A 144179-nucleotide genomic window follows, 5' to 3' on the forward strand; every position below is an offset into this window, starting at 1 on the left:
ATCAGAAGCAATCAAACTGCTTCTGAAGTTTTATCAGAAGAAGTATTTTTTAAGAGAAAAAGAAAACACAATTCAACCCCCCCCCCTTCTTGTGTTTTTCACCTTCAATTGGTATCAGAGCTTGCTCTGTTATCACAGCACTTAACCGTGTTACAGTTCAAGATCTTTTAGAAAAACATGTCTGGAGATGAGGAATCAGGTACTACAAAATACACAAGTGTCAAGCATGACTATGATACTGCTGACAAGAAAACAGACTCTGGAAAAGCTCCAAAGTTTAATGGAGATCCAGAAGAGTTTTCATGGTGGAAAACTAATATGTACAGCTTTATCATGGGATTGGATGAAGAGCTATGGGATATACTGGAAGATGGAGTTGATGATCTGGATTTGGATGAAGAAGGAGCTGCTATAGACAGAAGAATACATACTCCTGCTCAGAAGAAGCTTTATAAGAAACACCACAAGATAAGAGGAATCATTGTGGCTTCTATACCTCGCACCGAATACATGAAAATGAGTGACAAATCTACTGCGAAGGCTATGTTTGCTTCTCTATGTGCAAACTTTGAAGGCAGCAAGAAAGTAAAAGAGGCTAAAGCTTTGATGCTAGTTCATCAGTATGAACTTTTCAGAATGAAAGATGATGAGAGTATAGAAGAAATGTACTCAAGATTTCAAACTTTAGTTTCTGGATTGCAAATACTGAAGAAAAGCTATGTTGCTTCTGATCATGTTAGTAAGATTTTGAGAAGCTTACCTTCAAGATGGAGACCCAAAGTAACTGCTATTGAGGAAGCTAAGGATCTAAATACTTTAAGTGTTGAAGATCTTGTTAGCTCACTCAAAGTGCATGAAATGAGTTTAAATGAGCATGAAACCTCTAAGAAGAGTAAATCCATTGCTTTACCATCTAAAGGAAAGATCTCAAAATCTTCCAAAGCCTACAAAGCCAGTGAATCTGAAGAAGAATCACCTGATGGAGATTCTGATGAAGATCAATCTGTAAAAATGGCTATGCTGTCCAACAAGCTTGAGTATCTGGCAAGGAAGCAGAAGAAATTTTTGAGCAAGAGAGGTAGCTACAAGAACTCCAAGAAAGAAGATCAGAAGGGATGCTTCAATTGTAAGAAGCCTGGTCATTTCATTGCTGATTGCCCTGATCTTCAGAAGGAGAAGTTTAAAGGCAAATCCAAGAAATCAAGCTTCAATTCCAGTAAATTCAGAAAGCAAATCAAAAAGAGCTTGATGGCGACCTGGGAAGATTTGGATAGTGAATCTGGTTCTGATAAAGAAGAAGCTGATGATGATGCTAAGGCAGCCGTTGGGTTAGTGGCAACAGTATCATCAGAAGCAGTATCAGAAGCTGAATCAGATTCAGAAGATGAAAATGAGGTATATTCCAAAATCCCTAGACAAGAACTTGTTGATTCTCTAAAAGAACTTTTATCACTGTTTGAACACAGAACCAATGAGTTGACAGATTTAAAAGAAAAATATGTTGATTTGATGAAACAACAAAAGTCAACTCTATTGGAACTGAAAGCTTCTGAAGAAGAACTCAAAGGGTTTAACCTCATATCAACAACATATGAAGATAGACTCAAGAGTCTTTGTCAGAAGCTACAAGAAAAATGTGATAAAGGTTCAGGCAATAAACATGAGATTGCCTTGGATGATTTTATTATGGCTGGAATAGACAGAAGCAAAGTTGCTTCTATGATCTACAGCACATACAAGAACAAAGGCAAAGGGATTGGATATTCTGAGGAGAAATCCAAAGAATACAGTCTCAAGAGCTACTGTGATTGTATCAAGGATGGATTGAAATCCACCTTTGTGCCTGAAGGTACAAATGCTATAACTGCTGTTCAGTCAAAACCTGAAGCTTCAGGTTCACAGGCTAAGATCACATCAAAGCCAGAGAATCTTAAGATCAAGGTAATGACAAAATCTGATCCTAAGAGTCAAAAGATTAAAATTCTGAAAAGATCAGAACCTGTTCATCAGAATCTGATTAAACCAGAATCTAAAATTCCAAAACAAAAGGATCAGAAGAACAAAGCAGCTACTGCTTCTGAGAAAACAATACCAAAAGGTGTCAAACCTAAAGTATTGAATGATCAGAAGCCACTCAGCATTCACCCTAAGGTACAAGGGAGGAAAAGTAAAACCTCCAAAACTAACCCAAAAGGACCCATGAAGATATGGGTACCTAAATCTGAATTGGCCAAAAATGCAGGTGTGCTTAAGGGCAAGAGAGAAACAAAGGTCATGGTACCTAGACAGCGGATGTTCAAGGCACATGACTGGAGAGAAAGCTTTGTTCCTTACCCTTACAATGAAAGATGGAGGAGAAGTGAAGTTTGGTGGCAACCAAACTGGAAAGATCATTGGTACAGGTACTATTGGTAATTCCTCCATCTCAATTAATAATGTTTGGCTAGTAGATGGTCTGAAGCATAACCTATTGAGCATAAGTCAATTTTGTGACAATGGGTATGATGTAACGTTCAGTAAGACCAACTGCACACTAGTCAACAAGGATGACAAATCCATTACATTCAAGGGAAAGAGAGTTGAGAATGTCTATAAAATAAATTTCTCTGATCTGGCTGATCAGAAGGTAGTTTGCCTTCTGTCAATGAATGATAAAAAATGGGTGTGGCATAAAAGGTTGGGACATGCTAATTGGAGATTAATTTCTAAAATTAGCAAGTTACAACTGGTCAAAGGATTGCCTAACATTGATTATCATTCAGATGCACTTTGTGGTGCATGTCAGAAAGGGAAAATTGTGAAAAGTTCTTTCAAATCTAAAGACATTGTATCAACCTCCAGACCCTTAGAATTACTCCATATTGATCTTTTTGGTCCAGTTAACACTGCATCTTTATATGGAAGTAAATATGGATTAGTCATTGTTGATGATTACAGCAGATGGACTTGGGTAAAATTCATTAAAAGTAAAGACTATGCATGTGAAGTGTTTAGCAGCTTCTGCACTCAAATACAATCTGAAAAAGAATTGAAAATTTTGAAAGTCAGAAGTGATCATGGTGGAGAATTTGAAAATGAGCCATTTGAACTTTTTTGTGAAAAACATGGGATTCTCCATGAGTTTTCTTCTCCTAGAACTCCACAACAAAATGGGGTTGTAGAAAGAAAGAACAGAACCTTACAAGAAATGGCCAGAACCATGATCCATGAAAACAACTTAGCTAAACATTTTTGGGCAGAAGCAGTCAATACTTCATGTTATATTCAAAATAGGATCTATATCAGACCTATGTTGGAGAAAACAGCATATGAACTCTTTAAAGGAAGAAGACCCAATATCTCTTACTTTCATCAGTTTGGATGTACTTGTTACATCTTAAACACTAAAGACTATCTGAAGAAATTTGATGCCAAGGCTCAAAGAGGAATCTTTTTAGGTTACTCTGAAAGGTCAAAGGCATACAGAGTGTATAATTCAGAAACACAATGTGTTGAAGAATCTATGCATGTAAAATTTGATGATAGAGAGCCTGGAAGTAAAACTTCAGAGCAAAGTGAAAGTAATGCAGGTACAACTGATTCTGAAGATGCATCAGAATCTGATCAACCTTCTGATTCTGAAAAGTATACAGAAGTTGAATCTTGTCCAGAAGCTGAAATCACTCCAGAAGCTGAGTCTAATTCAGAAGCAGAACCTAGCCCAAAAGTACAGAATGAAAGTGCTTCTGAGGACTTTCAAGATAACACTCAGCAGGTTATTCAACCTAAATTCAAGCACAAATCTTCACATCCTGAGGAGTTAATCATTGGAAGCAAAGATAGTCCTAGAAGAACAAGATCACATTTTAGACAAGAAGAGTCTTTAATAGGACTGCTTTCAATAATTGAGCCTAAAACTGTTGAAGAAGCTCTCTCAGATGATGGATGGATATTAGCTATGCAAGAAGAGCTAAATCAATTCCAAAGGAATGATGTGTGGGATCTGGTACCCAAACCTTCTCAGAAGAACATTATTGGAACAAAATGGGTATTCAGAAACAAGCTGAATGAACAAGGAGAAGTAACCAGAAACAAAGCCAGACTTGTTGCTCAAGGCTACAGTCAACAAGAAGGCATTGATTACACTGAAACATTTGCTCCAGTTGCAAGATTGGAAGCAATCAGGTTACTTCTATCCTACGCAATTAATCATGGCATAATATTATATCAAATGGATGTCAAAAGTGCTTTTCTTAATGGTGTCATTGAAGAAGAAGTGTATGTTAAACAACCTCCTGGGTTTGAGGATCTTAAGCATCCTGACCATGTTTATAAACTTAAGAAATCACTATATGGCTTGAAACAAGCTCCCAGAGCTTGGTATGATAGACTAAGTAATTTCTTAATTAAAAATGATTTTGAAAGAGGACAAGTTGACACAACACTCTTCAGAAGGACTCTTAAGAAAGATATTTTGATTGTGCAAATATATGTTGATGATATAATATTTGGTTCTACTAATGCATCTCTTTGCAAAGAATTTTCTAAGTTAATGCAGGATGAATTTGAAATGAGTATGATGGGAGAATTGAAATTCTTTCTGGGAATTCAAATCAACCAAAGTAAAGAAGGAGTATATGTTCATCAAACAAAATATACAAAGGAGCTTCTGAAGAAGTTCAAGCTAGAAGATTGTAAAGTGATGAACACTCCAATGCATCCAACCTGCACCTTAAGCAAAGAAGATACTGGAACAGTAGTAGACCAGAAGCTATACAGAGGTATGATTGGTTCTCTGTTATACCTCACTGCATCTAGACCTGATATTTTATTCAGTGTATGCTTGTGTGCAAGATTTCAATCAGATCCTAGAGAATCTCATTTAACTGCAGTTAAGAGAATCTTCAGGTATCTGAAAGGAACAACTAATCTTGGACTCCTGTATAGGAAATCCCTAGATTATAAGTTGATTGGATTCTGTGATGCTGATTATGCTGGTGATAGGATTGAAAGAAAATCAACCAGTGGAAATTGTCAATTCCTGGGAGAGAATCTGATATCCTGGGCAAGCAAAAGACAAGCAACTATTGCTATGTCTACAGCAGAAGCAGAGTACATTTCAGCTGCAAGTTGTTGCACACAACTACTTTGGATGAAACATCAGTTGGAAGACTATCAGATCAATGCTAACAGTATTCCCATTTATTGTGATAATACTGCTGCTATTTGTTTGTCAAAGAATCCAATTCTACATTCAAGAGCCAAGCATATTGAAATCAAACACCATTTTATCAGAGACTATGTTCAAAAAGGAATTTTAGATATACAATTCATTGATACTGAACATCAATGGGCTGATATATTTACAAAACCTTTGTCTGTTGAAAGATTTGATTTTATTAAGAAAAATTTGAACATGCATTTTGTGTCTGATTGAAAAATTGCTTGCCTCTGAATAAGAAGTTTGGTTCTGAAGTTTATTCAGGAGCATTTTGGTTCATCAGAAGCTCTTAACTGAGGTTCTGAGGAAAATGTGCTTCTGAAGATGACGTCAACACTAAAACTTCAGAAGTGTTATTCTTTGCTTCTGAATAGCTTGGTTAGTGGGAACGTTGGTAGTTACTTTATGTAAACAGCTGTCCCATTACCCAAAAAGTAGTTTTCTGAAGAGTCTCTGACGTGGTCTATTTGTATTGGAGTATAACAAAAAGGGCAATGATGTTTTATTCGCTTTTTAACATACTTACACGCGCCCCCAATTTGTCATTAATGCTATGTTTGTTTGTCTCTATTGAATTGCAAACGGTTTAATAAAAACACTAAGTCAATTCACACACTACTCACTTCACAACAAACACTTTCTATTTTTCGTCTTAACCCTCTGCGAAAGTAAACGCATTCTCTCATCCTCTCAAAAACTCTTTAGAACCCTAAAACCACTTCATATCAATGGCATCTTCAAGTTCTGCCGGTGGTTCTTCATCGAATATGGATATAGATACTCCTGCTTATGAAATCAAAGGAAGAACTATGTCGATTGAGGAATGGGATCTAATCATTCAAGCGGAAAATCCAGTGGATTTCACTTCTCTAACTCATCATGGATGCGACTTGGTAAGATTCTACAAAAAGCAGAAGCTGATGAGTTACTTCAGTCTTCTCAACGGTCCTACTTATGAAGTGCTTGTCAGACAATTCTGGGTAAGAGCTTCAGTGTTTGACAAAGTTGCTGCTAAACAAGAAGAAGCTCAGATGATTCTGGTTGATCCTACTTTGGAGGGAAAAACCAGAGAAGAAATGGGTCTACTCGCCTTCACTGGGACTGAGATTAGATCAAACGTCATGGGGATTCCTGTAACAATCAATGAGCATGTGATTGCTCAAGCCATGAGAAGGGATGCTTCTGGGACATACGATGGAGAAGAGATTCCTAACCCCAGAACAAGCCCATGGAAGGAGATAGTAAACAACACTATCTACGGATCAAAGGATGCTAAGCCTTACAGCACCTTAAGCATGGAAAAGAAAATGCTGCTGAAGATCCAAAATGAAAACATTTTTCCCAAAGGTGGAGGAAATGATCAACCTTCACTTGGTCACAAAGTCTTTCTGCATCACACCATCTCTCAGGAAACAACAATGAACGTTCCCAAGTATATGTTTAAATACATGATCAAGGAACTCAAGAAGAGCCAGATGGAGAACAGGAAGTTTGTTCCCTATGGAAGGCTGCTCTCCATAATCTTTCAAGAAGGAGGACTCCTAAGTGCCCTGAAAGACGTGGGTATTTATGATAATCAGAAGCTGGGAGCAGTCACAGGAAAAATAATCAATGGGGCAACTCTAGTCAAGATGAGGCTGATTTCAACTTGCAAGAAACTAGATACAGATATGCATGAATCTGATGTCATATCTGATCTAGTCACTCATCACATCCCTATCTGCAAGAAAGATCCCCTGGATGTGCAGAGGGCCTACATCTTGGACTACTACAAGAGCTACAACAAGAAAATCAGCCTGAAAGATATCCCAGAAGAAATGTATGGTGGTGATCTGCCTGTGGCCAAAGGCAGAAAATCTAAAAAGAAGCAGATCACCAAGGAAGAATACCTTGCTGAAGATGCTACTGAGGTGGGTGCTCAGAAGCATAAGAAAGCTAAGAAGGAAAAATCTGCTATGTCCACCATTCTTGAGGAAGTGGAGGATTTGGATGATGTCCCTCTTATCAGAAAAAGGACAAGGAGTACTCAAGAAACAGCAGAACAGCCTGCTTCTGAACAAGCTGGTTCTGAACAAGCTGCTTCTGATCAAGCTGCTTCTGAAAAGCCTTCAAGTCCCAAAAATAAAAGAGAAGCTGCTCTTCAGACCATCAAAAGGAAGAGGTCTAATTCAACAAGAAATCTGAAGACAGCTGAAGGAAGAAGGGAAGAAATGTTGAAAGAACTGGAAGAGAACTGGGATGAAGACTCTAGCCCCAAGAAGGCAAAAAGGACTGCAACTTCTGAGCCCATAGTCATGCCCAGTTTTGAAATGACTGAAGAAATGAGGCAGTACGCTAGAGAGGTTTCTGCATCCAAGATAGCAGAAAAGAAAAGGTTGAAGGAAGTGTTTGAGAAAGAAAGGGATGAGCGTCTCAAGGCTGCAGGGTATGTGCCTACTCCTGACATTGCTGCTTTAGCGTCTGAGTTAGAAACAGTTCAGTATGGAGCAACTCTGCTTTCTCAAGCCTTGAAGAATAAGCAAGCTTCAGGAGCAACTTCATCAGATCCAGTTTCAACAGCTCCAGAAGCAATTCATCCAGAAGCTCAGTCCTCAGGTAATCCATCTAAAGCTCCAACTAATACTCAGTCTCTATCTCTACCCTCTTCACCCTCTTCATCATCCACAGAATCAGAGGACCAACCCCTTAGCCAACATATAAACAAGCTTCTAAAAACCAAACCTACCAAACTAACAGAGTATGGAACACTTGACTATGAGAGTACTCAAATAGAATTTTCAAAAAATAGGATAAAACTTTGTGAGAAATTCAATTTGCCTACTACTCATCCACTATATCCAGATACTCCAGAACCTGTTAGTATACAACAACCTGAACCTACCCAAACAAACTCACCAAATAACCAATCTCCACAAAAAGCCTCTGAAGTAGCTTCAGATGCAACTACTTCAGAAACCCCCCAACACCAAGAATCCTCAACCCTTCACAACTTAGAAAAACATCTAGGTGGTGAAATGCAACCAACACCCACTAAGGCCTCTAAGACAGTTTCTGAGAAGACTGTCTTGGAAACCCAAACAGAAACCCAAACAGAAACCCAAACCATCCCTGAGCAAACTGTTCAGGAGCAAACTGCTTCTGAACAAGTTGCTCCTGACCAAACAACTTCTGACCAAACAACAGAACAACAACAACAACCAGACTCACCCACTATAATAGACTTAACCTCTGACCAACCTTCCACATCACATACAACTCAAACTGAACCTTCACCCATCCCTGACCATATCCTGGAGTCTGAGTATATAGAGGAACAACTGATCAGACTTAGTGATGAGATTCAGGCACTGATTCTTCGCAGAACAGTTCCTGCACCTCCTATTCACTATTATGATCAGTGGATGGATCTACAGAAGAGCTTTGATGAGCTGCTGGATCAGCTTAGAACTAAATGTGTGTCATCTCACTCTGCTATGCTGAAGAAGCTTTTGGATGATATGCATGAAGCAGCTAAGGAGAAAGAGCTGAATTTTGTGCCTCTGCTGGACATCACTCCTTTCTATCCAGAAGAAGAGTACATCACTAGGGCTGCTAGAATTCAGGCTGGATTTAAACGAAGAATGAGGGAAAAGGATGAGCTACTTCAGAAGAAGGATGATCAGATCAAGTATCTCTTAGAACAGTTGTATAAGCAAGCCCAACCTTAGTTGCACACCCAACTCTAGCTTGTTTTTTACTTTTGTTCTTCGTAGCTGTGTCCTTGTATCTTAATCTTCTTTATATATATTATCATTGTTTCTGGATCTTGTGCTTTTTCACCTTCAATATGTTTTACAAGCTTTAACTCTGATGATATTTACTGTTTAATGCTGCTTGCTCTGATACTCTTTCTTTTGTTTCTATTCTTTTTGTTGATGACAAAAGGGGGAGTAAATGTATAGTATTTGTTAAGGCACTGAGTCCTACTATAACCTCTTCTAAATTTCTTTTAAATACTTCTGATTTGATTTTATAAGTATTTTATTGAAATTTAATTAATAAGAATAGAACTTAGGGGGAGCTTACAAACCTCACCTTAAAGATCTATTAGACTCAGGGGGAGCTTACAAACCTCTGTCCCAGTAGTCAACTTATTAATTAGATCAACAACAATTGAACATTTTAAATACTATTGTTTGTCATCATCAAAAAGGGGGAGATTGTTGGAACAAAATGTGTTTCAAAATGAACCTTATTGAGTTTTGATGATAACAAAGTATTAAAAATTGTCAATTGGTTATTACTAATAATTGTTCAAGTGTACAGGACCAAAGGCTACTCAAGTTATTTCAATAGGTCTTGGAAGAACAATGGAAAGAAAAAGAAATTCTGAGCATCTGAAGAAAACTGCTCCTGAAGCTAAACTGCTCCTGAAGAGATGACGTCATCAGAAGCAGAAAGTCATCAGAAGCAAAAGTTTTCATCAGAAGCAATATCTTCACCAGAAGCTACATTTGATCCTTTAATCAAACTGAAGATTCAAAGTAGCTGATTCTCAATTCAGTCTTATCAAAGAAGAACGAAGAATTGAAAGGGAGGTATCAACGGATATATGGATAGCACTGAGCTCTTGTCTCTCGTTAATAGAGTTGACAAAGTACAAGTGTACAACCACTACCTCCACTACTCTGTTTTCTGTCTACGCTACAAGACAAAACAACAGCCATGCCTGCAGAATTTGTACACTCAAGATGGGAATGAATTTGAAGTTTATTCTTCAAAGGACTACACCCAAATCAGGCAAAGGATCACTGGTGGATAATCAAAGGATTTCAAACGACTCTTTAGACGTGCTGATTATCTCAACGTCTCTTTCACACCTCTATATAAAGGAGTGAAGACTTGAAGATTGTAGATAGAGATACATAAGTTCAAAAGCGCCAAAACTCTGTCAATTTGATTCTACAAAGCACACTGAATTTCTGCACTGATTTGATACATCTTAGAAATTCAAAGTCTAGAGTCTTTTCTGTATTGTATTGTGAACACCACTGATTGTATATCAAGTGTTCAATTCAAACTCAATTCTCTGTATTTTTGTTTGATTAGAAGTCTCTCGCCTGCGTGCTTGAGCATTAGAAGTCTCTTGCTTAGTGCTTGAGCATTGGAAGACTCTTGCGTGTGTGCTTGAGCATAGTTTTGTGAAGTCTCATACTTAGAAAGTATTGAGCAGTTGTAATCTTTGTGATTATAGTGAAATCTCCTTGGAAGTGCAAGGGGGACTGGACTACTTCCGTGTTGTGGAAGGAACCAGGATAACTGCTTGTGTCTTTGTCTTTCTTTTCTCTGCTCTGTTCTTTTCCGCTGCAATCTGACTCTGATCATTTCATCAGAAGCAATCAAACTGCTTCTGAAGTTTTATCAGAAGAAGTATTTTTTAAGAGAAAAAGAAAACACAATTCAACCCCCCCCCTTCTTGTGTTTTTCACCTTCACGTCATACTTCCTCCGAAAGATTTGTTGAACCATTGTGTGTTATTTCAGCTGATTCGTGTCTCTTCCCCAAGTTTCCCCTGGATCAGCTGTGAAATCCCTATATAAATAGAGGTCTAGCACAATTCATTGCGTACACAAAAAAAAGGCTTATTAGTTGTCGATTCTTTTTCATCTCTTCTCCCCTCAACTTGGGTTATCGAGTTATTCTTCTCTTCCTCTTTATTCTGTCATGTTTCGAGTGCTATCAATTACCATATTAAAGCGACCTTAATAGCCATATTTGATGATGTAATTTTAGGAAGTTTTTCTATTGTGCAATAGCAAATTGAAACAATGATCTATGAGCTGTTTTATCTTAGGATATCGTGGTTGATTACTTGATTATTTTCCTTACACAATTTTGAATAATGATACGAGATGATTTTAAAAAAAATGACCTAGTCTGCAACTCAACTTGATCATATTAAATACATATTTTATTGCATGAATCAACAACGCAACTAGAGAAAAATCTTTGTAAAAGAAAGGAATAAAACTTATTTCCTTCACACATCAAAGACTATTTTTAACTATTCTTCAAATTTTGGTTTATGGGCTCCTTATTTTGAATGAGATATATGATACAAACAAGTTAGAACCTAAAGAGGTACTCAAGATCATCTCATGGATCTCATAGGAAGCCTTTGTCTTGAAAGCTTTTGATGCAGTCATCAAACATTTGTTCAAGAGATTTGAACTGAGAAAATCCCAATTGAGTGATTTTGGTGGTGTCCATGCTATGCGTATTATTATCTCCTTCCTGGCTGCTACACCTATAGTAGAAAATAAACTATAAACATATTCTTTTACTAGAAAGAATTTTTTTGAATGATACCAAAATTAAGATTGATATAGTAGATGATACACTACAGCAAGTCTTAAACTTACTTGGTTTCGTACGGATAAGAAGGATATTTGGCCTGAAGCATCTGGATGATTTGAGACCAGTGGGCTACTGTGCTTGAACATACAAGCCTTCCAGATGCTTTTGGCTCCTCCATAGCCAATATGTGGGCAGCAATCACGTCATCTATATGAACAAATCCGACTGTTGTGTTTGGGTACTCTCCTCTGGAACCTGTTAAATTAGGGAACAATCTCATTGTTAGCATATGGAGGAACCAAACCTCAGATCTTGAGAGGAACAGACTTCAAGGTCTCAAATCTACGCTATCAAACCAAGCTTTGCGGTTATATGTTTAATTACTTGAAAATGAATTTAATTTTGAATGAGCTTTACTATTACCAAACAAAACTCTAGAATACAAAGAATTCTTAAGAATTATATAACCTTTGACGATGCTTAGTATCATGAGCAATGTGCTGGCTGGCTGTGGTGCAAGAAGTGGACCAACGACGAAAGAGGGGTTAACAACCACTAGATCAAGCCCACTTTCCTCTGCAATCCTCCAAGCCTCTCTTTCTCCCAATGTCTTTGCATATGCATACCACAGCTGCATAACTCACAAGTTTCATTGAATTTAAATAACACTAATTTATGAGGTGACATTTCATGATTAAATTACTAGCAAATCACATTCAAGCCACCAAAATGATTCTAAAATATTGAAAAAGAAAACATAAAATTCAAAGTGATGATCCAAACAAGAATGTGACATTACTTAAAGTGATGATATATGTTAGATATTGAATGTACAGGTAACATTTCGTAATCCAAAATTAGCGGTTACTAGTTCTTGTAAACTATATTACTCAAAGTGATGATCCAAACAAGAATTTGATATGACTTAATGCTTTGTAATTGAGAAGGAAGTGTTGTTACATTATAGCGTTTGCAGTATTCTGGATCACTCCAATGAGATTCATTGAGAGGAGAAACTTGTTGCACATCATCGCGGTATCTTATGGAAGAGCAAGAAGATGTTAGCACCACGCGTTTCACATTTGCTTTGATGCAGGAGTTCAGCACATTCTGGGTTCCTTTTATACATGGATCAATCAAAGTAGCCTACAACATATTTCAAATAGCAACAAATTACCATATGTATATTGATGATGTTATGTTATTGAAAAGATGAAAATATATACCATCTCTACAAACTGCCATTTTAAACTTTGCGGCAGGCAAAATTACGACAGTTTTGAAAACGCCTGAATGGTTTATAGTGGCGGCTAAAACCGCTTTAACATGCAAAATTTAGCCGCCGTAATATTCACGTTTTTTTGCAGTGTGTCTATTAACAAAGACTGAATTTTTTATTGAATTACATTCTAAAATTACAAAGTAGTCTCACATCAATTTCTCTCTGTAACTAAATATTCCGGACACATTTCATCCTATCGTTACTTGATGCAAAAAATAATTAACGAAAAGTTCAAGATACGCATATGGTTATTGTAACAGTAGCAGCTCATCATTTTTATTTGCAACCATCGTTGTATGTAAAGTGATTTATGTTTCGCTGTATTTATGAAAAGTAAACCGAACAACAAATACAAGGTTAAAATCAACTCTAGACATCAAATACAACAATTTTGAAAGCAAAATTAAAACTACAATTCAGAATTAATTTTAGACTTTTATAAGAAATAGAAAAGTATCCAGAAGTCCTAGCTCAACTGGCAAAATACCAAAATTGTTAGGCCGGATGCCATGACCAGAGTTCAAACCCCGGTACCTCCACTTGTGTGTGAATTTATAATGGCTTTGCCATTTCGTCTATCTACCAAAAAAAAAAATAGAAAAGTGTACCTGAATATTGTTATCATATGGAACAATCACAGGAGATGCTGTATGAAACACACCATCAACCCCAGTCACTGCCTCATCAAAACTCCCTTCCACCATCAGATCTGCTTTTAATATCTTTAATCTTTCTTTGTCTCCACTTAGTTGAGTTAGATAACCAACCTTCTCCAAATCATCTGCAAAATAAAATGAAAAATTAATGCACCAATCAAATTAAATAGGAATTAAAAAGATTCATATATCACTAATATTAATACCTGGGTTTCTTACTGTAGTCCTTACTATGTGACCTTTTTCTAATAAGGCTTTAACTAGGTAAGCTGCTATGAACCCAGTGCCTCCTGTGACGCAAAACTCAGGCATCTCTTTCTGTTTTTATGTTTGGCTGATTAATTCTGTGTCATCGTGTAACTTGGTCTTATGTATGTAAGAGTTGTAAGAAATCCAACCAAAATTTGTTAAGTAGGAGAGTCATGTGAGATGTGTGTCCAAATAAAATTATTTTGTTGACTGAAAAAAAAAACAAAACTATTTTGTTGGGTGGGAAACCGATGGTTCACTCGAGTCATATGAATATTGTCTTATAGACTTTATTTTTTTGTTTTTTTTGTTTTTTTTTTTTTGGTAGATAGACGAAATGGCAAAGCCATTATAAACTCACACACATAAGTGGAGGTACCGGGGTTCGAACCCCGGTCATGGCATCCGGCCTAACAATTTCGGCATTTTGCCAGTTGAGCTAGGACTTCTGGATTAATTATTTTTTTGTTTTAATCTCTTAAAAAAAATTATTAACACTTTTAATTTATACTTTTAAGTGAACTCATGTGTAGTGTTCATATTTTCGACTGAAATTGTATAGACATATGAAGAATATTATAACAATCTCTCCAAACAAATTATATATTTTTTTTTGAAACAAAACAAATTATAATTTTTAAGTGTCAAAAACAAAAAATTGATATATTATAGAGATCTAAAACATATTTAACCTTTTATACAATTACTAGCTCCATCCCCTCAAATAAAATACTACCTCTATCTTTATATACAAAATCCTTTTGCAAAATTTTATCGTTGATTTTTAAAGGATCCTTTTTAAATATACATTATTTCCTGTAAAAAAATATGGAAATTGTTCTTCTCTCTTTCGTTTTTGCTCATTCCCTTAATTCAACATGAGTTACTTCATGTTCGGTATTTTTTTAGCGTGAGTTAACTCACGTTGGTATTTTTAAGATCGGTTAAATTATTTTTTAAGTCAGTTCAACCAATCTTAAAAGTGTCAACGTGAGTTAACTTACGTTAAAAAATATCGAGCTTGAGTTAATTTACGCTGAATTAAGAGAATGAGAAATTTGGGAGAGAACAATTTTTGAAAAAATATTTGCATATGTTTTTTTTTTTAATAAACAAAATTTATTAATAATAAGAAAACTAACACAAGATAAGATGTGCAAAGCTGCTCCAAAATTGCAAACTAAGTTACAAAGAAAATTGTGTCAACCATACAAAGTGAAACAAACACTTGAGAGACCCACCAAATAACACTTATTTAATATGTTTCAATGCAAACTAGCACCTGCTGCACCAATGGACATAAACTCTTCCATTAATCACCAAAGTATCATTTTGAGATTTCAATTTTATCAGATACAAGTCATGCCACACCTTCATATGATTACTTGAAAAAAAATAGCCACATGATGCAACTCCAACTCAAACTACTCCTTTTTAACTCACCACCATTTGAGTCAAGAAATAATCACCATCCATACTAGAATTAGAACAACAGAGACTCCTAACTTCTTCGTCTCATCCTCAAATGACAGTGACAAGTTGAAAACCATCAAACTTAAATGCATTGAAGACAAGCGGGTGGGTTACTCCACAAATTTGAAAAATAAAGATTCTTATTTCTTCTTTTCCCAAAAATAAACCATGACCATGACAATCGTTTTATCCGATCTACAACTTTTGAAATGTTGACAATTTTTCGGTTGAATAGAATGTCATTACGCTTCAACCAAATGCACCATGTAGATGTTAGCCAAATTATATGTGAAACTTTCTTTCCATTCTTCCCTTTGCAAAGAGAATTAAATAAAGAGTTAATTATGTTTTAGGTCCCTATAAATAGGCGTGTTTCCAACATTAATTCCTACTTAAATTTTATTAAATTTTTGGTCCCCAATATTTTTTGCCGTTTGCAAAATTGATCCTCACCGTGAAATGCTGCTTATTCAGCTAACGGGAAATCACATGTGGCTTCAATTATAATACACGTGAGACAATATTTCTTTATTCAATAAATAATAAAATGGTTAATAATATTTTTTAATTAAAAGAACCCTTAAAAATTCCAATATAAAAACCCCTTAATCCTAATCTTATCTTATCAGTTTATTACACTTTTCTCTACCCACACAAACCCTAGCCGCTCGATACCCTTCTCCGTTTTCGAAAAACTTCAGATCGTTGTCTTTTACTGTTTGGGAATCTTAGTTTGTGGTCCAATGGTTCGTTTTTGTGGTGACACTTTGCTTGGTGGTCCCGAGGTTGAAGAAAAAGATTCTCATGGTACGAATCTTTTCTGTTTTTTGATTTCAGTTCGGTTGTCTTTTTGTTAGTGAAAACATGTAAAGTAATACATTATTGGGATATAAGCATGTGGGTATTGTTTATTACTAGGGTTTTGCAACAGTTTCGATTTAAGCATGTGGGGTATAGGAATTTGTATGACTTTTATGGAATAAGTTGAATGCAAGTGGGTTGGTGTGTCTTTAATCATGAATTTATTGACATTTTATAATTTGTTGTTTGTTTGCATGTGCATTATTGTTTTCCTTTTTCCCCATTACTAATTGTACTCATATGAGATATGTTAGGTGGAGGATTTACTGCTGTCATTTTTACCAAGGGTTTTTTTGTAAGAAACCCTCAGCTACATTATTTTGGTGTTGAGGTTGGAGTATTTAAGGGATTGGATCCAGAAAAGTGGTCTTATTTTGAGGCACTTGGTTATGCAAAAGACTTGGACAAAGAGTTGGAAAGTAAAATTGAGAGTGTCAAACTATAGTGGAAACCAAGCAACATGGCATTGGATAAGTGTCTGAAGAAACTAACACTTGATGTTCATGCATCGGAGCTGGCTAACTTTGCTGTTGAAAACCAAGAAAATGTTGACATATATGTGGACTACAATAGCTCATCTGATTCAGGTAATGAGGAGTCTTCAAGGTGTGTGGAGGGTGTTGAACTCTATGGTGTTGGTGCAAGCAAATCTGACTACAAAGGGAAAGGGATTGCTGCTGAGGGTGAAGATGTTTCAGAAAATGAGAGTTCAGATAGTGACCATATTGCTGATGAGGTACACTTTGATGATAGTGAAGAGGAAAGGATGTTTCTTGAAGATGATGGATTTGTAGAGGAAGGGTTAGTAGCTTGTGCTGGTGTGGTGGAGAATGATGTACATCAGAGACAAAGACTTAATGTCGACCAACATGATGACAATGGTGGACTTGAAGATGGTTATGTAACTGATGACTTAGATAGTGCTTCTGATGTAGACAATGTTGAAGGTGTAAAGCCTATATATCCAAGGTTTAAGGAAGAAGACTTGAACAAGGATTTTAAGTTCACTATTGGTATGGAGTTCTGTTCTCTCAAGCAATTTAAAGAAGCTTTTCTTGAGCTTAATGTTCTGAATGGGAGAGATATTAAGCTCAAGACAAATGACAAAAACAGATGTAGGGTTATATGCAAGAGCTTTGATACATGCAACTACTTGGTGTTTGTGAGTAGGGTTGTGAGGACACATACCTTCAGGGTGAAGACTCTAATGCAGAAGCATACATGTGGGAGGGTGTTTGAGAACAAAAGTGCAACTTCTGGATGGGTTACTAAGGTCTTGGTGGAAAAGATTGAAAACTCAGAGACTTTCAACATAAATCAAGTTGTAGGTGAGATTAGGACAAGGTTTTCTACTGGCATAACTCCTTCAAGGGCATTCAAGGCTAGGAAGATGGCAAGAAAAATAGTGGATGGTGATATTGAGAAACAATATTCAATGATCTGGTCTTATAGTGGTGAGTTACAAAGAGCGTGCAACGGGAATACTTGTAAGTTGCATTTCGAAAGACCAGTACCAACTTTGTTACCAAGATTTGGTAGGTTTTATGTATGCTTTGATGGTTGCAAGAGAGCTTTAAAGACCAGTTGCAGGCCTTTCATAGGGGTTGATGGTTGTCACTTAAAAAAAAAGTATGGTGGCCAGTTTTTGATTGCAGTAGGGAGAGATCCCAATGACCAGTATCTACCAGTGGCTTTTGCAGTTGTAGAAAGTGAAACAAAGGAGACATGGAACTGGTTTTTGACCTTGCTTTTAGAAGACATTGGTGATTCTAGGTGGGCCTTCATTTCTGACCAATAGAAGGTATTTTTAATTTTTAATGTACACAATTGTGATGCACATTTTCAATTAAAATATGAGTTGTTATGTATTAGTAATTGGGAACATTTTTTTTTACTGTTATGTTATCTGGATATGACAGGGATTACTGCAAACATTTGATGAGTTGTGAGGTGGGCTGGAGCACAGATTTTGCCTAAGGCATCTGTATGCAAACTTCAAGAAGAAGTTTGGTGGAGGTACACTAATTAGGGACTTAATGATGGGTGCTGCCAAGGCTACTTATGTTGAAGCTTGGGAAGAAAAGATGCAGTTGCTGAAGGAAGCTAATCCCAAGGCACATGAATGGTTAGCTGCTGTTGACAAAAGGGGATGGTGTAAGCATGCCTTTTCTTTTCATACTAAATGTGATGTCTTGATGAACAATCTCAGTGAGTCATTTAATGCAACCATTTTATTACCAAGGGATAAGCCTGTAATCACCATGTTTGAGTGGATTAGAACTTACTTAATAGGGAGGTTTGCTATGTTGAAAGAAAATGTAGGGAATTATAGAGGTGATATCATGCCTAAACCTATGAGAATACTTGATAGGGAAATAGAGATGAGTGGTAATTGGTTTGCTACTTAGGCTGGTGGGTTGAAGTTTGAGGTTACACATAGCCTAATGTATGATAAGTTTGTAGTTGATATTGATAAAAAAACATGCTCTTACAATTTCTGGGAATTGGTTGGGATCCCTTGTAGGCATGCTGTTGCAGCTATTGTGATGAAGGGTGATGATCCTGCACAATATGTGCATAGGTACTATAGCAAGGTGTATTATGAGGATTGCTATGCTCAGGTTATATCCCCTATTAATGGCCAGAATAAATGACCTAAAACCGATTTTGTTGAGGTCTTGCCCCCTATCTACAAGCGTGGGCCTGGCAGGCCCAAAAAGCTAAGAAGAAGAGAGTCTGATGAGGATAGGATGGAGAATGGGAAGTGGCAAAGGGGTTACACTACTAACAGATGCAAGAAATGCTTGCAATATGGACACAATCAAAGAACTTGCATAAATCTGGCTGTTGTTATTCCAACTCAAACATCTCAGACTAGTGCAACATCTGCTGTTGTTGTCCATGAACAAGCACTAACTACTCAGGCAAGTATGAGAAGCAATCCTGCAGTTGTACTCCAACAACCAACAACTCAGGCAAGTTAAAGTAGCCAATCTGCAGTAGCACCTAAGAAAAGGGTATACATTATGATTCCTTTTAGTAAACTTATTGATATTGATTATGTTTTTTTTTTTCATTTTAATTGATTTAAAATATTTATCATTGTTTCTTACTTAGGGGAGACCTGTTGGATATGGTAAGAAGCAGTCTAAGGGAGTTCCAATGCAAAAAAAAACAAAGAAGATTGTTGAACTGGGTAGTAGCTCTATGACTGTCAACACATCTCAACCATCTTCTGCTCAAGCAAAAACTACTGCCAATGATGTTGGTATGATGCTAAATGGCTTGAAGGCACTTCCACCAAACCAGCTAGATGAAATTATTAGGCAGTTGAACAAAGGAAAAGGAGATGATGTTGAAGACACTATAGCAAAGGAGTAGTTTTTTATGATATCATGTTTTTTTTGCTAGCACCTTTTGGTGTGCACCTTTTGAACTGTTTTGGTGCTATATACTGTTTGTTATATGTATTAAGTTGACTAAGACTTGTCTTTTTGCTAGCATCTTTTGGTGTGCACCTTTTGAACTGAATTGGTGCAATATGCTATTTTCTATATGTACTAGTGTGCACTTCTGAGATACTTAAATGCACATTTTAATGCACAAACTGTTTTGGTGCTCTATGATCTACTCTTATTCTATTATAGCATATTTTGTGATCAATTCTTGTGCTCTTCCGTGTGTGTATTAATTTGTTTCAAAGGTAAAATCTACTTAGATTATTTTCTCTACAGCCATTATAACAAAAAGTAGTGATACCATAACATGCCATTACAAAGAGCACTACTTTTGTGATGTTTTAATGCACCTTATTACAAGATAAATTTGCAAAATAAATTGATACCATAACATGTCACTTTTGATACCAAGTTTTGACAAGATAAATTGATACCATAACATTACTGTTCTCACCAATATTACAAGATTTTCATACCATAACATTACTTCTTACTAATAAACCACTGATACATCATTTTATACATCATCAATGCCTAAAATTCTAGAACCTTATCTTCATTACAAACACCTAAAATCTTAGAACATTAACTTCATAACAAGGACAAGATTGATAATCAATGACACAATTAGAAGTGTCAAGCTAACTTTTCCTTTCATCCTTTCTTGGTTAAACCTCTTGTAAAGCTTTACATTCTTCTTCCTAGATTCCTCAGCAATTCCTAAAGCAATGACACTTACATCTTTACATCCAACATCATCAACATCCTCAATCTCATCAGTGTCATCAATCTCTTCTACTTCATCAGCCCAGATAAACATGTTGCAAGTATCCTTCATCTTCATACAATTACCAGATATCAGAATTAAACACAAAAACATATGAAAAGAAGAGAGAACTGGTAAATGAGAAGAAAAATGAAAACGTTTTCATAAGTACCATCCAATATGGACATCTCCAGAACTGTCTCCCTATATGTTTCCCTCTTGTAGCTGTCATCAAAATGGTTCGAATACCACATCCACATTTTTTGTCCCCTAGGTCGAGTTGAATAAGATGTAACACTGTTTGAGTATGAACGGTTGTTTCGGCGATTTATGCTTCCTTGTCATTCCATGGTTCTCCAATTTTGAACTCAGATCTGAAGTGTTTGAAAAAAAAATCAGTTTGGGAATTTAGGGTTATTTATTTCAGCAGAGAGGAAGAAGAAGATGGTAACTGGTTTTTTTATGGGTCAGACCGGATCATAATCATACTCGTGTCGGGTCGAGGCCCAATACAATGGCCCAGTATTACATTAATTGTACTTCAAACAAAAAAAATCCGAACTGGCAGCCACGTCTACTTTCCCGTTAGCTGAATCATTAACATTTCACGGTGAGGACCAAGTTTGCAAACGGCAAAAAACGTTGGGGACCAAAAATTTAATAAAATTTAAGTAGGGACTAATGTTGGAAACACGCCTATTTATAGGGACCTAAAACATAATTAACCCTTAAATAAAAGACTTTATCAGTCAATTTTGTCCCCCAAGAACTCCTTGTATGTTAGAAGTACATCATTCCTCTTTTTATATACTATAAGTATCTTTAACAAGTTCATTATGATTATACAAAATCAATGTTATGTTGTTGTTAAAAGTGTACATTCAATGGTGAAATTTATCACACTTAATAACTTATATCAATAATTGTATCATACTTATGAGAAGAAATTACCTCTTTGAAATGGAGAGACACATATTAATTATGACAGTTGATATCTCACCTATACTGACATCCCAAAACATCGTATGTCAAATGCAACTATTGATAAAAAAAAAAACAACAAAAAAAAAAAAAGAGTAGCCACATGATCCTAAATGCGTCTCACATTAGTTTCATGATAATGAATGCATCTCGCATGATTTTGCATTATCAAATTCAATCATGCAATCCTTTCGATTATTGTAATCGGAGCTTTTGGTTCATTATCACTAATCCATTGTGATTATTGTTCAGGGTTACTATTCTCACGTGTGGTTTTATACTTTTGTAATGATTGTTAATGTGTACTAGATTTGTTCAAGTATACGATAGAACATACAATATTGCTTACGTATATTGTACTGTTCACGGTGAAATAGTATAATCCGGTTCAAAACCATGATAACAAAATTTAAGATTAAGAAGTTTAATGGGAGTAATTTCTCACTGTGGAAATTAAAGATAAGGGTGGTTCTAAAAAAGAAAATTGCGTAGACGCAATTGATGGTGAACCTGCAGATATCACCGATCAAAAGTGGAAAGAGATGGATGACAACGATGTTGCCAATTTTCACTTAGCAATGACAAACTCGGTATTGTCAAGTATTGCAGAGAAAAAGTCTGCAAAGGAGATCTAAGATGCTCTTATTAAATTGTACGAGGTCAAATCACTTCACGCAAGAATTTTCTTAAAAAGGAGGTTCTACACTCTCTGAATGTATGAGTCCATATCAATAACAAATCACATAAATACCATAAATACACTATTTGCTCAGCTCACAGCCTCAGATGTCATGATAGCTGAAAATGAACGTGCAAAACTTCTACTTCAGAGTTTACCTCATTCATATGAACAACTCATCATCAACATTACAAACAACAATATTGCTGACTCTCTTCATTTTGATGATGTTGCTGATGCAATCTGCATAGAGAGAAATATACGGCAAGAATACATTAAACAGATTTATCTTTATTTTAGTTGCGTAATAATATTGTTATTCTGATAACGAACCAAAAGCTCTGATACCACTGTTAGGTATCATAATAACAATATTATTACACAACTAAAATAAAGATGAAACTGATTCATGTATTCTTGTTGTATATTTCTCTCTATGCAGATTGCATTATGAATACATAGTAGACTCTATTTATATAACAATGGTTTCTATTCTATTTATAGGTTCAAGAGAAACTTATTCTCTTCCATAGAATTCCTACAGTAAAAAAAACTCTACCACCTTTTATTTAGTAACTTTTATGGCGTTGACCATTTCCATAACTTAAATGTAACTTTAAATCTTCACAATTTTAAGAAAGTTGACATTACTATATTGATATAATTTAATTTTTTTGAAACCCTTGAAAGACAAAATTAAGATTAATTTCTTTAGTATGCCAATTTTCAACTATCCCAAATAAGTTAGTATCTCTATCATGCCAAAATTATATATTTAAATTAAAAATTTATTGTTTGGGATGTCATAAACACTACAACTCTTAAATAAGAAAAAAAATGGATAGTTATATTGCCTGTCATTATAAAAATAGAGTTGACGGATTGGAACTGTGAAGAAAGAAAAAAAAAGTTGTAACGAGTTTTAAGAGTCCTCTAAAAAAATAAAGAAGTTTTGAATGTCAAACTCAAAGAAATAACAAAAGAAAGAAGGAAATATGTTCCTGGTGGGATTCGAGACAGGAGTTGGAAAATGGCAAGGCACTTAAGTTTGCCTAAAGTTCAATTTACTGAATTCTCCTTTTTATGTTTTTCTTCTTTAATATTAAATCACTTCTTTTTATTAAGAGTTTAAAATGAAATGTGTTTGGCCCAACTTCTTCTTTAAAGAAGAGAAGTTAAAATTAAGTCTGGCCAAATACTACCTAAGAACATAATAAATAAGTTAGTACTCCATCCGTCCCAAATTGTATGACGTTTTGGGCATTTCACACATATTAAGAAATGCAATTAATATTGTGTGGAAAAGAGATATTATGAGTTGTTTTACAAAATTGTCCTTAATAAATAATATGGGAAAGATAAATGAAAGAATTGAAAGAAGAGAGAGTAATAAATAATTAAGGTTATAATAGGAAAAATAACATTAATGTTGCATTGGTATTTTAAAGTGACATATAAGGGACGGAGGGAGTATCTATCCCAAATTTAGTAATTATTGTTTCAATCGGGCCAAACAAGTATATTTCCATTAATTTATTTCAATTTTTTTTTTTCTTCATAAAATTCACATAAATCGTGGGCATCATTACGGTGGACGGTGATGTGTCGTGGGTCAGCACACTGGCACGCACTTATACAGTTAGTTATCGTAAATTGCAACCAATTTCAAACCAAACCATACAAACAAAAACAGCGTCATAAACCTTCTTACACAATTTTCTATATTTGTTACGACAAAGAACCTGAATGCTATTTCGTCCATATTCACACCCACCCACCCAACTAACCAACCCTCATTCAACGTTACATTTACATTATAACAACAACGTGCTCTGTTCCCTTCATAATAATCAGAGAAACGACGTCGTTGAAGAGAAATGAAGGGCGAGAAAAAGTCATTGTTACAAGATCTAATTGAGAATTCAGGTGGTTGTGTTGTTACTGATGGTGGATTTGCTACACAGCTTGAAAAACATGGTGCTTTTATCAATGATCCTCTTTGGAGTGCTATTTGTTTGATCAAACAGCCACATCTTATTAAGAAGGTTTTTTTTTTTCCTCTTTTATATTTCTGTTTTTCTTCATTTTCGTAAGCCTTATTAAATGAAGCACGGACACTCTGGATTAGGCGTGTCCCGGTATCAGACATGCCTTCGACTCAACAGACACATGTGATTGCATTGAATTATGTGATTTTCTAAGATTATTAATGGTGTCGGCTTGTCATATGTCTGTGTTGTGTCCGGTGTCCGGTGTCCATAGCTTGGTTTAATGTCTGTGTTTTTTACCGGGACCTTGGTGCCATCTGAGGAATCCATGGAGAATAATTCTTGAGTCTTATGGACACAAATGAGCGGCAAACTTTCACTTTAAGAGTTTTAATGTTATTGCATGGCTAAGCTGGGTTCGAACCTGAGAGCTTTTTTAAGCTAGAATGATAAATATTCACTGTTTCTTTATTAGTTAATTAAATTGTTTATAGGTTCACATGGAATATTTGGAGGCTGGGGCAGATATATTGGTTACTTCATCTTACCAGGTAAGTTTGTGACTTTGTACAGAGCCATGAGAATTTAGGTTCGAGTTTCCCTATTCACTTTGGATTATATCCAAAAGCTTAGTCATTCTTTCGTGTAATGTGATGAGTTAATTTTATTAGAATTTGCATGAACTTGATCTTATGCATGGCAAAGTTAGTCCCTGCATCTCAATTGTTTTATTATGAGATACCACTTTTAACATCTGCATGTACATCTATAGGCTTATAAGAAGATTTTTATTATAATTTGATGAAAAGGCTTCAAATTGCCGGCTGCACCGCATGATGTGGCGCAGTGTCTCCAACTGCATCAGGCTGCAACTGAGTATGTAGTGATCATACATGTTATTATTGACAATCAGATAAATAAGAGAGTATTTTAAAGGTTTAGAGATGTTTTAAAGTGATGGAGAATTGATAATGAGACAGATAGATATGAGATTTTAGAGAGAAAATAAGAGAAATGTGAGTTATTACTTAAGTAATAAATTTTAGGCTTAATTAATGATGTAGTCTATTAAGTTATTTGTTGGTTACATTTTAGTCCCATAAGTTATTAATGTTACAATTTGGTCCCTTTAAGTCATCTTCCGTCAAGCAAATAAATCTCCACCGTCAAAACCGTTAAGCCAATGTCTAAGGTGGATACATGTTGCAAGTTGTCACGTCACCGTTCACATGTGCCTATTTAACGTTTTGACAAAAGATTGACGGTGAGGATTTATTTGGCTAACATATACTAACTTAAGGGACCAAATTGTAACGTTAATAACTTATGGAACCAAAATGTAACCAACAAATAACTTAAGGGACCAAATCATTAATTAAGCCTAAATTTTAATATTCTATTCTGATAAAAAAAAATTCACATAGCAATTCCGATATCCTCAATCGCAGTGGCCGCTACCGCGATCACAACATGGAAAACATTCATGGATCAGCACGACTTCATCTGCATAGACACTAATTCAATCTGTTTTTAAGTTCATATTTTATTTACTTATTCGTATCGTACTTATAATGCTATGGAGTGTATTTTGCTTTATTTTGTTACACACAACATGGATGTCATTGATGAATCTTATAATTCTATAATTTATATTTATGTTGGTGTCTGAAATGGTAGAACAGAACATTCTGTTCTGCTCAAGTTAATATGAAATTCCTGGCTATGGAAATTTCTGGTACAATCGCCCACTAAATGTATGAATGTAAATCTTTGACTAGTTAGGATAAACAAATGTGCCTTCCAGTAGTCAATTCACATAAAATTTGAAGAATTTTCAATTTCTTGTGAATTTTTTTAATTCATTACTTGCAATTACTGAAACTGAGATTTTCAACATTTTCCAAGTTAAAATCCTAATGTTGTAGTCTTGTAGACCAAATTTTATAGTGCTCTTACAATTTTTTTTATAATTATAGGCTACAATTCCTGGATTTTTGTCCAAGGGGCTGTCAATTGAAGAAGGGGAATCACTATTGCAAAGGAGTGTCAAATTGGCAGTTGAAGCTCGTGACAGTTTCTGGTCTTCGGCTAAACGAAATCCTGGAAATAAATATAGAAGAGCTTTGGTTGCAGCCTCTATTGGAAGCTATGGTGCTTATCTTGCTGATGGCTCAGAGTACAGGTGCTTCTGCACTCCTTAAATGGCTGTGAGGAATTGCTTTTGTGTGTATTTTGTATGTTATCTGTATTTATTCGTGCTGATATCTTATTCTTTTAGGGGACTGTATGGACCAGATGTGAGTTTGGTGAAATTGAAGGATTTTCATCGCCGGAGATTGCAAGTTCTTGTTGAAGCTGGTCCAGATTTGCTTGCTTTTGAGACCATTCCAAACAAACTTGAAGCTCAGGTCTTTTCTTTTATGCAAAGTAAACTTGTTTTATAGATAGATAAGATTATCTTGCTGTAAGCTCGTAAACTAGAATAACTGAAAACTAATAATGTATATCATTGCCTGGCATTGATTAAAATCTTATCTTGAAACATGGCAGTTCTCCTTGCTGCAACATAACCAGTTAAGGGAGAAACATACACGCTAAGCATTAGAAGCTTCAGTTTATAAATTCCTCTATACTAGAGAAAGTGTTGAAACAAATTGAAAAATACTGGTCCCAAATCAAACAAGTTCTTAGCCTCTCATTATATGTGATAACGTTGAGATGAAAGAATGATGTCTGCGTATAGCCTCTCAATTATTGAACATTGGTATCATGATATTGCTGAGACGAAACAGTGATATTTATGTACTACAAGGAAAGTTTTCTCTTCAAGTTCTTAAATGATTTCATGATGTAGCTATATGTATAAGCTATTTCCATAATTTTTTGTTATATTTTGAGTTGTTAAATAAGATTTTTATATCGATCAAGGCCAAATGTTTAAAGTTGTAAATTAATTTCTAAGATTGCTAATACTCTGTTTAAAACTCATTCACCATGAATCTCGACTTTCTTCCTATCTCAAACAGTTAAAACTTTATGAAACATATTTTTGGTATTCATATGCAATCTTTTTCATTGCAGGCTTGTGTCGAACTGCTTGAAGAAATAAATGTCCAAATCCCATCTTGGATCTGTTTTACATCTGTAGATGGTGAAAATGCTCCCTCAGGAGAGAGTTTCCAATACTGTCTTGAAGTAATAAATAAGAGTAACAAAGTAGAGGCAGTCGGTATAAACTGTGCACCTCCCCATTTTATGGAAAGTCTCATTCCCAAATTTAAGCAGGTACCTCTTACACCTCATGTCATTAGTTTTAATACTTGAAAAATAATTGTAGTCCTCATTATAGTAGAGTGGAATGTTAATAGTCTTATTCTTGCAGTTGACAAACAAGGCAATCGTTGTCTATCCCAACAGTGGCGAGGTGTGGGATGGTATCGCGAAAAAATGGCTAGTAAGTTGGAATTTCTCCCTCCTCAGTCATTCCTTTAATTTCTCGCACTCATTGATAACCCGGATTCTCTACAGCTGGATCTGTGGTGCAACCGACTGTAGAGCAGCCAATCCAATTTGAAACAGATTAACTTTCCTATTTTACATGTCTGTCTAATTGTGTTTTAAAATTTCTTTTCATTGACAGCCATCCAAGTGTTTTCATGATGATGATTTTGGATTTTATGCAACTAGATGGCGTGAGTTAGGTGCTAAAATTATAGGAGGTTGTTGCCGGACTACACCATCCACCATTCAGATTATTTCAAATGCTTTAAGAGAAAATATTTAGTTGCACTCATTCCTGTAACTTATGTTTTCAATTTGCGAGATTTTGTCTAGGATTTTTCCATAATTTCAACTTTTAAATTTTAGTTGCTTTAACTTTAAGTTTATTCATTCAAGTTGAAAGGAAGTCGAGTCTTCATCCATGAGAGTTACCTGTGGTAAAATTTGGCGTAAATCTTATACTGAGTTAGTTGGTGTAGTGTAGGGATCAGAGAGTGTAGTTGCTGCTATGCAAAGTAAAGAATAGCAGTAAGGGTGGAAACCTGCTGCAAGACACTTTAAGTAAAATTTATATGAATTTTACTTACTTAGTAATCTATATCTTCAAGTAAAATGATTTGTATATCGAATACTCTTCAATATATTTTTTTTACTAAATAACCCTTCACACACAAAAACATATGGTAGCTAACCAAGTTTAAGGTTTTAAATAACGGTTGCGATCCAAGCTGCGTTAAGGATTTCACGATTTTGACGGATGTTGTGTTGCCCAATGAGGTTTTGCGCTGTGAATCAATCACAAAATTGCACATATCTTATTAAAATTATTTACACTATCATATAGTTAATAACTTAATTTTTATTGTTTCTTCATAATTTCATGTTTAATTCTTATCAAAATTTGTAATGAATTTGTTATTCTAAAAATCAAATGAACCATAATAAATTTAGGTTTTAATGTTTTAAAAAGAGACAAGAGTATAAAAAAAAATGAGACAAAAATTTGTTCCCCACCAGTTGTCGCGACGTGTTTTGTGTCAGCGTAACTTTTTGTCACGTTTACTTCCATGATTTTTGTTCACTATGCTACAATGGAGAAAAACGGTAACACCACCATATATACATGTATGTCGCAGTTTCGTGGTAAGTGGTAACAACCCTTTTTAAAACCTTTGGAACAAAAGCATCTATAGAGCCTATGTGGATATAATTAATATCCATTACAGAAGAAACTTGCTTATCAATATTACCACCCCAATGTTTGGACAAATATTGAATGAGCAATGATAGCTTGACATCAAAATACAAAAGCATCCATGGTATCTTTATAAGGCGTTTATACATTAGTTATTTTTTTGGCTTAATTGGACATTTGGTCCTCTAAATAATTATGAGTTTACATTTTGGTCCCATAAGTTGTAAAACTCACAGTTGAGTCCTCTTGGTTTTGGTCCGTCAGTCAAAAGTACCCTTTCTATCAAATAAGTGAGTTTGCCGTTAGTGAGTGCACACGTGGAGGATCCGACGTGGCACGTATATAAAGGTTGGCTTGGATTTAGAGAGAGAATCGCAAGCTGTTTTAGAAACTGAAAGGGTTTTAGAGAGAGAGAGCACTTGAACGATCCATTGAAGCACTTGAAGGATTGAAGGGTTTTTGCGAAAGTTGAAGACGAAAATGGCTGCAGAGGACGACGATTTTGATGGTCCGATCGACGAGGTAAGTTTTCGCCGTCGTTTATAATGCATAGTTAGGGTTTTTCATATTTCCGGTTTAGGGTTTCGATTTCTGGGATTTGATGGTGGTTTCTAGGTTTGTTTTCTGGTTTAGGGTTTGGTTTTGAATAAAAATCATTTATTTAATCAAATATTTATATGGTTTTAGGGTTTTTGTTAAACATGTTTGAATGTCGTTTTAATGTTTAGCTGGGATTTTGTTATTTCTAACAGATGGAAGGTAGATTTGCGCTGGTTATACACCATGGGGGGGGGGGGGGGGGGGGGGGGGTTAATGAATTTCACCATGCTGGCTATGAAGGCACCCATACTGTGTTAGAATGTGAACCAGACTATTGGAGCTACTTTTCTTTGATAGCAACAATTAAGAGACTAGGTTACCCCATGATTAGTCAACTTTGGTACTATGACCCATATATGTTGTATGACTTGATTAGGCTGAAGAGTGACAAGGGTTGTAGAAGGATGCAAGCTATAGCAGAAATGAATGGTAGGGTTCACCTTTATGTAATATACAGTGTAGGTTGTAACGCTCCTATTTCTATTAAAGCAATTAGACATGCGAATAATACATTTATTCAAGAAATAGAGATTACGTCTTATTCAAAATTCAAAAAACAATAGACATGTATGTAAACCTCAACAATTACAGCGGAATACAAATCAGAGTGATCAAATATATACATGCCATGAGCAAATAAATCATATCCCAAAGATAAATCTCAAAACCCAAACATACGGGCAGTCATCAACAAAATAATAATTCAAAAGAAAATATAACAACCTAATCTAGACCGACACGGCAAGCCTAGATCAGAGCCGACTCAACACCGATATCGGAGGAAGCTCCCGATATCCCACGCAAAGACTCACCGAGACTACTCCTGCACAACGTCTACTCACCCATACAGGCAAGTAGGCGGTTAAAACCACTAGGGGTAAGCATTACATTATCATAATCCAGATAATAATCAAATCAAATAATATCATGTACTTGAATAATATTAGTCATGCATAAATACTTATACCACAACTTGATAGTTCGTATCCACATATATCAATCACATGAATAATTATCCGATCATAATTATTCATTCAAAACATCAATCATAGACAATCATTATCAACATTCATTCACCTCAATTCATCACGAATCACATAATTCACATAGGACTCATGCTATGATATGCACTTATGGACCCATAAATGCATGCGGTACCAAATCTCAACAAGGTCGTCACCTTTCGATGCCACTTGCACATCGAATGTAAGGGCTCACACCTGCCTTACAATAATCTCGAAGTAAAAGAGTCATCTCTTTTACAGCAACAACGACTATGATGCATGGACATGTATAAGGACTCGATAATGCGACAACAATTCACAATCTCAACTCAATATATAGGACAACACCCAATTATATTGATTATCTCCACAACATTGCATTATCAAGAAAACATGTCCACACAAATAAATCATAGTATTCATCATCACACATCAACATATTTATCAATAATCAACAATGTCATTCAACATCAATTACATGATTTTCATTAATCAACAAACATCACTTATCACGTATGAGATTTACCAATTCAAGAATTCTCACATTTCGAGCAATTAGCATACGGTTCTCACGATAGTCATCATACTTCAAACATATACATGCATATTCAATTATTCACTCTAAGTACCTCATTAACCCATTACTAAGTTTGGAAAAGTCTCACGGTTTATAAAGAAAATATTTATGATAAGTTTTCACAAAAATCCACATAACTCATGTGTATTAATTTGATCATAACCCAAGTTCTAAAAATCCTTTGAATATCAAACCAAAGCCATTAGAACAATAACATATTTATCTAAAACTTTCATGTTTACACTAGAGTTCAATTCAAAACAGAAATATGCAAGAAGGGAGCAAGAGTGCAAAACAGGGGAAGCTGACACTGGGCTACTCGCCTCGCGAGTAAGGGTTACTCGCCGTGGCGAGCAATTCCAATAACTACTCGCCACCGGCTCGCCTCCCAGTCGCCTCGCGAGTCATGACAGGTTTCAGAAAATTATGTTTTCATGAAAAATCCATTTTCACCCCAAAATCCCAATTTTTGACTCCCCAATACCCAAATTGATCCCAAAGGTTTACCCAAATGTTTTTAGACATGAAAAGATACTCAAATCCATATACAAACTTGAATCAAACATTATTTTAAACAAAATCATCATTTGACCCATTTTCTCAAAACAACAACAACATTTCGTTTTTTTCATCATCAATCCACAATTAAGTATACCCAAGTTATAATTCACTCACAACAACATGTTTTGTCAACAACAACATCCATTGAAACTTGTTTCTCACCTCAATCCAACACAACTTATCACAAATCATTAATTAGGCAAAATTTCACAACTTGACATTTATACATACATTGAACCATGTAATTTCATCCACAAACATACCATAATCATCAATTCAAGTATAAGAAACAGCAACATAACAAGAGCACGAATTTGACATGAATTGTTCATCAACCCATTTTCATACAACATGAAAAGATGTAAAATTTGAAATTGATTATGATAATAACTAACCCCCTTACCTTAGAAGAAGATTAACCCAAACTCTTGCTTCAATTTAGCTCCTAAGCTTACCCAATTGGATTCTTCAAGTTCTTCTCTCCAAAACCCTTTTGCTCTTCTCTTCACCTCTTTCTCTCTCTACCTCTCTCTAGAAATGTTTGTGAAATGAATGAATTGGTTCTTCTAACACAACCCTAGTGTTATCTCCACTAATGGGCTTAACTTAGTTTCTAGTGGGCTTAACCCATTTCTATTCAAACCAAAAATATTACTACACTCCAAACGATATTTTAATTAATAACGGTAAAATGTCACTAACGGTAAAATCTAATCACTACCCTAGTAACTTAGTAAAATAAGGGTTCTCACTAATTATTAAATTAATTCTCACCAAAATTACCATTTTACCCTTACCCGTCAAATGACTAAAATACCCTTCTAATACGGTAATCCACGTAAATGCACCCGACGACAATTAAATACACACAAGCACAATTAATCACACACAAACACAATTTAAAGTAATTAAAATAAATCTAGCTAAAAATCGGGCTGTTACATAGGTGCCCCAAAAATTCATAATCTGAATCCTTTAGATGAAGCAAATGACTTCCCTGTACCAAATGTTGGTGTTGTGTTGGAGGAAATAGTGGAGGAAGGGCAAAATGTGGGAGGTGCAGGGCTGAATTTACCTATGATTGAATACCCAGTAGGTATTAATTGTGAGATGGCAATGGGAGAGACTATGGTGGAAGATCAGGGAAGTGTTGAGGATATGGTGGAGAAAGTGGGAAGTGCTGAGATTATGGTTGATAGAGAGGGAAGTTCTGAGGTTTTTTGTGATAAAGAGAGATGTGATGATGTTATGGTGGAAAATGAAGAAAATAAGGGAGATGAGGGTAATGTGGTAACTATGGAGAGTGAAGTAGGAGGTGACATGGATGGTGGGGCTGCTGGTGGGACCAATGGTGTGGTAAATGAGGAGAATAATATAATTCATAAGGGTACTTCAAAAGTGAATGAAACAAATGAGGTGGGCCCCACTGAGGTTGGTGGGGGAATAAATAATGCCATAAATTGTGAAGGGCCATCTGCTGTTGAGAGTATTGGTGAGGAGGGAGTCAACACAGGTATAGAGGAAGATTTGTGGGATGGTCTCGAGCAAATTAACTTAGGGGATGAAGTTGGGGAGATCTGGGAAGGAGAGGAAAGGGAGGACAGTGCTCTAGACATTTCTTTTGATGACCCAGATGAAGAGATTGGGGATGCAGACAACTTTGGGGATGCAGAAAACTTAGGTGAAGTAGAAGAACTTGTTCATGATGAAGTTGAAGATGAATTGACTCAGGCCACAAAAACTGAAGGTGAAGTGACTCAAGGAGCAGCAAGTGGTAGTCAGGCAAAGATTAAAAGGGGAAGACCAAAGAAACAGAGAAAAAGGGCAACTGAACCTGTGTTTGAGGATGAGACCTTGGCTGGGGATGTTAACAGAAATGAAATTGGTGGGGAAGAAATTGGTCAGTCTAGCATTGTGAGGGATAGGGGATTGAGTGATGAGGAGGAGTATAATAGTGATGTGTTAGATAGTCAGTTTGAAGATGAAGATGAAAATGGAGGTAATAGAGTTAAGTTTCCCACTTTCAAGCTTCCTGAGAACATGAGAGACTATGAGTGGGAGGTAGGTACATACTTTGTTTCTAAGAAGGATTTTCAGGAAGGTGTTAGAACTTATTCAGTACATGATGGTAGGCCTATAAAGTTTAGGAAGAGTGATAAGACAAGGGTGAGGGTTATATGTAAATTGCCTTGTAATTGGGAGCTATATTGTGTAAAGATACCAAATGAAGAAACATGGCAATTGAGGAGGATAAAGGGAAAACATAGCTGCACTAGAGCATTTAAGGTCAGGATGATGAATTCAGAATGGTTGGGTGGTAAGCTACATTCAAGGGTGAAGGACAATCCTGCTTTGAAGTTGAAGACTATTGTGGAAAGAGCACATGAAAAGTGGAATCTTGGGGTGAGCTTCACAAAGGCATATAGTGCTAGATGTAAAACACTTGACATGGTTAATGGATCATTTAGGGAGCAATACACTAGGCTCTATGACTATGCACATGAGCTTTTGAGGTCTAATAGAGGATCTAATGTCTTTATCAACACTATGCCATTCCAAGGGTCAGAAGAAGACCTTGAGGCACCTGGTGCTGTCTTGTGTCCCCATTTTCAGAGAATGTATGTTTGTTTCAAAGGATGCAAGGAGAGCTTTTTCAAGTGTAGGAGTATAATTGGACTTGATGGTTGTTTTTTAAAGGGTTATTATGGTGGACAGCTCTTGGCTGCAATTGGAAGGGACCCCAATGATCAAATGCTTCCAATAGCATTTGCTGTGGTTGAAGGGGAAACAAAAGAATCATGGAAATGGTTTTTGGAGCTACTTATTGCTGATTTAGGTGGTCATAGATTGTGCTTGACTTACACTTTTATAAGTGATCAACAAAAGGTAAATTCAAGTTATAATTTATGTTGAATCAAATTTCTTTTATTTATTTTACATTGTATTTAACTTGAGGATATATACATTGTAGGGACTTTTACCAGCTATGGATGAACTACTTCCTGGAGTTGACCAAAGATTCTGTGTGAGGCATCTTTACAACAACTTTAGGAAGAAATATCCTGGAAAGAAGTTGAAGGAATTGATGTGGAAGGCAGCAAAGGCCAGTTATGATAATGCATTCAATGATGCAATGGCAGAGATAAAACAGATAAGTGAAGGAGCTTATGAATATCTTATGAAAATCCCTGCAAGACATTGGAGCAAGTCTAAGTTCACTAGTGGACCACTATGTGACACTCTGGTGAATAACATGTTAGAAGCCTTCAATTCTACCATTGTTATAGCTAGGGGAAAACCAGTGGTGACAATGTTTGAGGAAATTAGAGTATACTTGATGGAGAGGTGGGAAACAAATAGACAAAAGATTGCTAGGTATGAGGGTGTGGTGCTTCCCAACATTAAGAAAAGAATTGAAAGAGAATCTGCATACACCAATAACTGGCTCGTTAGGTATGTCATCATTTTACAAATTTGTATATTATTTTCACATTATGCTAAAATTATGGAATATGATATGATATTTTTTGTTGCATTATCTAGGAGATCAACTGAGCATGATTATGAAGTTAGACACATAGCTTGTCAATCAAAAGAGACGTATCATGTCAATCTGCTTAGGAGGGAATGTGTCTGTAGGAGATGGCTATTGACAGGATTGCCATGTTGTCATGCCATCTCCTGCATGAAGTCCCAAGACATGAATATAGATGACTATGTTCCTGATTGTTACAAGAAGGAAAGGTATGCAGCTTGCTACAGCAGTGTGATCTACCCAGCAAATGGACAATGTTTATGGGAAAGAACTGAATATGCAGATCTTCAGCCACCACCAATTAAAAGACAACCTGGCAGGCCAAAGAAGAAAAGGACCAGGGATCCAAATGAATTACTTGATCATAATCAAATGAAGAGAGCTAGATGGGGTATGAAATGCAGCAGATGCAAACAAAGTGGACATAACAAGTCCACTTGCAAGCTTCCACCACTACCAGCATCATCTGCTCCTGCAACATCAACTGTGCAGCCTCCTCCAACAGCATCTGAAGGCTCATAAAACCCAGTTGCTCATGCAACATCATCTGTGCAACCTCCTCCATCACCAGCAGCATCTGTGCAGCCTCCTCCACCACCACCAACATCTGTTCCATCATCAACTGTACCTGCAAGAACTTCAAGAGGCTCAGGAACAACAAACAAGACAAAGGCCAGGAGAAGGAAGGGTAAGGAACCTGTTTCATCAACACAACCAGATGCAAGTATCAAAAAGAAGAAAGTCTCAGCTAGAGCAAAGGGTTCTACTTCAAGCCAGAAATAGTCTGTTTTATTGTTGTTATGCAATTAAGTGACTGTTATGATGTTATGTTGTTAACCTATTATGCCTAAGTGCATATTTTGTGTTGTATTGCCTAAGTGCAAGAAACAATATTGCCTAAGTGCAAGAAACAATTTAGGTTTTATTTTGGTGTTATGTTGTGTTGCCTATTAACCTTATTTTGATGTAATGACAAACACAAGTGTGTGATATGGTATTATGGAATGAAACCTTGGTTTGTGATATATTACAAGTCCTTCATTCTCAATTGTTTAATTTCAAGTTTCTTTACTTTATATCAATCGGACAGCAACATTTCAACACAAAGCATACATTTCAACATATGAAAATACACAACAACCATGTAAAGGCAAATCAACTTCTTTCATTCATTTCATGTAGTTCATATTGCAACATCAAAATACATAAGTGATCATAACTTTCAATCTCAAACTACATGCCTAACAATCTTCCTATTTCAAATAAACATGACTCCAATTGCCACTATTTCTGCATAACAATATTGTTCCTAACACTAAGCAAACACCAAACCAAAATAATCCAACAATCAGAGACATCTTCAACCAAAATCTTGTCTTCCCCAATTCATTCTTCAACTTTGTATTCTTTTTCTCCAACTTTGCAATTTTCAAATCCCTATCATCAGTGAACTCTTCATCAACTAACTTGAAGAAACTACAACCCTTGTCAAATTGATTTTTGTAGTTTCTGCAACCCCAGAACTTTTTCCCACAGTTTGGGTTGTAGCTATCTGTGACAGTTCGAACAACTGATTCTTCTCCACACCTGCATTCCGTGATTGCTCTCTTTCTGAGACTAGAACCAACAGATCCAGCTGATTGACCCATTTCTTTGGACATTTTTTCAGATTCGAAATTGACTGGATGTCAAAGAATGATGGACAAAACTGGCGATTTCGAAGTAATATAAGGATGATTTTGAATGGCGAGAGAAGAAGATTGAAGGAGGATGTCGAAGGATGATGATGATTTCAAAGAGAGAGAGGAGAGGAAGAACAAAGAGTGGATGAACCCTAATTTTGGGATCTCTGAATAATTTCGAGCCATATATACTTGCCACGATGGAGCCACGTCGGATCCTCCACGTGTGCACTCACTAACGGCAAACTCACTTATTTGACAGAAAGGGTACTTTTGACTGACGGACCAAAACCAAGAGGACTCAACTGTTAGTTTTACAACTTATGGGACCAAAATGTAAACTCATAATTATTTAGAGGACCAAATGTCCAATTAAGCCTATTTTTTTTTTGTTTTTTCCCCTCTTATGTCAAACTCTCACCACCATCTCTCCGACTAACGCCTCTCTCACCACCGTCTAGCCATCGTCCCCTGCAACTTATTGTCTCTCTATCACCGACGTGCAGCAACTGTCCGTTCAGCAATCGTCCATCCGCAACTCACAGTCTCTCTCACCATTTTTTTCTCTCTTTATCATCCCCGTATTTCCTTAGATCAGACTATCACCAGCGAGCTCCTTTCCACCTTTTGTAGCCGTCAAACTCGGATCTGTAAATGCCTCCTCCCTTCTTGTCAGTTCCTTCAACTCCATCGCGCCCTCCCTCCTCCTTCATTGAAGGCCCTTCACCACCAAAGTACGGGGGGGGGGGGGGGGGGGGGGGCGAGAATAGAGAAGATAAAAGGTGGACGACGTACAAAGAAGAGTGAAGGGTGAGTGAAAATTTGTTTTTGCCCTTGCACTTTAATCATAATTACAAAACTTCCATTGATGTTGTAATTGTGTCAAATGTTTTGTGTTCAGTTATCATTATCTATGGTAGGTGTTGATGTTTGATAGATTTTGAGGAATTGTGTTTAACTTATGCAGACTTTTTAAAATATAGTTCCAGTCACCAACGGGAATGGTTATGGTGCATAAGGAAATCTTATGCACCGTGCATAAATCCCAGCCCATTAACCGGTAGTCCAACATAATTTCTTCCTACACCCCCAAGCGAAACCAAACGAAACAACACCACAACCGCGGATATCATCATTTTAGTTCAATGATGATTTCAGAGTGTTGATTTGGTTCAATGACAGTCACAAATGTCCTTATTATAGTATGTTTTGTACAAAATTATGCCAAAACCATTTTGCTGTGGAAATGGTTTCTGTGAGTTGTACTCCAAAACCATTAGATGTACTTAATGGTTTCCAGCAGGTGAAAAAACTAAGGACTTATAGCCATTGCATCATTCAGTTTTGGACTGACACAATTGGAGGAGGAGAAAAGAAATGGTTTATGTGAGTTGTACTCTAAAACCATTAGATGTACTTAATGGTTTCCAGCGTTTCCCAGCCATAAATCCCTCTAACATCACAAAGATTTTGAATCCAGTTTCAACTTCAGATCTGAAACCGTGAACACAAACAGTGATGAAACAGTAACATATAGCAATCAACACAGTGCCACTAGATCGAAGAAGAAGAAAAAAATGCAAGGGAAGAAGAGGAGCGAACCGGCTCAACAGCAAGTTAAGCAAAGAAAATTTTGTTTGTGTTTTAATCTTTAAATCTACTCATTCTAGTTGTGTTTTTGCGCGATCCGAGTTCGGATTAGGCTTTAAAACGAAAATGAATGTTGAAAAATGGCTTTAGTTTTTTAAAAGGGTGAGTTTGATTCTCCGGCACGGCGCCGCCGCCGCCTCTGGCCGGCGACCACCGCGCCGGAATCATCATGTGTGGCTGGAAGAGATGAAGACTCATCTGAGTTCTTTGTTTTCTTTTCCATAATGTTGAAAATTGTAGAGAGAGAGAGGGAGAGCTTTATGTTTTTAGTGAGAGAAATGTTTGATGCAAATGAACTTTGATTTGGTGTAGTTTGAGAAGCCTATGATTATTACACGTGTACACTAGATCTGATGGTTGTGAAATGTTTATGCACGGTGCATACGGATTTCCTTATGCACCATAACTTTTGCCATCACCAACATGATAACATCATTTATGCGTCTATTTATGGGCTTTGAAAATAAATATAGGCTATTACTTTTCCCATCCAATGTGTTACTCGCGCATCCTATATTTTTCCCAAAATACCCTTCATATTTTATAATCCTTACGTGTGGGGTCTATAAATCTCGATTAACTAGGTATATCCCTCTTAAGTCTGGTTGCACCTGTTGATCACACGATGATCCTTACGTGTGGCGTCTTGTTGTTTCTAAGGTAATTGAAAGCATAAACTTAAATTGGCGTTCCAGGTTTTCCCAAGGAATGAAGGCCAATGTTCCAGTAGGTCTGGCCATCTATGAATCTTAGGACACTAATATCACACACTCTAACGCCCACTTTCGTTAATTATTTAATTAATTAAGTTTAGGCGATTATATTATATTTATATAATATATGCATGATTTTGGTATGTTTTGATGATTTAGATGATTTGATTGATAATGTGATAAGTTATGAGTTTTGAAGATTTTGATAAAGATATGAGACTTATTTTATTGTTAAATAAAATAAAGATTTGAAAATAATATAAAATATTTAGTTAAGGGTTGTTTTGAGATTTTAGAGAGTTTTGGGGTAGAAAGTAAATAAGATAAGTTATTAGGAAGAGATATAAATAGGGGAAGACCTAATTGTTAGAAAAACTATTGTACGTGTAAACTTTTGGAAAAGGGAGAAAAAGCTTAGAAGGGAGAAGATCAAAGAGAGAGCTGCGATTTCTTCATAACCAGGTAAGGGTGAGACTAATAACTCAGTAATGGTAATCGATTGTAATTCTGATGATTAGTTAGCAAGAATTATGATTGAATTGGAAAAAAACGAAAACCAGGTCAAATCCCTAGAATTGATGATCAAACGGTATGAATTGATTAAATTGGTGTAGAAAGTGTTCCTAGACCTTAGATAATGTTTAGGACGAACTTTGGAATCAATATTAGGCTTAGAACCTTGAGAATCGTTGGATTTTTGTAAATATAGTAAGTCTGGCCGTAGCGAAATTCATCGCTCGCCACGGCGAGCTATGAGGTTTCGCCTCGCGAGTGATGAACATTCATCGCTCGCCTCGGGAGTTGCACAATGCAGCTCGCCACAGCGAGCAACCTTACTCGCCATAGCGAGCTAGGGCAGAGAGCATGTAAGATTTTGCAATTTCGACTTTTTAGTTGGACCTTGAGTGCCTGAACATACCTAGTAATGATTAGGAATGAATGTAGGACAAGATTGAACCCATAACAACTTTAGTTTGGAAATTGAATGGTACTCGCCATGGCGAGTAGATACTCTCGCCTCGCGAGCACTTCCAGATTGGATTGCCTGGAGTGTTTGTGCGATCTGTGTCGCACGTTTTGATCAAGAGTGAACCCCTAGTTGGTAATGAGACCTAATGATGATGTTTAATGCAATCTGTAAAGCCGTTTAAGACATGTTGATATTAATTGAGCATGAATTAACGTATTACGCATTATGTAAGATATGAATTAAATATTATGATGCCATAGAATTGCAATTGATATAATGATATCATCCTATTGTTGTGTTACTTGACTATGTTGCTGCTGTTATTTAACTAAGTGCATAATGTCTATATATGATGAATAAGATGACGTTTGGCTCCAAATTATTGGATGCATATTGATATGATGATTACAGTGATTTGTTGATAAGAGTCCATGCATTAGCATTCATTGAGCTCAGTCCTCACCGCGATTATTAGGAGCTTTGTACTCCGCACGATTTATTAGGAGCTTTGTCCTCCGCACGTTTAAAGTATATTAATACTTATGATGACGTTTGGTACCACATGCATATAAGGAGTCTAAGAGCATTGTCGCATTGTCATGTCTAATATGCTATGTTGTTGATGATGATTGAATACGTGAATACGTGGTAATTGTTTATCAAATATGCAAAGTTGTTAATATTGATTATGATGTTAATGTTAATTTATGATTCGAATTACATTGATTAATATTATTTTGTTATGAAATCTCACCCCTTCTGCTTGAAAATGTTGCCCTTCGTATGAGTAACTTGCAGGTGACCGTGCTTAGTGTGCAGTTGCCGTCGTGAGTGGCATTGCCTTCACTGTGTCGTCTAGGTCGCTCTGATACGTAACGGGATGGGGCTATATGTTATGCATGCTTCGTTCTATTACGTGAACAATATGCTATTTGTGATATTTAACTAACTCTTTTGAGATTATATTAATGTGGCCTGCGTGCCAAAACGTTTTATGGATTATGATATAAATTCCGCTTCAATGTTTAAGTTATTTGGTTAAATTGTTATTTAACTGTTTTGGATTATGTTAAATGTGATATCCCGTTGTTTACGATGTTTACTCTGATAAATGTTTAGAAATTTTTATGTTGGGGAAAACGGGGTGTTACACACACTCTCTCAGTTACGTAGTAGTTCTACAAACGGGTAGCCCTAATCTTCGTCTACCTTACCAAGGGTTTAAGAGAACAGTTCTATTTGGGTTTATTCCCTAGAGTTGCTTGTTTCCTTAGAAAATCAAGGAGAAGTAGAAAATCTCCTGAAGCTCCAAAGTTGCCTTCCTCTTGAACTGCCAAAGTTCTGAACGAGAAATTCTGAATGAGTAAGGCTGGTATTTATAGTGGAGATTTCTAACTGGGTTTGGGCTAAAAATGCGGGCTAAACCCATAAAAACAAATAAAATTATGTATGCGCCCCTTGCTTTTCAAATGCTCGGGGCGCATGGGGCATGTCCTAGGCGCACCAAGTGTAAACTTGGATGTGCTCTAGGTGCATGCAAGATGCGGTAGGTGCATGGCTTGTTTTTTCCATGCCCTAGGTGCATCTCATGTGCTCTAGGCGCATGGTTGCCCCTTTTGGGTCCATTTTCTTCGATTTTCGTTGTTTTTAGGTTTTCGTATTCAAATAACTTGCCTCGAAATTTGAGAACAAAATTCCTCCCATTGTAAAGTCTCCTGAGGACTCTTGAATCTTCATTCTTGGTCTTCCCAAAGCCTTCACAATTCTTCAGATGTTCTTGATTTGCCGATTTGCATGATTTCTTCGTGAATTACTTTAAAACCCTATAAAATTGCTATGTTTTCGGAAATCATAGGCAATCGTTCTAATATCTTGCTTTTTTCTGCTAAAACCTAATGAAAATGATTGAAAAACATGCTAAGAATAACCTAAGATGACCTGTCATCATGCTTATTGGGGACGCTTTATGTAATTTAGGGTCCAACATCATCCTGATGTCAATAGAAACGTTAAAAAAGATCGAAGGATTAAGGACGACTCCAGCTAAAAAGCTTGTGGGGGTGGCTGATGGAACACTACACGAACCGGAAGGAGTGTTATTCAATGTGCAAGTCGAGGTGGAAAATTTCAAACTCTTGACGGACATAGTATTGATGGACACGGATGAATATCCAGTGACCTTAGGCAGACCTTTTCTAGCTACTTCAAAAGCTCAGATCAACTTGGAGCATAAATAAATTATGCTGAGGTCAAAAGGTAAATACTTGATACATCACCTCTCACAGAAAAACATGAGTAGTAGGATCGTCTAATCTACTGTAAGAGTATGTTTTGAGTTATGATTAGTAATATCCTAATATGAGTTAATGTGTTTAATAAAATTAAGATAGAAAAAGATATTCTAAATATTAATATTTTATGATTTATTTCATTTCATTATCATTGTCTTATATAGTAACAAGCCACAACTGCATGGTCTTTGAAATTAGAGAAGAAAAAAAATAATTCAAGTATTGGGTGCCAACACAAAAATTAAATTACATATCGTAGAATATTTTATCATATATGATATTTTTATATATTTTCCTAGTACAAGAAGCCCTTCCTCTCTGTAGAGCCTTTTTGTATTCTCTTTGGTCTTGTACTCCAACGATTTCCAGGATCATCTGAATAACCACATAGACATTGGTATTTAATACACCGAGGAATCCTAGGAAGCATACACTTAACTGTTTTTTCACAAGCAGAATCATTATGACATTCAACGTGTGCTGTAATGAGAAAAAAGGAAAAAGAATGTTACAAATTAAAGGGGATAGAAGATTACATAAGAAGTAAAGAATACAATTTCACGTAATGAAAAATTTCTTACCCCCCTTTGTAACAAGAAATAGGGACAAAAAGTATATCATAACATAAACAAACGTCAGAAGTTTAGCCATATATTTCCCTTTCTTTTGCATGTATCAAATAGAAAAAGATATGACCACTTTAAAATGTTTAAAGCTCAAACTTACTTTGCATAGATTTAATAGATTTCAGAACACTTAGTAAAATGTCCCTTAACTATATTGAATTATCTTGTTTGTCCCTTTAATATACTTAATAAGGAAGCTGTATCAAAAAAATCCAATTATAAAAAATAATTTTAATTTTTTAAACTTTTGTGATGGAATAAAAATGTTTTTACCTTGAGGAAAAAGGTAGGATAATTTTTTAACCTTAGTGGGAGGTTAAATTATAATGTTGTTCGAACATATGACCCCTCTTCTATCAATAAGTAATTTAAAAAAATAATATAAAAAACATTTTGTTTTTCTCTTGCACACATAAGGAGAAACAATGTTACATGATGACAAATTTAGTAAGTACACTAAGCTGCTTCAACTAGTAAATTAGTATGTGTATCGTCTCCACAGAGATTATTGTTTTCTACTAGAAAATTTATAAAACTTATTATTATTAAATCTATAAATTAAAGGATGTTTGCATGTTTTGATTGATTAGACAAATATATTTAGTTTTTTTAATTAGATGTTTAACGGTGATTATGATTCTTCAAAACTCCTCTATGTTTTTTGTTGGATTAACACAAATTTCCGATTAATTATGACTTATGAATACTTTGACTAAGAACATGTATCATCTCTTCTCTCTCTATACTCAGCCGATCCACCAAAGCTCATCCCTTCATCATTTCCTCATTCCAAATAGGACATATGTAGTTGATAGAAATGGTGGTGCGCAGGCCTATCAACGCATCACTGTAGTTGATAGAAATGTTTGTGTGTTTGATTTGGGATTAGTAGATTTTTGGACGAGAATGGTATTTTGGTCATTTTTAGGATTGAGGGTATTTTGATAATTTGTGGAGTGACGGTAATTTAGTAATTTTAGAATGTAGAATATTTTTTGTGTTTTAATGTGTTTGGTTATTTTTACCAAGTTAGTAGTAACTAGCGGTAATTATTTTGAAGTGGTAATTAATTGATGTTTTAGTGAGTTAAGTGTGTAATAACTTTTTAGAATTAAATGGAAAGAGTTTTGAGGCCCATTAAAAATTGTAGTGACCTAACCCATTATTGAGGTATATATAGATAACTCATGATAGGAAACTAGGGTTAGAAACATTTCACACTTCATACAATAGAGAGGTTAGAGAGGATTGAGAGAGAAGAGGAGAATAGAAGAGAAAGAGGAAGACCTATTTGGAGAGAAGTGAAGAGGAAGCTAGGAAATCATCAAGGGAGTGAAGATTCTTGGAGATTGGCTTAGTTTTTCAAGAAACAAGGTAAGGGGGATACATTCTTTCACTTAATAAGCTATAATCTAGTTTTTCACTTATGGGTCATCATTGTTTTGAATGTATTATGATTTTGGGTGTTGATTTTCAATCTCATAATTATGTGGTAAATTTATGTGGTAAATTTGGTGGTGAATTTATGTGGTAAATTATGTGATAAATTTATGTGGTAAATTTGGTGTTGATTTTGGGTGTTGGTGCTTAATTTTCATTGATTATTTGTGTTTAAGTGATTATTTTGAGAATCTAGCTTAAATTGGTGAGAATCTTGTTGTGGTTGATGATTATTATTCAAACATGTTTAAAATCCTTTATTGAATAATTGGTTATGTTTGAAGTTTGAGGTTTATGTGATAAATGGGTTTGAGGTTTATGTGATAAATGAGTTTGATCCTGATTTTGGATGTGTACTTGATGATTTGAAGTGGTGAAAGTGTTTATTACAAATGTTATGAGCATGAACAATGTTTTGGGTGTGTTGCAATTGACTTAAGTGATTATATGGTGAAAAACACAATTTTGAAACTGATTTTGAAGCTATATGTTAGCCCAAAATTGGCCCCCTATTTTGAGCAGTTTTTCCAGCTTTTGGTTCGGAATAAATCGTCCCCCGACTTTGAAATATCGCAGCGCAAGGTGATGGGGAGGAAAGGGGGAGGGAGGGGGAAGGAGAAATAGATGGTGATGGAGAAGGGGACTGTGGTAAAGGTTTGTTTCCTCTTTTGAGTGAAAGAGACATGATTGGTCAACTTTGCACCCAGACATATCAACCTGACACCTAGATAAACCACACTTCTTTGCAGCGCGTTGCCATCCCCATTGACCGTTCATACGATCCCTGAGTTTCCAAAGCAGCCTCTTTTTATGAAAGGTCAATGATGGAAACACATTTTTACAGAAGGAAGAGGAGGAGGGGGTGTGAGAAATGGTGAAGGTTTGAAGCCTATTTATAGGGGAAACGGTTACATAGGTTATAACTACACTAAATGCAGTAAAAACGTGTAAAATCAAGTTTGAACAATTGACCACCGTCCAAAAAACATTTGAAAACGTGTTTTATGTGGTGCTTACCATCGACCAAAAAACACTGACGTGCTTCAGATTATATAATCCAAATCCCTACCCATGGTTTCCAGATTATATAATCCGAATTTATTCAATACTGGTGAAAAATGAGAGAAACTACGTACCTTATGTAGGATGAGGGACATTTCAGATTATATAATCCAAAGTACGATTTATTTTTTGTGGTCTACATTGTACCGACAATTTCTGTTGTCCAGGACGTACATAAACTTCTATAAATAGGTGTCCCTGTTTTCATAACAAGCAAACCACACCAAGAAAAAAAAAACCATGGAAAACTCTGTCTTTAATTCGACCACCAAGCTAGGGTGTAAGTGAAATTCAGATTATATAATCCGAATTCATTATTCATAGGATTCTTTTGTATGGTCCACATTGTTGATGGGATAAAATCGCAAGTGCACGGTCTTACCGAAGTAGTAATAAAAGTATCGTTCCGACATGGAGTTGTGAATTCAATTATCTTTTAACAATGATTAGAATTAAAATTTAAAAGATTGAAAGTTGTATTTTTGTATAATTAAAAGAAAATAACAATTATAAAATAAAAGAGGTGTCTTGGGATTATTGGTTCATCTAATTGACAAGTCCTTCACAAACCAAACTATTAAACTTGTAACCTTATGTTAGACCTAACTTCTAAAGACAATTTCTCTTTTTTTCCTCTAGCAACCAAGCCTATTTCGCTGACTTGATCACTATTAGATTTTGGTCCTAAGTTGTAACCAAGCCTATTTCGCTGACTTGATCACAATTTAGAATCCTTGAAGTTCGAAACTATATGTCTCAAAGATTGTAAAGACTATTTCGCTGCCTTTACAATCTTTGTCTAAATTCACTTGTTCGAATATCAAAGCTCCACTTTCGTTTTATGAATTGATATTTGAGATGATGGATTAATAATTATCAAACCCTCCACTTTCGTTTCCGCAGTTTGATAATGGTTAATTCATGTTAAAGCGATGAATTTAGATTAGAGATTAGGGTTACATAAGATTAAGGTTTAAAGGTTGGTTTGATTAGGATTATGTCATTTAGACTTATCCAACAATCCCAAGACAAGAAGAATTCTACTCACTAACGTTCATTGTAGACATAGAAGAGAAGAAGAAGAAGAAGAACATAAAATAAAAGTGAACTTTTATTCAAAGAAACAATTGTCACTTATTATTTCAGAGAACAAAAGATGAATATTTGTGATGGCTAGCTACTCTATTTATAGTTTACATTCGACTTAGAATCTAAACAATTACATCACTAGAATGTTCCACAAGAAAACTAAAATAGAGTAGCTACAAATCTAAGCAAAAACAGCAAAAGGGTATAATGGGCGTGCCACTTTTATATTATTGTACAAGATCTTCAAATTCTTTGCACATGATATTTTTGTATGAGATATTCATATTTTTGTCCTCAATCCTTGCACAAGATATTTTTGTGTAAAATCTTTTATATTTTTGGCACGCATCAGCTCCAATTCTCCTTTCTTTTGCTCCAAGACTCAATCTTTAGAATATTTGTTCCTGAAATATAATAACTTGCAATTGTAGTATAAGAGTTCTAAAAAGGAAATAAACTTTAATAAAATAAACTTAAATCTAATTAAAACGAAACTAAATATTAAGCTAAAACATATAATTATTGACTCATCAATTGCACCGCCCATTTATGTAGTTCACAACGTCCAAATATATAAATAAGTGTTTTCGGTTTTCATTATCATTTTCAGCAAAACACACCAAAGAAATTAAACTATGAACTTTTTTGTCATTGTGCTGAGGATCTTTCTCATGTTGTTGCAAATAGATAACACTTTATTTGACGGCATGATGAAGATCTTCAACATGCTGTAAAAAATATATAGATAGATTTTGCTGCAAAACACAAAAAAAAATAACTTTGAATACCAAGAGGTTGCTATGAGCTAGATCTTGCTGCCTTGGCGATATAAATATCTCAGTTGGCAAGGCAACATGATCTAACTCAACAATCCTCTTGAAACACCTTTTCTTCCATCGTTATGCTGGAGATCTGATTACGAAGAGGTTGTTATGAACTCGATTTAATTGTCCTGCCGATCTAAATATGTCAGTTGGCAAGCCTGCATGATCGAGTTCAAAATCCTTTTCGATCAACATCCAAGAATATTATGTTGTTTATGTTGTTTTAAGTTTTTTACTTGATTTTTTAATTTTTTTTCTAAGTTATCTTCCATAAAACCCTGTAAAAACACAGTTTGGTACACTTTGATTTATATAATCTCATTTTTTTTTGTCAAATTCGGATTATATAATTCAAATACACTTAGTTTTTTTCGGACGCTGGCGTCTTATCAAAGGTTTGGACGGTTAGTGGAGTGTTTAATGCATTTTTTAACAGTTGGACGGTGGAACACGTTTTATTCTACTGTAGTTATGATCTAGGACTTGTTTTAAGTTATAAAAAGGTTTGTATCTTCAACAAATTCCTTCATTCTTCAACAAAAATTAATGTATTTAGTTCAAAATTTATACTAAGTATATCAACTTTTGCTGACTCATTTTTTTTATATATATTTTAGGACGGATGGAGTATGTTTATAAGGTTAATAGGATCGACCTACTCATGAAGGAAAGAAATTGAAGCCAATAATGGACTATACAAAATTCATGGTCCTCATATCCATCCTGTGAACCAAAACCTCTAAATCATCTTCCAAGCTTCCACCAGGTCCTCCCCCTTATCCTATTTAGATACTTTCACTCACCTTTCTAAAATTTATGGACCTATAATTACTCTCAAGTTAGGAATTTCAACCACCATAGTGATTTCTTCTCCAAAAATAGCCAAAGAAGCACTTCACACATATGACATAGTTTTTTCTAGCAGGACAGTCCCAGATGCTGCAAAGACACTTGGTCATGACAAAGTTTCAATGGTATGGATACCACCATCAGCTAAATGGAGGACTCTTAGAAAAGCTTGTGCTACAAAAATATTCTCATCTCAACAACTTGACTCAACAAAATTCCATCGCAAGAGAAAAGTGCAAGACTTGATAAACTATGTGCACAAGTGTTGCGAGAAAGGTGAAGCCTTTGATTTTGGAGAAGTTTCTTTTGCAACAGTTATGAATTCGATATCAGAAACTTTCATCTCTATGGATTTCATTACTTCGGTTCGAACGATGATGACAAGAAATCAAGGGAGTTTAAGGAAATTGTGATTGGTATTATGGAAGAAGTTGGAAGACCTAATGTTGTTGATTTCTTCACTTTTTTCAAATATTTTGATCCACAAGGTGTAAGAAAAAGGATGAGAAGTTACTTTGGGAAGTTGCTTGATTTTTTTGATGAAGTGATGGAAGAAAGAATACATTCAAGAGCTTCTAATCAATCTAAGAAATACAACGATGTGTTAGATTCTTTTCTGGATCTTGTCAATCAAGAGAGTTCCGAATTGTGTCGCCAGCCATGACGTCTTACACTTATTTACAGTAAGTATTTCACTTAGCATTCCAAATTAGACTTGTTTCAATTTTCTATCTAATTCTTGCTATCGAATTCTGGTCTTAGATTCTGTTAGCCGTATTAGCGTTTGATTATTAATTCTATTCTCGTACTGGTAAACTTTTACCTACTGATCTACGACCACGATGATCGATGATTCAAGTCAAGAGACTCAAAATCCATTTTTGCGAGTAAACTAATATAAAAGGTGAGAATGTTCCATTAAAGAATGGATAATTCATATAATGCGAGTAGGACTAGACGAAAATAATAATGTTCAACAATTGTGATAAAATATGTTTGAAGACTAATTTAAGATTTTTATTCTGTAGTCAAAAGTGACTGCTGGACAATTTTTAATTTCAATATAATCAAATGGATTTAGATTAATTTATTGTGACTTATCTGATCAGATATCAATTTTTCTTCTTTGAAAAAACATCATTTTCACCTAGAAAACAATCTCATAGACTTCACTTTTACTTGATGTCAGGATTTATTTGTAGCCGGAATAGACACAACATCGACAACAGCCGAATGGGCAATGGCAGAGTTACTACATAGCCCAAGTAAATTGGGAAGACTAAGAGAGGAAATTCAACAAATAGATGAGAAATTTGGAGAAATTGAAGAGTCTGATTCGTCAAAGTTTCCGTACCTAAGGGCAGTGGTAAAAGAAACACTAAGGCTTCACCCACCAGTTCCATTTCTAGTACCTCATAAATCAAAAGATGATGGTGAATTAGATGGATTCATGGTACCAAAAGATGCGCAAATTCTAGTAAATGTGTGGTCGATTGGAAGGGATTCGAGGATTTGGACTAATCCAAATTTATTTGAACCTGAAAGATTTTTGCAGAGTGAAACAAATTTCAAAGGTAGAGATTTTGAACTTATTCCATTTGGTGCTGGTAGAAGAATTTGTCCTGGATTAGCTTCAAGGTCCATTCACTACATATTGGCTTCTCTTTTGTATCACTTTGACTTCAAGCTTGCTCATGAGCTAAAACCTGATGATATGGATATGAGTCATATGTTTGGAGTTACATTACATAAAGCTCAACCACTTCGAGTTGTACCTATCAAAGCTTAGAGTAAATTTAGCACAATCATGATGAGTCACCGCAATTTTGTAGTAATTATACTTCTTAATTTCTATTAAATTCGATGACTCATTGTGATTTGGACAATTTCAATATGATACCAAACATGCACTTAAATTTATTTTCTTTGGTTTATGTACACTTATTTGAATTAGTTTACTAGTATTTCAATAAACCTTATGACATTTATATATGTTGTTTTCAACTATTTCAATAAACCTTATGACATTTATATATGTTGTTTTCAACTATTTCAATAAACCTTTTAGAATTATAAGTAAATAGTTTATATAAAAATAGTTAGACAAAAATTGTATTGCAAATTTTTATCTCATTATATTTTTTTTTTTCCTTGTAACAAATCAACCCTTTAAGTCATAAACTTGTATATCGTTACTCTTTTTCCTCCATTCCATTAATAGACACCTGGGTTGTATATATTAAAGATTTTTTTTATTACAGTTATATTATAAACTTTTTTTTTTTTGAGAGAAGTTATATTATAAACATTGATCACATAAAGAGTTGAGTCTATGCCTCAAGCTCCCCTGAAATGTTGCACTTTGGTTGGTTTGAAGGGCACTTTGCTTATTTAGTGTTATGTTTACTCTTATGCTATCCCATATTTGATTCTAGACCTTAACCTTCTATGAACTCGTTACGTTTTGGTTTGTTTGAAGGTATGACACCTCTAAGCTAAGGCTTCTGCTGCTGTAAAGCTGACCCAGTATCGTTACAGTTTGGTTCAAAGTTGAGATTGTTGGAGCATGTGTGGAAATAGAGTGGAAGTTGACTTAAAAGACTAAACACAAATTTATATATTGGATAAAGCTTGTGTAGTGTGAATTGAAAAAAGTAGAAGTCCCACACTAAATGGATCACACACATTGATAGTATTTATATGGCGTGGTATGTAAACAAAGCAAGTAGAGGAGTCAAACGGGATGGTCTATGTGGAACATGGTCCAACCTCGCTTGACCCTTTTTAATTTTCTTTTTAAAACTTATTCACTCTTTTTTATTTATTTTTGGTATTTTAGTTACATACAACTATTTTTTTTACTAAAATATGTCTGGATGAAAAGAAATATTAATTGAACTTTAGATTTATTCCTTCAATTGAATCAAATTAATAGTATTTAAACTTTAAAATTATAAAACTTTGAGCTAAGTTCATCCATTTTTACTAATTTTTCTTATTTAAGTATTTTTCAAAAAATAGTGATTTTTTTTTTTAACAAAAATCAAATGGAAATATTGATAATGGGCTGACCTGAAGCCCAATGGGCTAACCCGACCTAACCCCATTATTATTAGACTATTACTTTTCCCACCCTATGCCTTTCCTAGCGCGCCCTATTTTTTTTTCCAAAATTACCCTCGGAGCATTCCGGATTATGTAATCCGAACGTGTCCGGATTGTATATTCCGGAATCAACCAGTACACAAAACTGAAACAAATTTGCATGTCATCGTGGGTTTTATCATTGTTTTTCAATAAATCATTATATATGTATGTGTGCTCGTGAATTTCGGATATCAAACCATTAATTGATTTGAATCGTTAATCTTTGAACTATCGATTTTTATTCGTGGGAAGGGAAAAAATGAGTAAAAACCCTTATCGAGACTTTGGATTCGAGGGTTGGTTACGCGAAGGGAAGGTGCTAGCACCCTAAGCGTCTACGGTATTCCGTAGGAACCTCTTACCTAAATTATCTTGTGCTAAATTGATTTGCTTATTTGAAAATTACTACCTAAAAATCTAAGTGAAAGAATGGGGGGAGAAGAAGTATGTTTTTGGTTATTTTTATTTGATTTGGAAGGACATGGTCCTCTGCCTACGTACCCATGAGGGATCAAAACCTCGTAGTTCGGGGTAGAAAATGACGTTTGATGGGTTTGGTGTTTTTTATTTGTTTTGAAAAAAGGTTTTAAATTAAAAAGCCAAGTGGCAAATGAGAATTTGTTTGTGTTTTTTAATATTGAAAAAAGAGACTTGAAGTAAAGTTAAATTGATTGAAGTTTGATTAAGAAAAGAAAATAAAAATGCGGTCACTTGGTTTGGATCAATGTTTATTATAAAAACTATTTTTGTGATTTTTGTTATTTGCATGTTTTTGTTGTTTTTGAATAATAAATGAAAATTAAACTAACGAAGCAATAAAAATAAAAGCGCGTGGATTTTTGTAGTGACGTTGGATCACCACAAAATCCCTAATCTAATTTTTTTTTGCATTTTTGGATATATCTAAGGCGGTAAGGAAATAAAAGGACACACACACCCACACACTTTTCTCATTTATATTTACATTGGACCTAAATACATTCTAATTGCTGGAAAATAAATAACAATAATTAAAATGCTAAATAGAAATAAAATAAAATGTAAAAATACTAAAAAGAAATAAAAATGCAAGAAAATAAAAGAAATGGACTACCGAAGGGACAAAAATTACCGAAGGGACAAAATTTCGAAGGGACTTATTCCGAAGGGACAGAAAAAAGAGGGAGAGGAAAAGAATAGCTCGTTAACACAAGCTAAAATAGGGAGAAGAGAGAAAAATTCTTTGACAACTCAAGAGAACTTTTTGGTGTGTGAAATTGTGTGGAATGATGGCTCTATTTATAGGTGAGGAGGTTGATGAAAAAAGGAAAAGTGGTTTAATGGAAATGATGGACAATTATGGTGAATTTTGAAAAAGGAATGTTAAAGTTGACACTTGACTTGAAATTTTTTTAGACCTTGGACATTTTATTTTTGGACCTATTGACACTTTTTTTTTTTTGGACACTAATTAATTAAAAAGAAATAAAATAAAAATAAAATTAAACTAAATTATGTAAAGAAAAATAAAATTAAAAGATGGAAAAAAAATTATTAAATATAAAAATAGTAACTAATCTTAAAATTAAAATTAATAAAAGATGGAAATTAAACAATGAAATAAAGAGAAAATAAAGAGAGAAGAGGGCCCGACTCGGAATAAAAAATGAGGTACTTCAAAGTAACCTCTTTGCCGAAATTTCGTCTGAAATGACGAGAATTCCCGACTTTAAAAATACGAATAAAATGGGTAAAAATAGAGAAAAATGGTCAAAATTTGGGGTATGACAGTATGTATAAAAGGCAATTAACTTAAATATTATATCAAACAATGATTATATATATCATTATACCAAAAAAGAGTTGAATTTATATCATTACACATTTCACCTAATGATATACATTTCAACTAAACCAATGATATATATCTAATCTATGGCGCCGAAAGATCAATGGAGCTATCATCATTTTCAGCCTTCACACCAGGACTAGGACCAACCCTCTCATCGGGATCAAGATTTTCAATAATGTACAATTCTTCATCATCTTCTATCACCGCTTGACCCGCCGCCCGACTTAGCTCATTATAATCTACCATCCGGCTGGCATATCTATCAGGCCAGTTGTCTTCATCCTCTCGATGGTGTCGTCTCCATAGATTGCAAGTGGGAGGAATTGGACAACCATCCTTCAAATCCAATGCCATAAAATGGTTGTCATTCACATATGCAGACACATCAACGGAGAGATACTTGGCGGCGGCGGTGGACCACATAGAGGGAAATAGGTTGCCAATGGCCCTAACCCAGTGGACAACACAACAATCGGTTGGTTTTTTTTGTGCGATGAGGAAACCCATATTCGGCATTGTCATCCATTTATCCCGTGGTGCATTGCTAATACTGGCGTAGGATAGAGCGTCTAAGACCTCTTTATACCGCCTATCATCATTAATCATCGTGCGATAGCGGGCATTTTCTACACTGATAAGCTCTTTGTAAAGGTTGTATCGGACTAATGTGAGATCATCAACAATCAAGTTACGTAGGACCGCAACTGCTCGGAACCCACAATGGCCATCACCAGGTACATCTGTAACCTTTTCAATAAATTTATGCATCCAAATTGAGATTTGGTCTTTATGTGATATGTTGACTTTAACCGATGTTGGCTTGTTCGGGTTTTTTGGAGTTGGCTTAGGAGGAGTAGGTGACATGTTGCTTTTCCGTGCACTCTTCCTACTGGTCCCTGTTGATCTTGTCTGTGAACCCTGTGTCTCTTGCTCTTGGGAGTCAACAATCTCCCATAGTGAAGGGGACCGCCTTGTCGATCGAATGCTTTGCTTATCTTTCTTGGGAGCTCCTTTGGTGGTGACCTTATTTGGCGGTGGACGCATAGAGGTGATCTCTGGTAAAACAAATTGTTGGAATTGTTCCTTCAAATGCAACTTCATGTTGTAATCGGCGTCCTTGAACCGAGCCTGCAATATTGTAAGAAAACTGTCATTCTGGTATGTGCACTGATACATTTCGGATTTTAAAATCTGGAACTCACTTATCTAATTCGGAATATTAAATCCGGAACTTCCTGATACACCATTTGCATGAGCCTTAAATGCGCTTGCATGGGGTGTAAATGCTACATTTCGGATTTTATAATCTGGAACACATTAACATTGTCCGGATTATAAAATCTGGATTGCACCAGAACAGGAAATTAAAACATAAATCTTGGGTAGAACCTAAAGCAACACAATTTTTTTAAAAAAATCATCTGCATATCCGTTCACCAAAAAACATCACTAACAACCTCAGAATCAGGATACTTCCTACAATTGATAAACGTAACCATTATCAACCAAAGACTTCAAGAGATGTTGCATGTCATTCCTCGTACCCCTAATGGACCACCTATACCTAGAAGAAGCATTATAAACGTGTTTGATAGTAGTTGAAGTGGTACGGTTCCTCTTCTTTAAGTTGGTAAGCATTTGCCTCGGAGAAATGTTTGAATCCACCATCTCTTCAAGGTGAACACGTTCATTTGGGTTTAGAAGACCGACGCTTTTATGACCTTTTCAACACATCTGTCATGTCATGGTTGTGTTTACCATCACCAACTTTGAGGCTCCAATCACCACCAGTCAACAAGTAACCTCTCAGCCGAAATGGACACTCGCATTTAACCGAACCAGCTATCTCGCGCCGACTCTTTCTCTTGTACTCGGTGTATGAACCTGCCCAAGTAACAAATGCGCTTCTTCCATTGCCACCGTTATCGGATTTACCAATAACAATGGAAAAACCAAGCTTCCTAGCTTTCTCTCTAACGGAAAGGTATAGTACATATCATATGACGTGATCAAAAGGAAATTGCCTAAAAAACGAATGGGGAAAGGTTTATATACACATTACCTTTGCATTCAGTCGAAAATGATGATGTTAACCGCCCTTGATGGCCAGATTGCTGCTCCAACCCATGTTTTCGCCCTAATTGGTGTGTTTTTGGAGGTGTAGGGAGTGTTTGTGATAAAGGTGGTCTGCTTCAGCTAGGTTCTGGAGAACTATATATAACCTAGCTGTCCGGAAAAAAAAAAAACTATTTTTTCCGCTCAGTTTAAATACAGGGTGTGCGGAATTTCTATTCCGGAATGTGTACATTGTGTCCGGATTATGTTTTTCGGATAACCTTTCAGCCTAACCAGGTCCAAGTATCACAGGCCAGATGAATCAGGGTGATTTGATGATCATTTCGGATGATAGGATCTAAATTCTGTCCGGATTGTATTATCCGAACAAAGGGTATTTTAGTCAAAATCACAGGGCGTGCGAGAAGGCTGTAGGGTGGGAAAAGTAACAGTCTTATTATTATTATTATTATTATTATTATTATTATTATTATTATTTTGAAGGGATAATAATTCTACGTAATTGAACCACAAGACACCAAAAACCCTAAATACCGCAAACTGTCTAACATTTGCAAAAAAATAAACAATTGCAAGAAAATACAAAGGCTTGCTTGAAAGCTTAACCATATGCAATATAAATATTTTTTGAGAGCACATTTCTATTTCAATATCTCCTTTTATTTTCTCAATTGAACCAACCAACTGCACAAGGTTTTAACAAAGTTGAAATCCGCTACTGCAATATTTTTTGAGAGCACATTGGCTTTCATTTGGAGCATTATCATTTATTGAATTCCCCATTAATTGATTTTGTTGCTTCTCCATTTCGAACAAGTATGTGCCAATTTTATCAAACAAATAAAATATCGTATCTTCAGAGACTGCACTTAATTAATTCAAGTTTGTATGACATATTTTCTAAACAAGGTTTTTATAAAAGTATTTTGGTTAGGAATTGGACTTTGCAATTTATATGATAAAACAAGAGTAGAAAAATTATATTGTCGAGATTAAGCTTTATGAACTATTCGTTTAATATCCTTTCTTAATTGATTGTATACTTTTATGTTTTAGATATAAATCCACCCTTTCACTAGCGTACGTCTTCAGCTAAGGTTAACGACACGAGATAACTTAGAAACAACTGACTTCCGATGCATAGTGGCAAAATAGCCGATTTTAGAAATTGTGAGGCAGATGCAATATAGGTATCTAAGTGGGACGACTTATACAACAATTTCCATACTTAACTGGAAAAGAAAGTATCCTTGAGTACACTCATGCTCATTCAAGTATATGATATAATGATAAAAATAGGCAGAAGATTCATATCTTTTTTCTCCCTTAATATCTCTATTTCCCCCCTTTGGTCATCAGATAGACATGTTTGAAAATAAAGAACATCTTTGACAAAAATCATTTGCACTAAAAATATTTTTAAAACAAAAGACATAACAGATGAAGGGTCAAGTGACTAGTTGCTTTAACTAAAGGACAAAAGTGACCCATTGATATACATAAGAGACATTCAATAAATATTTATAATTTAAAAAACAGTTACTTGTAACTCTACAAGTTCTAAAATTTATTTACTTGATTTGAACAGAACATGACATTTTTTTTTCATTATAAAGTGATCATACAATTTCCTATTAGTTACATGCAATTAAGGAGAATAAAAATATGACTAATTATATCGTCATCTTCTTTCTTGCACTATTTCTTATTGTAATCGACGTGAGTGGTAAGAACTTTTTAAAACCCTTTGTAAATTTTCTTCTTTATCTTATACACAATCTTTCATCCACATCTTTTAACATTCACCAAATTTTTTTTACATCACAGCAATACTTGAATGTATTTTTGACATTGATTGTCCAACAAAAAAGTGTGCCCCTCCTCTTGTTGCAAAGTGTGATATGTATGAATGTTATTGTCGATGTCCTCCTAACAATTAAGTCAATCAATACAAAGATTCTCTTGGCAATTCCTTCTTGATCGCCTTTCAACAAGGAAAAATCTTTCGAAAAGGTGTAAGGGGGTGTTGGGATCGAGCGATCACTTGTTCACTAAATGTGGCTTTGCTAGTGCTCTATATGTCGAAGTGTTCAAATGGCTTGGATTGGTGATAGAGATTATGGAGAAAATCACCAATTTGCTTGAGATATTTTTATACTTTGGCTCAGAAAGGAAATTGGGAGAAGGGGGTGTTATTGGGTTGGCATACAATTTTTTGGTTAATTTGGACGGCGAAGAAGAATGATAGAGTTGTTTATGCTAAGTTAACAAAGCCTACAAACATAGTTCAAGAAATAAAGCGTGTGTTTGTTTCAGCTTTAAAAAAAAAAAAAAAGATTTTGAATTAAAAGAATTTAGAGATTTTGTTAAAAATAAAGTCAACCAGGAATTGTATGATGAATTTAGAGATTTTGTTAAAAATAAAGTCAACCAGGAATTGTATGATGTTTTTTTCATTAGACTAAAATATATTCAAAGTCTATAACTATTGGATTTCCATAACATTGTTAATATTATGATTTCTCCGCAGTTCTGTTTATATTTATGTGACCTTCAAATTTCATTGAGAGGCTCAAAAGGTTGGATTAGTTTTATATGTTATGGAGAACCACATCACATGACTTATAATATGCTAGTTCAGTAAATCAAGGCAATTTGGGTTGGGTAGTGTTGGTAAACAAGCGTTAGTTTTAAATTACTTGCTTGCAAGATCAAATTAGCTAGAAATCCTAAGATAAATTATGCAAATGTTTTTCAGAAAAAGGTTTGAATGTTCACGGTGTTCATGAGTTTGAATGTGAAAAATGAAGATAATTGTCTCATTTGACAGATTGAAAAAGGTTTTAAGGCTATAAAAGAAATAAAACATCAAAGCTAAATGTAAACAATTTGAAATAATAAGATTTGCATTGTATGAATAAAAGTCGGTACATCAAATCACACATACATTTTTTGTTACTCGTTTTTCGCTATGGTTTGGGTACTTTATAAAGTGTAAAGATTTTGTATTCTTGATTTGTGACCCTTATTTCCTATGTAAAACTCCTATATATACACCATAAGAAGTAATTAAAAATAACAGTATAAAGTTACAAGTCTTCAAGATATCTACTATGATTCCACGTGTCTTTGACCTTTGTTCATGCCTCTGTTTACCACTGTTTTTGGTAAACAATGACGGATGGTTTTGGTTATTACAAGAATGATCAAACTAGAAATCCTAGGACATGTTGTGTATTGTTTTCATGAAAAAGAGTTCGCGTTCATCAAGTTCATAGGTTGCTTTACGAACAAGACGAAACCGTATGGCGTCATTCGATGGGAAAAACGTTTTAAATGCAAAGTAAAGGAATAAAGTTAAAATTGCAGAAACATAAAGAAAAGATAAATTGCATTGCATTAAAAGTAAAGGTGGTCTGAAAAATCATTTACATATATTTTGTATGACTATTTTCCCTAACGCCGGTACTTCAAGTGTTCTAGAATTCTGTATAGGTAATTTGTGACTAGGGAAAACTACTATTTATAAATAATAAAATTACTGGAAAAAACCTAACTCCACGATCATCACTTCTTCCATGTAGACAACCGTTTGTCTCCCACGTTTGCATTGAGGAAACCGCTTATAAAATTCGAAATCTTCCCACCTCGACGGAAGTTGTTTGACTTCGACGGTCTTGCATTCATGACTCACGTCTCGTCGAACTCTAAGGCTTTTAGATCCTTTCACGCTAAGTCCAAATCTCATCGAACTCCTTAGGTAGAAGGAACAAACTTCGATTTCTGCAAAGTTAAAAAGTCAATTAATGTTGACTGCATTAAATGAGTCTTTTGAAATTACAGGCTTAACAACCTCTTCAAAGACAATTTAAATTTCTTTTGTCAAAACTGAATAGTTTTGAAATTTCCGTTTTGCCAAGACTATCGAATTCTGTCGAAATGAACTTCTGGATTGACACCAAGAAGAAAAATTAGCTTCCACATGAAATTTTTTCTATTGAAAACAAACAATTAAAATACAGGCGAACAAATTGCCCCAGAAAAATGTCATTTTCGACTGAATTTTAAATGACAGAAAAAAGTGACATTTTTGAAAACTTTTCCATATTCCAAGATATTATCCTGATGTCATCATCATAATGGCTATTTTTAAACTTGTCTTTTCAACTCACATTTTGCAAAAGAGACTCCTTATCATGCCACTTTCTCATAAGGTTTGTGGGCCACGACTCCTTATTGTACTTCCCAACTGTCAATTACACTCTATTTGGTAGAGTAGAAATAGAGAATCTTATGTTTTAGGCAGGGGGTATGGTACTATTCTCTCCTTGATGGTCCAAGATAGCAGTCGTGTTTAACGCAGATGGTGGGAGTCATCCAACCAAACAAAACGTCGACCATGGAACCAGCGGGGCATAATGAAAAAACCCCAGATCTTGAATCTAGAAACAACCAAATCCAATATTTTTAAACCAAAAACTGCGAAGAGCCAATGGCGGTGCCAAATAATTGAGGAAAACAAGCTCAAGTGAACGAGGACCGCGAAGGCTCTAAATCACAAATAAAGTTTACTAGAGGACCACAACAAGGACAAAAACACTCCGATCAGTACCCCTTGGATGAAATAGTAGTGAGAAGTCTATTGGAACTCCTTGGTGAATGACCTCGAGAGGTGTTTAAGGGTAATGTTGCGCTGATAAGCCTGCACACCACCATTTCTATCAACTACAGCAGTGTTTGGCATCGCATTTTTTTCACGGTGCACGCTACCCAATATCACTTTTACTATGATTTTATGAAGCTGAAAATTCCAGCTTTTGCCTAAAAGTGCTTTTTTGAGCTTTCCACCGGTATTCCAAACACATACTACATCTATCTTATTTGGACTGAGGAAGTAATTAACGGTTGAGCTTTGGTGATGTAGATGAGTATGAAGAGAGAGAAGAGAGGATACATGTTCTTAATAAAAGTATTTATAGGTCACAATTAATAGGAAACTTGTGTTAATACAACAAAAAATATAGAGGAGATTCGAAGAATTCTAATCACTGTTAAACATCTAAATCAAACAAATCAGACATATTTGTCTGATCAATAAAAACTTGTAAACACCCTTAAATTTAAAGTCTTTAATAATAAGATTTGTAAATTTATTAATAGAAAACAACAGTCTATATGGTGACGATACACTTACTAAATTATTACATAAAATGGTTTGGTGCACTTACCAAATTTCTCATCAGGTACCATTGTTTCTCGGTTTAAATGTGTGTTTAGTCCCTGCACTTTCGCTCAGTTTTGGCATTGGTCCCTACGCTTTTTTTTATTTGGCATTAGTCCCTGCACTTTCTAAAACTTTTGGCTTTAGTCCTTCCGTTAAAAAAAAAAAACCAAAACTAACGGTGTGCCACGTGGCCCAATCATGACACGCCACGTGGCACACTAAAAAACAAAAAAAAAATCAATTTTTAATTATTATTTAATTCATTATTTTTTTACTTAAAAATATCATTAGTCCCTGCACTTTTAGCATTTTTTGATATTAGTCCCTGCACTTTGGTATTAATCCTTGAACTTTTTTAAAAAAAATAAAAAAATACTTTCAATCAAATTATTATGTTTTAATTATTGTTTTGTTCATTATTTTTATTGAGAATAATCATAAAAAAATAAAATCAAAAAATCTTTGTTAAAAAAAATTAAGTAATAATTGTATTATATTGCAAATGGAAATTGTATCGTATTAACACCGTAACAATAGATAAAAATCAACAAAGAAGATGGAAATTAAATTGCACTTTGGATTTTTTGTTACGGTGTTAATACGATACAATTTCCATTTGCAATGTTATACAATTATTACTTAATTTTTTTTAACAAAGATTTTTTGATTTTATTTTTTTATGATTATTCTCAATAAAAATAATGAACAAAACAATAATTAAAACATAATAATTTCATTGAAAGTATTTAAAAAAAAAAAAAGAAGTTCAAGGACTAATACCAAAGTGCAGGGATCAATATCAAAAAATGCTGAAAGTGCAGGGACTAATGATATTTTTAAGTAAAAAAATAATGAATAAAATAATAATTAATTTTTTTTTTTTTTGTTTTTTAGTGTGCCACGTGGCGTGTCATGATTGGGCCACGTGGCACACCGTTAGTTTTGGTTTTTTTTTTTAACGGAAGGACTAAAGCCAAAAGTTTTAGAAAGTGCAGGGACCAATGCCAAACAAAAAACAGCGTAGGGATCAATACCAAAACTAGGCGAAAGTGCAGGGACTAAACACACATTTAAGCCTTGTTTCTCCTCTGTATGCAAAAGAAAACAATGTTTTTTTATATTATTTTTTTTAAAACTACTTCTTGATAGAAGGGGGGGTCACATGTTCGAACAACATTATAATTTAACCTTCTTACTAAGGTTAAAAAATTATCCGACCTTTTTAATATCTGACATTTTTCCTAAAGTAAAAACATTTTTATTCTATCACAAAAGTTAAAAAATTAAAATTATTTCTTATAGTTAAATTATTTTTTTTATACAACCTCCTTACTAAGTATATTAAAGAGACAAACAAGATAATTCAATATAGTTAAGGGGCATTTTACCAAGTGTTCTAAAATCTATGCAAAGTAAGTTTGAGCTTTAAACATTATAAAATGGTCATATCTTTTTCTATTTGATACATGCAAAAGAAAGGGAAATATATGGCTAAACTTGTGACGTTTGTTTATGTTATGATATACTTTTTGTCCCTATTTCTTGTTACAAAGGGGGGTAAGAAATTTTTCATTACGTGAAATTGTATTCTTTACTTCTTATGTAATCTTCTATCCCCTTTAATTTGTAACATTCTTTTTCCCTTTTTCCTCATTACAGCGTACTATGAATGTTCTAATGATTCTGCATGTCAAGCAACAACTAAGTGTGTGCTTCCTAGGGTTCCTCGGTGTATTAAATACAAATGTCTATGTGGTAATTCCAATGGTTCTGGTAATCGTTGGAGTACAAGACCAAATAGAATACAAAAAGGCTCTACAGAGAGCAATTACTTCTAGAACTAGAAAAAAAAAATACTAATAAATATCATTTATGATACTACCTCTGGTCCTATTTATAAGAGAAATTTAGGTCAACAAAAGTGAATGTATTTGGACTGAATTTTTAACTAGATACATCAACTTTTGTTGACCCAAAATTCTCTTATAAATAGGACCGGAGGTAGTAAAATATTCTATGATATGTAATTTAATTATTGTGTTGGCACCCAATACTTGAATTGTTTTTTTCTCTTCTTCTCTAATTTCAAAGACCATGCAGTTATGGCTTGGTACTATAAGACGATGATAATGAAATGAAATAAATCATAAAATATTATTATTTAGAATATCATTTTCTATCTTAATTTTATTGAACACGCTAACTCATATTAGGATATTTCTAATCATAACTCAAAACATACTTACAGTTACATTAGATGATTGTAGGATACAGTGCAATATTAAAGAAAATTAAACGAAATAATAAATTCAATAAATTTGATTAGAATATAATATTATCGAAGTATATTTAATACAATTAATAATCCAAATTCCATACATAAACTACTACATATACACACATACTCCTTGACCCACAAATATGATCAAACTATCATAAGCAACTTATTCTTGTCCTCGAAGTATTGAAAGCGTGAGAAAACACAAGAAATGATGATTCTCGATTATATTTTGTAAACTTGACTTTTAAAATATTGTTTAATCCTTTATGTCTTTTGACAGGATTACCATTTTAAAAAGAGAGTATTTTGATAGTAACAAATTCAAAGAGCGGGAACCCACATATACACATACACATACAGGGTTAAATAAAAACCTATTTTTTCATCATTGACCTCAAAAAATTAAATTTGTTCGAAAAATGTTTATAATTATACCGAGGCAAAACACTATCGAAATATTTGTTATAAAAATGTTTCCCTCCATCACTGATAAATATACTAGGGATGTTGAACCTAATAATAATTGGAAAATAGTTGGTTATCACATTGTATTTATCATTCATAATGAACGAGAAATTGAGTGAATGCACGACCTAAAATATCTAATTAGTGCATGTTTTGGATTTATAGTTTTGATTGGTTTTTAGTGTGTTATTTAATTTTTTTGAAATATTAATGCTTGTTGTGGATGTTTGATGAAATAAGATGAGAATTAGCAGTATACATCTAGGAAGCTACCGCGTGGATTATGTTGCTTCGATGATGATACGGAAAGATGCAGCGCTTTGGGTCGCTAGGCGGGTCGTACAATAGTAGGAACCCATGTGACCCCTTCTTGCCATTGCTTAATGGTTAAGAATTGTGAGCAGGCGCCAATGATTGGAGTTTGAGGAAGAAAATGAATATGTCTGGAGTAGAAAGGTTAACATAAGGACAACTCATAGGGGAAATAACCAAATGGTAAAATTTGTAGTGGTTGGCCTTGTACTGTGAAAAGACAACATGTTAGTGTGAAATGTCCGCAAATATCCATAACGAATTGAGAGGCCAAGTTCCAGCTATCATTATTAGTACTAGAGTTCTCACTCCATCTCATTTTCTCCATAGATGAGCATGAGGGCTATTTTTTTAGTGAATTAGAGTTTGGATTACGTGGTGATGTTTTCAGCTCACCACTCTCCTTCAAGGATTGTAATCTTGTACTAGCTATATTTCATCTATCAATTTAGTTTTCATGTTTTCATTTATGTTTCATTTCATATTTATCTCTAAGGTTCAGATCACCATGAGCTAAACCCATTCTTGTGGTTTAGACATGGTGCGGTTATGATATCTGTTGCTCAAGAGTTATAAAGCTCTAACTTTATGCTTCTTTTAAACAAACAGTTTTAACTCAAAATCTTTAAAACTAAAATTATTTTCGTTTACTTTTGATGTTATAGTTGTTGGAACAAAATGTGTTTCACAATGAACCTTATTAAGTTTTGATGATAACAAGGTATTAAAAATTGTCAATTGGTTATTACTAATAATTGTTCAAGTGTACAGGACCAAAGGCTACTCAAGTTATTTCAATAGGTCTTGGAAGAACAATGGAAAGAAAAAGAAATTCTGAGCATCTGAAGAAAACTGCTCCTGAAGCTAAACTGCTCCTGAAGAGATGACGTCATCAGAAGCAGAAAGTCATCAGAAGCAAAAGTTTTCATCAGAAGCAATATCTTCACCAGAAGCTACATTTGATCCTTTAATCAAACTGAAGATTCAAAGTAGCTGATTCTCAATTCAGTCTTATCAACGAAGAACGAAGAATTGAAAGGGAGGTATCAACGAATAAATGGATAGCACTGAGCACTTGTCTCTCATTAATAGAGTTGACAAAGTACAAGTGTACAACCACTACCTCCACTACTCTGTTTTCTGTCTACGCTACAAGACAAAACAACAGCCATGCCTGCAGAATTTGTTCACTCAAGATGGGAATGAATTTGAAGCTTATTCTTCAAAGGACTACACCCAAATCAGGCAAAGGATCACTGGTGGATAATCAAAGGATTTCAAACGACTCTTTAGACGTGCTGATTATCTCAACGTCTCTTTCACGCCTCTATATAAAGGAGTGAAGACTTGAAGATAAAAGATAGAGATACATAAGTTCAAAAGCGCCAAAACTCTGTCAATTTGATTCTACAAAGCACACTGAATTTCTGCACTGATTTGATACATCTTAGAAATTCAAAGTCTAGAGTCTTTTCTGTATTGTATTGTGAACACCACTGATTGTATATCAAGTGTTCAATTCAAACTCAATTCTCTGTATTTTTGTTTGATTAGAAGTCTCTTGCCTGCGTGCTTGAGCATTAGAAGTCTCTTGCTTAGTGCTTGAGCATTGGAAGACTCTTGCGTGTGTGCTTGAGCATTTTTGTGAAGTCTCATACTTAGAAAGTATTGAGCAGTTGTAATCTTTGTGATTATAGTGAAATCTCCTTGGAAGTGCAAGGGGGACTGGACTACTTCCGTGTTGTGGAAGGAACCAGGATAACTGCTTGTGTCTTTGTCTTTCTTTTCTCTGCTCTGTTCTTTTCCGCTGCAATCTGACTCTGATCATTTCATCAGAAGCAATCAAACTGCTTCTGAAGTTTTATCAGAAGAAGTATTTTTTAAGAGAAAAAGAAAACACAATTCAACCCCCCCCCCCTTCTTGTGTTTTTCACCTTCAATTGGTATCAGAGCTTGCTCTGTTATCACAGCACTTAACCGTGTTACAGTTCAAGATCTATTAGAAAAACATGTCTGGAGATGAGGAATCAGTTACTACAAAATACACAAGTGTCAAGCATGACTATGATACTGCTGACAAGAAAACAGACTCTGGAAAAGCTCCAAAGTTTAATGGAGATCCAGAAGAGTTTTCATGGTGGAAAACTAATATGTACAGCTTTATCATGGGATTGGATGAAGAGCTATGGGATATACTGGAAGATGGAGTTGATGATCTGGATTTGGATGAAGAAGGAGCTGCTATAGACAGAAGAATACATACTCCTGCTCAGAAGAAGCTTTATAAGAAACACCACAAGATAAGAGGAATCATTGTGGCTTCTATACCTCGCACCGAATACATGAAAATGAGTGACAAATCTACTGCGAAGGCTATGTTTGCTTCTCTATGTGCAAACTTTGAAGGCAGCAAGAAAGTAAAAGAGGCTAAAGCTTTGATGCTAGTTCATCAGTATGAAGGATGATGAGAGTATAGAAGAAATGTACTCAAGATTTCAAACTTTAGTTTCTGGATTGCAAATACTGAAGAAAAGCTATGTTGCTTCTGATCATGTTAGTAAGATTTTGAGAAGCTTACCTTCAAGATGGAGACCCAAAGTAACTGCTATTGAGGAAGCTAAGGATCTAAATACTTTAAGTGTTGAAGATCTTGTTAGCTCACTCAAAGTGCATGAAATGAGTTTAAATGAGCATGAAACCTCTAAGAAGAGTAAATCCATTGCTTTACCATCTAAAGGAAAGATCTCAAAATCTTCCAAAGCCTACAAAGCCAGTGAATCTGAAGAAGAATCACCTGATGGAGATTCTGATGAAGATCAATCTGTAAAAATGGCTATGCTGTCCAACAAGCTTGAGTATCTGGCAAGGAAGCAGAAGAAATTTTTGAGCAAGAGAGGTAGCTACAAGAACTCCAAGAAAGAAGATCAGAAGGGATGCTTCAATTGTAAGAAGCCTGGCCATTTCATTGCTGATTGCCCTGATCTTCAGAAGGAGAAGTTTAAAGGCAAATCTAAGAAATCAAGCTTCAATTCCAGTAAATTCAGAAAGCAAATCAAAAAGAGCTTGATGGCGACCTGGGAAGATTTGGATAGTGAATCTGGTTCTGATAAAGAAGAAGCTGATGATGATGCTAAGGCAGCCGTGGGGTTAGTAGCAACAGTATCATCAGAAGCAGTATCAGAAGCTGAATCAGATTCAGAAGATGAAAATGAGGTATATTCCAAAATCCCTAGACAAGAACTTGTTGATTCTCTAAAAGAACTTTTATCACTGTTTGAACACAGAACCAATGAGTTGACAGATTTAAAAGAAAAATATGTTGATTTGATGAAACAACAAAAGTCAACTCTATTGGAACTGAAAGCTTCTGAAGAAGAACTCAAAGGGTTTAACCTCATATCAACAACATATGAAGATAGACTCAAGAGTCTTTGTCAGAAGCTACAAGAAAAATGTGATAAAGGTTCAGGCAATAAACATGAGATTGCCTTGGATGATTTTATTATGGCTGGAATAGACAGAAGCAAAGTTGCTTCTATGATCTACAGCACATACAAGAACAAAGGCAAAGGGATTGGATATTCTGAGGAGAAATCCAAAGAATACAGTCTCAAGAGCTACTGTGATTGTATCAAGGATGGATTGAAATCCACCTTTGTGCCTGAAGGTACAAATGCTATAACTGCTGTTCAGTCAAAACCTGAAGCTTCAGGTTCACAGGCTAAGACCACATCAAAGCCAGAGAATCTTAAGATCAAGGTAATGACAAAATCTGATCCTAAGAGTCAAAAGATTAAAATTCTGAAAAGATCAGAACCTGTTCATCAGAATCTGATTAAACCAGAATCTAAAATTCCAAAACAAAAGGATGAGAAGAACAAAGCAGCTACTGCTTCTGAGAAAACAATACCAAAAGGTGTCAAACCTAAAGTATTGAATGATCAGAAGCCACTCAGCATTCACCCTAAGGTACAAGGGAGGAAAAGTAAAACCTCCAAAACTAACCCAAAAGGACCCATGAAGATATGGGTACCTAAATCTGAATTGGCCAAAAATGCAGGTGTGCTTAAGGGCAAGAGAGAAACAAAGGTCATGGTACCTAGACAGCGGATGTTCAAGGCACATGACTGGAGAGAAAGCTTTGTTCCTTACCCTTACAATGAAAGATGGAGGAGAAGTGAAGTTTGGTGGCAACCAAACTGGAAAGATCATTGGTACAGGTACTATTGGTAATTCCTCCATCTCAATTAATAATGTGTGGCTAGTAGATGGTCTGAAGCATAACCTATTGAGCATTAGTCAATTTTGTGACAATGGGTATGATGTAACGTTCAGTAAGACCAACTGCACACTAGTCAACAAGGATGACAAATCCATTACATTCAATGGAAAGAGAGTTGAGAATGTCTATAAAATAAATTTCTCTGATCTGGCTGATCAGAAGGTAGTTTGCCTTCTGTCAATGAATGATAAAAAGTGGGTATGACATAGAAGGTTGGGACATGCTAATTGGAGATTAATGAATTTCTTGGTCCAGTTAACACTGCATCCTTATATGGAAGTAAATATGGATTAGTCATTGTTGATGATTACAGCAGATGGACTTGGGTAAAATTCATTAAAAGTAAAGACTATGCATGTGAAGTGTTTAGCAGCTTCTGCACTCAAATACAATCTGAAAAAGAATTGAAAATTTTGAAAGTCAGAAGTGATCATGGTGGAGAATTTGAAAATGAGCCATTTGAACTTTTTTGTGAAAAACATGGGATTCTCCATGAGTTTTCTTCTCCTAGAACTCCACAACAAAATGGGGTTGTAGAAAGAAAGAACAGAACCTTACAAGAAATGGCCAGAACCATGATCCATGAAAACAACTTAGCTAAACATTTTTGGGCAGAAGCAGTCAATACTTCATGTTATATTCAAAATAGGATCTATATCAGACCTATGTTGGAGAAAACAGCATATGAACTCTTTAAAGGAAGAAGACCCAATATCTCTTACTTTCATCAGTTTGGATGTACTTGTTACATCTTAAACACTAAAGACTATCTGAAGAAATTTGATGCCAAGGCTCAAAGAGGAATCTTTTTAGGTTACTCTGAAAGGTCAAAGGCATACAGAGTGTATAATTCAGAAACACAATGTGTTGAAGAATCTATGCATGTAAAATTTGATGATAGAGAGCCTGGAAGTAAAACTTCAGAGCAAAGTGAAAGTAATGCAGGTACAACTGATTCTGAAGATGCATCAGAATCTGATCAACCTTCTGATTCTGAAAAGTATACAGAAGTTGAATCTAGTCCAGAAACTGAAATCACTCCAGAAGCTGAGTCTAATTCAGAAGCAGAACCTAGCTCAAAAGTACAGAATGAAATTGCTTCTGAGGACTTTCAAGATAACACTCAGCAGGTTATTCAACCTAAATTCAAGCACAAATCTTCACATCCTGAGGAGCTAATCATTGGAAGCAAAGATAGTCCTAGAAGAACAAGATCACATTTTAGACAAGAAGAGTCATTAATAGGACTGCTTTCAGTAATTGAGCCTAAAACTGTTGAAGAAGCTCTCACAGATGATGGATGGATATTAGCTATGCAAGAAGAACTAAATCAATTCCAAAGGAATGATGTGTGGGATCTGGTACCCAAACCTTTTCAGAAGAACATTATTGGAACAAAATGGGTATTCAGAAACAAGCTGAATGAACAAGGAGAAGTAACCAGAAACAAAGCCAGACTTGTTGCTCAAGGCTACAGTCAACAAGAAGGCATTGATTACACTGAAACATTTGCTCCAGTTGCAAGATTGGAAGCAATCAGGTTACTTCTATCCTACGCAATTAATCATGGCATAATATTATATCAAATGGATGTCAAAAGTGCCTTTCTTAATGGTGTCATTGAAGAAGAAGTGTATGTTAAACAACCTCCTAGGTTTGAGGATCTTAAGCATCCTGACCATGTTTATAAACTTAAGAAATCACTATATGGCTTGAAACAAGCTCCCAGAGCTTGGTATGATAGACTAAGTAATTTCTTAATTAAAAATGATTTTGAAAGAGGACAAGTTGACACAACACTCTTCAGAAGGACTCTTAAGAAAGATTTTTTGATTGTGCAAATATATGTTGATGATATAATATTTGGTTCTACTAATGCATCTCTTTGCAAAGAATTTTCTAAGTTAATGCAGGATGAATTTGAAATGAGTATGATGGGAGAACTGAAATTCTTTCTTGGAATTCAAATCAACCAAAGTAAAGAAGGAGTATATGTTCATCAAACAAAATATACAAAGGAGCTTCTGAAGAAGTTCAAGCTAGAAGATTGTAAAGTGATGAACACTCCAATGCATCCAACCTGCACCTTAAGCAAAGAAGATACTGGAACAGTAGTAGACCAGAAGCTATACAGAGGTATGATTGGTTCTCTGTTATACCTCACTGCATCTAGACCTGATATTTTATTCAGTGTATGCTTGTGTGCAAGATTTCAATCAGATCCTAGAGAATCTCATTTAACTGCAGTTAAGAGAATCTTCAGGTATCTGAAAGGAACAACTAATCTTGGACTCCTGTATAGGAAATCCCTAGATTATAAGTTGATTGGATTCTGTGATGCTGATTATGCTGGTGATAGGATTGAAAGAAAATCAACCAGTGGAAATTGTCAATTCCTGGGAGAGAATCTGATATCCTGGGCAAGCAAAAGACAAGCAACTATTGCTATGTCTACAGCAGAAGCAGAGTACATTTCAGCTGCAAGTTGTTGCACACAACTACTTTGGATGAAACATCAGTTGGAAGACTATCAGATCAATGCTAACAGTATTCCCATTTATTGTGATAATACTGCTGCTATTTGTTTGTCAAAGAATCCAATTCTACATTCAAGAGCCAAGCATATTGAAATCAAACACCATTTTATCAGAGACTATGTTCAAAAAGGAATTTTAGATATACAATTCATTGATACTGAACATCAATGGGCTGATATATTTACAAAACCTTTGTCTGTTGAAAGATTTGATTTTATTAAGAAAAATTTGAACATGCATTTTGTGTCTGATTGAAAAATTGCTTGCCTCTGAATAAGAAGTTTGGTTCTGAAGTTTATTCAGGAGCATTTTGGTTCATCAGAAGCTCTTAACTGAGGTTCTGAGGAAAATGTGCTTCTGAAGATGACGTCAGCACTAAAACTTCAGAAGAGTTATTCTTTGCTTCTGAAAAGCTTGGTTAGTGGGAACGTTGGTAGTTACTTTATGTAACAGCTGTCCCATTACCCAAAAAGTAGTTTTCTGAAGAGTCTCTGACGTGGTCTATTTGTATTGGAGTATAACAAAAAGGGCAATGATGTTTTTATTCGCTTTTTAACATACTTTCACGCGCCCCCAATTTGTCATTAATGCTGTGTTTGTTTGTCCCTTCTGAATTACAAACGTTTTAATAAAAACACTAAGTCATTTCACACACTTCTCACTTCACAACAAACACTTTCTAATTTCTTCTCAACCCTCTGTGTAAGTAAGCACATTCTCTCAACCTCTCAAAACACCTTAGAGCCCTAATTCTACTTCAAATCAATGGCATCTTCAAGTTCTGCTGGTGGTTCTTCATCAAATATGGATATAGATACTCCAGCATATGAAATCAAAGGAAGAACTATGTCTATTGAGGAATGGGAGTTAATCATTCAAGCGGAAAATCCTGTGGATTTCACTTCTCTAACTCACCATGGGTGCGACTTGGTAAGATTCTACAAGAAGCAGAAGCTAATGAGTTACTTCAGTCTTCTCAACGGTCCTACTTATGAAGTGCTTGTCAGACAATTCTGGGTAAGAGCTTCAGTGTTTGACAAAGTTGCTGCTAAACAGGAAGAAGCTCAGATGATTCTGGTTGATCCTACTTTGGAGGGAAAAACCAGAGAAGAAATGGGTCTACTCGCCTTCACTGGGACTGAGATTAGATCAAACGTCATGGGGATTCCTGTAACAATCAATGAGCAAGTGATTGCTCAAGCTATGAGGAGAGATGCTTCTGGGACATACGATGGAGAAGAGATTCCTAACCCCAGAACAAGCCCTTGGAAGGAAATAGTAAACAACACTATCTACGGATCAAAGGATGCTAAGCCTTACAGCACCTTAAGCATGGAAAAGAAAATGCTGCTGAAGATCCAGAATGAAAACATTTTTCCCAAAGGTGGAGGAAGTGATCAACCTTCACTTGGTCACAAAGTCTTTCTGCATCACACCATCTCTCAGGAAACAACAATGAACGTTCCTAAGTATATGTTTAAATACATGATCAAGGAACTCAAGAAGAGTCAGATGGAGAACAGGAAGTACGTTCCTTATGGTAGGCTGCTCTCCATAATCTTTCAAGAAGGAGGACTCCTAAGTGCCCTGAAAGACGTGGGTATTTATGATAATCAGAAGCTGGGAGCAGTCACAGGAAAAATAATCAATGGGGCAACTCTAGTCAAGATGAGGCTGATTTCAACATGCAGGAAACTAGATACAGATATGCATGAATCTGATGTCATATCTGATCTAGTCACTCATCACATCCCCATCTGCAAGAAAGATCCCCTGGATGTGCAGAGGGCCTACATCTTGGACTACTACAAGAGCTACAACAAGAAAATCAGCCTGAAAGATATCCCAGAAGAAATGTATGGTGGTGATCTGCCTGTGGCCAAAGGCAGAAAATCTAAAAAGAAGCAGATCACCAAGGAAGAATACCTTGCTGAAGATGCTACTGAGGTGGGTGCTCAGAAGCATAAGAAAGCCAAGAAGGAAAAATCTGCTATGTCCACCATTCTTGAGGAAGTGGAGGATTTGGATGATGTCCCTCTTATCAGTAAAAGGACAAGGAGTACTCAAGAAACAGCAGAACAGCCTGCTTCTGAACAAACTGGTTTTGAACAAGCTGCTTCTGATCAAGCTGCTTCTGAAAAGCCTTCAAGTCCCAAAAATAAAAGAGAAGCTGCTCTTCAGACCATCAAAAGGAAGAGGTCTAATTTAACAAGAAATCTGAAGACAGCTGAAGGAAGAAGGGAAGAAATGTTGAAAGAACTGGAAGAGAACTGGGATGAAGACTCAAGCCCCAAGAAGGCAAAAAGGACTGCAACTTCTGAGCCCATAGTCATGCCCAGTTTCGAAATGACTGAAGAAATGAGGCAGTATGCTAGGGAGGTTTCTGCATCCAAGATAGCAGAGAAGAAAAGGTTGAAGGAACTGTTTGAGAAAGATAGGGATGAGCGTCTCAAGGCTGCAGGGTATGTGCCTACTCCTGACATTGCTGCTTTAGCGTCTGAGTTAGAAACTGTTCAGTATGGAGCAACTCTGCTTTCTCAAGCCTTGAAGAATAAGCAAGCTTCAGGAACAACTTCATCAGAACCAGTTTCAAAAGCTCCAGAAGCAATTCATCCAGAAGCTCAGTCCTCAGGTAATCCATCTAAAGCTCCAACTAATACTCAGTCTCTATCTCTACCCTCTTCACCCTCTTCATCATCCACAGAATCAGATGACCAACCCCTTAGCCAACATATAGACAAGCTTCTAAAAACCAAACCTACCAAACTAACAGAATTTGGAACACTTGACTATGAGAGTACTCAAATAGAATTTTCAAAAAATAGGATAAAACTTTGTGAGAAATTCAATTTGCCTACTACTCATCCACTATATCCAGATACTCCAGAACCTGTTAGTATACAACAACCTGAACCTACCCAAACAAACTCACCAAATAACCAATCTCCACAAAAAGCCTCTGAAGTAGCTTCAGATGCAACTACTTCAGAAACCCCCCAACACCAAGAATCCTCAACCCTTCACAACTTAGAAAAACATCTAGGTGGTGAAATGCAACCAACACCCACTAAGGCCTCTAAGACAGTTTCTGAAAAGACTGTCTTGGAAACCCAAACAGAAACCCAAACCATCCCTGAGCAAACTGTTCAGGAGCAAACTGCTTCTGAACAAGTTGCTCCTGACCAAACAACTTCTGACCAACATATACCTTCTGACCAAACAATAGAACAACAACAACAACCAGATTCACCCACTATAATAGACTTAACCTCTGACCAACCTTCCACATCAAATACAACTCAAACTGAACCTTCACCCATCCCTGACCATATCCTGGAGTCTGAGTATATAGAGGAACAACTGATCAGACTTAGTGATGAGATTCAGGCACTGATTCTTCGCAGAACAGTTCCTGTACCTCCTATTCACTATTATGATCAGTGGATGGATCTACAGAAGAGCTTTGATGAGCTGCTGGATCAGCTTAGAACTAAATGTGTGTCATCTCACTCTGCTATGCTGAAGAAGCTTTTGGATGATATGCATGAAGCAGCTAAGGAGAAAGAGCTGAATTTTGTGCCTCTGCTGGACATCACTCCTTTCTATCCAGAAGAAGAGTACATCACTAGGGCTGCTAGAATTCAGGCTGGATATAAAAGAAGAATGAGGGAAAAGGATGAGCTACTTCAGAAGAAGGATGATCAGATCAAGTATCTCTTAGAACAGTTGTATAAGCAAGCCCAACCTTAGTTGCACACCCAACTCTAGCTTGTTTTTTACTTTTGTTCTTAGTAGCTGTGTCTTTGTATCTTAATCTTTCTTTATATATATTATCATTGTTTCTGGATCTTGTGCTTTTTCACCTTCAATATGTTTTACAAGCTTTAACTCTGATGATATTTACTGTTTTTAATGTTGCTTGCTCTGATACTCTTTCTTTTGTTTCTATTCTTTTTGTTGATGACAAAAGGGGGAGTAAATGTATAGTATTTTTTAAGGCACTGAGCCCTACTATAACCACTTCTAAATTTCTTTTAAATACTTCTGATTTGATTTTATAAGTATTTTATTGAAATTTAATTAATAAGAATAGAACTTAGGGGGAGCTTACAAACCTCACCTTAAAGATCTATTAGACTCAGGGGGAGCTTACAAACCTCTGTCCCAGTAGTCAACTTATTAATTAGATCAACAACAATTGAACATTTTAAATACTATTGTTTGTCATCATCAAAAAGGGGGAGATTGTTGGAACAAAATGTGTTTCACAATGAACCTTATTAAGTTTTGATGATAACAAGGTATTAAAAATTGTCAATTGGTTATTACTAATAATTGTTCAAGTGTACAGGACCAAAGGCTACTCAAGTTATTTCAATAGGTCTTGGAAGAACAATGGAAAGAAAAAGAAATTCTGAGCATCTGAAGAAAACTGCTCCTGAAGCTAAACTGCTCCTGAAGAGATGACGTCATCAGAAGCAGAAAGTCATCAGAAGCAAAAGTTTTCATCAGAAGCAATATCTTCACCAGAAGCTACATTTGATCCTTTAATCAAACTGAAGATTCAAAGTAGCTGATTCTCAATTCAGTCTTATCAACGAAGAACGAAGAATTGAAAGGGAGGTATCAACGAATAAATGGATAGCACTGAGCACTTGTCTCTCATTAATAGAGTTGACAAAGTACAAGTGTACAACCACTACCTCCACTACTCTGTTTTCTGTCTACGCTACAAGACAAAACAACAGCCATGCCTGCAGAATTTGTTCACTCAAGATGGGAATGAATTTGAAGCTTATTCTTCAAAAGGACTACACCCAAATCAGGCAAAGGATCACTGGTGGATAATCAAAGGATTTCAAACGACTCTTTAGACGTGCTGATTATCTCAACGTCTCTTTCACGCCTCTATATAAAGGAGTGAAGACTTGAAGATAAAAGATAGAGATACATAAGTTCAAAAGCGCCAAAACTCTGTCAATTTGATTCTACAAAGCACACTGAATTTCTGCACTGATTTGATACATCTTAGAAATTCAAAGTCTAGAGTCTTTTCTGTATTGTATTGTGAACACCACTGATTGTATATCAAGTGTTCAATTCAAACTCAATTCTCTGTATTTTTGTTTGATTAGAAGTCTCTTGCCTGCGTGCTTGAGCATTAGAAGTCTCTTGCTTAGTGCTTGAGCATTGGAAGACTCTTGCGTGTGTGCTTGAGCATTTTTGTGAAGTCTCATACTTAGAAAGTATTGAGCAGTTGTAATCTTTGTGATTATAGTGAAATCTCCTTGGAAGTGCAAGGGGGACTGGACTACTTCCGTGTTGTGGAAGGAACCAGGATAACTGCTTGTGTCTTTGTCTTTCTTTTCTCTGCTCTGTTCTTTTCCGCTGCAATCTGACTCTGATCATTTCATCAGAAGCAATCAAACTGCTTCTGAAGTTTTATCAGAAGAAGTATTTTTTAAGAGAAAAAGAAAACACAATTCAACCCCCCCCCCCCCCCCCCCCCGCCCCCCCTTATTGTGTTTTTCACCTTCAATAGTTCCTTGATACCGAATGGGTAAAGTGAATGGAATATGTTTGTTTGATATGAGTTAAGTTCCTATCCAATGAGAGGTGAAGGGAACAAGAGAGACTAATTTGCACTAGTACTAGATCTTGGATGAGCCTCTTAAGCGCTTGGATCTAACTAGGAACTACTCATAGGCCAAAGGCTCACAAGAATAACACTTCGATCAGTGGGAAATATTGATGAATTAACCTAGCAACGTTGCATGTTAATATTATGTGATTGAACTCCGAACATACAACTCTAGGTGCTTAACATGAAGGATGAGTGTAAAACACTCCCAGTGGGGTGATTTTGAAGGTAATTTGAGGCCGAAACACCCCTTTAAGAAGTTTTTGCTGCGCTGGCGCTGCAACTGGGGCGTTAGGCGCCCAGTTACACAGAGCTAGCGCTGGGACTGGCACATTCATGGCGCCTAGCGCCCACTAATGGGTGTTTTTCACCAATTTCTGTTTCGAAATGGGTCTTGGTGTGAACATAAACGTTGTAGCTATGAATGTTAGCTTTCTTTGAGTGTTGGTTTGACTCCATGCATTTTCATTTCTAGAACTTGAGGTAATGTAAAATTACTACACATAGGTCATTTGGCATTTTTAATGAAACTTTATCATAACTTTCAATGAATCATGAAACATCCTCAAAATTAATATTAAGTTTAAGGAAGACCTTAGAGTGAATAGATGAATATGTGATATTTATGATGTGTATATAATGATGTGAACAAAATGTATAAATTAAGGATGTGAGTACTTGATTAAACATGATGTTGAACTCTTGATATTGATTAAATGATGTTGCTATGCTTGCACTACTATGATGTTAGACATAGTTATAAAATTTAGGATTGATAAGAAATATGTATGAGCATGAAACTTAGTTTTGGCGAAATATGTGAGAATAGACGAACTTTAGAAAATAGATGGACTTTGGAAATATACAGACTTTGATAAATGATGAATCATGCTATGATAACTTTTGAATGCCTATGAGATAATGATAAGTTGATGAATAATAGTTGAATTGGTGGTTGATATATGCATTCTACATTGATTAACTAGGTGTAAATGATTAATCGTCTAAAATGCTATTTTTGCTAAATGAACATATGTTGATTCTTTGATGTGGTAAATGTTTGATGATGATCATGATTTTTGATGATTATTATGTTGGTCTATATGGCCAAGAAGATTTAAGCTAGAGGTGGGGTGAATAGCTTTATGAAAAAGTTTTTCGAAGTTTTGATAAAAAGTGATTTCAATTAAATTGACTATTGAAATCGCGCGTGAACTATCACAACAATATAAAAAAGATAAAACTATGTGCAAATAAGATTCAATGTAGAATTGAGTGATTCACAATACAAATCTTATTACAATCAAAATTTATTGTAACTTGAACAACTTGCAAAACCTAGACAATTTCAAACCAAACCTATATGAAAGTATAGTAGTTAGTTCTTTCTCGTCCTCTCTAGAGCTATGTCTACTCTTCTTGATGAAGTATGCCTTCACCAATTTATGAACAATTGAGTTTTTGAGACCTAGAGAGAATATATGCAAATGTTCCAATCAATTGGGTGTTATGAGGAAGTGTGTATATATAGAAAAGAGTGGCAAGTGCAAAGTTTTGTCCAAAAACAACAGAGTGAATAATCACAGTGAATCGATTCACAATTTTCCTAAATAGTATCACATGAATCGATTCAAATTATGTTGAATTGTATCATGAAACTTTCTGACTTTGGTTGAATTGATTCATATGATTTTGAATAGTATCAATCTTCATTTGGGAACATTTGAATCAATTCATAAAATGTCTAAATCGATTAACTAAATCTTCAGGTTCTGATGAAGTTTGTTGAGATGCTTTCAAGGAAAGTGATTTTACCTTTTTCACTGGTTTGTCTTTTTGAAGTACAACTTCATGAGCTCTCAGTGAACCAATGAGATCTTCAAGGTTCATAGATTTTAAATCTTTGGCCTGAGTAATTGCATCCATAGGTCTCCACATACTTGCATCTCAATATTTTTCTGATTCTTTCATGAGTGGAATATACTTTTCGAAGAGACCTCATCTCATTTACTATTGTAGTAAATCTAAAATACATTTCATCAATAGTTTCATTCTCACTCATTTCAAAGACTTCACACTTTCTGACTCCTATGTTAATTCTGGTTTCCTTGACATGAGAGGTACCTTCATGGCGTACTCTTAAAATTTCCCATACCTCTTTAGCATTCTTGCATTTATCAACTCTTTCATTTTCTTCCATGGTTAGTGCACATGATAAAAAGAGTCTAGGTTTAGAGTTTAACAATACATGAGCTTTGTCATCTATTGACCATGCACTCTTTTGTTTGATGGTTCCTTCTTTAGTCTTTGGAACAAAGTCTCCATTTGTGATTACACATCACATATTTGTGTCTTGAGATTTGAGAAAGAGTTCCATCTTACCTGTAAAATTAATTCTCAGGTTGTTGACTTGGAATAGTTAAGTTAGTAAAATGACTTCAAAACATTCTGAAGTGTTTATGCAATAACTGCTTAAATAAATAAATGTGTTTGTGTGTGTAGTGTATACTAAAATTAAAGAGTATAGGGAAGAGAAGAAGAACACACAAAGATTTATAGTGGTTAACCCAATATGGGCTAGTCCACTCCTCACAATCTTGTGAGAGTTTCCCCTATGATGCTTGAGATAACCTCTCAATTCCTGCACCTTACAATCTTGTTCAGCTGAACAAGTACAACAACTGTATTCTCTAAGCGTCAACAGGCTTGCTCCTTCTTGCTAAGTTACGTACCCACTTAGACTTTTACAACCTTTACTCAAACTAACACTTTGGTACTCCTAAATCTAGATGAGACTTTACAATTTGTTTGGAGTTTGAATGATTAAAATCAGACAAGAGAAAAAGAATGGAGGGGGAAGTTTATCTTTAGCAAGATAAGAGAGAATTGATTTACACTTTAAGAGACAATTTGAAATCTCAATGATGATCAATTTTAATGCTTAAGATTCACAACAATGTTCTTGTTGCTTTGCAATGGTGCGAGTAATGCTGAGTCTTTCACTTCTATTTATAGAGTTCTTCGGCTCTTGTAACCGTTAGAGGGTGAACAATGGTCTTGTGCCATGTTTCCTGGGTCCCACTAGCTTTGACTTGAAAATCTGGGTGAACATTCTGATCACCAGAATGTTGTTGTGTTATTGAGAATACTTGAGAATGTTGTTGTGTTCTTGATGATATTTGTCGCGTCATTTTTTGGAGATCAAGGCTATTTGATTAGCTTTTGACTCACTAATTATTTCACGACTGAACATTTAATTTTTTAAGAAAAAGGGGAAAAAAGTTCAAACTACCCCATTTTGAAAAGATTTAGGGTTCGGGGGTTAGTTACATAAAGGGAAGGTGTTAGCACCCTTTATGTCCGTAGTACTATACGGGAACCTCTTGATTTTATTTAATTAATGTGCCATAACTTGCTTTTTATTTTTGAAAATAGGGAATTAAAGTGGAAAAATAAAGACCTAATTATCTACATTTTTTATTGATTTGGAAGGACATGGTCCTCTGCCTACGTACCCGTGAGGGATCAAAACCTCGTAGTTCGGGGTAGAAATTGACGTTTGATTTGTTGAGTGTTTTTTAGTTGTTTTGAAAAAAGGTTTTAAAAGGAAAAGCCAAATGGCAAAGGAGTATTTGTTTGTGTTTTTAATATTGAAAAAGAGACTTAAAGTAAAGTTAAATTGATTGAAGTTTGATTAAGAAAAGAAAAATAAAAAAATGCGGTCACTTGATTTGGATCAAGGTTTATTATGAAAATATTTTTGTGATTTTGATTATTTGCATGTTTTTTGTTGTTTTTTTGGAATATTAAATAGAAATTAAACTAACGGAGCAATAAAAATAAAAGCGCGTGAATTTTTGTAGTGACGTTGGATCACCACAAAATCCCTAATCTAATTTTTTTTGCATTTTTGGATATATATAAGGCGGTAAAGAAATAAAAGGACACACACCCACACACTTTTCTCATTTATATTTACATTGGACCTAAATACATTCTAATTGCTGGAAAATAAATAACAATAATTAAAATGCTAAAAAGAAATAAAATGCAAGAAAATAAAAGAAATGGACCACCGAAGGGACAAAAATTACCGAAGGGACAAAATTCCGAAGGGACTTTTCCGAAGGGACTTATTCCGAAGGGACAGAAAAAAGAGGGAGAAGAAAAGAATAGCTCGTCAACACAAACTAAGAGGGAGAAGAGAGAAAAGTTCTTTGACAACTCAATAGAACTTTTGGTGTCTGAAATTGTGTGGAATGAGGGCTCTATTTATAGGTGAGGAGGTTGATGAAAAATGGAAAATTGGTTTAATGAAAATGATGGACAATTATGGTGAATTTTGAAAAAGGAATGTTAAAGTTGACACTTGACTTGAAATTTTTTTAGACCTTGTACATTTTTTTTTGGATCTATTGACACTTTATTTTTTTTTTTTGGACACTAATTAATTAAAAAGAAATAAAATAAAATAAAATAAATCTAATACGAAATAAAATAAAAACAAATTGAACTAAATTATTTAAAGAAAAATAAAATTAAAGATGGAAAATAAAAATTATTAAATATATAAAAAAAGTAACTAATCTTAAAATTAAAATTAATAAAAGATGGAAAGAAAATAAAAAGAGAAAAGAGGGTCCGACTCGGAATCAAAAAATGAGGTATTTTAAAATACCTCCCTGCCGAATTTTTACTGGAAAATCAGAGATCGATCAGAGTCAAGTGACATGTGTCAGTGGGGCCTTAGGTCAAAAATTGAGGTATGACAATATTCATCTAGGTTCATCAAGATCTTCATATGGGTTCATCATATATGAATGTCAGATGAATTACTAGGTTTATCATATGCGTTTCATATGAATTTATGAGCATTATCCATAAGTAGTGGCTTTTCCACTAACATCACAATGTTGATGGATAATACCTTCTCATATTTGCCTTGGAAACTGTGTAGGAGAGAGGAAAGTGGATTCTGCTTTCTTCACGCCCATGCTTTGAGAGATTGTGCGGTCCATGTATAGTATCAACTCTCATACGTGTCTAACTCTTATTGTGTGAGACAAGATTTTCTTTATGCTTTTGCTTTTTGCTTTTCACCTACTGTATTGTTCATAAAGCATGTTCTGAGTTGAACATTATGATCATCAGAATGGTCCTTTTGTTTCTCTTAGGATGATTTGTAAGACTTCCATTTGATGTAATCAAATCGTAATAGTGAAACAACAATGAAGAGCAGTGAATGTAACATCTAGGATGATATTCCCTTTTTGAATATTCCTAGTACTTTAATGTTCATAGTCTTAAATGAACATCGAATATCCTTTTTGACATTAACCTTGTAATTGTCTTTATTGCTTGATTGATCGATGCAAATGTACTTTACCTGAAATTTATTCAAGTCATGTGTGTCTTGCATGTTCTTGATAATGTTCTTGAGTTTCTAGGCTTGTATAAGGACAACCTTCTGAGCTCTACTTGAACATTTTGATCAACTCCCTTAGCAACATTCTAAACTAACTTTCTGAACTCAGAGTTAGTTCATGAATTCAAATGTCCTTTGATTTCTTGTATCTTGGAATGATTTAAACATTTTTCATGTCTTAGTAAAACATTCAAGAGCACAAGTTAAATACCAAGAAATTAATCAAAGTCCATTGATTCCTTAATCATCAAGTTTTATTATCTTTAAAATTAATTAAGGATTTTGCCTCAAAAGGAAGGAGTGTTGATCGTGGGATTAGTTTCTTTACTCTTATTTTCTATGTATAAATAGTAGTTTTCCATAGGGAAAACGGGTCGCAAATCACCTATGCAGAATTCTAAAACACTCGAAGTACTAGCGCGAGAGAAAAGAGTCATAAAGAATGTATGTAAAGTGCACAATATGTCCTAGAATCTTTGGTTTGATCCTGCTCGTAATAATCAAAACTAGCCCGTAATGTTTACCAAAAACATCAGTAAACACCTACTCAAATTAAAAAGTAACTAATATAACTTACCACAGTAATTAGGGAAACAGTAGTAACTTTAGAAAATTATATCAGCATAGTAACTTTATACTTCTTATATCCTTTGTAAGGTAGACGAGATAGGGTTTCATGATTGTATAACTACTGAGAGGGTGAGTATGTAACATTAACTTCAAAGATTCAATAGACAAGGGAACCTTTAGGAACATTGAGAATTTAGGTAACCGAAATTTAATTCATTGTTTCAATTACCTATGAGAGAGTAAGAACCCCACGTACCTCTACGCGCAAAGGTGCATCTCCCTACATGATTGAAGACCCTATGCATGAAACTGTGGAGAAACTCTGTTGTAATGTTGCAACTCGACACCTGGAGGGGAATTAACTATGACCACTAAGAAAGTAAGACCCCACATGTACAAACTCGTATGATAAGTAGGTGCACCTTGATAGTCGATAGCAAATAAAACCCGAGGAACACATTACTTAAATGGAAAACGTCAATTTAATATTTGAATAATGGTTGCCCATCAGTTAATTCCAAATATATATAGGCGATTCAAAGAATCTTATCCGTCGCAACATTCTGCAATCAAAACAGGTTACTTTTAAACTCATACTTTTCTGCAAACAAACTAGACTAGAAAAACCCCCTTTATCTTTTATTTTATTTTATTGTTTATTGTTCCCAAATAAGTAGCGCAAGTTGTCTTGTTGAAATGACAATCCATATGAATACGATAGTTTACTTATCAGTTTATTACTTGGTAAACAATTTGGTACACTTGCCTAAATCCGACAATCAATAACCAAAACTTTGAAGAAGAGCAGCTTGAAGACTTGGATTAAATCGAAAGAAGAACCTGCTGATGAACTTGAATTAGAGTCTCCATCTGCTAGGGTCTCTGATAGAATGTATGAATCACTTTGGCTGACAAGTGAACATTTGAAAACACATCTTCCATTAATTGAATAACCACCAACTATAGAGCTTAAGACGCTCATTCCTTATTTGAAATATGTGTATTTGGGGGAGAATGATACTTTGCCTATAATAATCTCCTCACTTCTTGGTTCCACTCAGCAGAAGTTGTTGTTGCATGTGTTGTGGAAACATGGTAGAGAATGATAGAGATGAAAAGGTTCCAACCAAAACTATTACTGGTTGGAGGATATGGATAGACTATAGAAAGCTCAACAAAGCTACTACAAATGATCATTTTCCTTTTCTTTTCATAAACTAGATGCTTGATAGGTTCACTGGGCAGGAATTCTATTGCTTCTCGGATGGCTACTATGGATACAACTAGAAAGCTATAGCTCTAAATGACCACCAGAACACCGCATTTACATGTCCTTATGGTACCTTTGCTTTCAGAAGAATACCATTTGGATTATGTAATGCTCCAACAACTTTTTAAAGGTGCATGATGTCATTACTCTATGATTTTATTGAAAAGTCTATTGAAGTTTTTATGGATGATTTCTTTGTCTTTGGGGAAACATTCCATAAATATCTTCATAATCTTGAGCAATTTCATGAAATGTGTGAGGAGACTAATCTTGTATTGAATTAGGAAAAGTGCTATCTTGTGGTACAAGAAGGAATAGTATTGGGACACCGAGTTTCCAATAAAGGTTTAGAGGTAGACAAAGCCAAGATTGATGTTCTTGAGAAGCTACCTCCTTCTACAAATGTGAAGGTTGTTCGAAGTTTTCTGGGGCATGCTGGTTTTTATAGAAGATTTATTGAAGATTTCTCTCATATTCCTAAGACCTTGTATAAATTGCTGCAGCACGATATATATAACTTTTTATCAACTGGTGCAAGCTACAACTCTGGCCGTTAAAGATGTAGCTTCAGATGTTGAAGCAATTTCAAAGATCCAGATAGCTTCAGCGTCGTGGTATGCTGACATTATGAATTACTTGGTGTGTGGAATGGTTCATCCAAACTTAGAGTATTAACAAAAGAGGCCGCATTCAGACACAGCGCAACGGGGCATTAATGGGATTAACCTTTTCTCTATAAGAAGTGCAAGGATCAAATTCTAAGATGTTCCTCTGAAGAAGAAATTTCACAAATTCTTCAACATTGTCATTCTTGAGCATATGGAAGACATTTTAGAGTAGACGGAAAAACATTCAAAGTGCTTAATGATGATTTTATATGTTACAATCTATATTTTGATGTTGTGAATTATGATGAAGCTTGATGTTGATGATTTCTGCTAAAAGTAATTTGATATGATACAATGTTTACCTGATAATTTACTTGTTTTTCTTAATTATTTAATATTTATCTTCTTAAAAGTAATTTGATTATGATACACTATAAGAGACTATGGACCACAAGCCAAAGTGGTTAAAGTTGATTTTATAGGCTAAAATATGGTTTTAGTCCCTGCAAATATGTCTGGTTTTGGTTTTAGTTCCTGTAAAAAAAAATGTTTTTGGTCCTTGCAAAATTTTTAGTTTTTTGAAAATAGTCCCCGGAGGGACTATTTTCAAAAACAAAAAATTTTACAGGGACCTTTTTTAAAACAAAATATTTTGCATGGACCAAAAACTACAAAATTGGTTCAATTATAATGTGTCACGTATGCAAATCATCACAAAAGTGGGGTCAGGGACTATTTTCAAAAACAAAAAATTTTGCAGGGACCAAAAACTTACAGGACTAAAACCAAAACAAGGCATATTTGCAGGGACTAAAACCATATTTTAGCCGATTTTATATGATACAATCTATAAAGTTATTGAATATATTGCACTAGATATCAACTCTTGACATTTTGTACCATATATAAACACTTTTTTGTGTTTTCTAATACCTTCCCTTACGCTTTTGTTTTATTTTTGTTATTGAATTTTATTTTTGGTTGCTACAGATGATTGTTGGAACGGCAACATAATTATGATATCCCTTTGGTTAATTCAATTTTTGTTGGATACAAAATATTTTGCCCCTATCTATCGTGAAGGGCTGATTAAAATTTTAAGGACTATTGATGAACAAAAGAAGTACCTTTGATATCATTAGAAAGGTCAGGTATTTGAGTTAACCAAAGGGACAAACATGACACATTCACATGCATAAGAGACATTTAATAAAGATTCTAAGTCAAGAAAGAGTTGCATAGCTCCGTAACTGGTAAAAAAATATTTACTTAATGTGAACAGAAAATGAGATATTTTTCAGTATAAAATGATCATACAATTCTTTATGCGATATATGCAGAGAAGAAAAGAGATATGGATAAAATTCACAAATTTATTTATGCTTTGATATTTTTTCTTGCACTATTTCTTGTCGTCAATGGTAAGAACTTATAATCCTCTTAAAATTTTCTTATTTACTTACAATACACAATCTTCAATTCACTTTTAGTATCATATTAACCATTTTCGTTTTACATTACAGCAAGAAATGGATGCATTGTTGACCCCAGATGTCCATACCAACAGTGTCGCCGACCACTTTATTGTCGACGTCGTTAGGTTGACAAATATTTCCTTACAACTTTTTCACCAGAAATAACACTGTCAATCTTTTGATTTCTCCCGCAGTTGAAAATTTTTATTAACAGGTTTAGAAGGTTTGATTAGTTTTAGATGTTATGAGAAACTACAATGATATGGGTGGAACTTGGAAAGTGAAGAAGCCTTTTTGGCTGAAGGAGTTTATTACTAAGTAGTCTTTTATTTTTGGCTTGGTTATTTGAATTCCATAAAGACAGAAATGTAATTTCAGAATAGTGTCTCTGCACTATAAATGTAGGCTTTAAGCCAAAACCCTAATCTACGAAGAATCTGAAATTGTTATTTACTTGTTCTTATTAGTTTAGTGAAAACCTAGCAGAATTTTACGGTATTTTTTTAATTTATCAATCTTTAGAATAGAAAACTCTATCGGTTATGGGATCGCATACAACAAAGAAAACCAAAACTGGAATTACTTGCTTTTGATGGATCAGAACCCTTAGATTGGTTATTTCAAGCTGAACAAATATTTCCTTATAACAACCAAGTTGTTTGGGCTCCAGTGGCAAGGAGCTCCTTCCAAGGACGTATCAGACGTATCAGAGGAATACCGGGTTCGATTCCCAGGGGGAACAACGCTTGGCCAGTGCGCTTGCCTCTACGCATGAGCTGGATTAGTCGTCCACCTTTGGTGGGTCGGAAACTGGTGCGAAAGCTAAAAAAAAAAAAAAATTCCTTATAACTTTTTCACCATAAATTATAATTCTATTTAAATTCTCTAACTAATTTTTCCAGCCATAACATTGTCAATCTTTTGATTTCTCCCGCAGTTAAAAAATTGATTAACAGGTTTAGAAGGTTTGATCAGTTTTAGATGTTACGAGGAACTACAGCGTACCACTTAATTATCCTTTGCTAGTTTATCAATTCAAATTTGAGACAAATTGATGAAAATTCTTGAAAAATTAAAGATGAAGATAGGAAATTCTTGTTTTTATGTGTACTTTATGATAAGAGTTTGGTAATTTAATCAGCTTCTGAACTGCAAGATAAAAGTTAAGAGATAAAATACAAGAAAACACAGATATGGTTAATTTTAAGAAACAGAGATAAGTAGCACTGTATGCATTCGATTAACACTGGTTGAGTTTTAACATTGAGATGCTGTTAAACACCGCCGCCAGCCATTTTTTGAACCCTTACACGTCGTTCTGTCGCTGATATCATTGTCGTCAAATGGGATTTCTGTGATCATCGTCGTTGTTGTCGACAATGGGTTAGGATTAGACTGAAGCGGCGGAGAAGTGGTTGTGATTGTGTACTGGGAACTTTTGGTGAAGACGGTGCAAGCAGTTTTTTTATTTTTACCTTTTTCACGTAGATTAATCTAATGGCTAGAATTAGCGCAAGAAAGAAACGAGAGAGAACCTCAGAGGAGAGGAGAGGATCTGGATCTCTTAAAAAGCTATCTTACAATATCTTATCTAATCAAACGATCCATCGGGTTCATAAACCACTCGTAAAAGAGACACTAATTGCCATAATGTTTTCCCCAGAAACAATTGTCAAGAGATCGATTTGATTGTTTCAACAACCTAATTGTCATTCCAGGAAATATCTGAGAAAATGTAATCGTTGTCCCGCCCCACAAAAAATTCATTTGGATTTGCACAATTTTTTCCACAAAGCCATCAACATTTTGAAGAGAGACATATCTAATATTGGAATTGAAGCAAGAACTGAATTTAACAACACAACCCTTCCTCCAAAACTAACAAGGTAGTTTCATCAAGATCGAAGCCTCGTTTGTAATGCATCCACGACCAGTCTCTAAATTGACGTCTTCCGTGAGTTTTCACCCACCGGTAAGCCAAAGTAGATAAACTTGATGTTTCCCCTTTTACACTTGAATAATTATGTGTCATTCCTCGAAAAGTCTTCATTTACAGAAACCTCAATAAACATTCTATCTGAAAAATTCAATATCAACCCGGAAATCAACTCAAACATCCTAAGGATCTCTTTCATACACCACAAATTTTCTAGACACACCTCGTTTGTGAGGAGAGTATTGTTCGCATATTGAAGATAAAATGTCAATTCTTCCAAATTTGGAATGTGAAACCCCTAATAGAGAAGTTTGAGTTAACCGACTAATGCCTCAACGCACCCATTTATCAAAGCCTTTTAGCTTTCATCCAACCTCTCCATTTTTCACAAAAGCCAAATCTTCATAACATATAATAAAAAAAATCCAACTAACCGAATCATTAGCTTTCTCAAAATGAACTTTAATGATTGAACACTCCTTATTTCTTTTAGAGAAATCAACAACTTCATCCACCATCAACACCCCATCTATTATAAGTTTTTCTATTAAGAATTAAGATTGATTCTTGGATATAATTGAATCAATTACCACTTTCATCCTTTTAGTAAGCACCTTTGCCAAAACATCATAGACTTCCCAACAAAACAATTGGGCGAAAATCGTGTAATGAGTGTGGCATATTTACCACGGGATTAGGGTAATAATCCCTAATCTATTATAGCAATTGAACATAGACTTTTGTTGTCATACGCCTAGAGCACCACTTCTTTGATCTCCTCTTCCATAGTCTTGATATGATGACATTCTTTTCTTCCGATAAAGAAGGGAAAGCAGCTCCATCTAGCTCGAGTCGTCTCCACTTCTTCAAAATGACCACTAAAAACCCTACTTACACTTAACTAATCTATTATAGCAATTTGATCCACAAGAACTTTTACTCTATCCTCCATATTCCCGTGTTCATCCCACACCCAAGAATTGTTCTCCTTTTTCAACTTCCTTAATTTCATACCCATGTTATACCCAATTCATTGATACGAGCAAGGATATAGGCTGCAATTAAGAGGTTCTCATTCTTAGGAGGTTCTCATTCTCTGTCCTATAACAGAGAATAATCAATCTTTTACTTATCATTTGGTGCTCTCGTCCTTGAACACCTCCGAAGACAAATCCATTCCATTCATCCTACATTGTTCCATGTTATCCGACTATCTCTTCTGCCTTCCCTTCACCGCCATCTCCCAACCCATATCCATCTAGCTATGATAATCCAACTTTATGCATGGCTTGCAACAACCGCAATTCTGCTGCAGATCCGATTGAAAAGCTTGATGCATTTGTGCAACATATGGCTCAGTTCTAAGCCATGTGCGCCACCTCCATGGCTGCTCAGTTCACTCGCTTGGAAAGTTTGGAACATCGCTATGGGATCGTGTCAGAACCTCTCGTTTCACAGCCATTGTGTGTTTCCGATGCCAATAATCCATTCCACCCGCAACCAAAACCCAATGTGCAGTTAACACCACCACCATCAGAATCAGAATTGAAACTCGAACAAAATCCAAAAGAGTTTATCACTTCTCCTAAAAAATTGATGAACATCAACAACTCGGTGGGAGAAGGAAATCACGCAGCTGCACTTCTCACTCTGTCAGCCCCACCACCACATTATCCACATCCACTGGTTTAAGACGCGGTTCCACCTCTGGCTCCTTACCTACCGCCAGAACCTCCACCGTCTTCACCGAATAAGTGCATTATTCAGCTCTCACATTCATTTCTGTTGTCGACACTCTTGCCGAAACCACTAGATGTCGATTCATATATTCCCCTTCAACCGTCGCCGCCACCAAAACATCTAAATTCACGTTTCTCAACGTCGAAAATGAAATCCTGTATTGCGAGAGATATCACCAAGCCTCCATATCCTTATAGCTCCATTCATTTGCAATGTTGCATTCCTCAAAATTTGTGGTTGTTCGTCGAAGATCCGTCCAGAAAGAAAGGAACGGTTCTCCGTTTGTTAGCTTATGCGCTCTCTTTTGCATGAAGTTTGTTGTTCCTCATGCATTCAGAATGGTTCTTTCCCAGGCTTTAATTTCACGCTCAAATGTTATGCTCTGTTTCATCATTGAAGTGATCCTTATTGCAGATCTCAGGTCAATTTCAGAAGAATAGAGTGGGTTCACAAGGTAGATCAAATTCTACAGTGGAAAGTAAACAGGTTAGATTCAATTCCCAGATTCAACCATTCCCAGTTATCCAATGAGAGAGAGTTCAGTTTATCCAAATACAAACACTTCCAGAATATTTCTTCATGGAATTTCCCAAGGTATTGGTTCAAGTAAGCCAAGTGAGCTATTCTAAGATAGGCTAGTAGTGGTGTATATTGTGTCCAAATTTGGTTGCCATGCTATACTATACTGCCTTGCACCTAAATCTATGGAAAATGAGATTATTGTGTTTCTAAGCAAGGCTTCAACAAGCAATCATGTGAAGATGAAATTTTATGCACATCTGACTTTCTCAATTCTGCCCAACAAGTGGTTGCCGAAAAGTTTGAGGCACGTCGAACTCCAGCAAAATCACCATATCACAGCGATTGTGTTGAACACGATAAATTGTTTTTAGAATGGATTAAATTCCGGTTTGCCGTACACTTGATGATAGGTCGTCTTATGTTATTCGTAGCATGTTTTTCAGTCATTTTCAGTAGGTTTTAGCAGCAAAAAGGAGGAGTATTAGAACGATTGCCTATGATTTCAGCACTTTTGTAATGTTTTCTATATTTGAGTCTGTAAATCTAGTTTTCTTAAAACATAGCAATTTTATGGGGCTTTTGAAATAATTCACGAAGAAATCATGCAAATCGGCAAATCAAGAACAACTAAAGATTGTCAAGACTTTGGGAAGACAAAGAGTGAAGATTCAAGAGGCCTCAATAGACTTAACAAAGGAATGAATTTTGTTTCCATGTTCAGGGGCAAGTTATTTGAAGACGAAAACCTAAACACGACGAATATCTAAGAATTTGGGCACGAAACCACAATAGCATGCACATAGGGCATGTAATATGCGCCTAGGGCCTATGAAAGAGGCATATGCGCCTCAAGCATATTCCATGCTCCCCAAGCTTATGAAAATGCGGGGGCGCAATCGTTATTTTATTCATTTTTCTAGGTAAAGCCTGTGTTTTTAATCCAAACCCAATTAGAAAATCTCCACTATAAATACTAGCCTTCCTCATTCACAATTTCTTGTTCAGGACTGAAGCAGTTCAAGAGGTAGGCTACTTTGGAGCATCGGGCGAGAATCTATTTTCTCCTTGATTTTCTAGGGTATGTTTTTATCTTTAGTAGTTTGTTTTTAGTTACCATGTGTAACTGAATCTTTTTAGGTTAGAGTTCTAAGATGAATCTCGGTATATTTTTGTTGGATATTTATTTAATTTAATATGTCGTTTATTTATTTATTTATTTATTCTTTTGTTCGCTATTAAGTTTTGTTAGAGTATAGTTTTATTACTGTGAGAGGTGCAACCCTAGATTAGGTACTTAGGTTGTGACAAGGCCTAATATTGCTATCACTAACTAGAATCTTATATCTCGATATTGATATCCCTTTACTGATAACTATATGTCTAGGAATTAAGTGATTAATAATTAGTGAAAGAAACCACGGGAATTGTTGACCCTAGACGTAGGTACCTAGTGGATGATGCCCATTGGGTCAGGTGGTGCCCTACCTATTTAGCAGACTCCCAACGGCCTCATCACTTGTATAGTCTACCTAAGATAAATAAACGCGACATTTATATTATTTATTATCCAACAACCTAGGGGATTCGAAGAATCCTAACTGCTGCTTTACTTTCTCCAATCAAAGCAGGTAAATTCGCTCTGTTGCAAACAGATGAAAATTGCAACCTAACTTTTACACCGTCAAACTTACAAAAATAAGTAACAAGAATTGTTCGGACGAAAGGACAATCCATGTGGATACGATACTCTACTTATCACTTTATTACTTGGTTAACAATTGGTACACTTGTCACCATCAATCCGCAACACATCAACACTTTATGGTCATGGTTATCATTTTCTTCCACAATAACACTACATTTGTTATTGTGTGCAATCCCTTCATAACAATGCTATGATGAGTCTTATTTTTAAATTCATGTTCTTAAAATTAGAAAATGCATGAAGTATTGGGTTACATGTATGTGGAAATGTTGGAACAAAATATGTTTAGTTTGATGATAACAAAGTATTAAAAATTGTCAATTGGATACGCTAATATTTCTTCAAGTGTACAGGATTATAGACAATATTTGACATCTTAAATTGGTCCTGAAAGAACAAGTAAGGAGCAAGTGTATCAACAAAAAGGGAAGCTTAATGCGTCTGAAGAAAACTACGTCTGATGTAACACCCGTTTCGAATTATTTAATTATTTAATTGAGTCTAGAAGTTATTTAGATGAGTTTATATTATATTTATATAATATATGTGTGATTTAAGAGGATTATATGATTGGGGTGGTTTTATATGATTTTATGAGGAGTTGTGACTTATTTTATTGTTTAAAAAATAAGATTTGAAAATAAAATAAATATTGAGTTTAGGGGTTGTTTTGAGATTTTAGAGAGTTTTGGGGAAGTAAGAGAAATAAGATAAGATAATTGGAGGAGATATAAATAGGGAAAACCTAGTTTAGAAAAACGAAACGTACGTACGATCAGTTTTGGAGAAAAGGGAGAAAAAGCCAAGAGAAGAGGGAGAAGACCTAGAGGCTGCGATTTTCATCTATAAGGTAAGGGTGAGACTAACTTTGCCATTCTATTAAGTCTGTGAATCAACGGTTACATTTAACATGAATTAGGATGAGTTTAAGAGGAATCGGAAATTTGGTCAAATTGGTAGAATTGATGATTAAACGGTGAAGAATTGTTAGATTGATGTAGAAATTGTCCCTAGACCTTAGATAATGATTATGATGAATTCTAGAATCGAGATTAGGCTTAAAACCATGAGAGTTGATGATTTTTCATAAAAACTTCACTTCTGCCCGTAGAGACATTCATCGCTCGCCTCCCGAGCTATGATCCTCGCCACGGCGAGTGATGAACTTCATCGCTCGCCTCGCGAGCAACCTTTCCCCGCCTCGCGAGTTGCACGTCGCAGCTCGCCATAGCGAGCAGATGAACTCGCCTAGCGAGCTTGACTAGAGAGCATCCAAGATTTCGTGATTTTGACTTTTGAGTTGATCCTTAGATGCTTTTGAGTGCCTGAACATGTCTAATAATGATTAGGAAAGAATGTAGGATGAGATTGAACCTGGAAAGATTGTAGAATGAAACTTGTGGGATTCTGACCTGAACTCGCCATGGCGAGTAGAGGCTATCGCCTCACGAGTGACCCTAAAACAGAGTGCCTTGTTAGATTTTGTGACCTTTGTTGCACGAGTTGTCGAGAGTTGAACCTTGGGATAGTATTAAGACTTAATGAGGATGTTAATTATAATCTGTGAAGCTATTTAAGATGTGTTGATGTTGATTATGATGTGATATAATGTTATGTGCATTACTTGAAGAATATTTGAATATTTAAGATGTTGATGAATTGCAATTGATATTATTATGTCATGTTGTTTTTGTATACTGTCTATGTTGCTGTTGTTATTTAACTAAGCTGCATGAGTCGGTCTAAGTTGATGAAGATGATGATGTTCCAAATTATTGGATTATATAAGAGGTTGTCGAATTAAGATGTTTAAGAGGTCGAGTCCATGCATTAACATTTCATTGTTGGGGGCTTGATGCCCTGGAGCTTTGTACTCAACACGTTGGAGCTTTAGCTCATTCAGTGATGGGGGCTTGATACCCTGGAAGTATATTAATACTCAAATAGTGATGGGGGCTTGATGCCCTGTAATGGTACCACATGCATATAAGAGGTCTAAGTTGCATAGTTACATTGTTGAGTCGAAAATGATAAGTTGTGAAGTTGTGATTATTATGAATGAAGTGATGAATGATATATTATTATCAATGATGAATAATAAAATGTTTTTACGTTGTTAAATATAATTGTTGAATTATATGCTTAATATTATTGTTTTGTGAAATCTCACCCCTTCTGCTTGGAAATGTTGCTCTTCGTTTGAGTAACTTGTAGGTGATCCAGAGTAGGTTGCTGTGTTTGCTGTCGTGAGTGGCTTTTGCTCACTGAGTCTTAGGTTGCTCTGATATGTAACGGGAGGGGATCTTTAGTGGCTATTTCTCTTTCCTTTACGTATATGCTATTTTTTCATGTTGTTTAACTGAATTTATGAGATGACTTTTATAAGGCCTGCGTGCCAAGACTTTTATGATGTTGAATTAATTCCGCTGCTATTATGTTGATGTTTTATGTTGAAATTTTATGATGTTGGGAAAAACTTTTATGATGTTGAATTTTATGATGTTTTATGTTGAAATTTTATGAGGCATGCGTGCCAAGACTTTTATGATGTTGCTCTGATAAATGTTTATGAAATTTTTAAGTTGGGAAAACGGGGTGTTACATCTGAATTTTGAAGTGCTCCTGAAGACAAAGTGCTTCTGAAGTGATGACGTCATCAGAAGCAAGTTCATCATAAGCAAGTTCACCAGAAGCTGCAGATCATCAAAAGATCAACCTAAAGCTTCAAAAGCTGTTTCAAGGATTCAAGCTCGCCAGAAAAATTGCAGAAGACTTTGAAAGTTAACAACGGCTATTTTGAAAAAGCATTGGATGCTTATTCCTCAAGGAGCGTTGACATAGTTCGTTTGTACGAAGTGTACAATCACTATCTGCACTACTCTGTTTTTTGTCTCTGCTACAAGACAAGAATAACAGCTCTGCCTGCAAACAATGTTTATACACATTGGGAACGCATTTGAAATTGATGCTTCATAGGACAATAACCATATCAGGCAAAGGATCATTGGTGAATTATCAAAGCTTCAAACGACTCTATTTTGGATGTGCTGGAAATTCAATGTCTCTCTCAGACCTCTATATAAGGGACTGAAGACACAGAGTTTCATAAGAACAATATACGCATCAGCTAAACAAAAACTCTGTTGAATTTATTCTCCACTCCAAAGTTCACTTAGAATTTCTTAACAAAGCTTACATCTTAGGAATTCTAGAGTCTTTAAGAGTCTGTATCTGATTTGTACTGTGAACACCACTGATTGTATATCAAGTGTTCAACCTCAAACATTTTTCATTGTAATTTTGTTTGAATTTAGAAGTCTCTTGCAGTTGTGCTTGAGCAATAGAAGTCTCTTGATCTTGTTCAGGAGCATAGGAAGTCTCTTGCAGTTGTGCTTGAGGAAGTTGAAGTCTCCTGCTAGTTTTAGCCGTGAGCAATTGTAATCAGATATTACATAGTGAACTCCCTTTGGAAGTGCAGGGGGGACAGGACTGACTTCCGGTTTGTGGAAGGTGTTGGAACAAAATGTGTTTCACAATGAACCTTAATGATTTTTGATGATAACAAGGTATTAAAAATTGTCAATTGGTTATTGCTAATAATTGTTCAAGTGTACAGGACCAAAGGCAAATCAAGTAATTTCAATAGGTCTTGGAAGAACAATGGAAAGCAAAGGAATTCGAAGCATCTGAAGAAAACTGCGTCTGAAGCTAAAAGTGCTTCTGAAGCTGGAGTGCCTCTGAAGTGATGACGTCATCAGAAGCAGAAGCTCATCAAAAGCAGAAGGTCATCAGAAGCAAGGTTTTCATCAGAAGCGTAATCATCACCAGAAGTTTCAATTGATTCGTAAATTCAAACTGAAGATCCAAAGTAGCTGTTTCTCATTTCAACCTCGTCTAAGAAGAACGAAGAATTAAAAGGGAGGTATCAAAGGTCATTTGGATAGCACTGAGTATTTGTCCTTCGTTAACAGAGTTGACAAAGTACAAGTGTACAACCACTACCTCCACTACTCTGTTTTGTCCACGCTACAAGACAAGACAACAGCTATGAGAACACCACTGATTGTATATCAAGCGTTCAAGTCAAACTTATTTCATTGTATTTTTGTTTGATCAGAAGACTCTTGCCTGCGTGCTTGAGCATTAGAAGACTCTTGCTTAGTGCTTGAGCATTGGAAGACTTTTGCGTGTGTGCTTGAGCATTTTTGAGAAGTCTCAAACTTAGAGAGTATTGAGCATTTGTAATCTTTGTGATTATAGTGAAATCTCCTTGGAAGTGCAAGGGGGACTGGACTACTTCCGATTTGTGGAAGGAACCAAGATAACTGCTTGTGTCTTGCTTTTCTTTTCTCTGCTTTGATCTTTTCTGCTGCATATCTGATTCTGATCATTTCATCAGAAGCATTCACAAACTGCTTCTGAAGTTTTATCAGAAGAAGAATTTTTAGAGAGAAAAGGAAAACACAATTCAACCCCCCCCCCCCCTCTTGTGTTTTTCTCACCTTCAATTGGTATCAGAGCTTGCTCTGTTATCATAAGCACTTAACCGTGTGACAGTTCAAGATTCAAAAGAAAAACATGTCTGGAGGAGAGGAATCAACTACATCCTTAAAATACACAAGTGTCAAACATGACTATGATACAACTGAAAGGAAATCAGACTCTGGAAAAGCTCTGAAATTCAATGGAGATCCAGAAGAGTTTTCATGGTGGAAAACCAATATGTACAGCTATATCATGGGATTGGATGAAGAACTATGGGATATTCTTGAAGATGGAGTTGATGATCTGGATTTGGATGAAGAAGGAGCTGCTATAGACAGAAAAATACACACTCCTGCTCAGAAGAAGACTTACAAAAAGCATCACAAGATCAGAGGGATCATTGTTGCTTCTATTCCTCGTACTGAATACATGAAGATGAGTGATAAGTCCACTACTAAGACAATGTTTGCATCACTCTGTGCAAATTACGAAGGAAGCAAGATGGTCAGAGAAGCAAAGGCCCTAATGCTAGTTCATCAGTATGAGCTGTTCAAAATGAAGGATGATGAGAGTATAGAGGAGATGTACTCAAGATTTCAAACTTTAGTATCTGGACTGCAAATACTGAAGAAGAGCTATGTTACTTCTGATCATGTTAGTAAGATTCTGAGAAGCTTGCCTTCTAGATGGAGACCCAAAGTAACTGCTATTGAGGAAGCTAAGGATTTAAACACTTTAAGTGTTGAAGATCTTGTCAGTTCCCTCAAAGTGCATGAAATGAGTTTAAATGAGCATGAGTCCTCTAAGAAGAGTAAATCCATTGCTCTACCATCTAAAGGAAAGTCTTCAAAATCTTCTAAAGCTTACAAGGCCAGTGAATCTGAAGAAGAATCACCTGATGGAGATTCTGATGAAGATCATTCTGTGAAGATGGCTATGCTGTCCAACAAGCTTGAATATCTGGCAAGGAGGCAGAAGAAATTCTTGAGCAAGAGGGGTGGCTACAAGAACTCCAAGAAAGAAGATCAGAAGGGGTGCTTCAACTGTAAGAAGCCTGGTCATTTCATTGCTGATTGCCCTGATCTTCAGAAGGAGAAGTCTAAAAGCAGACCCAAGAAATCAAGCTTCAGCTCCAGCAAATTCAGAAAGCAAATCAAAAAGAGCTTGATGGCGACCTGGGAAGATTTGGACAATGAATCTGGTTCTGATAAAGAAGAAACAGATGATGATGCAAAAGCAGTCATGGGGTTAGTGGCAACAGTATCATCAGAAGCAGTATCAGAAGCTGAATCAGATTCAGAAGATGAAAATGAGGTATATTCCAAAATTCCTAGACAAGAACTTGTTGATTCTCTAAAAGAACTCTTATCACTATTTGAACACAGAACCAATGTGTTATACCCTGTTTTTGGACCTAAAAATATTGGGCCCAATTTCATTTCAAACTTTGTCAATTATCAAATTTCAACTGCACAGTTCAAATTGTCTCTGCCTCGCAGTATTTTCAATCACAATTTTACCTATGTTTTTCTTGCATAAAACCTTTCGAAATGTCTTTACTTGTCTTGTAAGTCATTCAAAAGTGTCTCTGAATCATTACATTGCTTTTTCTACAGTTTATTTTGGTTATTTCCTGCAGTGGGACCCATTTTCATCCTTGTGACTGTCTCCGAGTCTTTTCAGATTGTTTTTTAAACATTTTATCAGTAAACCTTATTAAACTCATTTCAAACTTGCATCTGAGTCAGTGTCAAGTCAATTTGAATCTGTTTAGGTCATTTTTAGCCTAGGGGCATTTTGGTCATTTCACACAAAATTTTGGCATAGAGAGGTTACTTTGAAGTACCTCATTTAGGCCATTGGTTCGTTTTAGTCCGTTTTGTCAATTTTACTTTTGTTTCGCTTTACGTTTGGTCAAATTGCGTTTTTTATTCAATTTTATTTCAATTACATTTTGGTCCCTCAATTGAGGTTCCAAAATTGCATTTTTGTCCAAAAAGTTTTTTAATTTCATTTCAGTCCTTGCTTTTATTTTTTCAGTCCAGTCCCTTTTTTTTATTGCAAACAGGTCCTTCAAGTCAGAATTATAGGGCAGCGCCCCCTTTCTCAGTCCAATGCCACATGTCAGTTCCCTATTGGTTCCAATGCACACATGTCAGCTATAAAAGGTGTACAGTGCCACACAGACCCATAGATCGCACGCCACATCACAAACACCTTCCAACTTTTTTTTCCGTTCTCAAAGATCAAAAACTTAATAATTTTCCAGAATCATCAAGAACATTCAAACCCTAACCGTTTCTGAACCAATCCCAAATCAACTCAAATCAACTCAAATCAACACAAATCAACATAGAACATTACAAATCAGTACAGAATCAACAAGATCTTTTGGCAATTCTCAGAGATTCTGCATCGAATCTTCATCATCGAATTGAGTTCCTTCGCAATCCAAGGTGAGAATCCGCCATTGAGGAACTCCAGCACCGATCACGAAGGATTCGAGAGCGTGAAAAGAAGAAGGAAAGAAGCAGAATCTGGACCGGTGAAGAAGGAGAAGAATCACCGATTTATTTTCGGTTTCAAAGCCAGAAATCAACAAGCAAAAGCCAAATCCAAGTGTTTCCGAAGAAACTCAACAGAATCTCCATAAAAACTCAGGTAAAACTCAGAATCTCTCTTCAAAAAAATGATATCATAGTTTAAACCTGCAAAATCTCGTGAATAAACAAATCTAAATTTTCTAGAATCACAAAGAAAATCATAACCGTAAACACGTAATTTTCACTTTTCTCTTCTCAAAAAGCATCAACGCAAGCGAATCGTTACAGATCAAGAAGGATAAAAAAGGATTTGATCCAAGAAAGTTTCAAAAAAAAAGAGAGTTTCAAAACCGTAACATAAAACCTCAGATCTACAACGATTCAGACCTTGCATGCGAAATCTAATGCCATATTCTTGTTTAGGATGAAAAAGGATGTCTTAATCTGCAAAAGTTTTTGAAAACGGAGGAGTTTCTCGTCTCCGGTGCGGCGGCGCCGCCCTGTTGGGCCGGCAAGCCACCACACCGGAGCGGTGAAGCTCACCGGAGAAGACAACCGGAAGAGAGGAGAGAGGTGAGAGTTTCTCTCACTAGGTTTAGGGTAGAGAGAGAGAGGAGAAGGAAGAATGGACTGGACCGGTCCTGTAATCGTTTTATAACCAGCTGAACCGGACCGGTCCAGCTCTGGTTCATCTCCCTCAATCTAGACCGTTGGATCTAGGGTTCCATCTCCTGGATCAATCCAACGGTCCCTGCGCTTTCCTGTGTTTTGAATATGGGCTTTGGGTTTGGGCTTAGGTTTCTTTTACGTTTTTGTGTTTTTTCTTGCTGTTTGCACTGCCTCTCTTGCTACCTGAACCTGTTGCTTGCTTACATTTTTTACAAAAAAATTCCTAAAAAATCCTAGTTGTTTCTTGATGTATTTGTGGTATTTCTATGGTGTTTTTGCATAAAAAAAATGGTAAAATGGCATGAATTAATTTCCATGTGTGTTTACATTTTTTGGGTATTATTTTGGTTATGTTTTTGTTCTTGACACTTTGATGTGTGACATGAATAAATGATACCCAATCTTGTGATGAATATGCCTCTGGTCATGTGCTTTCTTGCTGGTTTTTGGATATGATTTTGTAAATTTCTTGTTTTGCAAGCAACAAGTGTGTGTCTTAAGGAATAAAGTGTCGAATTCCTCTATGAATTTGGTGTGATACTTTGCTTGCATGTGTCTCTATTAATTTCACATCATGGCTTGAAACTAAATCTCTTTCAAAATTGCCATGATGTGATGATTATGGGTCACAAGCACATTTATGTATCATATCAAATTTTTTATAGGTTTTTACCACTTTATTACTTCCTTTTTGCTATTCTTATACAATCTCTTTTTATTTATTTTCTACTATTTCATGCTTTATGATTACTAACCATTTCATCTCGTGTGACATACATTTCATAGCATCCCACTATCTCCTCCACTTTCTTTAGCTTAGCATTTATTCTCTTTGCAAGTTTTAACTCATTTGGTGATGTAATTTGTTATCATTGGTTTGTAGCTTGGCAAAGGGGCCATAGAATGTATTTAGGCAATTTTTGTAATATGGACTATGGACACTATGACACACCGGCACGCACACACTCACCCTAGATGTATGCCTAGGATTGTATGTGTAGATGTATGGCTAGGATCGCATGTTTAGATGAATGCTTAGGTTTGAACACTTAGAGAAAAATCCAACTTTTTCCAAAACATGCAAATAACCTCACTTGAAAACCTTTTTGAAAATAAAATAGGAGTCAAAACTCCTTATTTCCCTTTTATTTTCTTAAGTAAAATTTCTAATAAATTTTAACTATACTTGGACTTCATTTTGAAAAAGCTAACTCCACCTCACTTTTTTTCAAATCTCATGCCCTTGAGGCCTCTCATCTCTATTCTTCAAAATCTCTTTTCAAACTTAAAATCAACCAACAAAAACAAAAACTATTTTTTGAGCAAGAACTACGCCGGTTTTGATCCCGTAAAACGGTACGTAGGCAAGGGACTTTAACCCCTCCAAGCCGAAATAAAATCAAATTCTACTTCTTCTCACCCCCATTCTTAACTAATCACACCTTCATTTTTTACAAATAGTCTCTAAAAATAAAGCGTAGAAATAAACTTAGGAGAACGGTTCTTATGGAATACCATAATCGCTCCGGGTGCCTAACACCTTCCCGTAGTGAAAACGACCCCCGAATCTAGAACTCAAGGGTTTTTCTCCTTTTACCCTTCCCAAGAAAAAAGAGAGATATCAACGGTCAAAAGGTTCAAGTCCAATTAATGGCTTGGCACCCAAAAACCATGATAACACAATGAGTTGTCAGATTTAAAAGAAAAATATGTTGATTTAATGAAACAACAAAAAAAAACTCTATTGGAACTGAAAGCTTCTGAAGAAGAACTCAAAGGGTTTAACTTCATATCAACAACATATGAAGATAGACTCAAGATTCTTTGTCAGAAGCTACAAGAAAGATGTGATAAAGGTTCAGGCAATAAACATGAGATTGCCTTGGATGATTTTATTATGGCTGACATAGACAGAAACAAAGTTGCTTCTATGATCTACAGCACATACAAAAACAATGGCAAAGGGATTGGATATTCTGAGGAGAAATCCAAAGAATACAGTCTCAAGAGCTACTGTGATTGTATCAAGGATGGATTGAAATCCACCTTTGTGCCTGAAGGTACTGATGCTGTAACTGCTGTTCAGTCAGAACTTGAAGCTTCTGGTTCTAAGGCTAAGATCACATCAAAGCCAGAAAACCTCAAGTCTAAGGTTATGACAAAATCTGATCCTAAGACTCAAAAGATTAAAATTCTGAAAAGATCAGAACCTGTTCCTCAGAGTCTGATTAAACCAGAATCTAAAATCCCAAAGCCAAAGGATCAGAAGAACAAAGTAGTTACTGCTTCTGAGAAAACAATACCCAAAGTTGTTAAACCTAAAGTATTGAGTGATCAGAAGCTACTCAGCACTCACCCCAAGGTACAAGGGAGGAAAAGTGAAACCTCCAGAACTAACCCAAAAGGACCCATGAAGATATGGGTACCTAAATCTGAATTGGTTAAAACTGCAGGTGTGCCTAAGGGCAAGAGAGAAACAAAGGTCATGGTACCTAGACAGCGGGTGTTAAAGGCACATGACTGGAGAGAAAGCTTTGTTCCTTACCCTTACCATGAAAGATGGAGGAGAAGTGAAGTTTGGTGGCAACCAAACTGGAAAAATCATTGGTACAGGTACTATTGGTAATTCCTCCATTTCAATTAATAATGTGTGGCTTGTAGATGGTCTGAAGCATAACCTATTGAGCATTAGTCAATTTTGTGACAATGGGTATGATGTAATGTTCAGTAAGACCAACTGCACACTAGTCAACAAGGATGACAAATCCATTACATTCAAGGGAAAGAGAGTTGAGAATGTCTATAAAATTAATTTCTCTGATCTGGCTTATCAGAAGGTAGTTTGCCTTCTGTCAATGAATGATAAAAAGTGGGTATGACATAGAAGGTTGGGACATGCTAATTGGAGATTAATTTCTAAAATTAGCAAGTTACAACTTGTCAAAGGATTGCCTAACATTGATTATCATTCAGATGCACTTTGTGGTGCATGTCAGAAAGAGAAAATTGTGAAAAGTTCTTTCAAATCCAAAGACATTGCATCAACCTCCAACCCTTAGAATTACTCCATATTGATCTTTTTGGACCAGTTAACACTGCATCTTTATATGGAAGTAAATATGGATTAGTCATTGTTGAAGATTACAGCAGATGGACTTGGGTAAAATTCATTAAAAGTAAAGATTATGCTTGTGAAGTGTTTAGCAGCTTCTGCACTCAAATACAATCTGAAAAAGAATTGAAAATTTTGAAAGTCAGAAGTGATCATGGTGGAGAATTTGAAAATGAGCCATTTGAATCTTTTTGCGAAAAACATGGGATTCTCCATGAATTTTCTTCTCCTAGAACTCCACAACAAAATGGGGTTGTAGAGAGGAAGAACAGAACTTTACAAGAAATGGCCAGAACCATGATCCATGAAAACAATTTTGCTAAACATTTCTAGGCAGAAGCAGTTAATACTTCATGTTATATTCAAAATAGGATCTATATCAGACCTATGTTGGAGAAAACTGCATATGAACTCTTTAAAGGAAGAAGACCCAATATCTCTTACTTTCATCAGTTTGGATGTACTTGTTACATTCTAAACACTAAAGACTATCTGAAGAAATTTGATGTCAAGGCTCAAAGAGGAATCTTTTTAGGTTACTCTGAAAGGTCAAAGGCGTACAGAGTGTATAATTCAGAAACACATTGTGTTGAAGAATCTATGCACGTTAAATTTGATGATAGAGAGCCTGGAAGTAAAACTCCAGAGCAAAGTGAAAGTAATGCAGGTATAACTGATTCTGAGGATGCATCAGAATCTGATCAACCTTCTGATACTGAAAAGAATTCAGAAGTTGAATCAAATCCAGAATCTGAACATACTCCAGAAGCTGAGTCTATTTCAGAAGCAGAACCTAGTCCAGTAGTACAGAATGAAAATGCTTCTGAAGACATTCAAGATAACACTCAGCAGGTTAATCAACCTAAATTCAAGCACAAATCTTCACATCCTGAGGAGCTAATCATTGGAAGCAAAGATAGTCCTAGAAGAACAAGATCACACTTCAGACAAGAAGAATCTTTGATAGGTTTGCTTTCAATAATTGAGCCTAAAACTGTTGAAGAAGCTCTCTTAGATGATGGTTGGATATTAGCTATGAAAGAAGAGCTAAAACAGTTTCAAAGGAATGATGTGTGGGATCTGGTACCCAAACCTTTTCAGAAGAACATTATTGGAACAAAATGGATATTCAGAAACAAGCTAAATGAACAAGGAGAAATAACCATAAACAAAGCTAGACTTGTTGCACAAGGTTACAGTCAACAAGAAGACATTGATTACACTGAAACATTTGCTCCAGTTGCAAGATTGGAAGCAAAAAGGTTACTTTTATCCTACGCAATTAATCATGGCATAATATTATATCAAATGGATGTCAAAAGTGCTTTTCTTAATGGTGTCATTGAAGAAGAAGTGTATGTTAAACAACCTCCTAGGTTTGAGGATCTTAAGCATCCTGACCATGTTTATAAACTTAAGAAATCACTATATGGCTTGAAACAAGCTCCCAGAGCTTGGTATGATAGACTAAGTAATTTCTTAATTAAAAATGATTTTGAAAGAGGACAAGTTGACACAACACTCTTCAGAAGGACTCTTAAGAAAGACATTTTGATTGTGCAAATATATGTTGATGATATAATATTTGGTTCTACTAATGCATCTTTTTGCAAAGAATTTTCTAAGTTAATGCATGATGAATTTGAAATGAGCATGATGGGAGAATTGAAATTCTTTCTTGGAATTCAAATCAACCAAAGTAAAGAAGGAGTATATGTTCATCAAACAAAATATACAAAGGAGCTTCTGAAGAAGTTCAAGCTAGAAGATTGTAAAGTGATGAACACTCCAATGCATCCAACCTGCACCTTAAGCAAAGAAGATACTGGAACTGTAGTAGACCAGAAGCTATACAGAGGTATGATTGGTTCTCTGTTATACCTCACTGCATCTAGACCTGATATTTTATTCAGTGTATGCTTGTGTGCAAGATTTCAATTAGATCCTAGAGAATCTCATTTAACTGCAGTTAAGAGAATCTTCAAGTATCTGAAAGGAACAACTAATCTTGGACTCCTGTATAGGAAATCCCTAGATTATAAGTTGATTGAATTCTGTGATGCTGATTATGCTGGTGACAGGATTGAAAGAAAATCAATCAGTGGAAATTATCAATTCCTGGGAGAGAATCTGATATCCTGGCCAAGCAAAAGACAAGCAACTATTGCTATGTCTACAGCAGAAGCAGAATACATTTCAGCTGCAAGTTGTTGCACACAACTACTTTGGATGAAACATCACTTGGAAGATTATCAGATTAATGCTAACAGTATTCCCATCTTTTGTGATAATACTGCTGCTATTTGTTTGTCAAAGAATCCAATTCTACATTCTAGAGCCAAGCATATTGAGATCAAACACCACTTTATCAGAGACTATGTTCAAAAAGGAATTTTAGATATACAATTCATTGATACTGAACATCAATGGGCTGATATATTTACAAAACCTTTATCTGTTGAAAGATTTGATTTTATAAAGAAAAATTTGAACATGCACTTTGTGTCTGATTGAAAATTTGCTTGCCTCTGAATAAGAAGTTTGGTTCTGGAGTCCATTCAGAAGCATCTGGTCCATCAGAAGCTCTTAACTGAGGTTCTGAGGAAAATGTGCTTCTGAAGATGACGTCAGCACTAAAACTTCAAAAGCGGTATTCTTTGCTTCTGAATAGCAAGGCTAGTGAGATCGTTTGCAGTTACTTTTAGTAACAGCTGTCCCATTACCCAAAGGTTAGTTTTCTGAAAAGTTTCTGACGTGGTCTATTTGTATTGGAGTATAACAAAAAGGGCAATGATGTTTTATTTGCTTTTAAACGTACTAACACGCGCCCCCAATTTGTCATTAATGCTATGTTTGTTTGTCTCTTTTGAATTGCAAACGTTTTGATAAATACACTTAAACAAACACACACTACTCACTTCACAACTCACACTTTCATTTCATCTCAAACCTTCTCTGCTAAGAAACTCTAAAAACCCTAGAAACCCTTTTTCGTCTTCATTCATCAAATGGCTTCTTCTAGTTCTGCACCTGGTTCATCATCAAACATGCAACAACAAGAGGCTCCTGCCTATGAAATCAAAGGTAGAACCATGTCCTTGGAGGAATGGGAATTAAAAATTCAATCAGAGAGTCCAGTGGATTTTAATTCTTTGGCCGCTCACAACTGTGATATTGGAAGTTTCTACGAAGCACAAGGCTTGGGGAGCTATTTCAACTTTTTAAACGGTCCAACCTATCAAACGTTGGTACGACATTTCTTTCATGGGGATTCCTGTATGGATCAATGAGGATGTGATTGTTTTCGTCCTCAGAAGACCAGCAGAAGGAGATTATAAGGCTGGAATCACAAAGCCCAAGGATAGCCCCTGGAATGATGTTGTGAATAAAACTCTCTACAACAAGGTCAAGGACTTCGCCTATGCAGATATGAATGCCAAGACCAAAGTGATGCTGAAGATTCAGAATGACAACCTACTACTAAAAGGTGGTGGTAGTGATCAACCGTCTCTGAAACACAAAATCCTCTTACACTTTTTCATAACTGGTGTAAAGGTAAATGTGCCCAGATACATTTTTAGACACATGGTACATCAGCTCAGAGAGAGCCAGCTGAGGAAGAGGTGCTGGGTGCCCTATGGGAGGCTACTCTCTGAGATTTTTCATCAGGGAGGCATTATCAAAATGCTGAATGAAGCAGAAATCTTCTCAGATGAACAGTTGGGAACTGTTAAAGAGAAGATCATTAATGGAGAAACTTTGAGGTCCATGCAGCTGATTGGAGTAAAAGATCTTAAGAAGCTACCCACAGATTTGAAAGCATCTGATGCCAAATCAGCACTGATTCCCAATTTTCCCCCCATCTGTAAGCAAGATCCCTTGGATGTTCAGATGAACTACATCAGGGAACACTTTGAAAGGACACAGGAGAAGATCAGCCTGAAAGATGTGCAAGATCAGATGTTCGGAGGAGCTCTTCCTGTTGCCAAGAGCAGGAAATCAAAAAGCAAGCCCCTTTCAAAGGAAGAGTACTTGGAAGAAGAAGAGGCTCAAAGGAAACCTTCCAAGAGGACAAGAAAAGAGACTAAGGTTGAGGTTGCAGCACCAAAGCCCAAGAAATCCAAAGCTAATGTTTCTACTTCTGAAGAAGCTGCTGCTTCTGAAGAGGTTCCTGCTTCTGAAGAAGATGTTCAGAAGCAAAGAAACAAAAAGTCTGATGCTAGGGAAGCTGCTCTTCAAACCATCAGAAACAAGAAAACAAGGGATTTGAAGACTTCTCAAGGACGCACGAAGGAATATGCTGAACAGCTAGGAGCTTGGGAAGAAGAGCCAAGTCCTCAGAAAGCTAAGAAGGCTAAGAATGATAAGCCCAGTGTAATGCCAATGTTTGTACCTACAGAAGAACAATGGCAATATGCTAGAGAGTATACTACTTCTGAGATGGCAAAGATGAAGCAGATGAGAAAGCAGAATCAAAGGGAGGAACAACTCAAGGCTGCAGGGTATGAGCTTGCTCCTGAAAAGGCTGTTGAGATGGCTACTTTAGCTGCTGAGTTAGAACAAGAGACTGTCAAGGAAGGAGTAGCATTGTTATCACAAGCTTTGAAAGGAAAGCATGCTTCAGGAGCTACTTCATCAGAACCAGCATCTAAAGCTCCAGAAGCAGCTCATCCAGAAGCTCATTCATCAGGTACTTCCTCAAAAGCTAAGATCAATATTCAGATTCCTGACCTTCCATTTCCACCCTCTTCACCCTCATCATCCTCAACTGAATCAGATAATATACCTATAAATCAGCACCTTAAAAAATTCATTAATGAATTCAGACCAACCAAACTAACAGCTGATGGGAGAATTGATTATGAGCAGACCCAAATTGAATTCTCTAAACAGAGGATAGAATCTGTGAAAGACTCAATTTGCCTGTTGATCACTTCTTTCAACCAGCTATCTCAGAAGCTGTTAGTATCCAACATCCTGAACCCAACCACAAAACTAACCAAACCAACCCACAAAATGACCTAACTCCACAAAAAGCCTCTGAAGTAGTTTCAGAAGCAACTATTTCAGAAAACCCCCCACAACAAGAATCCTCAACCCTTCACAACCTAGAAAGACATTTAGATGGTGAAATGCAACCAACACCCACAAAGGCCTCTAAGACAGTCCCTGAAAAGACTGTTTTGGAAAATCAACAAACAGAAACCCAAACAGAAACTCAAACCATCCCAAAGCAAACTGTTCCTGAACAAGTTGCTTCTGACCAAGAACAATGTGTTTCTGAACAATCTGTTCATGAACACAATGTTTCTAACCAACAACAAACTACCACAGAACAATCCCAGCCTAACACAGAACAACAACAACAACCAGAATCACCAACAATCGACTTAACCACTCCTGAGCATCAAACAGCTTCTGACCGACCTTCCACATCTCAAACAACCATTCCTGAACCTTCACCCATCCCAGACACCATCCTGGAATCTGATTATATTGATGAATAACTTATCAGGTTAAGTGATGAGATTCAGACACTGATTCTTCTCAGAACAATTCATGTACCTCCCATTCACTACCTTGATCAATGGATGGATCTGAAGAAGAACTTCAATGAGCTGCTGGATCAACTGAGCACAAAATGTGTCTCAACTCACTCAGCTATGCTGAAGAAAATGTTGGATGAAATCATGAAGCAGCTAGAGTGAAAGAGCTTGATTTTGTGCCTTTGTTAGCCAACATTCCTTTCTATCCAGAAGCTGATTACATCTCAAGGGCTGATAGAATTCAAGAAGGGCTGAGAAGAAGACTGAGAGCCAAGGATGAAGAACTTCAGAAGCAGTCTGAGCAGATTAAATACTTATTGGAACAAGTGTCTAAGCTATCCAAACCTTAGTTGCACACCAATTTTGATTGTTTAGATTTTGTTTTAAGTATTGAATTGCTTTGACTATGTATTTTAACTGGTTTATCATTGCTTCTGAATCAATTCAAAATTTCTCATGCTATTTACAAGTTGTTGCTCTGAAAATAATAGCTGTATTTTTGTGTTGTTGGCTCTGATACACTGTATTTTTAAAGTTTTTCCTTATGTTGCTCTAATACTCTTTCTTTTGTTTTTACTTACTTTTTGTTGATGACAAAAGGGGGAGTAGATGTATAGTATTTTTAAGGCTCTGAGCCCCATTAAATTAACTTGATTAAGTTAACTTTTTGATGAGCTTTGCTCTGAACCATTTTTTTAATACTTCTTATATTCTATGAGTATTTTATTAAAATTTAATTAATAAGTATAGAACTCAGGGGGAGCTTACAAACCTCACCTTAAAGATCTATTAGACTCAGGGGGAGCTTACAAACCTCTATCCCAGTAGTCAACTTATTAATTAGATCAACAACAATTGAACATTTTATATACTATTGTTTGTCATCATCAAAAAGGGGGAGATTGTTGGAACAAAATGTGCTTCACAATGAACCTTAATGAGTTTTGATGATAACAAGGTATTAAAAATTGTCAATTGGTTATTGCTAATAATTTTTCAAGTGTACAGGACCAAAGGCAAATCAAGTAATTTCAATAGGTCTTGGAAGAACAATGGAAAGCAAAGGAATTCGAAGCATCTGAAGAAAACTGCGTCTGAAGCTAAAAGTGCTTCTGAAGCTGGAGTGCCTCTGAAGTGATGATGTCATCAGAAGCAGAAGGTCATCAGAAGCAAGGTTTTCATCAGAAGCGTAATCATCACCAGAAGCTTCAATTGATTCGTAAATTCAAACTGAAGATCCAAAGTAGCTATTTCTCATTTCAACCTCGTCTAAGAAGAACGAAGAATTAAAAGGGAGGTATCAACGGTCATTTGGATAGCACTGAGTATTTGTCCTTCGTTAACAGAGTTGACAAAGTACAAGTGTACAACCACTACCTCCACTACTCTGTTTTGTCCACGCTACAAGACAATACAACAGCTATGCCTGCAGAATTTGTGCCTTCAAGATGGGAATGAATTTGAAGCTAATTCTTCAAAGGACTACACCCAAATCAGGCAAAGGATTACTGGTGAATGATCAAAGGATTTCAAACGACTCTTTAGACGTGCTAATCATCTCAACGTCTCTTTCACACCTCTATATAAAGGAGTGAAGACTTGAAGATTGTAGATAGAGATACACAAGTTAAAAAGCGTCAAAACTCTGTCAATTTGATTCTACAAAGCACACTGAATTTCTGAACTGATTTGATACATCTTAGAAATTCAAAAGTCTAGAGTCTTTATCGTATTGTATTGAGAACACCACTGATTGTATATCAAGTGTTCAAGTCAAACTTATTTCATTGTATTTTTGTTTGATCAAAAGACTCTTGCCTGCGTGCTTGAGCATTAGAAGACTCTTGCTTAGTGCTTGAGCATTGGAAGACTCTTGCGTGTGTGCTTGAGCATTTTTGAGAAGTCTCATACTTAGAGAGTATTGAGCATTTGTAATCTTTGTGATTATAGTGAAATCTCCTTGGAAGTGCAAGGGGGACTGGACTACTTCCGATTTGTGGAAGGAACCAGGATAACTGCTTGTGTCTTGCTTTTCTTTTCTCTGCTTTGATCTTTTCCGCTGCATATCTGATTCTGATCATTTCATCAGAAGCATTCACAAACTGCTTTTGAAGTTTTATCAGAAGAAGAATTTTTAGAGAGAAAAAGAAAACACAATTCAACCCCCCCTTCTTGTGTTTTTCTCACCTTCAGAAGGAACCTGTATAAATTACCTGTGTCTTTCTTCTCTCCTTCTCTCTGTTTTATCCACTGCATCTAGTTCTGAACATCTATTCAGAAGTGGAATTCTATCTGCTTATGAACTGCTTGTTTCAGTTAAGAGAAAAAGATAAGACAAAGAAAATACAATTCAACCCCTCTTCTTGTGTTTTCCTGACCTTCAGGAAATTGTTTGAAAAAGTGATATATTATTCTATTTGTTGGAAGATTTACAAAGGTTTAGAGACACAATCAGTCATTTGGTGTGACAATTATCATGAGGTTTTTCCAACCTATAAATGCAAGCTTGAGTTCGAGTGTGCTAGAGTGAAGATTGTGACCATTATTAATGAGGATTATGAGTACTTCACCTATCTACTTATTGAGCTATTTCCCTATGCAATGTTTCACAATGTGTTTTACCACTTCTAAGAATCAGAGTCAGTTTGGGATTCCCAAGAGAACTTATTTTGCTTTGATTACTTATGGGACAATCTCTAAAAAATTTAATGAGTTTTCCAATAAAATTTACTCACTTGCTCCTTTTCAATCTTTGATGTTTAGAAATAATAGCATTTGTAGAACCTTGAGGATAAGGTTGGTCTTGATGGGGTCGATATTGATACAAGCAAGGATATAGGTTGCAATGAAGTGGGATTGGAGATTTAGACCAATGAATTACGGAAGCCCAAAATGATCATACTATACACCTAAGAAGTGGAATGACTATGTTGTCATTTAGTAGTGACTCATTGGTTCTAGAATTGGTGACTCACTAATTTATTAGGAAAGATCTAGACTAACTTTGCCTATATAATATCTTGTATAATTATCCCTATTACAATTGAAAAATTATATGGTACACCCAACAATTTGAGTGTACCGGTACACCAAATTATTAAATTAATAAGTAAACGAGTTGTTTTTTTGAAGAAAAAAATCTGTTTTCTATTATTGACAATTACAATAATTAAATCGTATTTACCAAAAGCGTCGACGAAATAAAATTTACTTTTTTTGAAATTTTGTTACATATAACAAAGAATATTGATTATTTTTTATGAGAAAATGTTAAAAATTTAATATAATTCTTATAAACGATTAAATGATGTTTTTTCTTATAAAAATGATGTTTTCTAAAATATAAATATTGATAAATAACTCTTTATTTCATAAAATGATCGTTAAATTATAAATTTTTGAAGTAGAAGCACTGGTACACCTCAATTTATGAAGTGTACCGTAGAAGTCCCCATTACTATCATCAATAAAATTAAATCTAATTCCCTACTTCTCATTCTGTCCTATAATAGAGAATAATAATCTTTTACGTATCATTCATCCTCGCGGATGACATGCCTCCCATGTCCTCGCCACACTATCCTATGCCTCTTGTTGTGTAATAAATAGTTGGTTAAAGGGTATTGGTTTGGGATCTACAAGTATGCTTCTCCTCTAGGTTTTAGGTTCAATTCTCTCTGGTATAAATTTAGCTGGTCTAATTTAGCTTCTTCAAAATAAAATAGTTGGTTAAAGAAAATGGTTTTGGACCCACACTACTAAAACAACTAAATTTAGTGAGGGAAATTTAGTGAGGGAAAACGTAAAATCCCTCTCTAATTCCGTCACTAAATTTTGCGATCAAGAAATTTGTGAGGAATTTCATTTTTTTCCGTCACTAATTTTTCTCGCTAATTTTGCTTTTTCTAGTAGTGCCACTCAACCGATCCATACTCAAGTATTGCAAGCATCTTGTTAATCATGGAGTTAACTGTCTGCACTCTTCCCATTAATTATAGATAACATAAGACCTTTCCATTGAGCCAACTTGACCTTGATTCTAGCCTTAGTATTTCCTTGAAACAAAGTTACCGCCATATAGGTGAAAGGCAAAGCCCCAAGGGAAAATCCTATTGCAACTGCTATCGCATTCCTTTATAAAGTATAACGTTTACCTTAACTTTCAACTATTTTTTGGAATTGATTGCCATCTAAGTCAAATTTATTTCGTAGAGGAATTATTCCTTATGAGGCTCAGTTGTGTGTTAGTGGTTGTGGTTAACAGGAATCGGAGAATCATTTATTTGTGTCATGTAATATTTTTGGTCAAATTTGGCAGCCGGTTTGGAATTGGCTTTGCGTTCATTTAGTGGATCCATTTAGCATTGTGGATCATTTTCATCAGTTTGGTACCTCTTCAGGTTACGCAGAATCAATGTGTTCTTTCATGCATTTGATCTGATTTGCTAGTTCTTGAATGATTTGGAAGGAAATAAATGATAGGCTATTCCATGGTTAAGAAAATTCTCTTGTTCAGCTTTTGGAGAATGTTAAGCTTCTTTCCTTTTGGTGGTTTAAAATTAAATTTGTTGTTTTTCATTGTAGCTTTCATAATTGGTGGCAAAATCTTTTTTTACCAGAGTATTGCCTAATTTGTGCTTCATTCTATTAAAGGTTTGGTGTATATTTTAGCTTTCTTCTCTGGTACATCTTGTGCTGGGAAGATAATCTGTTAATAGTTATATATCTCATTTTGATCACTTTAAAGAAAGAAAGAAAAGAACATTATTGAAGTTTTTCAACTATTTTATAAATTTTTCTTCAATATATTCTAAAAAGTTTCATACTACTTCAAGGTCGAGTTTTCCGTAGTGTAAGTTATTCTACATTTTTCCTAATTTAAATGCTGAGTTTTCCATTGTGTAAGTTATTCCGTTGTGTAATTTAAATGTCATTTTTCTAGATATTTTTAAGTTAGGTCTTTGAACCTTCAATTATTTATAAATAAAAAAATATTTTAAAATACATGGTTCCATAATATTTTTGAATTATAAAATTGATGTGAATGATAATGTTGAATAAATAATGCAATTATTTAAATACACGTTCTTATTAAACAAGAACTTTTTAACAAAAAAATTGTTCCTGCAATATGTTACTCCAATGATGCATTTTATAACAAAAAAAAATTCCATGGTTCAAAAAAGAAAAATTTCCCAATACTATCATGAAAGGTTAACAAAGTATTTAAAAGTTAGTTAAAAATTAATTAATACTAATGATTAACAAGTTTTTTATGTCAACTCTTTCCTAGGTGTGCTAAAAAGACAAACAAAACACAATTATACACTTGAAAGATATAATAATGATTATAATTTATGAAGGGGTTTTACAACTTCAAAAGTTTTAAAAACTATTTAATTAATTTAACAAGAGCATTAATTTTGTACATTATAAAAAGATCAAATCATATCGTATTTTTTACATGTAAAAAGGAAGAAAGTATGTCTCAAATTCTTACGTTTGTTTATGCTATGATTCTATTTATTTCCATATTTCTTGTTGCAGCGGAAGTTGATTGGAGTAAGTATTTTTTCCATTCTTTTTATGTGTTCTTTCTTTTATTCATCTTTCATACACAATAACATTATCATTTTTCATTACAGTATATCATTTATGTGATACTGACACGGATTGTCCTGAACATTGGTCCAAGTTTTTTATTTACAAGTGTGTTAATCACGTATGTGATAGTATTTCAAAGGTGACAACAGACTCAAAAGAGTACAAAAACTTCCCGTAGAGGAGAATTATTTATTGTGCGAGCAAATAAATGTGTTGTATACCTTATGATAAAATAGTCAATGAAATTTGATTTAGGTTTTGTGTTGGTACCCAATAAATATACATTGATAACGATGTCAATTAATCGTATATTTTGTTGTGTCATTACAATTAATCACATTGGTGTAAGACTATACTCCCTCCGGTCATATTTATAAGATACAAATTACTTTTTAGATACATTAAATAATTTATGTATTTGGTTTAGGTTCTTGACTAGATACATATATTATTCAATGTATCTAAAAAATCAATTTTCTCTTGTAAATAAGACCGGAGGGAGTATTACTAAGCTTAGTATTACTAGTCCTATATTCTATTGTGTGTTTAATATATCTATACATAATAAAGACATGTGATTTAAACGAAACATATATTTGTATGTGGTGAATAATCATTTATAAAGTCTCAAAAAAAAAATCTAAATTACAGATCCCAAATTTATGTTATGTTGTAAAAAAACTAATAACTACTACAATCCAAACTACAATATATGTCCTCTGTTCCTTTTTAAATGTTTTTATTTAGTTTCTATTTAATAGGCCACTTTTAAATATCAACGTAATATTAAATGTTGTTTTAGCTAGGATGTTCGTATCACGGTGCAGTTTGATTTGATTTTGAGACTAGATATCATCTAAATCCCAAGATAAAAAAAACACGTGGTTTGGTTTTGTTTGGTTCGGTTGATTTTTAAAATAAATTTCGAATCAAACCAAACTAAACCGTTGACGTTTGGGTTGGATCAGCTTGTGCAGTTTTTATCGAGACAATTCAATTTTTTGTTTTCAACATTAAAATCAAATCATAAGGCTAAAACGCAACATATTTCAAGCAATATTGTTTCTATAACGCCTTATTTCTATTAAAGCGATAAAACATGCGAATAAATCATTTATTCAAGAAATAGACGTTACGTCTACAATAAAAACCAAATCAACATGCATGTATAAAAATTCTCAATAGTCGCACCGAATATAAATCATACATCTCCAAAGTATACATGCCATGAGATCAAATACATCATCATATAAATTCTCCAAATCCTGACATATTGGTAAAATCTCAATAATAAATAAATCCAACAAAGACATAAAGATGAACGTCCTAATCATAGCCTAATCGAAGACTCCAAGAAACAATAATGGAGATTAGCTCCCGCTATCCAAGCACTCACCAAAAGCAAACTACTTCTGCACTCCGTCTACCCATTCATACAAACAGACTGGGGTTAAGCTTCACATCAATCATAATCAACATAAACAGTTTGACATAAATGAATCAAATCAAGTATCAAATAATTAACATGAGCAATTAACTTCCATATACACATTCACACAACGGTTTCAAATATCACATGTATGTATTCATCAAACTCACTTATCATCAACAATCATCATTCAAATGCATCAATTGAGATTCATGCCAATATGATATTCGCCTATACTCGAAACCTATATGCATGTGGTACCAAATCTCCAACAACAAGATGCCAACATAATATCTTATGTAAGAGTACATCTCCTCTTACAATATCGCCGAACTAAATGAGTAACCCTCCTTTACAACATCAAGACTCAACATGACTATGATGCATGGACATACAAGCAAAGATTGTTGGAACAAAATGTGTTTAACATTACCCTTTGAGAGTTTTGATGATAACAAGGTATTAAAAATTGTCAATTGGATTTGCTAATATTTGTTCAAGTGTACATGACCATAGACAAAAATTTGATATCTTTATTAGGTTCTGGAAGAGCAAAAGAGAGCAATGGAATCAACAAAAAGGAAGCTTGAAGCATCTGAAGAGAAGTGCTCCTGAAGTGATGACGTCATCAGAAGCAAGTTCATCAGAAGCAAGATCACCAGAAGCTGAAGTTCATCAGGAGATGCAAGACTTAAAGCTTCAAAGGTTGTTCAATGGATTTAATCTCATCCAAGCATTGCAGAAGACCAGAAGAGTGAAGCAACGATTATTTTGAAAGGATTTGAAAGCATTGGATGCTTGTTTTTTGAAGAGCGTTGACATAGTACAATTGTACGAAGTGTACAACCACTATCTCCACTACTCAGTTTGTGTCTCTGCTACAAGACAAAAATAACAGCTATGCCTGCAACAATGTTCCCTTATACTTGGAATGGATTTGAAATTGATCCTTCATATAGGATAATAACCATATCAGGAAAAAGATCATTGGTGATTGATCAAAGCTTCAAACGACTCATTTTGATGTGCTGGCAATTCGCAACGTCTCTTTCACACCTCTATATAAAGGAGTGAAGACTTAGAGAATGGCAAGACTCTACAACAATTTGAAAGAGCCAAAACTCAGCTGAAATTGTTCTGCATCAAAAGTTCACTTAGAATTTCTTATCACAGTTCATATCTTAGAAATTCTAGAGTCTTAAGAGTCTGTATCTGATTTGTATTGTGAACACCAGTGATTGTATATCAAGTGTTCATCCTCAAACAATTTTTTGTGTAATTCTGTTTGAATTTGAAGTCTCTTGCAGTTGTGCTTGAGCATTAGAAGTCTCTTGATTGTGTTCAAGAGCATAGGAAATCTCTTGCAGTTGTGCTCGAGTAATTTGAAGTTTCTTGCTAAGTTTAGCAGTGAGCAGTTGTAATCAGATATTACATTTTAATGAACTCTCCTTGGAAGTGAAAGGGGGACAAGACTACTTCCGGTTTGTGTAAGGAACCTGTATAATTGCTTTGTGTCTTTCTTCTTTCTCTCTCCCTGTTTTTATCCGCTGCAATCTAGTCATGAACATCACTTCAAAAGCAGAACTCTATTTACTTCTGGTCAGTGTTTTCAGCTTAGGAGAAAACGAAGAAAAAGCTAACACAATTCAACTCCCCATTCTTGTGTTTTTCTCATATTCAAAGACTCGACAATGCAAAATCCTCATAAATATTCAAAAACAATATAAAGGATAGCCTCCATTTATATTGATCACCTCAACAACAATTGCATTATGTATTTATGTCCACACAATCAATCAAGTCATAATTCAATTAAGATTCATCTTCACATTGTCATCATAATTATCAATAATCATCAACATCAATTGATATATATACATTAATCAACATCAACTATATAATATAGCTCAACAACTCCATACACTTTCTCACATTCCAAGTAAAGGAGAAAATACAACACCTTATAATAAACATCATATTCAGCACCTAACAATCATTCAAATATCTTAATTTAATCAAATAAAGTTATTCACGAAAGATTTATAAGGTAATCGGCTTTAAAGAATTGTTTTCGACAAAGTTCGTATCAAGTGGCAAAACGATCAACATTGATAATTTCAAAACAAGGTAACTTATTGAAGTTTGGAAAATCACAAATCAATCTTAATCAATCATGTAGTCATGAGCTTAAGCCACTTACGAACTATCAAAGATTAGCCTAAGTTCATCTGAGAAAACCCCAAGTTCACACATTCCGCAATTCCACTCGAAAATAAAGTTTGACATGATTAAGACATTGTACCAACTTTACAAGCCTTGCCTAAGTCCACATGGACTGTAGATCAAGCTTGTAATCCCTTTTAGTTCACAAAAGTTCATTTCCAACAAAATCTGAAATTATCAAAAGTTCAAGTTTCAACCAAATTAGAAAATCCCAAGTTTGAATAAGTTAATCATGTTACAATAGGTTTAGGAGTACAAACAAAAATTAAACAAGTTGAAAGAAGTATTTTACAAAGCTCGGATTGGCCCCGAATGTCCGGAACGAAAATCAAAAGTTGCTGAAATTGGGCTCGTTCGCTTAAGCGTCCATCTGTTCGCTTAAGCGACCATGCTCCAGAAACTTTATGTGGTTGTTCGCTTACCATTCGCTTAAGCGAACAATTATCAGTTTTGCAGAAAAACTTTCGGGTTCCAACCCTTTTTCACCCAAAATTCCTAATTTTGATCTCCCAATGCCCAAATATGTTTCCAAAGATTGTTTACATGTTCAAGAACTTAAAAGGGCTTTCAAAAACACATTAAACATGTACAGTAGAAACTCTATAAATTAATAATGTCGGGACCAGAGAAATTTATTAATTTAGAGAGTTATTAATTTATCGATAAATTAATAATTATTAATTTAAAGAGTTTTTAAGTAATTATACTGTACATACCAAACAAAAAAGCAAATTAGTCTATGTCTCTTAGAATTACGTTGCACCAAATCTTGGGACTCAATGTAAATTAATAAATATTGTATTCATATCCATTGGAAATATGACTTTTGACTTTTGAAGTGTATAGTAAATGTAAACAAGTGGAAAGTTCAATGTATTCTTAAGCAAGTTTGGCATATATAAATTACATGAATGTGTTAAAAGTATTCAAACCATATCTCACTCACGAGATGGCTTCTCATCTAAAAGGTGTTACAAAATCAACTATGTCAGATCAAATACGTAAGGAGTTGTGCGAGTACAAGAGAGATAATCCTGCAAGCACACAAAAAGACTTGCAGAGATGGCTTGAGGGAAAGTTTCAGTTGAAAGTTAGTCAAGGAACAATATCAAACACACTTAAGCGGTCAAATGATTATCTCTCTGCTGAAATAGAAATGGGAAGAGCGGAGATCAAAAGACACAAACCAGTAAAATATCCTGACATGGAGAAGGTTGTTTATGAGTGGTTTCTACAGCATCAAGAACGTGTGAATTTCACAGGAGAATTAATTTTGCAGAAGGCAAGAGATACAATGAAACTCTTGTACCCTCATGATGATTCAGATTTTAACTTCTCTACAGGATGGCTTGGGAAATTCAAGCACCGACATGGCATAAAGTCATTTCGTCGTTTTGGCGAGAGTGGGTCTGTTGATGTACAAGACATGGAGAAGAAATTGGTATCGATTCGAGAGAAAATTGATCAGTTCCCTATGAAAGATGTTTTCAATATGGATGAAACTGGGTTGTTTTATAGGCTACAAGCTGATCATTCACTGACAACAAAACAACTTGAAGGAAGAAAACAAGATAAAGAAAGGCTGACGGTAGTTATTTGTTGCAATGAAGATGGCTCTGAAAAAATCCCTCTATGGATTATTGGGAAATATGCAAAGCCTCGTTGCTTCAAGAATGTCAACATGAATAGCTTGGATTGTCAGTATCGAGCTAACAAAAAAGCATGGATGACTAGTGTGCTTTTTGATGAATATGTTCGTTCATTTGACCAAATGATGCATGGTAGAAGAGTTCTACTTGTGGTGGATAATTGTCCAGCACATCCAAGAAATATTGAAGTGCTAAGAAACGTTGAATTGTTCTTCTTGCCACCCAACATGACATCAAAGATTCAACCTTGCGATGCTGGGATAATAAGAGCTTTCAAGATGCATTACCGTAGAAGGTTTTACCGCAAAATATTGGAAGGTTATGAGGTGGGACAATCTGATCCAGGTAAGATAAATGTCCTTGATGCTATCAATTTGGCAATCCCAGCTTGGACGATAGATGTTCAAAAAGAAACAATAGCGAATTGCTCCCGACACTGTAAAATTTGTTCAGCTAGCGACGTTGTAGGAAATTTGGATGAATCCACTTTTGATGAAGAAACTCAAGACCTCCAGACTATGATCAATCAATGTGGCTATCGTAATAAGATGGATATTGACAATCTAATGAACTACCCAGGTGAAAATGAAGCATGTTCGGAGGTTTAGAGTTTAGAAGATATTGTGCGTACTATCATTGAGAACAATGCAGAGGATGACGACGAAGATGATACGGTGTCTTTGGAGCCTGTTACGCGAAAGAAAGCACTTATGGCGTCGAACACTCTTCACAACTTTATGATACAATACAAAAATACAACACCTCAGCTATTGGATGCAATAAGCAAAGTTAGAGATGAGCTCCAAACAGACTTGAACTTTAAAGGAAAACAAACAACTATTGAATCATATTTCAACAAAGTGTAATATTTTTTTTTTTAGTTTCTATGAATTATTAATTTATGATTTTCTTGGGACCGAAAATTATAAAGGGATCTCCCAAAAAATTATTATCTTATTATTTTATCAAATTATTCAATTTTTTACACTGGCCCAAGTCGGGACCGGACAAATTTATTATTTTAGAGAGTTTATTAATTTAAAGAGTTTCTACTGTAAATAAATTCCATTCTAACATGATTTACCAAATCAACCCATTTTCACAAAACCAACAACAACAACTTAATTCACATCACAAACCCATGATTATGAACACCCAAGCTATGAATCATCAACAACAATACCTCATAACAACAACAACATCAATTAAACATGAATGTCACCACAAATCAACAACAACATAGCACAATTCAGCAATTAGAGCACAATTCACAATATACCAATTTTCACATATTATGAACATGCAATTTCATCAACAACAATTCAATCATCACCAAATTCATGTACTCAAACAAATCATCATAACAAGAGCACGAATTTCAACAATTAAGTGCAAAATAATCACTTATTCAAATAAGCACTTATGCATAGAATTAGGGAAGAAATTAAACTAAGAGATTATGATTGAAATATAACCCCCTTACCTCAATAAGAAATAATCCTAGCAAAAACTTCAATTTAGCTCCTCGAATCTTTATCACCTCTTGGTTCTTCAAGCTTTCTCCCTTCTAACCCTTTTGCTCCTTCTCTTGAACTTTCTCTCTCTATCTCTCTCAAATTCTTATGTAATGAAATGAAAACCTATTTTTCTCTAAAGACTAGAACTTATATAGGCTCCTCTCAAATGGGCTTAACCCTTAATGCCTTAATGGGCTCAACTCACTCATTAACTAATTCAAAAATGTTTCTACTCACTTAACGGTAAAATAATAACAACAATCACTTATCGGCTAAAAACTAATTACCACACCAGTAACTTAGTAAAATAATGGTTCTCACTTGAAACACTACAAAATAACGCTCACCACGAAATTACTAATTCACCCTTATTCACAAAATGACCAAATTACCTCTAAGTCCAAAATGACTAAAATACCATTCCAACACGAAAACCAATTAAAATGCACCCAATGGTAAATAACCACACACAAGCACATATAAACACATATTAAAACAATTAAAAATAATTTTAGCAAAAATCGGGCTGTTACAGTTCCAAGAATGTTTTAAATTTTATCTAATAATATTTTCAACAACATAAATCAAATTAAAAACATGTGCAAAAAATAATATTATTCTATAATGAAGGCAAATACTAAGATTTTATCATTCTCTAAAAGTGCAATTAACATAAAAATATTTTAGAAGTAAAAAGTAAAGAAGAAACTTAACAAGAGAAAAAATATGTCAGTTTATAGAAGTTTGCATTTTGTTTCTATGAGTGTTGGTCTAGGTGACATATCATTAATTAATGTTTTTCTTATGTTGCGGTTTGGTTCGGTCGGTAAAATAAAAACCTCAAACCGAACCAAACCACGCGGTTGAGTAATAAAATGATCCGAATATATCCGAACCAAATACAGTTTTTTGCGGTTTCGGTTTGGTTTGGTTTGTGGTTTTTTTATTGGATATGTTCGGTTTTAAACACCCTAGTTTTACCAATATTATGGTTAGTTATTTATTAGAGATAGAGAAATATACGAAATAAAATATTAAATGAATGAGGCTATTAATAAAAAAGGATAAATTATTGTATCAAAGGTAATAACATTTATTGATTGTCTTGATTTGTGTAAAATGTCAGAGCATCTACAATGGTGGGTGCTTCACCTAGTTAACGTCGGTATAAATAAGCACCCCTATTTTGGAGAGAAAATGTTTGGAGTTTATAGAGAATGGTGCCTATGTAAGACCATCCACAATGATGGGTGCTTCATCTATTTAACACCGTATTAAATAGGCACCCCCATTGTGGAGTATAATATATGGGTGGCTATGGAGAATGGTGGCTATGGAAGCACCCTCTCTCTATTCATTTTTCTTGGGTCCCATTTAATAAATCTTAATAAAATTTTGTTGAAATGTAATGATATAAAATTATTTGTAGGGCCTATTTAATAATTTCTTTTGAGGTGCTGGGTTGGAGAAAATCAGTGCTTATTAAGTATTACTGTAAAATAAGTGATGTGGACATATGAAATTAATTTAAGCACCCAATTTAAGGTGCTCTATTATGGATGGTATAAGCACCCTCTCTCTCTCTCTCTTCAAGTTTTGCGGCCCATACATAATAAATTGTACAGAAATCAAGAAACTTTGTTGAAATACAATGATATTACGTTATTAATAGGACCTATTTAGTAACTATTTTCTGAAGTGTTTAGTTATAGAGTTTAGGTGCTTATTAAGTAATATCATTTAAATTTATAAAATAGATGACGTGTACATGCATGACCCACTAAAGCATCCAAATGAAATGCTCTGCTGTAGATGGTCTCAAAACGTAACAATTAAAAATTAATGGAGGTAGTATTAGATTTTCAACAACTATGTGTGTATAATCAATAGCGCCATCATTTGCCGTAACGAGCACAGGATCGCCATCGTTTTCAATAATCTAGGAACTCGGGCTGAAATATTCAACAATATTTTTTTAGGTACATAGAAGAAATGGCAAAGCCATCATAAACTCGCATACACAAAGTGGAGATGTAGGGGTTCAAAATTCAACAATTTTTAATCTGGACTAGTTTTGATTGAGTGTTTTCGAAATTGGATATTTGAACAAAATCTAGAAATTTTGCAATAGTCTAGTTTTTTTTTTTTGGTACAAGCAATAGTGTAGTTTTCTATTAATACTATTGGGTATTTGTATTGGCTGCATTGTTGTTAAAACAAATATTCTTGTTTGTGTTGTTGGTACCAATGTTTCAACATGTGTTTAGGCGTCTCTGTAAGATGTTGGATACAATGCTCCAACATCCTGGCACGGTTCAATGTGTCTGAGTTCTCGCATGTATGTACGCGCGCCCTTTATTGGTTAAGGAAACAATATTTCCTTATCTTATTGATCAAGCAATGCGCATATCTTCTAAGAATCAGTTGTGGAATATTTCTAAAGTAGTTTTTATATTTTAGGAAATATTTATTATTGGTTGGAACGATCCTATAAATGTTCCGACATTTTAGGACTTTCAGTATTTGTTTCTGATTCTTGTTTTGCAGATTAGCTGAACCGATCTGCTTTGTTCTGAAGCCCAACTAATTATTTAGCCCAAGCTACTTCAGTATGTAAAAAAGACTTCAAGACCTAATTGCTCATTCAAGCCGTCATACTAAAAAGTTTAGATTTTTAGGGTTTGAGTCTTCATGTATTCTGCTCTTGTATCGTTTGTGATGCAAGTTTAGAATCTCTTACTGTGTGTTCTTTATTGTATCGTTTGTGATACTTGTTAGGAGTGTGTGTGTGAGTATTGATACTCCTTTGTACTACACCGAAGTTGTGAAACAATATGTTAGTTGTTTGTGTTGGAAGGTAACTTCTACTTTGTTGTTTGTTTAGGTCTGATAGGTCACAGGGGCTGTGACTGACCATTAGGATAGTGAGATGGGATCTCAGATCTAACAGTTCCTAGGTTGAAGTCTATACGGGTAGGTCCTAGGTCATATAGTGTAAATGAGGAGTTTGCTGAGAGCTATTGAATAAGGACTACACTAGTGGATTTCCTTCCTAGCTTGGTAGCCCTTAGAGTAGGTGTATTTGTCACCGAACTGGGTCAGCAAACTCATTGTGCTCCTTACTTTCCTGTCATTTATTTTCTTGTTTTTATTTCTGCTTATCGTGTGATGATGAAACATTAATCGTAACATTGTAAACGTCAAAACATATTAATACAAGTGTGCTAGAATTTCAAATATCGTTAGAAATGTTTTGTCAATTAGAATTATGCCACTTCAATACAACCTTCAGTCATTATTATAAGCAAAAATCCACTTTATACTATTCAATAAATGATGTATGTGATGTACATAATAGACCGCATACATCATTTATTGAATGAACTTAAAAAGTAAACTTTTGTTTCTATTAGTGATCGGATGGTGTATGCCTTGGTAATGGGAACGATATGGATATGGGTCAAGTGGAAGATGACTGAAGAACAAGCAAGGTTTGTGAGAAAGGGCGACTCTTAATGATAAAGGAACATGTGAATGTCACGTGACTAACTTAACTTATGTTTTACTCTCTGCCTCACATTTTAATCTAATGGCTGCAATTTATTCTTACTTGGACCGTCATAATATTTCTAAAGACCTAAGAGATCCCCCGAAGGACTCTCTGACCCTCTAGAAGGCCCCAACGCCCTTTATAAAGCCTAAAATGCCCTTCAGATGGGCTTTTTGGCCCAGAGCGCGTCAACTTCTAAGACGCCACCTTGGGCAGCTTTTAGAAGCCGCCTAATTACCTAAATATCCTTGTTACTTGCTGCCTAAGTAACCACAAATCAGGCCCATAGAGGGCTGTAAATACAACCCTTGAGAGCATTCTCAAGGCATGACCAATACAAAAGAAACCATAATACGATTATTGTACTTTTAGCAAGTACAGTTGGCGCCGTCTTTGGGAAGAGGTAAAACAAACCTTGACCACGTTTCTGAATCGCAAATCATGATTTGGAAACCCTAAGAAACCAAAAACCCTATAAATCGTAGAACTCTTCTACGATTTAGAAACCCTAACTTCTCACCAAGCAAACTCCTGAACTCACTTCGTGATTTAGAGAAAAATCCCATCAACATGCCAACCCCCAGAAGAAGCTGAAACAATGAGAACTCAAATCACCTAGCTTCTCGAGCGAAACGAAGCTCTTCAGGCCTCAGTTGAAACTATCCAGCAACAACAGAATCAGGAGAAGGCAAGCTCTCATCATGGCAAGCTGGACGAACCAGAACCTCAACCGGTGTCAGCAGAGATTTGGAACGCACCTGTCCTAGAAGGTTTCAAATCTCCGTCACTATCCTCTTACGATGGCAAAAGCGATCCAGTGGAGCATGTCACCTCCTTCAACACACGAATGGTGGTGCTGATGGCGATGTTGATGGCAGGAACTCTGTTTGACGTCGCCCTCTGCTGGTACATGAATTAGCCCAGATTCTCCATAATCAATTACCCGGACATGACAAAGAAGTTGATCCACCAATTATCTGCAAGTCGCCATCGAAAGATCTCTACCACTAGTCTATTCAACGTCCGACAGGAACAAAACGAGTCTCTGAGAAGCTACCTCGCTCGATATAACGACACCACGATAAAAGTGGTCAACCCTAACCAAGAGTTACTTGCGGGAGCATTCTAGAACGGGTTGATGGTCGGCCCGTTCAACGAATCCCTTGCCTAGAAGCCCGCAGATTCCATGGAAGAGATCATTTCTAGAGTCGAATGCTACAACAAAGGCGAAGAGAGTAATGCTGAGAAAAATACCAGGGACGCTAAGGAGCGACACGGTTCGACGACTGATAAGCGAAACTATTACCCGCCTCCAAACAGAGACCAATGTACCTTCAAAAGACAAGAAAGGCGAATATACAACGTTGACGAATTTACCTTGCTAAACACAAGGTCATAAAGAATATATAAGGAGGTCTACCAAACTAAGATGATTCCCAAACCTCCAGAACCTCGTGGCGACCGCATGGGACATGATATGGAGGCTTTGAAGCCAATATACACCAGGTTAGATTAATGAAATCTCATTCAATAATGTTTAGATGAGATAACGCGAGTCTTTTCTAGCTTAACCAAGGTCTTGAGATCAAATCTAGTTTTGGGCATGCAGCAAAGTTAAAACTCTTAAAGATGAGTTTTACACCCTTTTAGATCCCACAAGGCTCAAGTTTACTTGGTTTTTTGTGGTGGCCGGAGTTTGAACATCGAACTTTGCATATATTATGCATTGTTCTACCAATTGAGTTAAGTTCACGAGGACCAAGTTTACCTGGTTTAAGCCAAAACAAAAATTAGTGAAATCTCTATGAAATTATTTTAGGACGGCAAAACAGGTCAGTCTTATAATGTACTAAGAATATGTTTCGTTGGACGGCAATATAGCATCTCTAAACTTTCTTTATTCTATGATCAATAAATTAATGCTCCATCTCCACATGTATGATCTCTAGTAATATAGATCTCCCAATACTATTTGAAAGAAAAAAATTATACACGAGAAATGAAACACCAGTATTGGTGATTGAAGAAAAGCAAGCACACTGCACTGGGCAAAAATTGCATCGATGAACTCAATTTTCTTTAGAGCAGATATGGTGAAAAAGAGATGCCAAATCCAAAATACTACAAGACAAAAGCACCAGACTACGACACACTGCCAACTTTTTATTAAAATGTCTTCTTCACCGTTTAATGCACGGATCTTTTTTCCCATTTCCCATATCGATATACCTTTTAATCTCTTCTTATGGTCCCTCTCATAATAACCCTAAATAACAGAATACGAGAACACTTGTTTTCTTCTTTGGGTGGTAAAATACAGCCAATGAATAAATTAAACTTTACACTATAAATGGAACAAAAAATAATCAAATTAACCCTATTCAACAATTCCAAATAATACTTTTTCAAATGCTTGCCTTTTCCGTAAAGCTTGCCTTTTCCGTAAAGCATGTATGGATTTTCACCACCTGTGGGATTCAAGGTCTCAGATTTTAAGGTAGGATAGACTGCCCTTAAAGTTGCGCCAAGCAAAATGTTTAAACATAGAAATCGTGTTTCGACAATCAATATGCTTTTACACACTACTAGGATAAGCAAAATTAGGGAGGGAAATTTGTGACGAAAAACATAAAATTCCTCACAAATTCCTTGGTTGCAAAATTTAGTGACGGAATTAGAGAGGGATTTCATGTTTTCCCTCACTAAATTTCACTCACTAATTTTTTATTTTTTTAGTAGTGTACACCATTTGCTTTTGACACTTTCAACTTCCTAACATCAAATGTTGTTGACCTTCTACATAGATTTCAAAGGATCATTCATTGCAATGTCATGTATCCTACTTCTATCAATATTGTGTTTATGAAGATTGATTTTGTCATCCAAAAATGTCTATCGGTGCAGCTTGATTCTCGTTTGCCTTCTATTCATGTGAATTTTTGCTCTAATAAGACAATAATAATTATAAAATTTCTGATGGCCAGCTTTAAATATAAACAAAGTTGTACATACTTTTTTCACCCAATTATGCTAGTATTTGTATTATGCTTACTGTTACTAGTTGTCTTATTGTTTTATTTGGTGATTTCTAGTTGTCTTGCTGTTATTAGTTGCCAAATACTCCCCACTGGGGACCCATCATTATAAAAATAAACAAATTTCTAATATTTTTAATCAAATGGGGAATATAAATATAAAATTTAACCAAAAGACAAATAAAATAATAAAAATTTATAATGGGGGATGTCGCAAATATATCGTATATAAAAGAAATTAACAGAAATATTGTTTAAAAAGAGAAATATATACAAGATATGTAATATTTGTACATCATTTATGTGCATAAAAACAAATGTGTAAGAATTCAAATTCAAATGAATACCAATCAAAATCCTAAGCATTCAAATTATTGTCATCGAGAGTGGCACAAACAAAGTTCTATTATATCTGCATTTGCCGAAAGAAGGAAAAAATAATTGCTTTGAAACTGTCATAGCAAGGTCGAGTTGAAAAGGCATGAATTCATCTTTTTCTTGTTAGACATATATCTGCCAGTTTTTGCAGCTTTTATTTGTCATCCCCCCAAAAATATAAATATGACAAAATATATTAATGGATGCAAGTCCCACTGTACTATAACGTTATAACAGCATAGTTTTACATTTTTTTTTTTTTGCAGCTAAATAAAAACCCAATTAAGCTCCAATATTGAACTTAGTGTGCTATATAAAAAACTAAACAAATAAATAAATAAAGAATATTGAACTTAGTATAAACCCCTAAATGGTCCATAACTCTGTGACACACTCCCGGTTTAGTCTCTAAAAAATGAAAATTTTAAATTGGTTTCTACTAACTCTTAATTATATGCAAAGTTTTGGTGGTTGAAAGTGAATTACACTACTTTCTCTTTTGGTTTCACTCTTGGTGGCTTAATCCAAAAGTATGCTTGAAAGCTATTACTTAATCCCCCATAAAGAAAATGGCATATTTCAGTCGCTACAAAACTTTCCTGCATGCAATTTTCATCTTTGTTGTTTTTCAAAATATTCAAAATAGCTTAAATATCCATAAACATTTAAATTTTTTAATTTTTCCAGGCATGTTTAGAGCATTAAAAAATGTTTCATTAGAAAATTTATAATTTTTAAACATAGGATGAATTAAATATGAATTTTTAAAATTGCAAAAGTTCAAGATAAAATTAACAAAAAAATTTACTTAGAAATCAAATTTTGAACTCCCTTCTTTTGACAAAAACTTTTTATCTAGTTAGAAAGTGAAAGAGTATTCTTTTCTATATATATTAGACTGTGATATTTCCTTTAATTTTAGACTGTGCTATTTCCTTTAATTATAAGATATTCATATCCTATTTTCTATTATTCCAATCAAAAAATGGGAAGGATTCTAAAAATAAGTAAGTGGACCTAACCTATTGAATCATAACTATATCCGCTATTATGATATTCAAATTGGATAGAAATGAAATTTGAACAGTGGTTTTTAAATATGTCTTGAAAATTATTGAAATTGTTGTTTGGTTTCGTCTCCCTCAAGACCTATGTTTGTGTTGCTGCTTGTTTCTTGGAGAGATCGTTTGGCAGTGTTGTTTACCTTCATCAGCCTTGCTATCTTCCTATTGTGCTTGTTGATCCTTTTGTTCATTCTTGTTTTAGTTTCGTATCGTTTTTGTTCCGTACTTTTGGTTTTGGTGATTTTTGTTGCTGTTAGATTGTGGGGTGGCATCAGACTTTATATCTTTTTAGGTGGTTTAGCGTCATTTTAACCCGTTAGGTGGTGATGCAGTGGCGGTACAATAATGCAGGGGTGGTAGTGATGACGTGTGGAGGGGATGCAGTGGTGGTGGATTCGGTAATTGGGAGGGGGGGGGGGGGGGGGGGGTGGTTGGTTTTACTCAGGTGTGCATGTGGGTGTTTTGTGGGGGATTCCTTTAAGAGGCCGCCTCTGGTATTCAGGTCCATATATGTTGTCGCTACCTCTTGCTTGAGTTTTGGGTTGCTTAGGTATTTAGGGTGTGACTCCTTCGAGATGAGCTTCTTTTCCTTGTTGATTGATGTTTGCACCACCGCAATTCATATCGTCTGTTTTACATGCCGTGTGCTGGTGTTTCTTTGGTGGACTGGGGTTTAGGGGTAACCGTCTGGTTTGGTCCTGAAGTCTGGTGGACCGAACACTTTTGATTCGAGATTGGGAGTCAGTTCTTCGAATCAATTTTGGTTTTGGGCTATTTCGGTGGACCAGAGGTTGTGTGGTGGTGGAAGCTGATTGATCCATGGAATTGTGGCTCAGCTTAGGAGTTGCGGACAATGTGTTTCATTTAGAGGGTTGTTATCTGGGGATGAGTAGTGGCGACGAGTAGTTATGGGTATTATTTTTCAGTGGTCGTTTTGTGAAAGAGTCTATTTTAGGTGATGTTTATGGGTGTAGGAGTGTTTTGTTTGGAGTGTATTTTCGGGTGTTCCGCCTATATACGGCACCTTTTAGTTGTATTCTCTGAATCACCGGTCTCTGTTCCTCTTGAGCAGCAATCTGATTTTTAAATAAAATTTGCTGTTTTTGAAAATAAAAAAACAAGGCCTACGATGGGTAGGAAAATTTTATAGGCGAGGAAATATGTCATTGTTTTGTCATGCAGTAGAAAAACGAAATTCAGTAATTTTTAAAGACGAGAAACTTATTTTATCGTACAAAATATAAAAAGAATGTGTTGTGAAAAAATGGACAACTCAGTTCTGCAACATACATAAGTTATCGGCAAAGTCAGTAGAAATACTTCTATGCGTAAGAGTTTAAAAAAGTATGTTCATGATACTTAACTAAACTTAATTGATATGAATATTGCATAATTTATACTCCGAACACTCCACTTCTCCACATTTAATTCTGTGAGCTCCAACCATTAGATTACTAAAAAAAAGTATGCTCGTCAAACTTGATTCTATACCCAAGAGCGTTGCAACACAAATTTTATGACAATTATCACCATAATTGCATAGAAAAAAATTCATGATCCTAAATCAAATTTAAGACCATAATTGCTCAAAAGGGACAAAAAAAAAAATTAAATTAGAAACGGAGGTAGTATATCAATCAAATTTTAAATACGCAATAGGACATCACCATAATTGCATTTAAGACCCTGTATATGCAATTATCACTTTGTACTTATGAGAAATGAAAAAAAAAATTATATTATTTATAAATTATGCCTACCAAAATACCTCCGGTTTTCAATTATATTCTACATATCCAGAAAATAATATGAAAAACGCCGGTATTTTGGTTGAGCTTCAACCAAATTACATACAAAATAATAAAAAAGAAATTGAAAGGTAAATTAAATATTAATTAATCATAAAGATGAAAAATATTGGAACCAGAATTCTTTACTTCCAGTTAGTTGTGGAGAGGATCTGGACAACTTGGCACTTTTCTTTTGCTTTCATCAAATGGCTTATGGTTGAGACCAAAGTTACTATTTCCATATAAGTACTTATGCAACAAATTCTCCTTACCCTTCTTATCTACAATGCCATGGTTGAATTTCACACGAATTGCCTCAACTTGGCATAAGTGAAAACATACCAAAAAGTTGATTACCATAAACCATACCATTAGAAGATGGAATCTCCTTCTACAAACGATCCACATGCTCTTAGAAGAAGCCACATAAAATTGAAGCTTGATTGTTTTGGAAGCAGAGAATGGTAAAAAAAATTATCAAAGTATTTGAAGATGGATAAATGGGTGTACTAAGGTTGAAAAGAAGAAAAGAACAAAAGGGAAAATAGGGGTTTGTATTTGTTGGCAGAACGGTTTGTTGTGTCTCTATCGACCGTGTGTGAGTGTGTGTTGGAGATTTTTATTCATATAGGTGAGTAAGTAATGCAAGGTTCAGAGAGTAAGAGACAAAGAAAAAAGACTCAAAACGTTAATTTTTTTTTTTTAATCCCCTCTCTTCTTCTCACTCTCTTCTCTCCTACTCAAACTCTAGTCGTCACCCTTTTTTTTCTTCTTATTTTCAGATGAGTGATTTAGAGTCAATTTTGACTGAAAAATCAACCTTCCGAATTGTTTTTTTTTTTTTTTTTAATCATAATTGAATAAAGGGATTTCACATATTTTTTGTTTTTTTCGTTTGTTTTTTTTTTTTTTATTTCGTCGTCTCTGAATGACTTTGTTTGTTTTGATTTCCCGTCTTTGTGCGGTGTGTTTTTGATTTCTCGTCTTAGTGCGGTGTTTATTTGATTCAGGTAGAAAGATTAGCTTTGAGCAAGTGTAGATCCGATCAATGACAATGACTTTGGCGTCGTCAACGTTGTAGATCCGGAGACATGAGTATTTCGGAGACATAAATATAGTCATATTTGTAGGCATAGGTACTTTTCCGTTTTATGCTATTAACATGGATGATGTGAGTTTGTTCACATATTTATCCTTTTCGTTTATAGCGAATTTGAATTTGTATTGTATCGATATACTTTATAAAAAAAATAAAAAATGTTACATTTAATAAAAAAGAAAATTTGATTTGTATTGTATTGTATTGTATCTTTTATTTTTGTCAAAAAAAAAAAAAAGACTCAATTGATGGTTTTATTATACACGAAATGTTAACAACTGTCTTTGGAGTATTCTTTAAAATCCTTAAATGTTTTTTTAATGAAAATTTGTATATTTAATATATTAAAATTTAAACTATTTGATATTTTTGGGAAATAATTATCTAATTTAAACTGCCTAAAAATTGTCAGAACATTTTTTTTTTTGGTCGGGGTTCGAACCCCGGACCTAGGGATGTAAATAGATATTCATGGATGCGGATAGTGTGATATCCTTGTCTGCTCCGATAGATAAATATGAAATCCGTACCCTATCCATATCCGTGCGGATATCCATTTAGCGGGCAATCCACGGATTTTTAGGTATCCGCGAGTTTATACATATATCCATGGATAACATTTATAAAAATAAAATAAAAAATTTGTTTAATTGTTTTTTGCTAAAATTTAGAAACAAAGGTTCTTCACATGCATTTTCTTTTCTTTTTAGCAAAACATAATATTCATATATCACAATAACAACAAAGATCATTTACTCAACAAAAACATAAATAAAGTCCGTTACATTTAATAAAAATAAAGTTATTTGATTTAACAAAAACGTAAGTAAAACTCACCATATTCAACGTAAACAAAGCTTTTGCTTCAACAATCCTAATTTCGAACCACTTTCACTTCCTTTTAAAGAAGCGTAATAACTGATAACCCTCACAATACTTAGGGAGTTTTCTTAGGAAGTTGAATGATACTGAGGTTATTTATGTAATTTACTCAGTTTAATAGCGGGTAAATGCGGGTGTGAATACCATTAAATCCGCATCTGTATCCATTAATTAGCGAGTAGTTAAAAAATCCGTTTATGTTATTCATGGATATCCATTAAGATATCCGTTCCGTGTCCGTAGCGGATTTTATCTACGGATATCCATGAGTGCGGATTTTTTTGTCATCCCTACCTGGATCTTGCATATTTTATGCATTGTCCATGCTCAACATTGGTTAGCAAGATAATTATTATTATATTTTTGTTGTTTTATTTGGTATATAATGAGAGGAAGAGACGTTGCCTTGGGTATTGGCCACTCCCTGTTGGCCCATGTGAAGAAAAAACGCGCAATGCACGGAGATATCATTGTTTATATTTATTTTTTTTGGAGATGATTAGGCCAATCAAGAACAAGCAATCACCATCGCATTTAATTTTTTTTTTCATTACATTTTTTTTTAAGATATAATTTAAAAAAAAAATGATCATTTTAAAAAGAATTGTTTGATAGAAATTTTCAAAAGAATGAGTGTTATCGCGATTTTCGGGTGTCAAGTCATAAATTAGGCTTGAACCTTTCAATCTTTGATATTCTCTATTTTTTCTTGGGAAGGGCAAAATTGAGAAAAAACCCTTAGATTCTAAGTTCGGGGGTCGCTTTCGCTACGGGAAGATGTTAGGCACCCGGAACGATTATGGTATTCCATAAGAACCGTTCTCCTAAGTTTATTTCTACGCTTTATTTTTATTGCCTACTTATTTAAAAGAGAAATTTTATTTGAGTGAAGAATGGGGGAAGAGAAGATGATCGAGATCTTATTTTTATTTGGCTTGGAGGAGTCTTGACTCATTGCCTACGTACCCTTTTAAGGGATCAAAACCAATCGTAGTTCGTTCTCGAAAATTGTTTTTGTTTTTGTTGGTTGATTTTAAGTTTAAAAAAGGAATTTTGAAGAATGGAGATGAGAGGCCTCAAGGGCATGAGATTTGGAAAATGTGAGGTGGAAGTAGTTATTTTGTAAAATAAAGTCTAAGTATGATTAAAATTCATTGGGATTTTTTCTTAAGAAAACAAAAGGGAAATGAGGAGTTTTGACTCCTATTTTAGAAAAAAAGTTTTCAAATGAAGTTATTCATATTTTTGAAAAATGATTTTTTTTTCTAAGCGTTGTAAAACCTAAGCATACATCTAAGCGGTAATCATGCAACGTGTGTGCGTGTCGGTGCTTGTGTCGGTGTACATCCCTTATAATGTTCATAGTCCTTTACATTGTCCTAGATACATGCTATGGTCTTTGTGAAGAATTTTAAAAGGAACTAATCTATCTAAGATTATTACAAACCCAATTGATATAGAAATGAATAGAAAAAAATGATGCCAAAACTATAGGATGAATGAAATGTGAGATGAGATGGTTAGTATCATAAAGCATAAAAATAGTAGAAAGGTAAACAAAATTGAATAGAATAGCAAGAGAGAAAAAAAAAAGTAATGAAATGAGATAAAGTGGTAAAAAATACACCTAGAATTTAGGTATAACACTCATACATGCATATGACCTATAATTCCCTCATTATAGCCATTTTTGAAAGGTTTGAATTTAAGCTACAATGTGAGGATCATAAGAGCACACACAAGCAAAGCATTATATCATATTCCTAGAGATATTTTCACACATTATTTCACATGCCAAAATATCACAATATGAAAAAATGCATCAAGAACATATATGGAATTTAATGAGCAAGAATTAAAAGAACAAAGTAAAGAAAATAAATGCAAAAATAAGCAAATAAATTCTAAAACTTAGAGGAAAAATCAAAATGATAGGGAAATATTTTTAGAAATTTTTTAGAAGCATAAAACACCAAGAAAGTGTAAAAAAGGTATTTAAAACACAATTAAAAAGCAATTAAAAAAAGAGGCTCAGCAGGATTTAATCTGGTCCGCTGGATGAATCCAGAGGTCCAGATCTAACTCCCAAGATCACATCACAGCCACTGGATCAAAGATCCAAGGGTCCAAAAAAAAGCACAAAAGATAGTGTAAAAATGCAGGAAGCACAGTGACCGTTAGATCAAAGATCTAACGGTTCAAACAGAAGATATACCATATTCCACACAAAAAGTCACACACAGGATTCAAAATCAAACACACAGCAGCCATCAGATCTTGGAACAATCCAGATCTGATGGTTCACAGAGCGAGGGAACACAACAAGAGCACGCACGCGCGCGCGTGGGAACGGAGGGAGTATAAAAAGGATTTTTCACACAAAAAACTCACAAAACCTTTTCCTCTTCTCTCTCTAAGTTAAACTTAGAGAGAGAAGCTCTCCCTTCTCTCTAAAACAAGCTCGCCGGCGAGCTAGTGGTGGTGGTGGCCGGAGCTGCTCCGGCGCGGTGGCCGGCCGGTTTCCGGCGGCGGCGCCACCGCGTCGGAGCTTTTTCTTTTTTTTTTTTTTCAAAATTTTTATACCAAAAGCTTCGTCTCCTCCTCCTCTACACAAATCCGGCACTAGTTTTAGCGAGAACGGTTCGGTTCGGACTAGATCTACATTTTTCTTTGAAAATTTTTTCACACTTTTTTTGAAAAAAAACCACGGATCTAGATATCCTTTTCGCTCTAGTGTCCGAATCCGGCCTCAAAATTTTCAAAATCCGAACGTACAAGCCTAGATCTACAAATACATATCCGTAACAAACTTTTTCACACTTTTTCTACACTACACATATGCGCGCGAAAACGGAGAAAAAGAGGAGAGAAATGCGTTACCTCTGTCGTAGAACGGAGAAAAATCTTCGGAAAACTTCAAGTCCTCCTCTTCTCCTCGCGCGCGCGCTATGTGTCCCGTCGGTGTTGTTTTTGCTCGAAAATCCGGTACGTTTTTGTGTTGATGTGATGTTTCGCGGTGGTTTTGAGTGAATCCGGTTCGGATTTGTTGATTTTGTGGTGGTTGGGGCTGTTTTGGAGCAGATCCGGTTTGGATCTGTTGATTTTGGTGATGAAGTGTTCTTGGTGTTCTTGGTGTTCTTCCTCTTTTTCTCAGCTTTTTTCTGTTTTGATTCTGTTATGGATGAGAGAGAGAAAAAGATTCTGTTTTGGGAGTGATTGTGATTGATTCTGATTTTTTCTGACTTGATTTGACTGATTGTGATGGATCTGACACATTTACTATTTATAGCCTGCCATGTGTATCTGAGAACCAATGAAAAAATGACATCTGGACCGTTTTGGACTTAAGGACTAATCTGCAAAAAAGTTAATATGAGGACTAATCTGCAATAAAAAAAAAGACTAAAAAAATGCAATTAAAAAAAGTATTGGACAAAAATGCAATTTTGGGACTCTTTTGGGGGACCGAAATGTAAATAAAAAATAAAATGAATTAAAATTGGTAATTGGTAAAAAGGTAAAGTGAAACGAAAAATAAAATCAACAAACGGACTAAAACGAACAAATTACCGACATGAGGTATTTTAAAATACCTCCCTGCCGAAATTTTGACGGGAAAAGACCAAAATGCCCCTAGGGACTAAACTGACCCAAATTGACTCAGATGCGATTTTGAAATGATTTTTAACAAAGAATTAACGATGATTTGTACAGACAAGTTGAAGAGACTTAGAGACAAATACAGGGACAAAAATGGGTTCCACTGCAGGAAATGACCAAAATACCCTTTTGTATGATTTTTGAAATAAAATGCAAAAAAAGTAACGCGACGTTTCAGAGAGTTCTTAAATGACTTGAAATGTCAGAAAAGACAGAGGCAGTAAAATTCGTTTAAAAAGAGAGTAAAGTTTCAGAGAAAAAAAAACAACAGCGAATTGACAAATATCAGTGTTAAAAGAAGTTTGAACGAGTATTTTTAGGTCCAAAATCAGGGTATAACAGCTGCCCCTATTTAAGTTTCTTTGTCTGGAGGGTCAAGAGACGGAGTCTTTGGCTTGACGGGACGAAGATACTTAAATATTAACATTTGCACTTTGTTTGGACGTAAAAATACGCTTGTACATTTTCAAATATCATGAATGCCATGCAACATTTGGATTATGAGTGCAAGACAATCGAAGGCTGGAATTAACAAAAGATGTCGTATCCATTGCGGGATTGGTAGACATTGGCAAGATAACAGATAACAAGGTAGATAGGAGACTAGGAACGAATTGACGGGTACAAGCTGCTCTTGGATTGAGCTGGGCACTTGTCTTGGAATAAAAGCAGACAAACAGGTGCGAGTTGTTCTTGGATGCGAACTGGTTACTCCACTGGAGACAGAGAAAAGGTAGATAGGTACGAGCTGTTCTTGATTTGAACTAGTCACTCGACTGAAAGCAAGGCAAATAGACAGGTGCGAGCTTGTTCTTGGATGCGAACTGGTTACTCCACCGGAGACAAAGACAAATAGACAAGCGCAAGCTGCTCTTGGATTGAGCTAGCCACTTGACCGAACAGAAACAGATAGACGGGTACAAGCTGTTCTTGGACTTGAACTAGCCACTTGACCAAAATCATAGACACATAGACAGGTACGAGCTGTTCTTGGATTCGAACTGGTAACTCGACCGATAACATTGAAAAGTAAACGGGTACAAGTCGTTCTTGGATGCGAACTGGTTAACTTGACCAAACAGAAACATATTAATAGGTACAAGCTGCTCTTGGATTGAGCTGGGCACTCGACCAATAACATAAGCAAATAGGTAGGTTCAAGCTGCTCTTGGATTGAGCTAGCCACTTGACCGAACAGAAACAAATTCACAGGGGATTAGTTTTTTTTTGACAAAGTATAGATTGAGATTGACTTGACGTCGATTTGATTTGAAAGGTAGAAATTGACCAATATTATTGGCTCACAAGGTTTTGACAGAGAACCCGACATGAGTATTGAGTTGAGACTGATGTTGACATTGGAAATGCAATATGCATGGATGATATAACAGTTTTATTAAATGCATGGGCACGTAATATGCATGATTATGCATGTATGAATGCTTGTAATGCATGACTGTCGGCAGTTTGTAGACACAGTTTCGCAGAGACAGACAAGACATTGGAGTATTGGGCACGTAGTGGCTCGTGCTATATTACACATTCTTGGAAATCCTCTTTGGAGATGACGTCGTTGGGAGACGTATCGGGACCATGGCTGAGGGCAGGTAGCTATGCAACTTGCTGGGGATAGAATCTCGGGAGACTCTACTGGGAATAATGCCGGATGTATCGTGGACATCGCATCTATGGTCAATGCTTTTTGCATGTTATTTTTTTTCAATTTTCATTCATTCATTTTTTGCATCCCATTTTTGCCTGGATCGCCCTTTCGGGTTTTCGATCCACCGGGGAAATAAATTCTTTTCAATGCCCCATTTTTGCCTGAACTGCCCTTTCGGGTTGTCAATCTAGCGGGGTGCTCATTTTTGCCTAAGCCGCCCTTTCGGGTTTTCAACTTAGCGAGCCTATTCATTTTCATGCATTTTTATTCTGTTTTTTCATTCTTGCCATTGACCACAGACTATCCTGGAGGAGAACCTGCTTGTAACACATATTGAAATAGACATCAACATACTCTCGCTCATGCATGTTTCATTTGAATGTACCCTGTTGCTCAAGTTTGCTTTTCAAAATAGACAAAAAGTTTTCAATTTTCAAAATGTTTGTTTCAAGCATTGTCATTATCAAAATAGAAAGAAAATGTTTTTGGATATAGCTTTGAAAGTAGAAGAAAAATAGAGTTTCAAACAAAAGCACAAGCTCAAATTGATGTATAAGAGTGGTGGTCAGCCGAAGGCGTGACTCCACGGATTTACAAAGCTTGGAAAATGGTAATTTTATTGGTTGGTGGTACATTGAACACAGTAATCATGACATTTCCTAGAAACTTTGAATTCGCAAGCATAAGAGCTTTTGATGAAGATAGTCATTAACAGTTGCAGATGCCCCAAGGGAGACGGTGGTTGGCCAGATATAGTTACTTGCCTTTTGTTTCAATCTCATTTTTGCATGAACCGCCCTTCCGGGTTTTCGGCTCATCGAGACGCTCATTCTTGCCTGAGTTGTGTACAATCTCAGCGAGCTTTTCATATTTGTTTTTTTTGTCCCTTATTTTTGCCTGGACCGCCCTTTCGGGTTTTCGATCCACCGGGAAGCGCATTTTTGCCTAGGCCGCCCTTTCGGGTTTTCGACCTACCACGCTGTTCTTTTCATATTTCTAGGCAAAGTATTTCTTGACTATATCGGCATTCACTGGATTTGGAAGTTCTACACCATCCATGTGTGTAAGGATTAAAGCACCACCGGAGAAGGCCTTCTTGACAACATAAGGACCTTCATAGTTAGGCGTCCACTTGCCCCTTGGGTCGGGTTGCTGGCTTACCCTCCTTTTCAATACAAGTTCCCCTACCTTGAATTCTCGAGGATGGACTTTCTTGTCAAAGGCAGTCTTCATTCTTGTTTGATATGACTGTCCACGAGCCATGGCATCCATACGTTTTTCCTCAATCAAATTCAACTGATCATACCGGCTTTGGCACCATTCAGCCTCGGATAACTTTGCTTCCATGATCACACGGAGAGATGGGATCTCCACTTCCAAAGGAAGAACTGCTTCCATACCATATACCAGAGAGAAAGGGGTTGCCCCGGTTGAACTGCGCACGGTAGTACGGTAGCCATGCAGAGCATAGGGTAACATCTCATGCCAGTCCTTGTAAGTGGTTACCATCTTCTGGACAATTCTCTTGATATTCTTGTTGGCGGCCTCAACAGCACCATTCATCTGAGGTCTATAGGGAGAAGAGTTATGATGCTCAATTTTGAATTCTTCACAAAGAGCTTGCACCACATTGTTATTCAGGTTGGTACCATTGTCGGTAATAATCTTGCTGGGAACACCATATCGACAGATGATGTTGTTCTTGATGAACTTAGCTACCACTTGCTTGGTCACATTGGTATAAGATGCTGCTTCAACCCACTTGGTGAAGTAGTCAATTGCCACTAAGATGAAACGATGACCATTTGAAGCCTTTGGTTCAATTCTTCCAATCATGTCGATGCCCCACATTGAGAACGGCCATGGGGATGAAATAACATTGAGAGCGTGCGGAGGCACATGAATCTTATCAGCATAGATTTGACATTTGTGGCACTTTCTGGCGTGCTGGTAGCAATCATGCTCCATGGCCATCCAGTAGTAACCTGCTCGTAACAACTTCCTTGACATAGTATGCCCTGTAGCATGGGTCCCGAAGGTACCGTCATGTACATCATGCATTAACTGCTCTGCTTCGTGTTCATCAACACATCTTAACAATACCATGTCATAGTTTCTTTTGTACAGAATATCTCCATCTAACAGGAATCTACTGGCCAATCTTCTCAGGGTCTTCTTATCTTGTTTGGAAGCACCCGGCGGATACTCACGGCTCAGCAAGAACTGTTTGATGTCGTAGTACCAGGGTTTATAGTCAACCACATTTTCGCCAGCCTGATCGATCACATCCCCAATAGCAAACACATGTGAAGGTCTTTCAAGGCGTTGCACTTTGATTATTGGCACATCATTCCAATGGTTCACTCGAAACATGGAAGATAGAGTAGCAAGAGCATCAGCCATTTGGTTCTCATCACGAGGAATATGGTGCAGCTCAACCTTTGTAAAATATGTCAGCAAACGTCTCGCATAATCACGATAAGGAATCAACTTAGCATGGTGGGTCTCCCATTCACCCTTTATCTGATTGATGACGAGCGCAGAATCTCCATAGATGTCGAGGTGTTTGATTCTCATGTCAATTGCTTCCTCGATCCCAAAGATACATGCTTCATACTCAGCCATATTGTTTGTACATTCGAACAGAATTCTGGCGGTAAAAGGGATGTGATGTCCCTGCGGGGATACAATGACTGCCCCAATTCCTTTACCATAAGCATTGACAGCACCATCAAAGACTAAACCCCACTTGCTATTGGGATCTGGACCTTCATCAATCAACGGTTCTTCGCAGTCTTTGGATTTCAAATACATGATCTCTTCATCGGGGAAATCGAACTCAATTGGTTGATAATCATCAAGAGGTTGGTAAGCAAGATGATCGGCAAGAATGCTACCTTTGATTGCCTTTTGAGTTTTGAACACAATATCATATTCAGACAAAAGCATCTGCCAGCGTGCAATCTTCCCAGTAACAGCAGCTTTCTCAAAGATATACTTTATCGGATCCATTCTGGATATCAACCAAGTTGTATGATTCACCAAATAATGACGCAGGCGTTTAGCGGCCCAGGCCAAAGCACAACAAGTCTTCTCAAGCATTGTATACCGAGTTTCACAATCGGTGAACTTCTTGCTTAGATAGTAGATAGCATGTTCTTTCTTTCCAGTCTCATCTTGTTGACCAAGTACGCATCCCATGGATTCATCAAATACTGCCAAATACATAATCAAAGGCCTTCCTTCCACGGGTGGGACAAGGATAGGTGGTTCCAGCAGGTAATTCTTGATGCTATCAAAAGCTTCTTGGCATTCATCATTCCATACAACAGGCTGATTCTTTCTGAGTAGCTTGAAGATCGGCCCGCAGGTTGCGGTCATGTGAGATATGAATCGGGAGATGTAATTCAAACGTCCGAGGAAACCTCTAACTTGCTTCTCTGTCTGTGGAGCTGGCATTTCTCGGATGGCCCGGACTTTATCAGGATCGACTTCAATGCCCTTTTGGCTGACAATGAAGCCTAATAACTTCCCGGATCTGACGCCGAATGTACATTTGTTGGGATTCAATCGAAGCTTGTATTTTCTCAACCTTTCAAACATCTTTGTCAAATATTCAACATGTTGCTCCTCATCTGTTGACTTCACAATCATATCATCCACATATACTTCGACTTCTTTGTGAATCATGTCATGAAACAGAGTAGTCATTCCTCTTTGGTAGGTAGCACCAGCATTTATTAGGCCGAATGGCATCACTTTGTAGCAGAAGGCACCCCATGGAGTAATAAAAGACGTCTTTTCTCTATCTTCAGGAGACATTTTGATCTGATTGTAACCGGAGAAACCATCCATGAAGGAGAACACCTTAGACTGAGCAGTGTTATCAACAAGCACATCAATATGAGGTAATGGAAAGTTGTCTTTTGGACTAGCTTTGTTCAGGTCTCTGAAGTCAACACACATTCGGACTTTACCATCCTTCTTTGGCACAGGTACAATATTGGCAACCCATTCAGGGTACTCAACTGTCATGAGGAAACCCGCATCAATCTGTTTTTGAACCTCGCTCTTAATCTTGAGAGCCATATCTGGATGAGTCCTTCTCAATTTCTGCCTGACGGGAGGACATTCAGGCTTGGTGGGGATCCGATGCTCCACAATCATAGGATCTAGACCTGGCATATCTTCATACGACCATGCAAAAATATCCGGATATTCCCGGAGAAGTTGGATGATCTTCTTTTTAACCCCTTCCTCTAAAGCAGCACCGATCTTGATTTCCCGCTTGCTATCCTCGGTACCTATGTTGATAAGCTCAATCTCTTCCTGGTGAGGCTGAATGGCTTTCTTTTCTTGCTCAAGTAACCGAGTGATCTCATATGGTATATCATCACCTTCCTCATCTTCGGCCTCATACACTGGGAACTCAAAATTCGGAGGGAATGCAGGGTTACTGTGCCCAACGGGTTTATTATAGTTCAATCTGCGTAAAATGGTTGGATGATTTTAGAAAGAGGTTTTTTATGCAGATTTTTGAAATTAATAAGAAAATACAGATGTTTTGGTTTTTTCTGGCATTACCATTATTTCCAAGGGAAAAAGCACTAAAAGCAGTCGTGAAAGAAACGACAATTTTTTTTATTAATCAACGGCAATGCCGAAACAAACATGCCCTTACAGAAAATATCACTCTCGCTTTGGGCAGAGCGAGAGGATTGTTATTTTGAAAAAACAAGATACTTAAGCAACAAGGTATATTACTCAGAAACATGCATGATTGAGGGAATGTCAATGGCATCCCAATCTCTCGCAATGCCTCCTGGTATAACAAATACAGGCCTCGGGCCAAATCCAGTTGCTTCTTCTGTGATTGCGTTGACAAACCCAGCACTACAGAATGCCCCGGTGGAAACTCCTGAAGTTGGGGAGAAGCCAAGACCTTCCTTATGCTTGTTCTCACGAAGCTGTATTAACCTGCCCCAGCCGGCAGCTTGACCCTCTTGGACGGCTCTCTGTGCATCCTTCAAAGAAGCCATTGCAGTTCCATCCCTCTTGGGCTCCGTACCTTCGACAGTTAATCCTTGAAAAGCGGTCCCCTCTGCAGACCCTGCTTCTATGCAAGAGAAAGATGATAGCTGGCTAACCAGGTATGCCTCCTCTCCATGAATGGTAACAAGCTTTCCACTTTTTGCAAATTTCAACTTTTGGTGCAAAGTAGAGGTCACTGCTCCCGCGTCGTGTATCCAAGGTCTCCCCAAGAGACAGCTGTAAGAGGCATTAATATCCATGACCTGAAACGTGATTAGAAAGGTTTCGGGGCCAATAGTTATTGGCAAGTCTATCTCCCCGAGAACGCTCTTGCGGGTTCCATCAAAGGCTTTGACCAGAAAAGTGCTCCTCCTCAAGGGAGTTCCCCGGTAACTCAGCTGATCCAGCGTTGATTTGGGCATCACGTTCAAAGATGAGCCAGTGTCTACTAACACATTTGAGATCATGTCAGACTTGCAATTCACGGAGATATGCAAGGCCAGATTATGATGCTTTCCTGCTTCGGGCAATTCATCTTCACTGAACCACAGGTTGCTACAGGCGGTAATGTTCCCCACTATGCTACCAAAGTGATCCACAGTGACTTCATGATCCACATAAGCCTGCTCCAATACTTTCAAAAGGGTATCTCTGTGAGCAGCGGAACTCAGGAGTAAAGACAAAATGGATATCTTCGACGGAGTTTGCAGCAGCTGATCCACAATCTTATAATCACTTCTTTTGATCAACCTCAAAATCTCGTCCAGATTAGAATCCTCTATAGACCGGCCTGGTTGGCTCGCGTCTCTGTTAACGGGAGAAACATCAGTCGGGGTTGGCTTGTCAATGGGTGGCACGGTAGGCGTAGCTGCCTTCTTTTGAAATAACGGTGGACGGACTCTTCCGCTTCTTAGGGATGCTGAAGTTCCTTCGGCGGTATTGTTCATCACAGTCAAGGACACCAGAGGCACTTCTACTCCGTTTTCAATTATGGTAGCATTGTATTTGTACGGGATAGCCCTATCTGAAGCATACAGTACCGGTCCGAGCAATCTTATCACCAAAGGCTCAACATTCTCCTTCAAAGGCATACTCTTGACAGGCGGATCGTGAAAAACTGGCACAATCACGCAGATATCACTAACAGTCAAAAAATTATCATTCATCAAGCTTTGGATGTCGTCTTGAACAGTATAGCAACCCAAAGGATTATGAAGGCATCCTAGGCACTTGGCATGATCATGGCTAAACAGAGAAGCTTTGCACAGCTTGATGTGTAGAGGCACCAGAGGAGTTGCGACGTTACGGACATCAAGTCTAGGAGCTTCCTCACATACTTCGATCATATTCACAGCGGCATGATTTGGAAGAGGATTGTCGAGGACGTGTGGGACATTATTCTCAAAAGTCAGCTTTCCTTGATCAATGAGCTTCTTCACGATATACTTCAAAGCATAGCACCCCTCGACATCATGACCTAGGGCACCTTGATGAAAATCACATTTGAGGTCGGACCTGAACCTTGGAGGCAACGGATCAGGTGGGGGCTTGCCCTGTCTGGTTGTACAATGCCCTCTATGGAGTAAAGTCGGAAGCAACTCAGCATATAACATCGGTATCGGAGGGAAAGTAGGTCTAGCTTGCTGATTTTGTTGTTGTTGTTGAACTGGCAACTGTTGTTTCATCTGTTGAGCGATTGCATTAACGGGTACTTGAGGTTGACCCGGTGGCAGAGGGTACTGATGATAAAATGGCGGAAAGAAAGGATGCTGAGAATACGGCACATATGGGTATGACGGAGGCATTTGGGCTGCATTGATAGGAGCAACAGTAGCCATGGATTGACCGGCTCCAGCTGACACCATCCCTACTTCCGTTTCTTTCTTCTTGTGGTGTCCATTACCATACCTCTTCGATGCATTCACAGAGGATTCAGCTTTCTCGAACACAATGATTCCATCCCTGACGGCTTCTTCCAGACGAGTTCCCATGGTGACCATCTCTGAAAAGTTATTCGGGGCAGCGATGATCATTCTCTCAACATAATCCTTCTTCAAGGTCTTTAAGAATGTCTGGGTCATTTCTTCTTCATCAAGAGCGGGAGT

General features: G+C 35.7%; 5 protein-coding genes, 4 long non-coding RNA genes and 1 pseudogene across 10 annotated transcripts; 7 read left to right on the forward strand and 3 right to left on the reverse strand.

Moving 5' to 3' along the window:
- Window positions 1-11112: 11112 nt before the first annotated feature.
- On the reverse strand, window positions 11113-13915 carry LOC11406616 (tetraketide alpha-pyrone reductase 2). Of its 2 annotated transcripts, XM_039834792.1 has the most exons (7): window positions 13681-13915; window positions 13427-13599; window positions 12497-12682; window positions 12005-12167; window positions 11602-11791; window positions 11324-11486; window positions 11113-11276 (listed from the first exon to the last, which is right to left on the reverse strand). In XM_039834792.1, exons 1-6 carry the CDS (start codon window positions 13784-13786, stop codon window positions 11345-11347), a joined length of 960 nt encoding a protein of 319 aa, XP_039690726.1. In that variant the 5' UTR covers window positions 13787-13915; the 3' UTR covers window positions 11113-11276; window positions 11324-11344. The 2 variants fall into 2 exon arrangements, with proteins under 2 accessions (XP_039690726.1, XP_003614640.1); XM_003614592.4 differs by having other exon boundaries at window positions 11113-11486.
- Window positions 13916-15813: 1898 nt separating this feature from the next.
- LOC112421910 (uncharacterized) lies at window positions 15814-18805 on the forward strand. The gene is made up of 3 exons (XM_039834121.1): window positions 15814-16003; window positions 16312-17858; window positions 17977-18805. Exon 2 carries the CDS (start codon window positions 16518-16520, stop codon window positions 17853-17855), a length of 1338 nt encoding a protein of 445 aa, XP_039690055.1. The 5' UTR covers window positions 15814-16003; window positions 16312-16517; the 3' UTR covers window positions 17856-17858; window positions 17977-18805.
- Window positions 18806-20092: 1287 nt separating this feature from the next.
- LOC11409670 (uncharacterized) lies at window positions 20093-20706 on the reverse strand. The gene is made up of 2 exons (XM_024784857.2): window positions 20454-20706; window positions 20093-20353 (listed from the first exon to the last, which is right to left on the reverse strand). The coding sequence occupies exons 1-2, from the start codon at window positions 20511-20513 to the stop codon at window positions 20093-20095; spliced, it is 321 nt and encodes a 106-aa protein (XP_024640625.1). The 5' UTR covers window positions 20514-20706.
- Window positions 20707-23609: 2903 nt separating this feature from the next.
- LOC11422561 (homocysteine S-methyltransferase 1) lies at window positions 23610-28024 on the forward strand. The gene is made up of 7 exons (XM_003614594.4): window positions 23610-23986; window positions 24424-24480; window positions 25906-26111; window positions 26208-26337; window positions 27011-27214; window positions 27312-27383; window positions 27570-28024. Exons 1-7 carry the CDS (start codon window positions 23819-23821, stop codon window positions 27711-27713), a joined length of 981 nt encoding a protein of 326 aa, XP_003614642.1. The 5' UTR covers window positions 23610-23818; the 3' UTR covers window positions 27714-28024.
- Window positions 28025-42402: 14378 nt separating this feature from the next.
- Window positions 42403-42949, reverse strand: LOC11416894 (uncharacterized). Its single transcript, XR_003012605.2, has 2 exons — window positions 42790-42949; window positions 42403-42688 (listed from the first exon to the last, which is right to left on the reverse strand). It is a non-coding gene; the product is annotated as an uncharacterized lncRNA (long non-coding RNA).
- A 4442-nt stretch (window positions 42950-47391) lies between these two features.
- On the forward strand, window positions 47392-50018 carry LOC11415798 (cytochrome P450 76T24-like; annotated as a pseudogene).
- A 6700-nt stretch (window positions 50019-56718) lies between these two features.
- Window positions 56719-57538, forward strand: LOC11409671 (uncharacterized). Its single transcript, XR_003012190.2, has 2 exons — window positions 56719-56878; window positions 56980-57538. It is a non-coding gene; the product is annotated as an uncharacterized lncRNA (long non-coding RNA).
- A 4238-nt stretch (window positions 57539-61776) lies between these two features.
- LOC11411308 (uncharacterized) lies at window positions 61777-62274 on the forward strand. Its single transcript, XR_003012255.2, has 2 exons — window positions 61777-61933; window positions 62036-62274. It is a non-coding gene; the product is annotated as an uncharacterized lncRNA (long non-coding RNA).
- Window positions 62275-84997: 22723 nt separating this feature from the next.
- Window positions 84998-86131, forward strand: LOC25479633 (uncharacterized). The gene is made up of 2 exons (XR_003008642.2): window positions 84998-85188; window positions 85291-86131. It is a non-coding gene; the product is annotated as an uncharacterized lncRNA (long non-coding RNA).
- Window positions 86132-117705: 31574 nt separating this feature from the next.
- On the forward strand, window positions 117706-119013 carry LOC112422109 (CENP-B homolog protein 2-like). The gene has a single exon (XM_024784858.1). It carries the CDS (start codon window positions 117706-117708, stop codon window positions 119011-119013), a length of 1308 nt encoding a protein of 435 aa, XP_024640626.1.
- The last annotated feature ends 25166 nt before the right edge of the window (window positions 119014-144179 follow it).

This window comes from Medicago truncatula, chromosome 5 (genome assembly GCF_003473485.1).
Source record: "Medicago truncatula cultivar Jemalong A17 chromosome 5, MtrunA17r5.0-ANR, whole genome shotgun sequence".
NCBI lineage: Eukaryota > Viridiplantae > Streptophyta > Magnoliopsida > Fabales > Fabaceae > Medicago > Medicago truncatula.

Coding starts and splice junctions, on each gene's coding strand:
- LOC11409670 (XM_024784857.2), bottom strand. CDS start 20,513: ATGACAGCTACAAGAGGGAAACATATAGGGAGACAGTTCTGGAGATGT. Junction 20,354..20,453: donor GGAGATGTCCATATTGGATG/GTACTTATGAAA, acceptor AATTGTATGAAG/ATGAAGGATACTTGCAACAT.
- LOC112422109 (XM_024784858.1), top strand. CDS start 117,706: ATGGCTTCTCATCTAAAAGGTGTTACAAAATCAACTATGTCAGATCAA.
- LOC11422561 (XM_003614594.4), top strand. CDS start 23,819: ATGAAGGGCGAGAAAAAGTCATTGTTACAAGATCTAATTGAGAATTCA. Junction 26,338..27,010: donor CAAACAAACTTGAAGCTCAG/GTCTTTTCTTTT, acceptor TTTTCATTGCAG/GCTTGTGTCGAACTGCTTGA. Junction 27,384..27,569: donor GTATCGCGAAAAAATGGCTA/GTAAGTTGGAAT, acceptor TTTCATTGACAG/CCATCCAAGTGTTTTCATGA.
- LOC112421910 (XM_039834121.1), top strand. CDS start 16,518: ATGGCATTGGATAAGTGTCTGAAGAAACTAACACTTGATGTTCATGCA.
- LOC11406616 (XM_039834792.1), bottom strand. CDS start 13,786: ATGCCTGAGTTTTGCGTCACAGGAGGCACTGGGTTCATAGCAGCTTAC. Junction 12,168..12,496: donor AATACTGCAAACGCTATAAT/GTAACAACACTT, acceptor TGAGTTATGCAG/CTGTGGTATGCATATGCAAA. Junction 11,487..11,601: donor TCTTATCCGTACGAAACCAA/GTAAGTTTAAGA, acceptor TTTCTACTATAG/GTGTAGCAGCCAGGAAGGAG.